This window comes from Calliphora vicina, chromosome 3 (genome assembly GCF_958450345.1).
Source record: "Calliphora vicina chromosome 3, idCalVici1.1, whole genome shotgun sequence".
Taxonomy (NCBI): Eukaryota; Metazoa; Arthropoda; class Insecta; order Diptera; family Calliphoridae; genus Calliphora; species Calliphora vicina.
Genome location: NC_088782.1, coordinates 96,113,976 through 96,243,575, shown reverse-complemented (window position 1 = coordinate 96,243,575; position 129,600 = coordinate 96,113,976). Strand labels below are relative to the sequence as shown.

The 129,600-nt window shown below is 27.9% G+C and overlaps 3 protein-coding genes across 7 annotated transcripts; 1 reads left to right on the top strand and 2 right to left on the bottom strand.

The window, feature by feature from the left end:
• Positions 1 to 7,187: 7,187 nt before the first annotated feature.
• Csp (Cysteine string protein) lies at positions 7,188 to 30,365 on the bottom strand. 3 transcript variants are annotated; one of them, XR_010576243.1, is made up of 8 exons: positions 30,195 to 30,365; positions 20,627 to 20,765; positions 20,411 to 20,563; positions 20,205 to 20,336; positions 16,723 to 16,785; positions 10,370 to 10,562; positions 9,178 to 9,291; positions 7,188 to 7,898 (listed from the first exon to the last, which is right to left on the bottom strand). XR_010576243.1 is itself a non-coding variant. In XM_065504196.1 (7 exons), exons 1-7 carry the CDS (start codon positions 30,221 to 30,223, stop codon positions 7,876 to 7,878), a joined length of 732 nt encoding a protein of 243 aa, XP_065360268.1. In that variant the 5' UTR covers positions 30,224 to 30,363; the 3' UTR covers positions 7,188 to 7,875. The 3 variants fall into 3 exon arrangements, 2 of the variants coding, with proteins under 2 accessions (XP_065360268.1, XP_065360269.1); XM_065504196.1 differs by lacking the exon at positions 9,178 to 9,291 and having other exon boundaries at positions 30,195 to 30,363; XM_065504197.1 differs by lacking the exons at positions 9,178 to 9,291; positions 16,723 to 16,785 and having other exon boundaries at positions 30,195 to 30,363.
• A 1,429-nt stretch (positions 30,366 to 31,794) lies between these two features.
• Positions 31,795 to 33,245, top strand: ste14 (isoprenylcysteine carboxylmethyltransferase ste14). Its single transcript, XM_065503655.1, has 3 exons — positions 31,795 to 32,109; positions 32,167 to 32,538; positions 32,604 to 33,245. Exons 1-3 carry the CDS (start codon positions 31,879 to 31,881, stop codon positions 32,889 to 32,891), a joined length of 891 nt encoding a protein of 296 aa, XP_065359727.1. The 5' UTR covers positions 31,795 to 31,878; the 3' UTR covers positions 32,892 to 33,245.
• A 6,602-nt stretch (positions 33,246 to 39,847) lies between these two features.
• Positions 39,848 to 120,399, bottom strand: nebu (nebulosa). Of its 3 annotated transcripts, XM_065506524.1 has the most exons (5): positions 120,008 to 120,399; positions 84,210 to 84,256; positions 45,057 to 45,668; positions 44,732 to 44,983; positions 39,848 to 43,520 (listed from the first exon to the last, which is right to left on the bottom strand). In XM_065506524.1, the coding sequence occupies exons 3-5, from the start codon at positions 45,642 to 45,644 to the stop codon at positions 42,954 to 42,956; spliced, it is 1,407 nt and encodes a 468-aa protein (XP_065362596.1). In that variant the 5' UTR covers positions 45,645 to 45,668; positions 84,210 to 84,256; positions 120,008 to 120,399; the 3' UTR covers positions 39,848 to 42,953. The 3 variants fall into 3 exon arrangements, with proteins under 3 accessions (XP_065362596.1, XP_065362595.1, XP_065362597.1); XM_065506523.1 differs by lacking the exons at positions 84,210 to 84,256; positions 120,008 to 120,399 and adding an exon at positions 61,863 to 63,097; XM_065506525.1 differs by lacking the exons at positions 84,210 to 84,256; positions 120,008 to 120,399 and adding an exon at positions 45,756 to 45,774.
• Positions 120,400 to 129,600: the final 9,201 nt, after the last annotated feature.

Sequence of the window (129,600 nt, the reverse complement as noted above, 5' to 3'; positions counted from 1 at the left end):
GTTTCTCTGATAATCAAAAAAAAAACTTGTATACAGTGCTATATTCCTTGCTTGATCGGCCCGGTTTTCTCATCGAATATCCGTTTTTTTTAAAAGAGTGTTTTTATGAGTTTTAGTGTATTAAAAACATTAAAAAAATTTTCCTTAAGTGTATAATTTTTTTATTTGTTTATTTATTATGCACTGGAAACGTTCCTGTGGGAGATGCATTCCTTAAATATTTAACCAAAACTGAGACAAACGAATTTGCTTCTCAATTTTAATGATATGGATAATGATACACTGATGATTCTGAATATAATTTGGAACATGAATTAAATAATTCTATTAAAAATATTCAAAATCCAAAAAACTTTTTTTAAACAAATACTCCAACTATTTTAGAAGACTATTTATATTTAGACAAATATCACAAGCGATTTGAAAAGCTTGAAAACTTACTCAATGCTTTGTTAACTATCAGCCCAATTATGAATAAAAAATTCCCCGGGATTTTGTTCCCAGGGAGTTTTTTCCCATTGAATTTGAATAGGAAAAATGAGAAAATTTTCAATGTCTAGCTTTATAAAAAACATGGCATTTAAACTGTGTTTTATTCCTAAGATATTATTTTGAAAGAAGTAATCAAAATCAAATCATATCTTGCGCATTTCGTCTTTTATCCAATGATATTTCAGTATTTATTTGTTTTAATAGTTTTATTTATTGGATAAAAGACGAAATGCGGAAGATAGGAATTGATTTTAGACTTATGGTTTCTTGAGGAAACTTTCTTAGAATTTTCCGTAGATTGCGTTTCTGCTATACGATTTTTTTACTTTTTGATCGTTCATACAAATCGACCCAGCCTAATTTATATTCTTTATCATAATTATATGATCTCTTTTTTGTTCTGTTATGTTTTTCCATGAACTGTTTTTTGTTTCAAAAACTATTTTTTAATAAATAAAACTTTTTTTCTTCTTATTTCTAGGCGTTTTAATATTTTGCCAAAAAACCGAAAACCGGTTTCTAAAAAATTTCGCCCCACTATTTAGGGACAAATATTTGAATATTTAAGTGCGATAGTGCCAAAACAGAAGGAACTTGGTGTATGAAATTTAGTATTAATACTTTCATTTACTCAAAAATGTTTGGAAAAATCGGTACAACATATATGGACAAAGGTATGTGGCAATATGTTGAACCGCCTCAGCGATCCGCTGTTAATAACATGATATGGCCAAATCAAATGGAACTAAAAATACGAAATTTGGTCTGAATATTTTCTAATAATAAAAATATAATTAAGTTAGGAAATACATAGTTTAAAAAACGAATATATAGGATACAATAAGAGATATATAGTTTGTGAAAATAAACTTAACACTTTTGTACACCAAGCAGTTTCAACTCTAAATATAAGTTTTCTTACGCTAATCCTAAATTGAACCGAATAAACATTCAAATCTTCAAATCAAAATCACTGGTGAAAGAACTAGTTCTCAATTGATTCCTAAGAAGGTCAACGTCAAACTATAACAAGTACTTACTATAAAAATTCGTTATTGTGGAACTAATATATTTTTCCAAATAAATATTAACAATTCCTGGGCTTTCAGCTGTTTTAAGAATACATTTTTTAATTAGTTTTAAAAGTAAAAACGTAACACACAAAAAGCTTTTAAAGTTTTATTTTTATTAAATGAATTATTTTATTTATAGTTTATTGTAGAGATAATTATTATAATTAGTGTTTGTTTTTTTTTTTGTCAAATTGTTACATTGGATAATAAATAGTAGTACAATAGGTTATTCTAAATTTTTGTAGACTAATTTACCTTTTTATTTTAGTTTCTAACTGGAAACATTTTGTTACAATATTTTCATATAATTTTATAAAATAAATTTAGAATTATTTTTTTATTTGTTTATCAATTTATTGATTAAGAGAAAATTTAATTCAAAAACTCCTTAAACATAATTATTGGTTTTTTATAATTTGTAATTTAATAAAATTATTGATATTTTGCGAATATGTGTTTTTTGTTTGTTTTTTATATTTTAGGAATTAGTAATCTATTTTAAATTTGATTTATGAATTTGATAAAAAAAAATAAGACAAATACATATAATTGGACGTATCTAATATTTTTAAAGTATTAAATGTACATAACTGCATAAAAATTCCAATTAATTCACTTTGAAATTAATTCAGTCATTTATTACATAAATCCATTCCCAACATCTAATTCTTTAGCTTTATAGAAATGATTTTATTTAAATATAATTCATTAATCTTTGAGTTAATTCATAACGGAATTAATTCATAACAAAATTCATTCATACAATTTTAATAAGGAATTAATTCTAAAAATAATGTATTCCTAAAGGAATGAATTCAATACATTTGATTGAATTTCGAAATCATTATTTTGATTTCGAAAATCGAATTAAGAATTAATTATTTCCAAACTTTTTTAGATAATAATGAATTGAAATATTTCCAAAATAAATAGAATTTATAGAGGAATATATTTGTTTAAATATTTATATAATTGTGTTTAAATTAGGAAATATAAAATAATTTTACAATCGATATTTCACATGAAATATGTTCCCTTTTCCCTTTTTTCATTAAACTTTGTTCACGTGAAAAAATTCCCTATGTTGTGAATTTTTTAGATGGAATTTTGTAAGCTGTTACGAACAAAATTAACTATTGTGAATGAAAAATTCATGGGAATATCACGATTTCAATTTTTCCTTCGAGGGAAATGGATATTTCACGGGAACAAAATTTCACGTTATTGCCGATATACTGCGATAGGGGTGATTATCTAGACAATAGCATATACAACCTAATACATATCATAAATCGTAAAAGTCCTTTTTATAAAGAGTGCATTTTTATAAATGACTGAGTCATGTGTATAATGAATTTTTAAATGTTTAATATTCTATATAATATGTATGTATGCATGGCTACATATGTTTATCTGTATATATACTTTTAATTGTTTTATATGTACAAATTACAAGCAAATAAGTTGGGGTTAAACTTGACAAATAAATTATTAATTTTTATTTGAATATGTATGACTGATGATATTAGGTTTTGCTCCAACAAAAAATCGTATGTCTAATAAATTTTTTTTCGACCTGATGGAACATTTACTTACCAAACCGATACATGGAATACATTTAAAAAATAAAACTGTGCTGAAAAATTGGTAAAAAAAAATACATATGGCCTTTTGTTGGCACATGTGCAATTTTTATTGGTATATGCAAATTATTAGTTTATTTTATATTTATTTGTAAAAATATGCGAAGGTTTTAACGAATAATAAGACAAGTTTAGTAGCTAATTAACTATTTTTTGTTTCCTAACTACACGTCACAATTTTAAGAAAAATGGGTTTTTATAATAAACTAGTTGACCGGTAGCTATTTACTTATATTAGTTATTCAAGTTTCTCCAACCCACATTCACCTGCCTGTTCTTATTTATTTGCAAATAAAATATCTAAATTTGTACTGCATACTTTAGGGGGCTTTTTTATAACAGTTGACTGGGCTCAAAAAATCTTCCGAGTTTTACCCGGAATTTTTGATTTTTTTTCATTACAAACCATCTCCTGAAAATTTCGAATCGAATATAAAAAAAAATCATCTAAATCGCTACAGCCGTTCTCACGTGATACCATTACATATATGGACCATTTAATTTTTATATATATAGATAGATATGTTTTATTTCTTTTTTGGGCTTGAAGATATACAATATTTTTGTTTAAAGTAACGTAATAATTTTTTTAATTTAAAAAAATTGTTATGTCCAAATTTTTCATATTTACCAGTAGTTTATTAAATAGATTTATTACCATTTTTTCCGATTGTTGGAGTGTCGTGAGGACGACAAATGAATATATTTATAAAAAACAATTCAATTTTAATTTGTTGTTCCAATTTTACTGTTATTTTTAGTATTTTCTTTCTTAATAAATATCTTAAAAGTTTGATGGACTGGATTTTTTAATTTTAGTTCCGCCGAAAATTTTCGGGATTGGATTAGTGGGCGTGGCACATCCTATAATCGAGAACAAACATTTGGCATAATTTTTAATTTTTCATATACCCGAGATACCCCATTTATTAAAATCGGACTATCGGTTTAGAAGTTACAGATTTATTTCCACTTTTTTTCATTTCCCCCACTGCACGGTGGGGCAGAATAAACATTTTTTGAAAATAAATCTGGCATTTCTAAACGACTGGTCCGATCGGGATAAAATTTGACGTGGGCATAGCCAAGGAGCATTCGAGTTTAAGTTATTAAATGATCCAAGAGCGGCGCTATGGGGGCTCAAAGTAGGGTACCTTCGACATCTAAAATTTTTAAACACGTGAAATTTTTTTTGTTTCCCAACCGATTTCAAAGATTTTTATATTTTTGGAAAGCGCTAGGCAAGGCATTTCAAAATTGAAATTTTAAAATTTTGTCCGTTTTCTTAAAAATATAGGTCGTACTTTTGGAACGAATGGACTCGAACAAAAGATTTCAGAGCAATACCAATTATGGATCCAAAAATAAACGATTTTCAATTTAAATATTCAAAAAATAGTTGAGCGAAAAGGTGACTTAAAGCTTTTTTTTTATTAAAAATAAACTTTCTGTAAGAATATATAACAATTTTATATTTTTCAGTAAGGTATCTTTACAGAGAACATTTTGGTATAAAAAACATATCCTATTTTTCGAATATGTCGCCTTTACGCCCTTGACCTATTGACCTATTTTATATTAAAATTTCAACTTTGGGCCACATGTTCTAAAATCCCAAAGCTGGGATCAAAAACGGAAAGCAGTATTAAAAACCTTGATGCGTTCCCTATTTATCCCAAAAGCTATTTTTGGATTGGTTTGGATCGCTCAAATTTTTAGGAATTGCGGGATTCCCTTTGACCTTTTGATAAGTTTTTTTAATCTTTGTTATTTAGAATGGCAAATTTTAAAAAATGTTGAAAATTTCATTGAGTTTGGTTAATAAATAAAGATTTTATTACATATTACATACATACATATTTATAGAGATTCTGAAACTAAAATATGTATCAAAATTTGAATAGGAATGCAAATATTAGGAACAATTTGATCCACATTTATTCCGAACTATTTATTTTCCGAACAAAAATGGCTGATGCATCAGCATCGCAATCTAATTATAGATGCCCATCAAATGCAGTGATGCATTTCCGCCCAACTACATATAATTGCAAGATTCAAAAGTACTAGTTAGTCCAATGACATGCGATGACATCACGTCACTTTTCAAATGGCAGAAAAATTACGATTTATAAATGATTTTTAAGCATATCAGTTAAAAATATAATCAATAAATTTAAATAAAATTTGATCAGTATTAGAAAAGTGCTATTTTTGGATTGGTTCCGTGACCTGTCACATAGTCCTTAAATGGTGTCAATTTACCCCTCATAGGACATCGCCATGTTAAATATATGTATCTATCCTTCATATAAAAATGGATTATAACTAGTTCCTATTAATTTTCTTCCTCCTAGGATATTTAGATTTAGAAAACTTTTTTATTCAGTTCTTTCAAGCTACTTCAACCATGAGCAATCAACGATTATCATATTAATCAAACTTTAATAAAAATGGTTGTCAGGGATGCTACAAATTGTTATAGGTCTCTGCATCGGCGATATTTTGTAAAACGCTACGAAATCTTTCGCACAAAACTTATGACATACGCCCCTGTTAAGTAAAGATCGATTGATTTCAATAACGAGCGATTTTAAAAAGCAAATATCTGGATAAATTGATGTTCTGCAAATCGCACGATTAAATCACGTGGTTTCGATTTGCTGAACACTAAAATATGTGAATTCATTTTGAAATCTAATTCTCGCATTCGTATACGAGCGAATTCGATTCACTTATTCGATATCGAAAAAATGTATAGAAATTAATATTGATGGCATCCAATAACGAGCGAGTTTTTAAAGCTAAGAAGCATTCGAAATTTATTACGAATGCGAGAATTGTACTCCAGAACTTGTTCTTAAACCGAATACGAATATTTTATTGTTCCATGAACCAAATTCGTATTACATTTCCTATTTTTTTTTTAAAAAGTCTGTGACCATTAATCAGTGTCAGCCGTATTTTAGTTTTTCCATTCGAATGTTTTGATAATCGCTTTCTCATTGCCCTGACGATACGTTTGAACTAAAACACATGCAATTCGTAAAATGCGCCCATATGATTTTCAAAAGCGAATTATTGGCAAGTCATTTTTCAGGAAATCGTACGAGTTTGTACATTAAATTTAGTTTGTTTACTCGAAAGTAAAACGAAACAATCCCGTGGGTTCGATTTACAGAACACCAAAATATGTGAATTCGTTTTAAAAACGAAGACCTTACTTGGAGTTGGTTAACATAATGACATTATTTAAATTAAAAAATCTCTTGATAAAAAAACTTTAAAACTTATTTGGAATTGTACTCTGGAGGGGAACAATAAATTGAGTAGTACGATTCGAAAAGAAAATCGTTCGAATATACAGTGAGCCTCAAAAGTGAGTATACACCAAAAAATATTTGATTTTATTTAAGATAATGAAAATTCTAAAATTTATCCACCGATTAAAATTTTAAAGTTTCGGTTTGTTGGAGATTGGGTTGAATAATAGATTCGGTTGTGAAAAAGAGATTTAAGTCGGACAATAATGATTTTCATGATCTTAAAAAAATACAAAAATTCGCTGGTGAAATGAAATATACATTGTATTTGCCATGAGTGGAGTGCCAACCCCAGAAGATATAAAATAACATCTTTTCAGCTACCTATACCAAAACTATTTGTATGAGTTCCAGCTTCTTCTAAGAATTTATAAAACAAATAAGGGCTACTTGAATATCGTTCATAAAATAATTCAAACATACTACTTTATTCAAAATTTAATTTTGTGTTTTTGTTTAACAGAATGTTAGAAAAAGAAACCTAATTATATTTTCTAAATACAAATACAATAAATGATAGATGATGTAATAAAAAAACTGTGATTTGATTTAATTAAATATTGTATTTATTTAGTTAAAGAGTTAATAAGAGAGGAAAATAGAAAGAGGGAGAGAGAGAGAGGGACACACACACAGAGAAATGCAACTAAATAACATTATTTTTTTTTAATATATATATATTTTATTTTTAAAGTTTTGTTTTTTATTTTTAATTTTGATATAAATTAAACAAATACGTACATATACATTCAAGTTATTTACTACATAATGTATACATAATAATTAAGTGGTTTGTAGTTTTTTTGTTTTATTTTGGAAAAAGGTATTTATATATAAATATTATACAATTAAAATATAATTACTATAGAAATTTATTTGTTTTCTTTAAATTTGGTTGGTTTTTTTTTTGTTAAATTTTTGAAATAGTTTTGTTTATATAATTACAATTTAATATTTTTTCTCTTGGTTCTTAATTATGACGACTTAAAATAAACTTTTTTATAGCATGCCTTTAGGCTTTTTTTTAATTATTGTGTTAAATTGTGTATGAATCATGGCATCATATTCTTTATTTTGTTATGTTTAAAGCCTTTTTTCACTCGGTTTTTTTGTTTTTCTTGATTATTTGGTAATTGGAATTTGATTTATGGTTTATATGATTTGTTTTTGTAAATAATTACTTTGTTTTTGCGTAATTAATAATATTAAATACTTTACATTATTTTTTAAAAAATAGGAAAAAATATTAAACAAATTTTATGCATAATGTTTGTAAAATTTTGTAAATGGTTTTTTCTTTTTTATGTTGTGGTTGAAAATGTTGTTAATGTGTGTGTAGAAGTTTCAATATTTTTGGTTTACCATATCTGAGAGAAAAAAAGAAAATAAAACAAAATGAATACAATTGAATAAATAATATATTTATATGATTGGTTTTGGGCAAATTGTTAATGCAAATTATTCAAATATAAATTGTAAACAACAAAAATCATGCTAAAACAAGAATGATTGCTACAGCTGAAAGCGTTGATTTATTCCATAATATTAATAATTTCTTAATTATTTGTTTAAATATTCCAAAAATTATCTTTATTTAAAGAATATGTTGATTAAGCAGTGAAATCGATAAAAAAAATATTAACACATATGATGTTCAGTAAGAACTTTAAAAATGGCTACCTACGAGAGAATTTAACTAAAATTTATGAAACATGCAAATTAGTTTACAATTGTTTATTTTAACAAATCAAATGCAGCCAGATCTTACTATAAACTTTATCGTTTATGAAACTGGAAGACAAAAAAGAGTGAATTCAATGCAGCTGCAAATTATATCGAATATGACATTTTTTTTAAAATTTTATACTTTTCGACTATCAAAAATCGAGAAGCTACAATAGATTGCATATATGTATATAGCTCAATTAATGCAAAATCAGTCGATTTTGATTAGATAAGATTAAAAAAAACATATTTAAGTCTAATAAAATTATCTTCAAGATCATTTTACTCGAAACAGTATTCTGTAAGTTGTGAACTAGTATTGAACATCACATTATTAAACGATCACAAATATCTGACGATATTATTTTTACAATTGAAACAATGTTTGGTATTGTACGACCATCAAATTGTGTAATTTAAAGACATATTTAGTAGTTAAACATGTGGTCAGATAAATTTGAGTCAACATTTTTTAAAATTTAAATTTCTAATGCATGGTTGGTATCTAAAAACAATTTGAATAGGAATTTATTCCCGAATAGTTGGGGTTTACGATTTGTAGTTATTTTTTTTTATAGCAATTAAAATGATTTGCATACATTTTCCAAAAATCTAGAAATCATAGAAACGAATTGCTTTTTTCTAACAAAATCTTTTAACGCTAACTTCAACATAATTCAAATGTAGTACTAAACAAATATATCTTGAATGTTTGCAAGGAATTTAATGTTTTAAAATGGCAGTGTGGAACTATTATGTTAATAAATTCATGATTTGTCAAATAAAACTCAAGACACGATAAACTAATTACAGACAAACAATTTAGCATTACAGCTTTGAGAATCATTAATAAAAGTAAAATTTGGTTAAGCTTAACTGAAGTTTTGTAGCAAAATTATTAAAATTCTGTCATATACTTACATTCGTATGAAGAAACAATCAAAATGCTTACATATTCAAAAAAGTTTTAAGAAATAGTTTTCGCAAAAATACTAATGATAATACACATTAAAAGGAATTATTTCCAACAAATAGCTATAATATAGAAATAATTTATTATTCAAAAAAATCTTTGGCTGATTATTAGAGTTGTACCGCTCCGAACTAAAATGTCAGTTCAGTTAAAAGGTTACTATACTACGTACCATTTACTTAATCTCTGGTTATTTTTTATCGTGACGATATACTGACAGTTCTCATACAAAAATTATATTAATTGGAAGTATATCGTTACGAAAAATGATAACCAGAGATTGAGAAAATAGAACTACAACTACAAAACAATTAGAAAAACAACATTAAATTTCTTATGTTGTTTGTGATAAACTAAAACAATAAGTCAGTTTTTTTTTTGTAGTTTTATTACAACCTTTTAACTGAATCACTAGAAAATAGCGTTTTAGTTCATAGCGTCACAACTCTGCTAATTATGGTTATGAAAGTTTTTAAAGTAAATAGAACTGATCAATTAGATAATTTATGAGAAAAAAACTATGATGAACGTTAATATGTATTAAATTTCAAGTGAATTAAATATGTATTAATTATTTATGTAGTTAATATAATTTGCATATTAATATGTATGTTAAGTTTGTCTATGTTAATTTCTCTTTTAGGTTTTTTTGTTATAATTATTGAATAAACAACATTTAATTCGATGGTCTTAACGCATTTAATTCATAATTATATATTTTTCCCCAAGGTGTTTGTTATTTTCGTTATCCAGTTATTCAGTTAATTAGTAATTTTCATTTTTCATTTTTCATAAGTGAATGCAAAAATATCAATTGAATTTTCTTTTTGTTAAAGTTTTTTTTCTAATATTTGTTTTTATTATATCTTCAAATATATATATATTATGTATGTTTATAGATTAGTTTGCAAGAGAAGAATGCAACACCATAACTATGTATTTTTAGTTTTATTATATGGTTTTCATTGGTTTCCGCTTTTGTAATTTATTTATCATTTCCCCCGTTAAAAAATTATCAGTTTTAATTTTCTTGTTCATTGTAGTATTTTGTTGTTTTTAGCTACGATTTCTTTTATTATTATTTTTTTTATTTTTATGAGGGATTGGAGGGAAGGTAAGTAGTAGTTTCTTTTTATATACCTGGGGTATAAGTTGTTTGTTCTGTTGTATTCAACGAAGTTTGCTCTGTGGCAGCTACTGGAGCACCAGTAAATGGATTTACACCCGTTGCAGGTGGTGGTGGCATTGCAAATACGGGTTGACCACCAGCGTTTGATGTATTTCCTTGATTTTGTGTTGACATGGTTGGATCTGCGTCCAAATCAACTTCCTCCTATAAAACACAAAAAAGAAGAATATTAAATTATTTACATATTTAACCAAAAAGTGTTTCAATTAATATATTTTGAAATGTATAAGTATTTTAAACCATTTTGTATATAATTTCTTTCTTTTTATTTTATACTATACTATATTTAACATTCACATACCAATTTAATTTACTTGTATCTTTTGTATTAATAAGGCAAAAACAGGCAATTTTTAAAAAGATCATTAAATTACACGAATTAACACCATTTCCTCAATGTCCGTATTTTTTTATCGTAACGATATGCTGACAGTTTTCGTACAAAAATTAATTTAACAGGCACTATAAACTAAACATTCTAGTGTTATCCATTTTTTTTAGCGCATACTTTTATATAAACTTTTAGGTTATGAACTCAAAAACCAAAATGGTTGAGACTCTTTTGAGGACCCAATCAAACATTTCTAGGCGTAATGTCCACTTTATTTAAACAGTTCTAAAACCAACAAGTAAGATAGCTATATTCGGCTGTGCCGAATCTTATACTATACCCTTCACCAAATTATACTTCAAAATAAAAATTTTAAATAGTTTTAGGTAAACAACATTTTTTTTTCCAAAGTTGTTTTTTTCATTTTTTGTTTTTTTTTAAACTTAATTTTTTTTAATATTTAGCGAAAAAAATATTTGGTGAAAAAAAAATTCGACTTAAAAAATAATTTTTCCGATTTTTACCCGATTTTTTTTTCCATATATCTCAGCCATTTGTGGACCGATTTTCTCGATTTTAAATAGCAAGTTTATTTCAACAGACAGACGGTCAAAGTTCTTAACGTTACAAAGGTCCATCTTCTCAATTTATGTTAATTTTCAATACTGGCTTTGTGCAATTCCTGTATAGTAGTTTTATATACTGGATTGTTCAGGAAATATTCCCAAATAGTATCAATGATCAAAATTTACCTTAAAATCATTATGTAATCAATTATATATGGCTCCGTCAATTGTGGTCAATATTTTAATACTTTGGGCTCAATGAACTCACATTTTTAATTTAATAACTTCGACTTTGCTAGCTAGCCAGCCAAACCTACTTCACTTACTCTAAAGGATTTATGAAAAAAGCCACGCTCTTATTATAAAATTACAGTGAAATGAAAACGAAAACAAAATATTTGTGTGAAACAAATAAGCATAGATTTACGATTAGTAAATGGAAATTGCTAAATTCAAAGGATTGTGACTAGAATTTAGCAATGGATTAGAAGAATGTAACGTAAATGTATTGCCAGACTTATTGTTAGTTGGTAAGATTTTAAACATTTTCTTCAGTAAAACTGAAGAGAAAACATTTGATGAATTACCCATTCAAGTTTTGTAAAAAGCAATGATAAATTCAATGAAGAGGTACTTCTAGAAAATTAACAATTTGGAAAACTGAAAATTTGAAAAGAAGAATAACGTTTACAATTACTGCAAGAAGAAAGGACATTGCAAAAGGAGAAAAATAAAGAAAAGATCAAATTTGCATAATGAGGTTGGATCAGTTTTCACTGACGGATCCAAGATGGACTCTGGTACAAGGGCCAGGGTTTATTTGGTCGTCAATGATATCAAGCGCTCATATAGACTCTCTAACGTGTGCAGCGTCTTCCAGGCAGAGATCTTCGCGATCTGGAAAGCCACACGTAAATGAGGGGTCTGAAATGTAATTTAATTCAGTCCAGCCTAGTGGAGGACTGTAGGAGAGCTCTCGAGGAGTTATTGGCACACTACTCAATAAGATTGTGTTGGGTACCGGGGCACTGTGATATGCAGGGAAATGAGGTAGCAGATGAACTGGCTAGACATGGTTATGTTTTAGATCATGATACTAGGGAACGGGGGTAAAACCTCCTATATGTCACTACTACAGGTTAATATCAGTGTTTAAAAAGCTAATATAACTAACAAATTTTTAACTGTTACTGCAACTACTGCTTCAAAAAAGTGTATGTAGCGTTAGCGGTAGCATTTGTCTTTTTTCGTTTTCTTGTTTTTTTGAAAACTACTGCTACCTTCAAAATATAAAACTCTTAACAGAGCAGTAGTAATTAAACATGAATTGTAAATGGAGTAGTAGCATAAAAATACAAATCATTGCTACTGCTCTATATCGAGTTTTAATTTTTATTATTTAGAAGTAAGGTAGCAGTTGATGCACCAGTTAAGGTAGCAATAGAAGTGTCAAAAATGAAAATAATCAGTCATAACAACAAAATTTACATAATTAAACACTGTGTGTTGTTTTTGTTTTGAGAGTGTTTGAAAGAATTATTCGTTTTTATTCGTCTCAGATGTTTGTGTTGCTAACAGAAAGATCGTGTTGTCTGTGTGTATAACCAAAAAGCCGAACTTTTGTGTACAACACGACCAACTTACATTCACAACAACAACACACAATATACTTTTTTGGCTGAAGATTTTTATTTTTGACTTATTTTATTGCTACCTCAACTGCTACTTAGCTGCTACTTCAACTGCTACTTCTTCTACTACCTCAACTGCTACTTCTATTACTACTAAATTTTAAAAGTAGCAGAATTAATAAAAAATGACTCTGCTACATCAGATCTTTCCTTTTTAAGGTAGCAATAGAAAATAAATTACTCTGCTACTTTTAAATTTTTCTTTTATTGGTGCTACTACAACTACGGCTACTAAAATGTGAAGGTAGCAGTAGTAGTAGTAATTGATTGACTCCGAGTTTTTATTAATTTTTAAACTAGACTACTTGTGTTTTTTCGTTGCTACTTCTACTTGTAGTCTACTTTTTCAAACACTGGTTAATATATGAAAGATTCCGTGACTCTACCAACCAAACTTGGAGCGGTAGGACGGATTGCAAAGCGTCCAGGGCCTTTTGGCCAAAACTGAATGCAAACGCAATAAGATAGAGTTGGATAGGTATAATATAAGGATTCTAGTAGGAGTGATAACCGGTCATTGCTCAATTGGAGCCTTCAAAGGAAAATGGGATAGTGGCACATAGGATTTCTGTAGGGTGTGTGGGGCTGTAGAGGTGCTAGATAGATACAGTAGAGCATATCATGTGCAACTGCCCTAGGCTACAGAGTCATAGATTTAAATGACAAGGAAACAGATTTCTGGATGAACTCAGTAGTTTTGCTGGTTGTAAACTGAGTAACATACTAGGTTTCATTAGAGGAATATGGTGGCTATTTAAAGGACACTCTACAGCGATTCCAAATCCGTAACAAAATCTTTATTTCTTTTTCTTTTACTAGGCGGTTTTGGACTCTTTTTCTTCACAATCTCTCTTCACTGTATAAATCTCTTGAAGGTAATCACAATGGACATCACGATCTCCGAGTGGAAGTGCACATAGTGCACACCCCTTCCAAACTAAACTAAACTTAGTCCAAAATAAACATTTAACAATAAAATGCGGGTAGTGGTGAACTACCACGATAACCAACCATCATAAACGAAATTGTTTAGATTATTCAGAATCCGTTCGATTATGTTAAAAAACTAAGTTGAGTCGATTAAGGATCGCAACCGAACTTCAGTTGCGTTGTCAGTTGCCTAAATGTTATTACAGATGTCAACTGGCAGCTATCATTTCTGTTGGCAAACAGGAAACCAGAAATTTTTGGTTGCCCTCTGGCAACGCAACTGAAGTTCGGTAGCCATCCATAATCAACCCATTAATAATTATATTTTTATTTTTTTGCAATTTATAATTTCTTAAAGGGTTTCGACTGAATAGGAAAAATGAGAAGAGAGAAAAAACTCCCGGGGAATTTTTATTCATAATTGGGCTGAATATGTAATTTTATTATCATACCAGAGCTTTTTGGAAGGCAGATCGAATAGCTTGAAAGAAATATCTGAGGAATTCCGAATTAGGATGCGTGTATTTTTTATATGGACCAGATAAATGTATGGAACTTGCATATATTTACTTTAAAATGTCATCAAAAATAAAACAGATATTTTTAAAAAAAAATTTCATCCCATATAGGTCCGTCACATTAGAAAAAGATAACGAAAAAAGTTTAGCGAAAAATTAAAAACAATAGTACTTACACCCAAAATTTCTTGACATACGGATAAGATCTGTATTTTTAGGAAATGTTATTTACTAATGAACACGATAAACGACCAGAATTAATTCAGAAGCAATAACTAGGGTTCTGGGGTTATAAATAAAGAAATGAATGAATGAAAATATTAGCTAACTACTATTATTTTTGGAACCGCACAATTATTTGTTTTTTTATTATTGCTTATGACACTACCGGCAATTATATCTACGCTTCCGCACAACTGAATTCTTATACGACCATCGATTATTAACTCATCGATAACTTTTTAAACTAATCGTGTGATATTGAATTTATGAGTACATTTTACTGTAATTAAAGTTGTTTAACGATGTGTTTATACATATACACACAGCCTCAAAAGTGAGTAAACACCAATTTTGGATTTTTTTTTAGATCATGACAATCCTTATAGAGCCAAATTTTAAATTTTATTCGATGGATAGATTTTAGGATTTTCATTATCTTAAAATCAAATACTCGAAATTTCAAGTTCATGCTTGAACTGCAGTTTCAATATATGAACATATCGCACACCCAGTTCAAAAGTGACACAACTCATAATTAATTTTTCGGGTTTATATGCTTAAACTACGCAGAATACATTTGTTTATCTATAAAAAAAATATCAGTGAATTTCGTGTTGTTAACAGTTGCTAAAAAAACAGTTATGTCTTTTATTCACTCATATGAAATGTGTTCCCTTTTCCCATTTTTTGTTCATCAATTTTGTTCACGTGAAAAAATTCCCCCATGTTGTGAAATTTTTAGATCAAATTTTGTAAACAATAAACAGCTGTTGTGAACAAAATGGGAACATCACGATAGCAATTTTCCCTTCGAGGGAAATGGATATTTCATGGGAACAAAATTTCACATGTTATTGCCGATAGGGGTGATTAACAGGCCTGTCACAGAATTCCATTCCGATCGAAAGTGGAATTAATTCCGTAATTAGCTTCTTCACAAAAAGTAAAACGAAAATTTCTTTCGGAATGAAACCACTTTCAGTTTTCAAAGTGGAATTGATATTTGTTTGTATTTATTTGATTTTCTTAAAATTTTAATCCATTTCTGCACCAAAAACTTCACTTTTGTTTTAATATAAAAAAGACTGTCAAATTAAAATCTGAAATACAGAATTATTAAATATTTTTTGAATTAAAAAATTACACGGAATCTAAAGAACCGAAAACGAAATCGATCGGAATAAAAACTACTGAATTGAAACCATTCCGAACGAAATGTGTGACAGGCCTTTATGTTTCAATTGGAATAAATATAATTTTTTTGCGATTTCTAAAAAATTAAAATTTTGAGTTGTGTCACTTTTGAACTGGGTGTGCGACATGTGTATCATATTTTAATTACTGGATACGAATGGAAATATGCAAATGATGATTACAAGTAGGTATAGAATTGAAAGCCCAAAAACAATTTTTAATATCAAGATTAAAGACCTTGTTAGTATAATTTTAAGATATTAGAATTATTGTTTGACCAAATAATAAGTATTTAACATGATATACAAAATGGTTTAATAAATACTTAGAATTTTATACAGACTAAGGGATGCATTATACATTTCGTTTTAATGTTGCCATGTTTCGAAATAATTTTAGGGGGATGTAAACATTTTTATTTATAGTAAAGTTTTTAAAGGATTAGTTTACAATATATATACATTAATACAAATATATTCATATATATTTACTTAATTTTATGTTGGAAATATAATAAAATTTGTTACTAAAATAATATGGGTAAATCAATTTTTAAGGTATATATATTTATATCGTTACAAGAAAAATAATAAAGTATATTATGTAATTAGTAATAGCAATAGTCTACATTACATAGATATAAACTTTATAAGCATTATAAGAAATACAATTACAAAAATAACCAAAAATTGTCTAATAATACACCAACAACATTTTATGCAACATCATGCTAAAAACAACAAAAAAAAAAGTAATTTTTATTTTAATATTTTTTTTCTTTTAAAAGGACAAGTAGAAAAGAGTTAAGTACTACTACAATTAAATTTACGAAATGATCAACAATGTACTTACAAGTTGTTCTGGTTGACCCATATTTGGGGGACGATCACTAGCTTCTCTAACTTCACCGTCACGCTGTGATGATGGATTTAACAAAAAAGTATAAGGTAATATAAAATTTTGTTTAATGTTTAAACTCAAAGTTTTTTTTTAAACAATTTTTAAAATTATAAATTAACAAAAAAATATATAAATTAAAATTTGTGGAAAAAAAGGAAAAAGTTAAAAGGAAATAAAAAAAAACAAGAAAAACAAAATTTTATATCATAAAAGATGAATTAAGAGTCACACTACTTTCTTGTATAAATCACAGAGGCAGGCAGGAAGTACATAGCTAAGTTAAATATTTAAAACTAATTTGTAATAGCTGACTTGGACTTGTTTAGTCTATTAATTTTGAATAACAACTAGGGGTTTGCTGAGTAATACGATACCAAATTACAATGTATAATTAAAAAAAATCAAACATTTTTGTTTTCGCATCGAATTACTCAATTATTTCTCTGCAAATCAGCTTAGTATGGAAACAGTGTAAATAATTATTTCTTCTTGCAATAAAACTATATATTTTAATTTATCGACAAACATTATTTAAATTTCCTAGATTGGAACATTGAGTCCACATAGCTTTAGATGAAAAATTATTATGTTATGTGGAAGTAATTTAAGCATACTCTTGTAGTTAAAGTATTACTTTAAATTAAAATAAAAAATATCTGTAAAATTGTATAAATGTCGAGTATTAAAGTTGGACATTTCCGAAATTTGTTTTCATTTTTAAAAAATCATTTAGCTTAAAGAAATATTGTGAAATTTATACAGTAAAATAAATAAAAAGGCACTGTAACGAATTATGACAAATATAAAACAACAATAATAATTACTTTACATTATAAACAAATCTAAAAAAGACCTGTTAAATTTAACTTATCAGGAGATCATATTCAGTAACGCAACATTTCACTTATTTAATATAAAATGTTTATTTTAAAGTATTTATTGCAAGATTTTTTCTCATTACTTATTTTCGCGCCTGCCTTCTGTTTTAACGATTAAATAAATCAAATATAATTCGAAAATAGTAGTTAACTTTTCTCTGTGAACCCTTCACCTTATTTTTTCTTTTTATAAGAATATCTTTAAGCAATTTTATAGAATTTTTGTTAATAATATAAAAGTAATATGTAACACATGATGTTATTTTACTTTAATATATTTATGATTAGTAAATAAAGCAAGTTTTTGTTTTGATGATTTTCGTGAAGATTATTATATGGTGAAATATGTGATATGAAAGTAAAATATGTGTATGTATTTGATTAAAAATAAAAATAGTAGCGTGCATTTAAAGTTAAAAAAGAAAGAAAAAGTGTAATTGATAAAAAATTATACGAGTGGCGGAAGATTACATGAAATTGAGAAATTGAACTGAACAATGATGACACTGTTCTGAATATAAATATGTGGAATAGTTGAAATCTTAAAAAGACTCAACTCTGATTGCTGGCACCAGAAACCGATATCGAAACCTGATAATAAATATGGCAATACTTTAAATGATCTCTTAGAGCTAGGTTTTTACTTCTTACTTAAAAGTAGCTTAACACGCTGTTAAGTTAAATCTGAAACAAATTTAGGCGGATTTTAACCAATGATTGAGTTTTTCACTAATCAATTATGAACTGTCTATTTTGTTAGCATTGCCATAATTTTCAATCAAATTAGATATTAATTTTTTTTGGAAAATTTTCACTCCTTGTGGTGGTTCAACGCACCTAAAGATGTGGATTTTGAGCACATTTTTCTGTAGAGCAAAAACGGTTGCAAATCTGATTTCACCAATGGATTCTGCATTAAAAATTAATACAATTGATGTTTTTTGATTCCATAAAAATTGTTCCACTAACCCACAATAGGGTTAGTGATTTTTGATTTTTTAAACATGCACGATGAAAAGGCATTTTAAGCTTAGCAAAACGGCACCAATATTTCCTTTCTATCACTAACCATTAAAAAGTTATGAGGCTTCAAAGTTATTTATTTAACAAGAAAATAAAATTTGGTAAAAAAAAGTTTAGACATTTTTTTTATTAGTTTGCCTTAGCAAAACATTTTTAAAGTTACATAACTTTTTAACGGGTTGTTATAGAAAGGAAATATTGGAAAAGAATGTTACATTATGTTGGAACTAGGAAAATAGCTTATGGGAGGGAGGGAGTAGTTTTCGTGGACATTCGATTTTAACTTTCCTACATTGAAAATGACAGCGAGAAGTTTGTACGGCTAAAGAACGAATTTTCCCTGTCCACTGGCCCATCCACCAAAAAGGGGAAGTGTTCTTGATGAAAAACGTGTATTACGTACAAATCTATTTTCAACTCTTACAAACATTTTATAATTGTATTTAATTCATTAATATTGTATAAATGTAATTCTCTTTTCTTGTAATCATTCGTTTGTTACATATTTTAAATAAAATCAAAAGTTATACACATAAAAAATGATTTTAGTTACCTTATGTTAATTTTATTAAAAAAAAATGCTGTTATTGTTAGCAATTGATAGTTGTGATCTTGGACTTTTGATTACAAAGTACTAACAATGTGTTATTTTTACTTACTTACCTGTATTTTTGAAGCAAGCAAAACAGTAACGGTATTTTTATAAAAAAAATCATGCAAAACTCAAAAGAAGAAAATACCAACATATAAACTCCACAAAAATCATCAACATTATATAAGCTTTTTTTAGCTATTTGAATATTTTTTTAGTTACACAAAGCCTTCACCACACACAAATGGTAGTGTTTTGGGTGGGATAATAAAAGGAGAAAAGGAAATTTAGGGGGGAAAAAACTAAGCCAAGAAAATAATGTTACAAAAAGGCAATAAAAATTGTATTAACAATAAACCCATTTTGTAAGAAAATTGTATATGCAAATACATAATATACTATCAAAATTTGTATCATTAAAACTGCTGTACATATTTTCAAAAATAATACTGGGAAGAAGCTGAATTTTTAATTTTTATTTACAAGAAAAAAAAGAGTCTAGTAATATAAAAAAATCTATGTTTTAAGGCATAATTTATAGCATTGAACTAGAAATAACAATACAAGAAAAACGTAGATTAAATTCCTTGAATTGAGGGTAACTGTAGGTTCTTAAATGTAAATTTCATAGGCTTGTTTAGTATCATTTGCATTAAAACCATAATGTTACCTTCCTTAAAAATCAATGACTATTTACATTCCACTTCAAACACTTATTGCGGAATATAACACTTTTAACACTTTCTTCAAAATGGGTTTTTAAAGTAAAAAAAACAAATATTAACAATCAATATAAAAAGAACATAAGCTAGGGCTAAATATTAACTAAAAATTGTTGTTAAAGAAAATTTTGATTTTCTTGTTTTTCTTTTGTTATTGAACCTTACGAAAATTAAAACTATTCCTTGGGGGTAAGTTTACTTAAATCTCTAAGAACTTACATTTAAATGTGAATACTGATCATGTGATTCATTTGCAGGTGGCTTAAACTTGCCACAGCAGAAGTTGCAGCAACAACAACAGCAGCAACAGCAGCAGCAACCGGTAATTATTGTACAACAAATAACCAATGCCTGTGAATATAAAGAATAAAAAATTCAATTTTCAAGTCCAGGACAATTCAAATCGTCTGCTATATAAAACTTACCTTAACTGCTGGCGATGTGACCACAAAGTATGCATTGACATTTTCTTCGCCAAATTGTTCAGCAATGTAGAGACCTAATGAACCATAATTATCGTAAATGTTACGTTTTGTTTGATCACTTAGTATCGAATGTGCACGATTGACTTCCTTAAACTGCAAATGATTAAAACAATTTAGATATTTATAGCTAAAATTAACTAATTAAAATAGAGTTACCTTATCGGCAGCATCAACATTGTCGGGATTTTTATCTGGATGATATTTCAAAGCAAGTTTCCTATAAGTCTTTTTTATATCTTCAGCTGTTGCTGTTTTAGGAAGTCCTAATATTTCATAAAGTGAATCGCCAGATGTCCTGTAAAGTTAAGAAACGATATTCAATTTAAGGTGATTTTTAATTTCTTTTCATTTACATTTATTATTGTATCTTCATTATATAATGAACTAACAATAAGTGGTACAAATCTTATATCTAATAATTATTATTTAATAAGTCCAGCCAGTGCCGCTTACATTTATTGTTGGGGGATGAGCTAGTTCCCATGCGCATTTTTCTAATGATTTTAATTATATTTTTCTTACTACAAATACATTTTGTTTGTGTTTAAGTTTTTTTTATTCGATAACAAGTCTAAGAAATATTTAAGAGTCTATTTACATTTGGGATTAATCACAGTAATTTTATTTCTATTTTTTTTTTAAAAAAAAGCTTTGTAGCCCCTTTCTCTTATACATAATGCAATGAAACTATTAGTAATATACAACATCGAAAATACCCTGCAATCCCAAAACCAAGAGAATTCCAGGGAAATTTTAATTTTTTGTTTCCTTTGCTATCGTGATATTCCCATGAACTTTTCATTCACAATAGTTAATTTTGTTCATAACAGTTGTTTATAGTTTACAAAATTCCATCTAAAAATTTTACAACATGGGGAATTTTTTCACTTGAACAAAGTTGATGAACGAAAAATGGGAAAGGGAACATCTTTCATGTGAAATATTGATTCGCGATAGGTGTGAATATTTTATTTTATAGAAGAAAATGATCTCCAAATATTCTAACCAAAAACTTTTTCATTCCCGTATCCCGGAAAATAACATTATCCAGGAAACGCCAAAACCTTCGCGCAACGTTCTCTTCTAGGGTATAAACAAATCTTATATATTTGCTGCAGCAAAAATCCTCACTGTAAATAAGCTATAATTAAAGCAAGTGCTTAAGCATTCCAAGGTTTGAGTGCCAGAGTTTAGAATTAAATAAGTATCACCATTAGGGTCTTGAGTCTGTGCAATTACAAAATATTACAATTTATTATGAATCAGTTTCGGCCGTTGGAAATATTATAGCACACTTTTTACAGTAAAACTGCAAACATCTTATAAAATAATACATACATATGTGTGTTACCTAATTAACATTCAAATTTCGAATTTATCAAAGGTGCAGGGAGAAAAGTTTCATTCCGACAAAATATTATTAATAGCAATAAGCCTCTTATGATGATTTGACTCGAAGGCTTACTTTATTTAAAATATGCATCCTAAAAATAAATTACATATGTTTTCTTCACTTCACTGTATTAACAAATCCATTAATCTTCTTAAATGTATTCAAGATAGAGGATTAACTGCAAAATGAAAAAAAAAATAAGTAGTTTGTAAATGTTTGTATATGAGATTATATGTACGTAGTAACATATATAATTGACACAAAATAACATGTCTAAATGATGATAAGACTAAAAGAAGTGACGGCAAACATTTATAATGTGCTACGAAAACACTGACTTAAAGAAGCTATTTTATTTTGAAAAAAACATTTTGAGTTAAATATGTAAAGTATTACACATTTTCCAAGTTTATAAACTGACCTTACCCAAAACAAATTTCTCAATCCAATATATTCTCCTGCTATCATTTAAATTCCTTTGGCCTTCAAATTCCTATCATAATGATTTACCTCTAACATATGTTATAACATATATGGGCAATTCCATATCATCGTAGTGTGAAATAGATTTTGCAAAAATAAGAGTATCTGAAAAATAATTTGGTTTTTATGTTCCATTCATAGGGTGCTATATTTTAAAATAATAAAAAGTTCTTTAGAAACATTGTTGTCAAAAATATCGAGCGAAATAAGGGTATATCGTACGTGACGGAAAACGGAATTCATTTTGAGGTACATGTAGAAATATGCGAAAATTTGTGAATCGTGAGAGGCGTTATGTTTTCTTTTAATTTCTTACAATAATCGAAATATTTTTCCTTTACCATCCGTCATACTTAAATAAAAACAATCTTTGGATGATTTTATAATAAATAAAATTTAATATCGTACGTGACATACCGTACGTAACAGATTTTTCTATTATAGTAAAACAATGTATATTCTGTATATATATGTATGCAAAAACTAAAAAAATTAATAGAAAATATACATTCGGTTTCAATAAACAATTTTATAATAGCAAATAAACAATCAGAGTTAAATTCATTTCATACTACATGCTAATTGGGAGGCTTAGTTTTAGCCTAAAACATAATTACAAAATTTAATATAGTCAGTTTAAACTATTATTTTTGTCTTTAAAATGTTGTAATATGATCTAAATACTTGAAAAAAAGGTTCAAGGTTTTTGTTTTTTCAGTCGTGGTAACGATTCTCGTGGAATTGCCCATATGTACATAATATATAAATATATATTAGAGTTTCCATATGGACATGAATATTAGTTTAGGTCCTATCCAGTTATATGCTAAAATAAGTTAACTTTATAGCATTAACTTTGTGTGCAAACGTGAAAGTCAAAAATTTGACAGCAAACACAAAAAACATTCCAAAATCCTTAGCAATAAATCTAAGTACGTTTGTTTCTAAGCTAATAATATATTGAAATGAAAAAGTAAATAAATTCAAATGAGTTGTAAATTTACTAATTAAGAAATATATAAATTAAATTGTAAGTAATTGTGTAGGTATTTATGTTTTATTAATCAAGTAAAAATGTTGTTGTAAAAAACAAAAATACTAACCGATAACCCTAATATGTATACTTTTACTTTGGTGCCCTTTACAAAATTTCACTTTTATGCAGTACATTTCTCTAACCAACATGAATATAATAGTTTGTTGCCATCTCAATGCCACAATGACCTCACATTTGCACCACCACCCTCTTTACCTGGCGAAAAATCAACATAAGCGCACAAAAGAAAATGCAAAAAAAAAAACTTTATTATCGCGATTTGGCTTCAATGTCAATATAAATTGTTCATGAGACATTTTAATAATTTGCAATTTTCCACACATGAATTTGTTTAGGGAACCCCCTATTTATCGTATTTATTTGCATTTGTTACATTTTACATTTTTTTGTTAAGCTTATTCACTATTTTTTATATTAGTATTTGGACATATGGTATGAATGCAATGAAAAAAAAAGCCAATTAAAACAATAATTGGGAACGGGGAATTCCTTGACTTTTATATTTAAATAGTAATTAATTAAAGCAGTAAATGTATTTTTTCCAGTCACGGCAGAAAAAATTGTTTATAAAATTATTTTTGTTTAAATATGCTTTCCAAGCCCTCAATTTCGCTTTATTTAAGTACATATTTATTTATTGTTATTGGAATCCTTGGAATTTTTAGGAAATTTTAAAATAAATTATAACATGTCATGGTATTTCGGCATTTAGCCAAGAAACTGGTTTAGTATTTTTTTTACAGAAAACTGAGAAAGAAAATCATTATTTATGTGGGTTTATTTTAACTAACATCATTCTATTAATACAATAGAAATACATATTTTTTTATTTATCAGTTTAGTTATTTTTCAACATTTTTGGTATAATCTAATCACATTTTTTTACAAAACATTTACTTAATAAGTTGCATTGATAAATATATAGGAGTATTAAAAAGGCACACTATTATCTACATATAATGTTATGTAGTTATATATAACCATTGGTAGGGGTAAAAATGTTCCTAAAAATATTTTAAATGTGTCATATTTTAAAATATATTTTCATTTTTGGCCAAAAATTATTTGCACTATTAGACTTTAAAACTATTTTTGTGGTTTTGCAAATCTGAATAAAGACAAAAAATCTATATGATTCCGTTTTTTCAGATCGGTGAAAAACTGCATTACGTCTAGAAGCCAGGGAAAGGAGAAATTTCCATGATTCCAAACGGTATTGCCACAGATACTGCATCTGAGACAGGAATGGCAAAAGAAATTTATAAATTGTATCAACAAGCATTAAAAATTTTACTTTTTTGAAACTGATTTTTTGATAATCAAAGAAAACGATTTAAAATTTATTTCTGTGTTTATTGGCTTAAAATAGTACCAACACACAGTTTTCACTCGTTTTCTCTCCTAAAAGGTTCAAATATCTACTCTCCATTTTAAATGTAGTATCTGTATTGGTTTATAAGATATTAATATATCTCTTCTTAATAGATATATGCGGTGGGAGTGGAACCTACTGTCCAAATTTCATGACTATAACTTTAGGCGTTTCAAAAATGTCTAACATTAAAAATAATAATCTGAAGTAATTTCTTTCCTATTTCAACAACAATTACAAACATTGCTACAACTTTAAAGAGCAAACTATTAACTTTTTATTCGTTAATGAAACTAAAATGAATTAATTATGAAATAAAATTTTTAAATTTATACTTTAAGCTAGAAATAATCGTACCAAATGAGTCATTGGTGTACCAGTTATGTACCAGTTGGTGTCGTCAGTTAGACGACCTTGTCTTGATAGTTGTTGTTGTATTAGAGTTGACAGCCCTTGGCCGAATAAACTCGGGTAAACTCGGAAAGATCTTCCACACAGTCTTACTAAGTTAGATGACGTAGTATAGGACCTAAGTGCAGTAAGATCATTCATATCATTAATCTTCATAATATAATCTGTAAGTCCTAATATTAAAACTTGTGTGGTATTACGAGTACGATAATACCCAGTCTGATATCACATGACTTGAATTTGGTAAGTTTGCAATTAGCCGCTCTGGATATAAAAGGGGTTTTTAATAGTATGCAATTTGCAACTATATAATCAGCCATACATGATATGTGGCTGGACCACTCAATTGTTAGGTTTATTAGAAACACTCAAAACTTTAGTATCATCCATTCTAAATAGGAAGGGACACGATCTCAAGACTGGCACTCAATGAATCAAAAAATATATCTGCAATGGGGTATCAGATAAACTACCTATGCGGCTTTCCGTTATCCACATGTAAGCAGTGACATTTACTATGAGCTCGCTTAGCCAAGATGGGAAAGTGAACCCATCTGCACGATCTTCTTATATCTAACAACATAACTTCTTGGCTTACATCGCATACAATTAAGCAAAATAGTGGTGATAACAAGTCACTGTGAAAGGCTAGGATTGCTCTACAATGACTTCTGTAACAATTGTCATAATAAAGAATAGCATTAGGCTTCTAGGTCATCGTTCCTTTGACAGACTTTCTAAACTATCAGACTTGATGTTAGAATATATTAATGTCTTTATTAGGAATATTTTATTCTATGGCAAGTTGTTACCTGAAACTTCAACTAAATTTCTTGTACTATTTACTATGTCTTAACTCTTGTACTATTTACTATGTATCTTCTCCATTCATATCCTTTCTTATCCATTTCTTCTCTTTTTTTGGCAAATGACCAACTAAATGGATACAAGTGAGCTCTACATCAGGATGACTGCCTGTTAACCTAACCTACCTAGATTAATGTAAATTTATTAAGCCATTATCATCCGAATACACTCTTTGCTTTCTATAACAGCTTACTTTTTAGCACTTAAACGCTTATAACTTTTAATCAAAATATATATCAGATTTTAGAAAAATAAATCACAATTTTGTTATAGTGCAATTTAATTAATAAAAATAGTCAACAAATCAAACTTATTTCTCGTAGTATACATTTCTACTCAGCTTTAGAAAATCACAATTTGTTGACATAATTAAAAACGCAAATAAACATACAGTTGTGGTAAAAAGTATTATGTTAGACACTAAATAACATTTTATGTAGACCTATTTTGTTATAATCTTATTGCTGTTCATTAACAAGTAGCCTTTAGCTTTTGCCCGTGAGATCAGGGATAAAGTGTGAACTATCAGACTTCATGTTGTGTCCACTCCTTAGCGTTGAAACAGTACCCAAAATATTATTATTATTTATTTTTATTTTCAACAACCCACACATCCTAATAAAGAATACGATTAACGATTTACTGTAAAAACAGTTTTTGGTGTGAAGTAAAAGTTTCAGAAGCATCACAATTGAAGAGTCTTGGAAAAATATACACATGAAAGATGTCAAAAACTTGTTTACATAATACGGCGTTGTGCGGAGCTATTAAAAAACAAGGTAGGCTCAACAAATTATATGAGTATGCAGAAAAAAGCTTGAATATATATGAAATATCAAAAATAAAAGTTGACGGCGTTATAACCTGAGTGATATGAACCACAAAAGTATGTCTGAGAAATTTAAAATTCTAAAACAAAAATTTATTTGCAAATCACACAAAATCTATAGGAAGTTGTGATTGAGGGATCACACAAGTTGATCAAAGATGTTTGCTGCAACGTTTTATAAAATGAGCACCTCAATATAAATGAGTTATAATACTCTTCCAAAATATGATTTAAATCGGTAATTATAGCAAATCGGTAAAAAATACAGATCGATTATTAAAAATTCGATTAATCGACTGTAAAAATCGAAATGAAAATCGATTATTAGTTTTTCATACCATTCACTAATAGCGGTATTCACAATATTGTGGAAGTGTTCTTTTGTGTGTATTTTGTTATTGGATTACTGTAAAATTTTGCATTTGCAATGATGCTAGACTATTTCCTCCAGATTGTGAATACCGCTAATGCATATACAATGAAGGCTAGTGTTTTTCCACATTCCAAAATTAAATTATTTTGTTAAATAAAACGCCAAAAAAATTAATTTTGTAAAAAACTGTCATGATAAAAATTACAGCAGCAAAGAGCACGCATTCCTTAAGTAGTAGAGGACTATGAATTTTCTTATAAAATTCTTCAGAATCAATTAATTGTTATTTTTTATTAACAATTAATATTTTCTTAAGTATTTTATGTATATTGAAAACAATAGCAATCATAAATCATGATTTATATTCTTTGCTATTACTTAATTCTGAAGAATTTTATAAGTAAATTCATAGTCCACCATTAGTAGAATTGAAGGGCTTGCAGTAAGTAAGTGATGAAAAACTGATATCTCATTTTTTACAAATATACAACACCAACAATATTTTCTTTCATTTCGAATATATTTATTTTATAGAATAAATTAATGAAACTATCATAAATTATTCGGGCTCTGGGGGGTTACTCTCTATTGCGATGCGAAATAAAAACTGAACAATTGGTACCCTCTACTGCGTTTTCGCATCGCAAAAAAATGTGTTTAAAATGTTTTTATTTAAAAGTTTTGACATTTCATTTCGGTATTGTTTATTTTGTGGTACCAGTGTTGCTTATTTTTCAAGTTATTTTGCGAAAGCGTTTTCGTAGACGATATAGAATACTAAATTGTGTTCTTATCGCATTTACCTTTCGCAACGAACTTGCTTTCGCATCGCAATAGAGAGTAACCCCCCTGATATACCTATTGAAATTCCGCACAGTTCAAGAAGTTTAGGCTAACTTCACTGCAATAGGTAATTGAATAAATTATTATCTTCACTCCATAAAATTGAATTGATGTATTGTTCTTTAAATTTTATTTTATTATTTGTAAAGTTTAATATTTATCTTTATACTAGTTGATCGCCCCAGCTTCGCCCGGTAGCATTTACTAATGTTAGTTCTTCAAGTTTCTCCAACCCACGCTCCCTAAAGTATGCAGTACAAAATATCTAAATTTGTACTGCATACTTTAGGGAGCTTTTTTATTACAGTTGACTGGACTCACAAAAAAAGAATTTCCGAGTTTTACCCGGAATTTTTGATTTTTTTTTGTAAAGAAAAAACCATGGTTTGTAAAGAAACCATCTCCTGATGGTACAATGGGTGTGGCACCACCCATACGAACTAAAAATTTATTATTGCATATCGGGAGTACTATTATAGTGGTAATCTTCAAACTTTGTGTGAGAATACAAATTATTAGTAAATAGCTACCGAGCGAAGCCGGAGCAGTCAGCTAGCATTTAATAAATATGTTTAATCATTCCAGACTACAAAATACAACAAATCGTCACCTCAATAATTTCGGTTAACCGTCAAAATTTGGATTTTTTGAATATATTTTTTATGTAGAACTTGTTGGAACATTGTTTCGTTAAGCAAACAAAACGTTACAGTCGGTTAACCCAGCCATAAGTCCTGCATTATTGTAATTATTGCAAACATTAGGTTAGAAGTTTTCAACCTATTACCATTTATTTTTCAATCGACCCCAGTGTGTAATGTATGTACACGACTTGCTACATGTTGCAACACATTAAAACCTAAAATGTTTGATATTTTAAAAGCGTACTTAACACAAAAACAAAAGAAACTAAAACTCTCTACATTTTCGTTAAAATCTATGTACTACTTTGGAAGAAAAGCGAAAACAAATTCAACAATATATTTCTTGCAAAGTAGTAAAGCTAAAACAAAAACCAACGTTAAAATGCCAAAAAAAAACGAGATAAAGAAATGAAAAATATCAATAAAACAAAAACATAAGTCGTGGTGTGGTATTAACGATTTTTTTATGGAATTATAATAATGGTTACCTATTTAGTGTAGGTACGTAGTAGAAATACAAATAAGAGAGATAAGACTTTCTTCTTCCACTAAATGGAAATGAAATATTTGGTAATTGTTTTAAATACATACAGATAAAGCAATTTTTCAATTATTTTCATTCAAAGAATATATGTAATCATGGTATGTATCTAAAAAAATACAAAAATCTGTTAGATACTTTCTTGGGCTAATGGAATTGTAAGTAGGTGTATAAATTTCCTTTTCATATAAATACAATTTTTCATTGAAATGGTCGAAAATTGCTAAAATTTTCCCTTTATCTTTGGTTCAATATCTCGTCATGACAATTTAATTGAATATAAATTTAAAAAAAAAAAAAATGTTTTTTTAAATTGTCCAGTGACTAACTAAATTGGGAGTACTATTTTGTATGTTAATTTCATTCTTCTTTTTATCATCGTTCGCGATGAAGAAAGAAATTTCATTTTTTGCAGCTGTATTTTTTTTTCTTTGATCTTTCAAATTAAAGAAGATCCATCCAGTCCGGAAGCATCTTGCATCTTGTGGAATTTTCGATAAAAAATCAACAGTAGATATGTATGTATGTACAAATTGAACCCTTTAAAGTTTTATTTTTCAACGTCATTTTTTCGTTGTTTTTTATTTTTTCTTTTTAATGCCAATGAAAAAAATCAATTAACCGTTACTGCGCAGTCGGCTTTATTTACGCCCGCCGCCCTTTTTTGATTCTCAAACACTTAATGATTATTCTTTCGTTTTTCTTTGAATCTTCACATACACAAACATTTAAAAAAAACATCTGCCTTTGCAGTCGCAGAAAAGTATACCCATAGCAGAGCAATTTTACAGCTCTGCCACCAAGTTTTTTCATTTTGTTCTTTGATTCATCGTTTTTACAAAAAGTTCTTTATTTTCTTCATGTCAATATTTCGGTTTTGGAATTTTCATTTGCATATTATTTAAACTTACGATAATTTTCTTTTATCCATTCCACTCATTTTGAATGTATTTGTGTAATAGTTTTATTTTTTCACACTTTTTATTTAATTTTTTTAATCAAAAATTCTTGCACAAAAACTTCTTCAAATTCCTTCGGCTTCTTTACACAATTTGCGAAAAAATACTACCACAACTGAAGGTGAATCTTTTTCATTCTGCTTGCTTTTTTTATTATTCTCTTTTAATATGTCTTTCCTCTTCTTTCCGTTTCTGCTTTGCACACTTGGCACACAGGGTTGAATTTCATGACAAAGACAGAGTTGTTTTAAAAATTTCAAATGAATTTGGATCAATTAATCGTTCCCTCAAAAAACGAAAAATGGTATTCATCAAAATTAACATTGATTCATTTAGTTCTGCCAAATACGACTGTAATTTGTATAACTCGATTTTTATGTGGGTTCTCAATAATAATTGAAATTTGCGAAAAGGTTTTTTACAATTTAGCATTATTTTTCTTTTAAAGTCTTAAAAAGATTGAAATATATTTATTATTTATATATGTAGTATAAATCCAATAATTCCAAAATAACAATATTTCAAAGTAAACAAAAAATATGCCTTAGAATAAGTTGTTTGGAAAATTTTAATTTTTAAAATGCTATCAAAATTTTGTTTACATTTTTTATCAATATGCAAAAGTGAAAAATACATTTTTGAATTGTTTCAATTCAATTCCCAAAAAAAAACTTTTCAAAAATGGTATTTTTAGATTTTTGACTCTGACATTGGCAAATATTCAGGATCATACAAAAGATGTTCAGACAAATTTTGACATAAAGTTGTAATTTATACAAAAATAGCGAAAAAAATACTTTTTATTTTTTTTTAATTTAAATGCACATAACATTTGACTTAATATCGATTTTGAAATAAGTATTTTTACCTAATACTAATAGATTTGTTGGTAATTTAAAAATATATTTTTAACAAAATCGGATTAGTAATAATCAACTTGAAATTTTAATTTTCAAATGTGAATATCTCGTTAACTATAAGAGATATAATACAGTTCAAGCAATGGTTTTTGTAGATTGGAGAACAACAATTTTTTAATTTTGCATATAACCGATACACCTTATTTTGGCACCTTGAGGTTCTGCTCCAACTTAGTGTTTAAACTCAAAACTTAAACTCTGCTACACCTCTTCTATAGTCGTGGGGAATTTTATTAAAATCGGACTATCGGTTTAGATGTTAAAAATTTATTTCCACTTGTTTTTTCATTACCCCACACTGTGTGTAGTTTTGAGGTAACTTAAGTCGAAATGAATGGGCATTTTATTGATAACGGTAGCTAGCATACCGATCGGTAGCCTACCTTGAAAGTTAATAATTTATTCCAAGGTATACTGAAATAATACAAATAAGTGTTACCATTTCGAATTGGTAGCCAATTCATTAATTGAACATATGCACGGTATTACTCAAGCCCTGTATTATCAGCACCGTTTTATCATTGTGTTTATTTTACAATTTAATACACTGTGAAAAACATTGTATGAATAAGTGCGTTTACAGTTTGAGAGTCATTATACAAAAATGTAACAGCTGATTTTTGTTTATGCGTGAAAAATGCAGCAGATATAAACGAAAATATACATAAAAAGTTACCACAATTTAAATTATAATCTTGAATAATTGCTAAACAAATATGTGTATTATTAATCCACAACAAATGCCCTCAAGAAGATTGTGCAAAGAGGGAAGATTGAGTTTGATTTGCTACTTGGGGACAATTGCATTGGTTTTATTGCCCTCCGTGCCGCAAATCTATTATGGAATTGTACCAAAAGTATGGGGAGCTCAACTATGGGGACCAGTATTATATTTTGCTTTAATAAGTATGATTATACGTTTCGTTTTAAGGAATATAGAATATCAGGTAAGTTAGACGGCAGCCTTTATTGAGCTTCAAATTAATGTGTGATTATTCTTACAGGTTGCTATACGGTCATCATTTTTGGGATTTGTCGAATCCATTAGTATACTGCTGATATGTTTTGCACCTTTGGTATGGAAACAATTCGGAGTTTACGGCTTCTTTATGGCGTTTTTCCATTATTCCGAATTTCTGGCTATAGCTTGGTGTAATCCAAAAAGTTTAACAGTTGACTCATTCATATTGAACCATTCTTGGGCATACGGTTTAGCTGCGGCTGCAAGTTGGTTAGAATTTGTTCTAGAGGTATACTTTCTACCCAATTTCAAAGATTTCTATTACTTGTGGCTAGTGGGCGTTGTTCTGTGTATATTTGGTGAAGTTGTGCGCAAGACTGCTATGATCACCGCCAGTAATAGTTTTACTCATTTGGTAAGTGAGTCATCATCAGCTTTCATACAAAAATTACAAATATAACTTTAACAATTTACTTATAGGTGCAATATGAAAAAACTGATGATCACAAACTAATAACACATGGCATCTACGGCTACTCCCGTCATCCTTCTTACGTTGGTTGGTTTTGGTGGTCCATTGGTACGCAATTCATATTGATGAATCCATTTTGCATAATTGCCTACACCGCGGCCAGTTGGAAATTCTTTCACGATCGAATATATTGTGAAGAATTCACGCTATTGAATTTCTTTCGTAATGACTACAAAGTTTACCAACAAAATGTACCCACTGGTTTACCATTTATCAAAGGTTTTATATTAGATTAAAGATACAGAAAAATGGTTTCGAGTATTTTCTTTTCCATCCAAACATAAATTTTTCTGTTATATTTAACTATTTATACTATTTGTTAACAGGAGCAAATTGTATAAATATTAATAATTTTGTATTATTTATGTATGTTTTAATTTATTAGTTAAAATATTAAAGTTTTATAGTATACTACCACATACAAATATAAAAAATACCTCCAGTTCCTTTTTTAATTTTCAAACCTTAAGTTAACACACTCCTCCTCATACATATGATTATTGTGACAATGCCAACTAAATAAGTTAACATTTTAATTAATAATAAATAAATCTGACTTGAAGAAATAAATCTCTTTTGTTTACTTTATACATATATGAACTTTTTTTTACAGATATGGAATAATTTTATTACTTTTTATGGTGAAATAGCAAATTCGATAATTCGTAAATATTCTTAACTTAAATAAATTCGTATACAATTGACAAACAATATTTTTATTAAGTAAGAATTGTAAATGGTGGAGCTGACCATATACAGGCTTGTCACGGAATTCCTTTTCGATCAAAACTGGAATTAATTCCGTTAAAAAAGTAAAACGAAAAGTTTTTTAGGAATTAAACCACTGAACTGTTTAAACAAGTTCATAAGAATTTAAAAAAAAAAAAACAAATTCGCGCAATATAATATTCTACTCTAATCTAGCATTTGTTGTAACAAAAACTAGATTTTTCCACTTTTCAATTTTTCCAACGAAAACAATTTTGAAATGACTACCCTTAATTATTTCATTTAGCAAACAGTTTTATTATTATTTATTATAGTATAAGTTTTAATTAACAGCATTATGAAACCAGACTTGGCATCCATATTTTGTAATTAAGAATCTGGTTTTTATGCACCATCAATATATCGAAATATTGGTCGTAGAAATAATAATTTCTCGTTCTGATCCTATTACTTTACCTGAAGATAAAATTATGTTCAACACCTCCATTAAATAAAAATTTGGAGGTTCTCCCACATCATTTCCATTGTTTAAATCTGGTAATAATTCTGACATCTCCAATTACAGAGGTCTTGCTAAGCTTTGTGTAATACCTAAGAATTTTGAGATGTATCATCCATCATTGGTAATACTGCCATCATATCGACACAGATTTAGGAAATGTTGTTCTACTACAATACACGTAAACCAAGGCTTTCTACAAAGAAAACAAACTGATGCCGAATATATTGATTTTAGAAAAGCATTTTATAAAGTAATTCCCAAATTTCTTTGTATTATGCTGGACCTTCTGGGTTTTACATCTCGCAGCCTAAACTGGTTGAAATCGTATATTTTGGATGGAACTCAATATGATAAATTTAATAGCAAATACTCAAAAAATATGTTGGTTACTTCTGGTGTCCCTCTAGGTAGCCATCTAGGTCCAATTCAGTTCTCCCTGTTCATCAATGACCTTCCGGAAGTTTAAAATTTTTGCAATATTCTAATGTATGCGAATGATTTTAACATCTTTGTGAGCTTCTCTCAATAAGTGGATCATTTATAGCTCCAATTCGAACTCAACAATTTATTTTCCTGGTGTAGTCAAAACTTAATAGAATTAATTAAAAAAAAAATAAAATTATTCGAATTGAATATGTTGAAAATTTCCTTGATCTCGGAATTTTACTAGACATTAAATAAAGCTAGATTTACTTGCTAAGGAGTTTAGCATCCACTACATACACAAAACTACTTTAGCATCGCCAGAATGCAAACTCTACGAACTATTGTTGCAACACAAATTGGAATGGAACCTTCAGCCTGAGTGCATTATAATCGCAATATACCAGATGTAAACAAGTCTGATATCACTTGACGTAGTATATTTCTATTAAATTGTCAATATTTTTTTGCCAAGTTAAATACAAATTATGTCAAATAGGGATCAAAATTCTGTTTATTTCCTGGAACATTTTTTTTGCACTATTGCACTGTAGGTAATTTTACCCATTTTTGAGGCAAAAAGTAATTTTTTGAACTTTCATGGATGCATTTTTTGTTGTTGGTATTTGATAAAGAAAACATTAAAGCAAACAACTGCAAGTTTTTTTTGTAAAAAAAATAACGGCAAGTGTAAAAGTCATTGTTTGTGAGCAAAGTATTGAAATCAGTATATACAGTGAATTTGTTCGAATATTTAAGTTTATTTAAATAGTTAAAAAACAAACATAAATTTAAATTAAATATGGAAAACAAAAGTGATAGTAAGTGCTTAATTTTTTAAGTAAAATATTTTGTAAAAAAAATAGTTTTCGGCGAAAAAACTCATGCTTCTGACATAACCCTTAATTTTATAATATTTTCTGAAAAATTAACTTTGGATAAACTTTTAAAAAGTTGGCCGAATTTGACCGGGTTTAAACAATCAGAAACGTGTTAAATGTGGAATTTTGAGTTTAATTTGTTAATTTCATGTTGCACTTTTTGAGAAATACCATTTTTCGTAGGCAGCCTCCGCTTGCAAAATAACGACCTTGCGAAAGTTTGGTTGGACGAACAAAAGAAAGAGGAGAAGAATGCTGCTGTTTACAATTTTGTTGTTGCTAAAGTTGAATGCGGCAATATTTTGAATGAGGAATAGGCTTAAGTGAAGGAAACACATTTTTTTTTTGATGTTTTGGAAATAAAAATGGATCCGCCATTTTGAATTTGGAAAATTTTACCTCAGATTCGAAATCAGCAATCGTGAATACCCTCGTATACCGATTTTCATGTAAATCAGAAGAAATTTTAAAATTTACGTCTCCATATTGGATCCGCCATTTTGAATTTGAAAAATTTTACCTCAGATTCGAAATAAGCAATCTTGAATACTCCTGTACACCAAATTTTCATGTAAATCTGAAGACATTTTAAATTTTACGCCGCAATATTGGATCCGCCATTTCGAATTTGAAAAATTCTACCTCAGATTCGAAATCAGCAATCTTGAATACTCCCGTATACCGATTTTCATGCGAATCAGAAGACATTTTAAAATTTACGCCGCCATTTTGAATTTGAAAAATTTTACCTCAGATTCGAAATCAGCGATTTTTATCTTGTTCAGCGTTTCCTTATAGTTTTGGCCACAAAAATGGGTAAAATTACCTATAGTTCGATTTAGGCACGTTTTAGTCATGACATAATTTCATCACTGCTTATACTTACCGCATACAATTTTGTACAGACTTTTTAATAACCAAATTTATTTACAGCATATTTTTGTATTTTCCAATTAAAATTATTGATTTTATTTTTAAACAAATTACAATTATTTTTATTTTATACACATTCATAATTTGCAATATTGTACATACATATGGTAATTATAGTGATATTTATTATTTTAATAATGTATCCTTCTCTTTTTAATGTTCTCAATATGTTATTATAAACCTTAATAGTATTTATTTAGTTTGTGTTAAATTTGTATAAAAGAACAAAATCCTGAAATACAGGTGGGTAACAAATTCTATTTGACTATGTATTTGACTGTGAACTATTGTTACTACTACTATTTTCTTTTAGAGAAAATATGCATTTCATTTCATATTTGTTACGTGTCGTTACTTGCCGAAATTACAAATTTCATTGAATATTTTCATGAAAGACATTTCTGTATTATACGTATGTATTTTAAAATTTAAAAAATTTTAATTTTGTAAATCCGACAGTAAAAATAGTAGTTTCACTTAAACGAACATATTATTGGTTTTATAAACTAAAAAGCTAATAAGGTTTCTCTTTTATTTTCCCCCAATAGGAATCTCTATCTTAACTTCAGCATTTTGTAATAATTAAAATCTAAATATTAATAATAATTCTAAAATTGTGTTTTTAAATTATATATTTTAATAAAACTAGATAATTGATTTTAATTTAAGTATGAAATGTGCTAAAATTAAATTTAATATAAAACAAGTAAGAGAGCTATATTCGGCTGTGCCGAATCTTATATACCCTTCACCAAATTATACTTCAAAATACAAATTTTAAATATTTCTAGGTAAAAAAAATTATTTTTTTTTTCAAAGTTGTTTTTTTATATTTTCGGGTTAAAAAATATTTTTTTCCGATTTTGACCCATTGTAGGTCCAACTTACTATTATATACGTCGTTGCAAATTTCTTTGAAATATCTATCATTAGATATCCATATTATCTATATTAATGACTTAGTAATCCATATATATGTAAAAAATCGAGGTTGTCCTGGTTTTTTTCCTCATATCTCAGCCATTTGTGGACCGAATTTGCTGATTTTAAATAGGAAACTTCTCGAAAGCATGCCTGACAGAATTATTGAAGATTTGGATCCCGAAGATATCTGGGGTCTTCAAAAGTTGATTTCAACAGACAGACGGACATGGCTTAATCGACTCCGCTATCTATAAGGTTCCAAAATATATATACTTTATAGGGCCGGAATTGTGGAAATTACAAACGGAATGACAAACTTATATATACCCTTCTCACGAAGGTGAAGGGTATAACAAAACACAGGATTTATGCAAAAAATGTCATTGCTTTGAGAAATACACTACTGAAAGTTTTCATACACAAATTATTTTAACCGACACTTAAACATGATTGGAAAATCTAAAAAAAATTAATCTAACGAAAATATACTTTGGCGTTATAGTTTAAACTAGCAAACAGAACAATGGAAAACAACACTCTCTAAAGTATGAAACCGGCTCCAAGGGCTAGTTCATAGACTAGTTTGTTAAACCAGTTTTATAGCTTTACTTAAATAAAAGCGACGAGATTTACAGCCTTAGTATGCTGTTGAGTTAAACTGTTTGAAAACGGAGTTGGCATTCATTTAGAAATTTCAATTAATTAAATTTTATTATAAAACAAGTAAGAGTGCTATATTCGGCTGTGCCGAATCTTATATACCCTTCACCAAATTATACTTCAAAATTTTCAATATTTTTAGGTAAACAAAATTTAATTTTTTTTCCAGTTGTTTTTTAAATTTTTTTGGAAAAAAAAATTTTTCGATTGTTATTTTAATTTTTTTTTTTTTTTAAAATTTAAAATTTTTTTTTTTTAAATTTAAAAAAATTTTTTTTTTTTAAATTTTAAAAATTTTTTTTGTTTTTTAAATTTTTAAAAAAAAAAAAAAAAATTCGGGTTCAAAATTTTTTTTCCCGATTTTGACCCATTGTAGGTCCAACTTACTATGGTCTTATATACGTCGTTGCAAATGTCTTTGAAATATCTATCATTAGATATCCATATTGTCTATATTAATGTCTTAGTAATCCAGATATAGGTAAAAAATAGGTCAAAAATCGAGGTTGTCTTGGTTTTTTCCTCATATCTCAGCCATTTGTGGACCGATTTTGCTGATTTTAAATAGCAAAATTCTCGAAAGCATGTCTGACAGAATTATTGAAGATTTGGATCCCGAAGATATCTGGGGTCTTCAGAAAACTGATTTCAACAGACAGACAGACAGACAGACGGACAGACAGACAGACAGACAGACAGACAGACAGACAGACAGACAGACAGACAGACAGACAGACAGACAGACAGACAGACAGACAGACAGACAGACAGACAGACAGACAGACAGACAGACAGACAGACAGACAGACAGACAGACAGACAGACAGACAGACAGACAGACAGACAGACAGACAGACAGACAGACAGACAGACAGACAGACAGACAGACAGACAGACAGACAGACAGACAGACAGACAGACAGACAGACAGACAGACAGACAGACAGACAGACAGACAGACAGACAGACAGACAGACAGACAGACAGACAGACAGACAGACAGACAGACAGACAGACAGACAGACAGACGGACATGGCTTAATCGACTCCGCTATCTATAAGGATCCAGAATATATATACTTTATAGGGTCGGAAATGAAAAATGTAGAAATTACAAACGGAATGACAAACTTATATATACCCTTCTCACGAAGGTGAAGGGTATAATAATGATCTGTACATATGTATGTATATATTTTGATAATACTGACAAGGGTCCAATGCTTCTCGGTTAAATCTAGATTTTAAAACAGATAACACAACGCAACAAAATCGAAAAAAATGTTTAAAATTTCGAAAACAATCAATCGATTTTTATGATCGATATCTCATTTTGTTCCTATTACATGTGGCTTTGCGGTAAAGCAACAAATCTATACAATTTCTGCCGTTTTCGATTTTTCATGATTTTTTTTAAAACAACAAAATTGGATATGTTCACATAAAAAACTTATTTTTTGCTTCAATTTGTTATTATAACTCCGAAACTACTGAACCGATTAAAAAGCAATATATGTATACATGTATGAAAATTTCTACATATCATGGGGAAAATGTTTTCAACATTTAATCAATCGAAAGAAGAACATTAACTAGGTAGATGAGAATACATTCGAAAAGAATCAATCGATTTTTATCTTCGATATCTCATTTTGTTTCTATTATATGCAGCTTTGCGACAAAGTAATAAACCTGAACAAGTTCTGCGTTTTGTTAATATAACTCCGAAACTACTGAGCCGATTAAAACGCAATATATAATCGGATTAAAGGTTATGTAAATTTGAAATTCGAATCATAAATGGATTTTTCGCGATGAATTTAAAAAATTTGAGACCCGAGGTGACCAAATTTGAGGGGCTACGTACTGGCCCCCATTAGCGCTAGGAAGATGAGCAAATCTAAATCAACTCAAAAACACCTCAGCTCAAACCATGTTAAATTTTGTAACAATATCTTCAATAGTTCCCAAGATACCGAATTATTTCCAAAAAAAAGTTTCTAAAGCACTGTGCGCTGGTGTAGGGTAAAACAATACATCTAAGCCGAACATAGCACTTATACTTGTGCTTCTTTCAAAAAGTAAAAAATAGAAAACTAATAAATAAATAATAATAAAAAACTCAAAATAAAACTCAAAATTTTTAATATATTTTCTTAATGGTGTATAAAATATAAAATTTATTAAATTATTAAACATTTGTTTTTAGTAATGTATGTTATATACTTAATAAAAACATTTTTTTATATAATGATGTATGTGATTTGTTAAAAAAAAAATAATAATAAATATAAAAAACAATATTTTTCTTCTTTTTTTTTCTTGTAAACGAAATGCAATTTTTCTTACTTAAAAACTAAGCTAAAAATTATTGTAATGTTTATTTTTTGATTTTTCCTTTAATTGAAAATAAAAATAATAAAATATTTTGTTAAATAAGAAAATGATGCATTATAAAGATTAAAAAGAAAACATTATTTGTATAAAAAAAACAGCAAGAAAAACATAAATTAGTTTAGAAATTTTTTTTTATGATAAATGCTTTTAAAATTTGTTAAAATGTATATAAAATATTGCTCGTTTTTTTGTTGTTGTTTAGACAAAAAAGTTTTAATAATTTACAAACAAAAATAGTCTTAAAATTTAAAAAACAAATTAACATTTATAAAATAAAATGTAGAAAATAATTATTAAGGGAAGAAACAATTTTATTAAGTTGTGAAAACCCTTAAAAAATTTTTGATTTGAAATAATTTATGTGTGCTTTTAGTTGCCTAGTCTTATTTTATAAATAATTTAATTTATATTTCCATCATTTTATTTACTTTGTTTTATGAAATAAGGCTTTATTTAAGTTAAAGAATTCGTGCGGAATTTAAATGATAAAATCTTGTAATTTTTGATTTCGTTAAAAATCATTAATTTTCATAAATATTTTGTAAACATTATACAGTTATTGTTGGAATTAGGCAAGATATTATTCATTCAATTCTTTAGTTGATTCACTAATGCTTTTGTGTTATTAGACATTTAAAACAGTTTAACATCATGTTATTTAACAGTTCGAAGATCTTAACATAAGGAGTGAGATCGAAAAATTCTTAACATACATATATGTTTATAAAAAAGAAACCACTAAACTTACAGCTTTAATTTTTTTTTTATTTGATTGAAATTATTATTACAATTTACAAAAAAAATTATTTTTATAGTTTTAATCACTAGTGATGAAATTTTGAACCTTTTTCGGAAACCCTTCCATTAACGTTTTTATAGTGCTTTCTGTCACTTTGCTCGAACATGTAGTCCATCTCCGTTTAAAATCTACCACACTTTTGGACACCTTTTTTGTACTCTTCAATTCTCTTTTAACAAGAGCCCAATATCTCTCCACTGGCCTTAGCTCCGGGCAGTTTGGAGGATTTGCCTCTCTTGGTACAAATACCACATTATTGTTCTTGTACCACTCAAGGGCTTGTTTGCCATAGTGACAGGATGCCAAGTCAGGCCAAAAATAAGTGGACACATTATGAAGTCTTATGAATGGAAGCAGCCTTTTTTGTAAACATTCCTTGATGTAAATTTCGGTATTTATAGAGCCCGTTGTAACAAATGAGTGGCTTCTTTTGCCGCAACTGCATATTGCTTGCCATACCAAGAACTTTCTGGGAAATTTTGTCTGCTTTTGGGTCCTAAACTTTTCTTCAACATTCCCTCGAGCATCAGCAACATAAAATTTTTGACCTGGAAGTTGCGAAAAATCTGCCAGAACATACGTTTCGTCATCCATTATGCAGCAAGAATATTTTTTTATAAAACTTGACTTCAATTTCCGTGCTCTGTTTTTGGCCTCTAAATTTTTAGTAGCGTTCCTGTCAGGAACTTTTTGAGCCTTGTATGTTTTTAAACCTGCATTAGCTTTAACTTTTCGTACCAAATAGTCCGAGCACTGAGCTAACCGGGCTGCTTTCCTACCGGATGTGTTGGGAGCTCTTTTGAAAATGCGTTCTATTTTTTTGGCTTTAGAAACATCATGTGGACCATTCCTTCTACCTGAACCAGGTTTTCTATCAACTGACAAGTTCTCCCGGTACTGTTTAATAACATTGGAAACAGTTTGACGGCAGACCTTTGTATGCTTGGCCAACTTTTTGTAAGACCAAGTTGGGTTTTGTTGAAAATATTTAATAATTTCAGTACGCACTTTTTTCTGGTCACTCATTTTAATCAGATTAACAAAAAAATTAATATAATTGACATTACACATAATAACTGACATGTTTTTCAAAGGTAACTTGATCAAAAAAAAATTCAAATAATACTTGGGTTAAAAAATGTAATGAAAAACGTGTGTTAAGAATTTTTCGATCTCACTCCTTAGTTTTAATAAAATTATTAAATTTAATATTAAAATAACCCAAAACCCGTTAATTATTTCAACTTAAACTGTGCCAAAAACTCTATTTTAAATATTGTTAAAAAAATACTATATTTCTGCATATTATTTCAGTCTTATAGAGTGCAAAATTAAAATAAACCAAACAACTTTTAAATATGTATTTACATTTGTAGGTTGTTTTTTTTTTTTGTAAAATATTATTAACACATTTTCATATTGATTATTAACATTAAAGCAAAAGCACACATAATATTTTGTTATAAACAAAAATTACAAATAAATAAATAAAGAAATGTTTGAAAAGGAATTTAAAATAAAAACAAATATTACACAAAATGCTGTTAAAATTATACATTTATGTACTTAGACTTATTAAATTAACATAAAGTAATAATTTAAACACAAACAATACACATGCTTATATTTTTGTAATTGCCACCGGAAATGGAAAAAGGTTAAACAGTTTCCTAACCAACATTTTTCAAATTTGTTTCTATTTTAATAGATTTTTATTAATTTGTATGTGTATTGTTAATAAATTCTTTTCTTAGTATACATAAATGTTTCTATTTAAAATTATAAAAAAGTCCTTGCTTTTAACATTAAAGGAAAACATCAAAACAAAAGAAATCGTTTCTAAACTAAATAAAAATAATAATAAAATGTTTAACAAATGACATGATGAGATGAAAATTAAAAGCATGTTTTCATTTTCCATTTTGTTTGTTTTTTTTTTAATAAATGTGTTTTAGTGTTGTTGTGTAAGGACATGCTGAGACATGCCTTTCTTTATTTTCTTAAAATCTCCTGCTTAAAAACTGACTGCTTACACGGCGAGACTCTTCATTTAGATAGCATTACCATTGCTTTGATTTCTGTTTGATTTGCCGCTCAACTCATCTTGAATTTCATTCAAACTCTTGCCCTTGGTTTCGGGAACAAACACAAATACAAAGATGGCTCCTACCACTGTAATGCCAGCAAATAGCCAAAATGTTTGACCGCTGCCAATGGCTTCTTTCAAGTTAACAAATGTCTTGGTTACAATGAAGGCCAACACCCAATTGGAGGTGCCAGCAATGGAACCGGCCACGCCCTTAATGTCAGAAGCAAACAATTCACCCATCATCAACCAGGGCACGGGTCCGAAACCAATCGAGAACATAATGATGAATATACACAAACTGCTAACGGGCAACCAGCCGAGATTGGTAACGGATGCTTCATCTTGTTGCTTCATATAGAAATAGACGCCCATGGCGGTGGTGGCAATGGCCATAACACTGGAGGAGGCCAAGAGCAAGATGCGACGGCCCAATTTATCGACAACCATAACGGAGACAAAAGTGGCAATGACCTGCATAATGCCAACAACAATGGTCGAAAGGTTTTCATTAATACCGGTATTAGCATCCTAAAAATGATACAAATAAATAAATATTCGATTTAGTACAAAGAAATCAAAGTAATATGTAAATACAATTAACAGGTTTTTTTATACCCTTCACCTTCGTGAGAAGGGTATATATAAGTTTGTCATTCCATTTTTTTAATTTCCACAATATAATTTTCCGACCCTATGAAGTATATATATTCTGGATGTCTGTTGAAATCAATTTTCTGAAGCCCCAGATATCTTCGGGATCCAAATCTTCAATAATTCTGTCAGACATGCTTTCGAGAAGTTTCCTATTTAAAATCAGCAAAATCGGTCCACAAATGGATAAGATATGAGGAAAAAACCAGGACAACCTCGATTTTTGACCTATATCTGGATTACTAAGTTATTAATATAGATAATATGGATATGTAATGATAGATATTTCAAAGGCCTTTGCAACGACGCATATAAGGAAACATATTTAAAAGAGCTATATACCTTTCACCAAATTCAAATTTTAAATATTTTTTTTCCAAAGTTGTTTTTTTAATTTATTGGAAAAAAAAATTTTTCCACGTGTTATTTTAAAAATTTGTTGTTTAATTTCTTAAATTTAAAATTAAATTTTTTAAATTTAAAAAAAAAATAAATTTTTTTTGGTGAAAAAAAAAATTCGGGTTAAAAAATATTTTTTCCGATTTTGACCCATTGTAGGTCCAACTTACTATGGTCTTTATACGTCGTTGCAAAGGTCTTTGAAATATCTATCATTAGTCATCCATATTGTCTATATTAATGATTTAGTAATTCAGATATAGGTCTAATATCGAGGTTGTCCTGGTTTTTTCCTCATATCTCAGCCATTTGTGGACCGATTTTGCTGATTTTAAATAGGTAACTTCTCGAAAGCATTTCTTCTACAGAATTATCGATGATTTGGATCCCGAAGATATCTGGGGTCTTCAGAAAATTGATTTCAACAGACAGACAGACGGAATGACATGGCTTAATCGACTCCGCTATCTATAAGGATCCAGAATATATATACTTTATGGGATCGGAAAATTATATTGTGGAAATTATAAATCATCTTCTCGCGAAGATGAAGGGTATAAAAATGTTAATACAAATACTTATTACGTATTTAAAAGTATAATTTAACATTCTTAGAGGTCATAGATACATATATATGTATATATTCACGACCATGCTTAACAGACATGATATGACAATAGCTAACTCACCCTGAAAATATCGGTTGAATAGAAAATGACAGCATTGATACCACACAATTGTTGGAAGAACATAAGACCCAAACTGATGCCCAATGCTTTAAGGGTAACAGGACGCATGAGAGCACTGCCAATAGAAACGGGAGTATCCTTAATTTTTTGTTCAGTCTCCTTTAATTCTTCGATTTCCATTCTGTAATCGTAGTCCTTGCCGCGCAACCATTGAATTGATTTAACAGCACTTTCGTTATTATTTTTACTAACCTAAAAATTTAAACAAAAATGTATGGCATTAATTTAATTTTCCATTGAAATTTGTTTAATAGAAAAAACTTACCAAATAGGTAGGAGATTCAGGCATAAATACAAATATAGCCCCAAATACTAAAGGTAAAATACCGCATACAATACTCATCCAAAATACATTTAAGCCGGCACCAATGGCATACACAAATAGAATACCAGCCGTTATCATCAGCTGGAAGAAACTACCCAATGAGCCACGAATATCTTTCTGTGCTATCTCTCCCGTATACATGGGAGCTGTTACACAGAAGGCGCCACCGGAGACACCCAATATAAAACGAGCCGTATACATCATTTCCACATTCTGGGCCCAGATCAACAGACACCAACCCAAAGTGAAGGGCAACACCAACAACAGCATAGTTAGTTTACGACCAATAAGATTGATTAGGAAACCTATGGGTATACAAACAAAGGCGGCACCCAAAGTCATAGCCGAACCGATCCATGAGAAAGCATTTTCATCCACTGTGAAACTATATTTAGCATTTGTTAGTTCTGCTTGAGCCGGCGAGGTCCAACCTAACACTGTACCAGCTGCAAAGGCTCCGCCAGCGGCCGATAAGGCTGCCACATATTGTGGCAGAGTTTTTGAATTCGATTCGCTCGTGTGAACCATGTTACTGAGTAAGTTATCTTGATCCTGCAAAGATATAGAAAGAAGTTATATACATATTTTAATGAATTATTTTAAATTTATTTGTATTTGTATTTAGACAATGAACAGGACTTTTTGTTTTGAATTTGTTGAGCTAGAATATTTGTTGCGCTTTGATGTATCGTTTTTACAAGACTAATTGAAATCGCTATAATTAAAATTAATATTTTAGTTCATTCCATTTCTTGTTTACAGATAATAAAATTGTTAATAATTTCTGAGGCGTAGTAGGTTATGGTTTGTTTTTTTGAAAACAGATAACTATCATAATAATTTCGATAATGATGACTAATAAAATTTAAATTAAAAAAAACTATTCAAAACGGAAATATTTCTAAAAAATCCTGCAGATTGAAAAACTCCATATTTTCTGTTTACCAACATTTTGAAGTATATAATTTGAAAATTTATCAAGAATTTTAAAGAAATTCATTAAAAATAGTTTTATTTTCAGAGTTGTGTCCCCAATTAAATTAAAACTTTCGCCACCACTGATTTCCTATCTTTTTTATATTTGTTAAAGGGATTTGTTTCAATCATTTCTAATACAGATATTAAATTTATGATCCCATTTGTTTGTCTGATAACAATTGTTTTGTTTCCATTCTTCAGAATTCATCATTCATTCGGTTTCATTTATGTGAACTGCACTCAATACCCTACAATTGTTAGGTAAATATATTGTATGACAATGAATTTTGAAAAACTAATAGATTTCCAATAATTGTAGATAACTATTAAACAAATCTAAAAAGCATTTGAATGTTTCAAATTTAAATTTTGCATGTTTGAAATTTAACAATCTTTTGATTTATTAAAACCATGTAATTCGTATTTCTAGTATTCGTTTCTTTTGCATAGAATTTCATAAAAAATAAAGGCATTTTTTAAAACAAATGGAAAATATAATGGCAGTACAAAGTTATTTGGAAGTCATTTTATATGGATTTGAGGCCATCGTTCGAAAGAATTAATTTTTAATTCAACTTTCAAAATCAAATTATATTTTACCTCTTAACCATTTCATTAAAGAATTCAATACGAGTCAATTCATAGGCTTAATTCCTTTATATTTCAAACGTATTGAATTCATTCTTTATAGAATTAATTCCTAATTGAATCATTCAAGTTTTCATTAATTCAAATCCATTACAAAATAGCTTAATTAATGTTACTTTTTCAATTAAAATCTATTACAAATAGAATTTAGATAAGAGTAATCAATTAGATTTGAGTAATCAATAAATTAATTATTCAAAAGTTGAATAAATTTCATTAGGAATTAATTCGACTACAAATTAATTATTTTCAAATAAAAGCATTTGAATGAAGCTAAAGAATTTATTATGAAATGGTTTTATGGAATGAATTGCTGACAATTTTTAATAGTGAATTAAGCTGAAATGCTATTAAATAATTCGAATAATTCCGATTTTCCGATTTTATCCAGCTAAATTATAGATTGGAATCAAAGTACGGGCTAAAGTAAGTTCACTTGAAACAAAGAAAGTATAGACATTTTCGCTTTAAATCAGTTTTTCAAACATTTAATACCGAAAAGATTAAGGGCTTCTAACTTAAATTCAAAACGAAATCGAGCTAGTAATTTTGTAGCTAAAAACTGTAGTTTGTAGGGTATTTGAATATTTTTATTACATATCGAGTGTTTTTTTTATCAACTATATGGGAATATGTCATAAAAAACTATAATAATCCAGGGGCTATGTAAAATTACATGTAAAAATTTGTTTATTTGTTTAGCCACACGTAGAAATATTATTGTGTAATAGTTTAGGTATAAGTTGAATAATAAAACACCTTAAATTCTTATATTTTTAATGATATTAATTACAAAATCTTATGAATGATAAAAGAACATTTTAAAAATATTAATTTTATTTTTAAATCCAAACAATTATAATTTAAATAATATTAAGTGATAATCTATTAGTTTCAGGGTTGTACGTTCAAATCCTAACAGATATAGCCAAACACATTACGCTATAACGGGCTTATTTTCAAAACATAAGCAAGTTGTTGCATTAAAAACCAAAAATTAATTAAAATAAATTGTTTTAATATATAATTTAGCTTAAGTTTAAACGTTTCTAACTGTACAACTTATTCAAGGGACAGACAGTGAGTATTAGAGTTGTGGACAAAAATATATTGCAATCTTTTAATAACTAAATTGCTATTTGTTGTCAATTTTCAATAACAAGTGTTATTTAATGAGGATTATTAATAATAATCCTGTAATTCTAATAAGTAATTCTGTGATTTGAAATAACAAAAATATTGTAATATAAAAAACAACTCAAATGACGTATGTATGGAAATAGACAAATAATAACAATTAAAACAAAATATGTATCAGGTGTTTTTATTAAAGAAACAATAAAACAAAAATATATTATGGGCTATAAAAAGAAGCTATTGTTTTATGAAAATTTATTATGCTAAATATAACCAACAATATGGCAAGTTACCAAATTCTAAGCATTAATAGGAGTGGTAACACTATTATTTATCTGTATGGCTATGGCAACTATTCAATATCAGGAAAAGGAAGTTGGCAAACAATTGTGCTTTAAATATGGCAATTTCCTTTATTAACAATTGTTGTAGAACGTAATTATAAAATAAATAAAATATAACTTTTGTTCTATACAAATTATAAGAAATTTTTTTTAAAACAAAAAAGCTTTTTTCTAACTGTTGTTTATTAAACTTTTTTGTATTGCTTTAGCTTGAACACAGTTAAGAGTAAAAAAGCTATATATAATATTGATGGTCAAGGTGTTTAAAAAAAGCTTTTTTTTGTTTGCCTTTGTTGTTTTGTTCCAAATAACTGTTAATATAAATTTAGAACTTCCCGGTTAATTGCAGCTGAATTTGGGCATAGCAATCAATGCATATGAGTGTGAAGATATTGTTTTGTTTACATAACAAATTATACACAAAAAAAAAATAAAAATTCAAAGCAAGTAATCGTTAATAAAATCGATAACCAGCAGGTTATTAATAAAGGAAAAGTAAAAAATACTACTTTTGTATGTCAGCTAAAATATTTCAGAACCTGTAAGGAATATTAAACAAAAGTTTAATAAAAACAAACAAATAATAAATATGGGTACGGGTATGGGTAGGTGCATTCCAAAATAATCGAATATTTATTTATGTATCTAACTAAGAGCGTGTAGAAGAGACAAAGAGCAAAAAATCGAATGCCCTTTTTGTCCTCTGTTAAGTAAGTAGTAAACGTATGTGTTGTGTGCTGTCTGTCTGTCTGTTGCGTTCATTTGAGAATCACTATTAATACGAACATGTTAAAGAAGCTTTTGCGGTCATAAACTTCATAAACGGCAATAGATATTCAAGACAAATGACGTTGTTGTTGTTTCTATTATTCTATACGTTTTGATTTTCACTTAAGTACGCAAATGTTTTCTACGACTAGACACACCCCCCCCCCTTTACACAACCTTTTAAATGCACTTCAGATTTAAATATTTCCAGGGTTGCCAAAATCGTTTTCTGTAATTTCTAATCCGATAATCCGTTTTTCTTAAAACTCGCTATTCTTTAGATTTAGTCCCTTGCTACACTGCCCGTTCAAACAAATTTATTTTTTTGATAGGTACCTATAATGAAACTATTTTAAACAAAATTTTCACAATTCAAGTGACAATTTTGACTTTCCAAATAATCCAAAATCCAGGTTTCATGGAATGAAAAAGATATAAAAATTTTTGAGAGAAAGATAAAAACCCCTCTCTATTCTCTGTGATAATGTTTGGTTCGAAAGACATATTTCAAAATAAAATTAAATTTTATCTTAAACCATTCCATTAAATAATTAATTACGAATTAATTCATAGGCATAATTCCTTAGTACTTCAAACGTATTGAATTTATTCATTTGAGAATTCATGAGTTATATAATTAATTCCATATTGAGACATTCAAGTTTTCTTTAGTTCAAATCCATATCAAAATAGCTTAATAATATTTATTGAATGATTAAAGTTTTCCTTAATTTAAATCTATTACAAAAAGACTTTAGAATTTTTTTTTCAATTTTAACCAATCAATGAATTTTATTATGAATTAATTCCAATATGAATTAGTTCAACAATGAATGAATTCTTTGTAAATAAAAGCCTTTGAAAGAAGCTAAAGAAGTTGTTTTGAATGGTTAAATGGAATGAATTGCTGAGTTAAGCTCAAATTGAAATAATTCGGAGCTCTGGTGTGTTAAAAATTCTTTCTACCAGGGTGCCGTTGGTACCATCGTACTTTTTTTTTGATACTTCACCTTCACCAAATTATACTTCAAAATAAAAATTTTAAATATTTTTAGGTAAACAACATTTTTTTTCCAAAGTTGTTTTTTTAATTTTTTGGAAAAGAATTGGAAAAAAATATTTTTTTTCCGATTTTGACCCATTGTTGGTCCAACTTACTATGGTCTTATATACGTCGCGTCGTTGCAAAGGTCTTTGAAATATCTATCATTAGATATCCATATTGTCTATATTAATGTCTTAGTAATCCAGATATAGGTCAAAAATCGAGGGTGTCCTGGTTTTTTCTCATATCTCAGCCATTTGTGGACCGATTTTGCTGATTTTGAATAGGAAACTTCTCGAAAGCAATGTCTGAGAGAATAATTGAAGTTTTGGATCCCGAAGATATCTGGGGTCTTCAGAAAATTGATTTCAACAGACAAAGGGACAGACAGACATGGCTTAATGACTCCGCTATCTATAATATTATATATTTATTATATTGTGGAAAGTACAAACGGAATGACAAACTTATATATACCCTTCTCACGATGGTGAAGGGTATAAAAATAAAAAGAAAGCGAAAAAACTTTTTCCCCGGAATTCCCTTTATTTGTTTTAAAGTTACAGTATTGTTACAGCACAGATGAAACAGAATCGTTGTGATTAGAAATCAGTTGAATTAGTACCTTTTTAGCTCTGGGAGCAAAAAAGGTACTATTTCAATATTATTTTGATGCCAAACAAACTTTTAATTTTTGTCCCTGCTCTTTTCTAATAACTTCTACACCTAAATCCCATTACGTGCTGATGATGTCCATATCTCTAGCTAAACTTAATATCATCTATCAATTATTCTGTCACATGTTTATTAAAAATATATTTGCCAGCAGATAATAGCCAAAAACAATAATAAACGTAAATAAAAAAAATCAATATTAAAAGTTAATGGCTGAGAAGATAGATTTATATCTATGTACATATTTCGTTTCGAGTGTAGCCAACCAATACGCATATACAAAAGCAAAGACACTTTGGGGTCACTTTGTAATGCCCTTGCCGCCTTTTATTTACTTAAATTTTGTTTGTTTGTTTGTTTGACTGTCTGTTTTTAAATCGCCCACTCTTTACTTCAAGCTGGTGCAACACAGCAGGGATACACAAGAATTAAGATGGAACAAAAAAAAGTCAGAAGAAACAATTTGTATGTTTGCCTGTCCATTAACTGGTTCTACAGGTTGACTACGCCTAAATATGTAGGATGATGATATGGTCCTTTTTTACATTTGTAAGTACAGCGATGGAAAATTGCGTATTTAGATTTCTATTTCTAAAGTGAAAATTTAAATTTTATTTAAAACACTTGATATTTTTCTTAAAGACTTGAAAACAAAAACTAACAGTGTACTGTAATCCCCGTCCCTGCTCCTTACCTTACTAAAACCAAATATAAGTACGTTAAGATACTTTTTCCTACAACAATTATGTTTGTCCTCATATTAAAAATGTTGCTTGGCATTCGTGCTGTTAAACGTATTTTTTTTCTCTCTACATGTAATCAAGGTAATATGTTGTTATTTTTTTTTAATAATAATTTCTTTTATTGGCTCCCAGCTCAAACCTATTTTTATACCCTTCACCTTCGTGAGAAGGGTATATATAAGTTTGTCATTCCGTTTGTAATTTCCACAATATCATTTTCCGACCCTATAAAGTATATATATTCTGGATCCTTATAGATAGCGGAGTCGATTAAGCCATGTCCGTCTGTCTGTCTGTTGAAATCAATTTTCTGAAGACCACAGATATCTATGAGATCCAAATCTTCAATAATTCTGTCAGACATGCTTTCGAGAAGTTTCAGCAAAATATCTGAGATATGATGAAAAACCATGACAACCTCGATTTTTTACCTATATCTAGGTCAAAATATGGATATATAATGATAGATATTTCAAAGACCTTTGCAACGACGTATATAAGACCTACAATCGGAAAAATATTTTTTAACCCGAATTTTTTTTCACCAAAAAAAATTTTAAAAATTTAAAATTTTAAAAAAAAATTTTTTAATAACTATTCCAAAAAATTAAAAAAACAACTTTGGAAAAAAAAATAAATTTTGTTTAGCTAAAAATATTTAAAAATAAAATATTTAGAGAGCTATATTCGGCACAACCGAATATAGCTCTCTTACTTGTTTGTAATTAAGTTTATAAAAAAAGGCAAAACCTTAAAGTAATTCTTCAGTTTAAATAGCAATACCTATTCCTTCCTACACACATTTACTCTTAGTTGCATATTCACTTCTGCTAAGTTTATCTTTAGGAAGTGCCAATAAACCAGGGACAGCTCTACAGGTTTCATTCATGTGCTACCTGTTTTAACTAGTTTTCAGGAATTTGTAGCATTTGCTTTAAGAAAACATTACCAGGTACAGTTGTAACTATTTAGAAATAGTGCAAAAAACCACACAAATAAATAGTGTTGTTGTGGTAATTTATATTGTAATAATTATGAACAAATAATAAATGTTATCTTTAATTACGGGATGTGGTTTATTTACAGACGTACATACATATGTGTAGTAAATTTACACAAGTAAACATAACTATTTTACAAGGGTAAACCAACATATGAATTTAAAGTGTCAAGTGTTAATGTCAAGTATGTCAAAGACTATAATTGATTTATTGACAAACGGAGAAGTTTTTAGTAAAAAGAATACATATGTAAGTAAATAAATGTAATGAAAGCTAGCACTGGCATTCAATACTATTTCAAAATAAAAATGTTCAATGTCAGACTGACATTACAAGTACATACAGTGTCGGACAAAACTAAAGCACGGGATAATACTTAATACACAACACTTCAATATCAATATCAATCTGTCCTTTATAGACAGTAATTGTCATTAATGTCTGATCACTTGGCTAATTAGAATTTATATATTTTGGGTCATTTGACACGTATGTGCTCTTAAAGAGAAGACAATTGGTTACTTTATACATCCCAGGTAATCTAACGTATAGACAATTGTCACTTATGTGTCTCTAAGTAATCTAGAGTGTAGTCACTTTAAACTGACGCTATGTAGCCAGTATGTGAATCCAATGCGTTAACTACTTTGGACCAGCTATTAGACAGTCTCATTGTAATCAAAAAGGGTCATGCACGTGTTAAAATAACTATTCAAGTAGCTAGTTATGTAACTTGTTGTCACCCTAAATGATGGGTAAAATCACAAGTTCGATACTGTGTCCTACAACATTGCAACAAAAAGTTACCACCATTTGATATCATCAAACCTTTTATGTAAATTAATAAAACCTTATGCAAATAGGCTCTACGTATTTATACATAAACTTGAGGATTTCTTTAAAAAAAATATGTAGTAAATTTGGAAAACTGTATTATAAATGTGTAATTTGCGTATTAAATAGTTTTTGTTGTAATATTTATTAATTTTTAATTCAAATCATTGTTGTATAATATTTTGACAATAAAAAATATTCCATAGTCTATATAATTAAAATATTCTACTCTATAATTAAATCTACATTTTTTATTTTAAAAAATTAAATAATTAAAAAAACGTTTTTATGCGTTTATTAATAAATAATAGAGAAGTAATTTTATATGACAATTTTCTATGGAAAAATTCATTAAAAAAAACATCTCAAAGTGTCAATACAATTTAGTATATTATTAAATAAATTTACTCATTTAGAAATAAATTTTTATTTACATATACATAAAGATTTGAATAGCCATCACTCAATAAAATGGAATACCAGAAATACATATTAATGACAGTTCTATAAAGTAAATCATTATCAATAAATTCAAATTAATTCATATGGATGGACGATTTGGAGAAAAAATTGCGGTGGCGAAAGTTAAAAGGTTTTTGCAATAAACAAAATTCCTTTATATATTTGTAAATTTTAAAAATAAACAGCAATTTGTAATTGATTTTTTTTTTGTATTAAGATTATGTCAGTGGTTAAAGGTGTGTTAATAAATTCAAAATTTATTTTTAAACTATTAAGTAATAAAGGATTTTTACAATAAAAATATAAACATTTTTTTTATTAATAATTATGAAAGAGAAACTAAAAATTATTTTATAAAATTTTGTTTCACTTTTAATGGTTTATTGAATTGTTTTGTATATTACAAAAATCAATTATATATTTCGTTTTTTTTGTAATGCATATGATTAAAAATAATGAAATAATGATGAAATTTATAATTAACATAAATTCGTGTTAATTTTAATGTTTTCTTTTGTAAATAAACCAGTCTACAGCACACCTCGAGTTGGCCCCAAAAAATGCCAAACATCGAGATGTTACTCTCAGTTGATGGCATCTACAGCAGCTTTAAGAAAACAACCTTTCTTTTATTGTTAATATTTCCAATTATAAATAATAAAAAAAACTACTAAATGTACAAAAATAAATATAAATGAAAACAAGTAAATAAAATATTTTTTTTTTTGGCATTTTAATTGGCCTTTGGCCAAAAATTAACTTTTACCATGGATAATACCAACACAAAGGATTGTCCAGTTAAAAACAGAAAACAATGTAAATTGCCAAAAAGATATTTTTAAAATGGAGGCGTTTTTGTTGTTGTTAATTTTTTTGTCAAAATAACAAAGAAATTTAAAATAATATTAACCGCTTTTTGTTGCTGGAAATCGTCCCCATAATTATAAATTTATTTTTATAAACATTTTCATAGATACATTCGTATATAACATATTTATGCAGATGTTATTACATATATATTATCCATTTTTTATTCTAATTAATAGTGTTCATTAGCAAAAGTTTATGAAAAATAATGTTTAACCCTTTAAATGTTAGAATTTTTAGATAAAATGGTTTAATAACAAGTCAGAGTGATAAATTTAAGTATATCTCAGCAATTTATGGGCCGATTTCGATGATTTTCAAAACCAAACATCTCTTGCATGTACCTGATATTTTGATACCACATGTGGGGGCTTCAGAAAATCTGTTTCAACCAACACTTGGTCCTGTACCTTTATGGGGCCACAAATAAAAATTCTGGAAACGATCCAGAATACACATATCTTATATATTGAAAACTATTTCAAATAACATATGATTGTGCATCTGTAAGGATCCATAATATTTATATATATTTTATGAGTTCACATATCAATATTTCATATGAAATATTTTCCCTTTTCCTTTTTTCGTTTATCAACTTTCGGTAACGATAACTTAGTGGTAACGGAAGTAAAGCTGATAGTGTATTTTATTATTTTTTTTTCTTATTCCATTGTTTTATATTATAATTTAAATTTTCCAAAAAGTGGACTTGGCATCTCCAATTTCAATTAGGAAAAAAGATGACCATCGATATTTATTCTATTATTATGGTCATTTAAGGGTTAATAAACCTTCAACAATAAGATTGATTTTATTTTGATTCTGTATGTGAATGTATATTTTTTTTGATACGGCCTTTGTGGTACGTTTTTGCATACAATCGTACTACTACAGACTTTTCGTTTTTATACAATACAATACATGTTGGCCTTGGTAATATGATAACGTTTCTGTATTAAAAAAAATCTATGTATATAAATAAAAAATATATGATATTTTTTTTGTACTAAATTTTAGTTAATGTGTAGTCGAGTACAAACATAATATGAAATCATAACCGTTTCCTTTTTAATTTCCTTCCTGGTATTGGTTTTGTCTTTTTTTTCTTCTTTTTATACTGAATATACAATAAATATTTGTTTAGATAAAAACTTTTAGAAAAGAAAGAATTTGTTCATATAATTACATACAAGTACGTACATTATTACGTTTATATTATCTATATAGAGAATGTTTTTATCAATTTGTTTAATGTGTCAGCCATGTATTTTTAAGTGAGTTTGTACTGGTACTATTAGATAGGGGCCGGTTAAAAGTAGAAGTATGTACCAGTACGATATTTCCAAAAAGAAATTATTCTTAGAATTTTTGGCCCATACAGATATCGAAAAGATATTTTGGTCTTAAAATGTTTAAATATATATAATTTTCCAGCTTTCGGTTAATGATTTTAAGTGAAAAAGTTAAATATTACTTTCATATTTTCTGTTTATTATTTGTATTTACTTTATCAATGATAATTGAATTTAAAAGTATCATTGTTAGCAGACCTAAACGTCAATGAACTTCCACAGTTATTTTTCCATACCCTTCAGCGGCATGTTAAGTTTCTTATTTCGTTTGTGATATTCAAAATATTCAGTTGATAATCTATAAAGTATATATATTATGGATATTTATATGTAGGGAAGTCGATGTTACGATGTCCTTGTGATAGTTGCGATATGTTTACTGAAACATATATTTATGAGAATTTTGGTATTGAAAATCGGAAAAATCCGTCCATTGATGATTGAGATATAAGGAGAAAACCACGACTAGCTAGGGAAAACAGTACGAGGATATATATTCTAGATCCTTATTGGGAAGTCGATAGGGAAAAATATTTTTCACAAAAAAATATACTAAATAGAAGGGTATATACGATTCGTCACAGCCGAATAAAGCACTCTTCTAACTTGCTGCTACTTTTTGTCTATTCATATTTGTCTATCACTTGTTTGGCTTTAATAAATATTGGTCTAAACATTTTTAGTCCACCATGTTTTTTTTTTCTTTTTTGGTTAAATAAAGCAAACTTTTTTTTTTTTGGCAAAAATTAGCTTTTTAGTTAAATTGTGATTCATTTGACATGGATAACCTTGAAAACGTAATAAATTCATAATTTATTTATTTATGTACATATAAACAAACTTAATAACAATTTCATTCATTTAAATAAACTTTTAGTTTTCTTTGCAATAACAAAACAAAACTAAACAGAATAAATAAGTTTGGTATGAATGAAAGAAATTCATTGAACAAGCTCTATAATATTATTTGCGACTTTAGATAAAATGATATAGGTATTCTAATTAGTTGCAAATTATTCATAATGTTTATAATAATTTACAATTGTTAACAGTACTTAGTGCCCGGTTGAGGTGTAATAAACCAGTGAACAATAAATTATATTGTTGGCTTTGTTCGGCAAAAATTTTGCATTTGTTTGAAAACACAAACAAAAATGTATAACTTTTGAAAATATTTGGAAGTACTTTGAATGATCCCTAAAAAACTAGTTCATTTGTTCAAATTACAGACAGACAAAATTAGTTACAGATCAGTTAAATACAGATATTGAGCAATATCGAATGCTGTAATTTATCCACGACTAAGTAAACGCCTTAAAATATACTACAAATTTTACATGTAAATTCAAATATACATAATTTACTGTTAATTCTCCATTAACATAAACCAATACAAAATAACATTGCATGTAAAATGTCAAAATTTGACATCTGCTATTAATTCAGAAAGCATAAACACCAAATACAACTAGACGCTTGATTTGAACGCATGAGAAATTATTGAAGGAGATTAAGAAAAATGCCGGTTCAAAAAACAAATCAAAACAACAAGAAAAGAAAAAAAAACATATTTTCTATGCTGGAATGATCAAGTATGAAATTGAATATGAACATGAAAATAAATTAATCTCAAAGTTTTCTTTTTCACTATCATGAAAACGCCATATGACTGCCTGGTTGTATACAAAACCCAACCATATGAATAAAATATGTTGGCATAATAAATCAACTATAAGAAAATGTAGAAAAAACAAAAACAACAAATGAAGAAAGAAAATGTCTATACAAAATAATCTGTAAAGCAAAAAAATCCATTATTGAAGAAGATAATCTATCTTTAACATTACTAAAGAAACCCCAATTGAAATTTAAAGTCTGTACACGTACAAGTTTGTTTTTTTCAAGCCAGATGCAAGTAATTGAATTTCTTCAATTATAAAGGAAGATTTTTAGTAATTTTATTTAGGATAATATTATTAGAATTCTCTGTAAGTACACAAGGAAAATTTATTCGAGTTATAGTATTTTTTTAGGTCATAACCCAGTAAATAAATATTAAGGGCCTAATTCAGAATTAAGACCGGAAAAAATTTTCAAATTTGTTTTATGAAAATCACTCAGTATTCAAATAATGTTTGTGTGTTTTTCACAAAATCATTTATTTTTACTACTTCATGATTTCAGTTTTGTATAAAATCATTTAAATATAAATCCTAGTTGAAATTTTTTATCGCATGTGTATTTTTCATGAGTCCACTTCAAACCTTAAATAACAGTTTAATTTAAATTACTTTCTTTCACAATATTGTTAAAACTTCATGACTTGATTCTTGTATAAAATCAATTAAATCTAAGTCATAGATGAAAATTTTGTATCGCTTGTGTGTTTATCATCAGTCCACTCAAAACCGAGATTAGATATCTTAACTTTCTTAAGCTTTAATGAAATATACCACTTAAAAATGTATATTTTTGTCCTGCCTTTATACTAATGTTTATTTAATTAACTAAACAAGTTCTTAGTTAGAATAAATTTAAATATAAATACATTATTTTGTTTTGTTTTGACGTATTTTACTCTTGCAAATGTCATGTAAGTTCAAATGAATATTTGCTGAAAACAGTCAATACATTTTTATACATTTTGTGGAGATGTCAACAAGACAGCAATAGTACAGAAAACTTTACAATATCTTCGTACTATTTACAAATTTTTATACTTTTGAATAGGTCTAGATACAAATGCAATACAATTTGGATTTTGTATAGATCCAAAGATCTTAAAATCAATGGCTTGATAACTTTTGACATTTTCCTAATGTGTAAACATTTTTAAAACCTGGAACCTATGTTCCAAAAATAGAGATGAACATTTTCCCAAATATTCTCTGTTGATCGGAGTTATTTGGTATTGAAAATAGTTTCAAGACAAAAAGAAAAACTTAGAACAAAATGTTCGGGAACAAAAACACGGGACTAAACCCGGCGCGGATCCAGGGGGTTTAAAAAGGGAAATTTCCTCCCCAAATAAAAGTTTTAATTAAAAATGGAAAAAAAAAGAAAAATGGAAAATAAATTTTAATTTATTACCCCCCAATGGTTGACTTGTTCCGCTCCTGGACTTAACCAATAAATCTCAAAATTTTTCACCAATAGTTATTTCTTATAGCTAACTTATCTGTCCAAAAAATACCAAAATAGGTTGAACCGGTAAAGACTTATCAAAACCACTGTGCAGTATAATCTTTATTTAGTACTATCTTATAACAGAAATACTCCAAATTTAACCCTTATTCATGAGATTTTTAATAAAAGTGTTTGCTGGGTAAATTGTTCAAAGAACTGAAACCAATTAGAAAAATTATCATTAAGTTAGTGCTACATTTTATTTAACCACCTTCCCAGCCTCTGAAAATAAACGAGTATCAAGAGAATTTCGTTTTTCCAAATGACGCATATGGAATAAATTTAAAATGCTGCGTCATTTTTTATTTTAAAATAAGTTTGCTATACTTTTTTAACAGTTCAGATAAAGGTTTTTTTAGTTTGGAGATTAGAAATTATAAAAATTTGTGCTTTAAACAAAACTTTTTAATTCTAAAAAAAACTTTCTGCTATAAGAATGTTAAGTTTTTTTTAAGAGGACACACTTTACACAATGATACACAAGTGCAGAAATACAAATATGTACTTTGTATACCCTAAACCATGGTATATTGAGTTTGTGCTGATGTTTGTAACCCGATCGACTCTGAATTCGTCCGTCGCTCGATAAGATTTGGTACACGTATGGAAATGGTTCAAATCGGTCCATTGTTTAACCCAACCCCCATACAAATGTCCCACCGAAATAGTACTTAAAATAAATGTCAGATTTATATAGAGAAATTCATCACAAACAAGTTGTATATCGTCACCTCAATAAAACAATAGTGTATAAGCATATACACCATTACTTTTTATTGCATAATCTACATAACTGATTCTATATGTGGTCAAAATTTGGTGAAATTCTACTTCCATAAAGTGGCTCAAAAGATCAATTGAAATATTACTTTTGTTCTAGATGTCTACTAACACAAAAATTTTAAACTCAATTATTTCGAAATGGCAAAAAATTATAAACTATTGTTTTATTAAGGGGACGATATACTCGAAAAAGGAATCACATTTAACAAGTAAGAGAGCTATATTCGGCCGTGCCGAATCTTATATACCCTTCACCAAATTATACTTCAAAATACAAATTTAAAATATTTTTAGGTAAACAAAATTTATTTTTTTTCCAAAGTTGTTTTTTTTAATTTTTTGTAAAATCTTTTTTTCGAATTGTTATTTTAATTTTTCTTCTTTAAATTTAATTTTTTTTTAATTTTAAAAAAATTTATTTTGTTTTAAAATTTTTTTTCTTGGTGAAAAAAAATTCGGGTAATTTTTTTTCCGATTTTGACCCATTGTAGGTGCAACTTACTATGGTCTTATATAAGTCGTTGCAAAGGTCTTTGAAATACCTATCATTAGATATCCATATTGTCTATATTAATGACTTAGTAATCCAGATATAGGTCAAATATCGAGGTTGTCCTGGTTGTTTCTTCATATCTCAGCCATTTGTGGACCGATTTTGCTGATTTTAAATAGAAAACTTTCGAAAGCATGTCTGACCGAATTATTTAAGATTTGGATCCCCTTCTCACGAAGGTGAAGGATATAAAAATATTGTGCGGATCAAGTTATAATAGAGCTCAGCGTCCATATAAGGTCCACTTCTGAAAATTACTTGGGCATAAATCTCTTCAAAATTTAAGTATTCAAATAAAATTCAACACAAATATGTTTTGTATATACGTATATCGTTCCTCTTAATCTCATGACGATCGGTTCATGATTAGTCCTAGCTCTTATATAAGGCCTACTACCGAAAATCACTTATAAAAAAAATATTGAAATTTTAAAGAAAAATGATTCTGCTCATATACTAGTGTAGGTCCTACACTGTAAGATCAGATCAAGCCAGTTTTTAACTTGTTTGTTTTAAGAGGTTCGACAACTTCAAGTTGAAAACAAATACGTAATTCGTTTCGAATAAGAACTTTTTTAAATCAGAATATATATAAACAAATTTAAAACAATATTATTCTTATAATTTTCTCTGAATATGAATATTCTTAGAATCCTAGTTAGAACTCTTTAACTATGGAAGTTTATAGGTAAGTAGAACAAAGTTATAATATCAAAATTGGTAATCAAATTTATTGCTAATCTAATGATTCAGAATAAAAAATTTAGTTGGGGTGACAAAAATTCTATTTTCTGATTTTCTGCTGCTAGTAGTTATCAGTCTGGACATAATCGAATTATTCGAAAAAACCTTATAAAAAAATTCATGAAATTTCCCAACAAAAATTTCCGGGAAAACTTTCTCCGATTAGGAAACCTAGTCAGAACTGACTAATAAATCTCATGCCCTAGAATAAGTGTTTCCCTGCGTAATCCTTGCTTGAGATGGGAATTAGAATGTAGTTTTTACTTTACATATGTGTTTTTTGTAATTTAGACTTTTGAAAATTAAATTCTGAAGAACAGAACTTGATCGAAAGAAAATTTTGTGTATAAAAATAGGAATATTGAACTTTATGTATCTTTTTTTTAAATTACATTCATAAATATTTTGTAAAAATGTAACTGAACACATACTTTTGCCATTAAAAATGTATGTACCTACATTGAACACATACATTTTTAATATTGGTTGAAATGGCAAAAATAAAACCAAAATTTAATGTACTCGTTCGTAAACATGATGGTAGATTAAAATAAATGAAAAATTATACTTATAAACTTATTTATTTATGTATTGTATATAAGAAAAGAAAAACAGTAAATTACCGCTGGTTGTGAGCCATATTTTTCAGTTCCATTTACAGCCTTTTCCAACAAATGTGAACTTTCTTCGGTGGCCAACATGGCGTTATTGTGTTTAAGATTCGATTCCGATGAGGTTGATGACATTTTGAATAGATTTTTGTTGTTGTTGTTGTTTATGTATTTTGTATATAAGATATATGATGAGATTTTTTTGTTATTTAATAAATAATATTAATAAATATGAGATTACTTTAGTATTTTAACACTAGTTTTAATAAATATTTTGTTGTAATTTTTTAAATTTTTAATTTGTTTTAAACAAATAAATACTAAGTTCGGGATATGTTTTGAGTATAAGTTGTTTGTAATTTATTTTTATTATTGTTTTTGTTATTTTCTTGTTGTTTTGTGTGAAACTTTTGAATACAATTTTCAGCAATTTCTTTGCGGTACATTAAAATAGTTAAATGACGAATTTCGTAGCAAATGTTTAATTATTACGTTGTCAGAAGATGATAATGCTGATGGTGGGGAAGGTAATGTCCTTTTGAATGTGTCCTTTAACGTTAAGGTTACAAAACACACACTATTGTTCATTATTTGATTAACGCCTACACTTTTGCAAATACTGGGGGCATTAAAGCGCCTGCGTTTTGGTCTCTTTTTCTTCTTTTCACACGAATATTTTAAAGGTTAACAGAGTTAAACACAACTCTGTTACTGTCAGTTCTTTTTTTTATAAATTGTAAATAGAGAATTTTATTGTTAATTATTTTCCTTGTGTCTTTTGTTTAATTTTTTTTAAAAATGTTTAGCAATTGTTTCTGGAGTATTTTGTAGTCTGGTTAATGGAATTTTTTTAAACCCTATTCGAGTATTTTTTTGTTTTTAATTTTTGTTAAATAACAACAAATTTTGAGTATTTTTTTTGTTAGGTTTTTTATGAAACTTTATTTGAATTTTTAAAACAAGCCGGTTTTTTCTTTAACTTTTTTATTAACGAATTTTTATAATTAACGTTTTCTGTTGATAGCTATTTGAAAATAGTAGTTAGTGTATCTTTTGAAATTTTGTTAAGCGTTTTGTTTTGTATAAATAAAATATTATTGGATGTTTTATTTTGTGTATTTCTTAACACCGCCACGACTTGATTGTTAATGTCTCGTTGTATACCTTACGCGCCAAATAAAAACATATTTTGCTCAACGTATTTTCCTTAATAAAGTAAATTGTAATCCACTCTCTCTCTCTCTCCAGGCAATTCCATTTAATCGAACAATCCCCCAAATATGTAGTGTTTTACGCTCATTAATTTTATTGCTCTTATTTCTCTTTTCGATTTATGCATTTCCATTAAAAGTTTCATCATCGCTCGCCAACACAAGCCCCCATAAGTAAATTATATTGGCGCCTCTCCCCACCCTGCCTCTTTGTGTAAGTTTTCCTCTGACATTGCTTCAATATCGAGCCTCTTTGCCTTTTAAGAACCAGTACCGACAACAAGAACAACAACAAAACAATATAACTGAAAATTAATGCAGGCGCTAAGTAAACGTTGTATCAACAATACTCGTATTCTCTCCCATTTCCGTTTCTATAGCTATCGTTATAAAAATTCTCTTAACATTGCCCCCACCTCTCACGTTTTTTTAATATCGTGCACGATTTTTGTTTGTGTATTTTGTACCTTACCAGACATTAAATAATAAATATTATATAGAAATGAGGGTGTGTATGCTGCCTCTGTACAAGTGGAGACACACTGTATTTGTATGAAGGCCTTTGACGTCACACACTCAGCAAGTTTACTTTGAATACTTTTGTGTACGTACGTACATTGAGGCACAGTGAAATGATACACAAAAAAAATGTATGCAAATATTTTCATAGATTTCATAGGAATTTATAGTCAATTTATAAACAATAGACACAACCTAATGCGTAGGCTTAATATACAAGAAATACCATCCGGAAAAAACTTTATTTATTATAGACTTCTAGTACATTAATAACACGGTTTGCGTCGCTTCGTTCTTGAAGTTGCGTCTTTTTAAAATTTATGTGATTTCGAAGTTGCGTCGATTTTGTTCCTGTTTGCGTTGCATGGCTTCGAAGTTGCGTCGTTAGTACTTCGATTTGCGTCGTTGATATAAAAATGTATTGAAAAATCAATTTTTTTCAGCAAAAATTATGAATCTAGGTACCAATTAAATGAAAATCAAAATGTATGGAAAATCGTTCTTCGTTTTGCTTCGCGTTTCTATAGACCCAAACCGGGATATTAGTGTACAAGTCATTTATTATGTATTATTTGGGCTTCCTATTCGTGAAAATAATTACAATAATACTACTTAGTATAAATTTGATTATACACACTATGATTTGAAAACTATATAAATTACTGAATTTTGACCGATTATATCAAACAATTTAGTATTCGATTTTTGTTATTATTTGGAAAAAGAAATTAGGAACCCTAGTATTGATAATAAAATATACGTTAACAATGAAATATGTACTAAAAGCTCTATAATGAACTAAAACAAGTAAGAGAGCTATATTCGGTTGTGCCGAACCTTATGTACCCTTCACCAAATTATACTTAAAAATAAAAATTTTAAATATTTTTAGGTAAACAAAATTAATTTTTTTTCCAGTCGGCGAAAAAGTCAACGTAAACTGCAACTTCCAATTGGAATAGAATTTTGCAATATCTAATTGAAAATCAGTAAATCGATCCAGAAGAAAACATTTATGAATCTCAGGGTGATACTTGCGAATAAAAAAAAACTAATTTATATTGAAAATATGCCAAGAAAACTAAAATAGTTTAGAGATTTACCACCTCCAAAAAGATTTTGCCATTTCGTTAATAACACATCGAAATATTAATCATAGATCCGCCCGTCTGTCTATCTAAGGCACGAACTGGCTTAAAGGATCATAGGGGGACACTATGATCCTTTTAGGCCAGATATATTTTCTGTAGATCAGAAAAAATTTACAAAATATGTTGAATCGGTAAAAAGTTTTGGGTCAAAATATATGAATAAATTTATGACCTTCAAATGATAGCAACTTCTTTACAAAGGATATGCTTATCTAGTAGTTTAAACTGGAGTATTTGATTTCCTCGCATATAGTAGGGATATTGAGATCCCTATAGTTGGTACAATTTTTAATATATCATGGTTTTCCATAGCTGGTTATCATATACAAGGGAACATTATAGAGCAAGCATGGAGGGCAACCAATCCCATCTTAAAATGAATGCAACGTGGACTCTATTTCATTTGTTCAACTAATTAACCTGAGACTGTAGTTGTTCGGATGCTATTAAGGAAATTGTGTGAATCCTAATAAAAGCGGTAACGCCCACAAATATGGATATGGGAGTCAGTGCGCACGTGGTCAAATCTTTTGTATAATATGTATATATAGAATACTTATTTGAATAAGGAATTGGTCAGTATAACGTTCGTATTATCCGGATTTATGTTTGAGGTTTGTAAATCCCCAATACGTAATATTGAGTTAAAAATAAACCAAATAATTATCAGTACACAGTTTACATATAATTTTGTGAGTAATGCTATTCATTCCAGGAGACTTTCCTGCCTTAAAAACTTTGATTTTAGTCATCATGGAAGAAAACCGTAATTTTATTGAGCGTAGACCCACATTTCAATTGATCACTAAAAAAGTAGATTACTGGCAGCATTTTTCAGAATATTCTAATATACTTCGAAGTCTCGAGGTGATTGAATGAGCCCTCGTATTGTACAAGACACACACATAAATACTTTCGATACGTTTTATGATCTAAATAGCCAAAGACGAAAATTTTAAAAGTTCGAAAAAGTAGGTTTTTTTTGTTTCATATAGAACTTTTTGCCAAGTTACAATGATGTCATACCTAATTAACAAAAAAAATATATACAAACATATGTGCTGCTTAAATATTTAGTAATAAAAAAAAATAATTTGTGTCTAATAATTTATTTGTGTATTAAAAAATAAGTTGTGAATACTTGTTCTTTATGAATAGCAAAAAAAATCCAAAAGGTCAATTTGCAAAAAAATACCAGTTTATTTTTTATTTTTGAACTTGACAGCCCACTGTGTCTGAGTCGGTACGCATAGCAACAGTTTTATTCATCATAATGAGCAATTCAAAAATTCAATGTAGTACAAGAGTAAAAAAAAAATCCGAATTCATATGACTCGAATTGTAATAACAATTTTGAGAGTATGTGTGAGTATCTATGTTCTCCAAAAATAACAAAAACAACAATTTCAAGAAACTTAAGCAAAAAAAAAGAAGAAGCATATATGAATATATAGTTAAAAACTTAAACTAAAATCAACACTATCGACATAAATAAATTCAGCTGAATTTTCAAGTGACTACGAATACAAAACGTGACTTTTGTAGCGCAAACCGCACAAAACATAACGCTTCGTTGGGACGACATACCACCAACAAGCGTATCGATTTTATTCATGTGTTGGTTGTTGTTGTTTTCGGTTAGGTGAATCTTTACAATAAAAGTCACCTTCAAAATAAATGAAAATTATTGACTTTTGATGAAATTTCTGAAATGTGTGTATTCATCCAAAATTAGAAATATTACTAACGTTAGTACATTCATACGTAAATATGTAGATGGATAGAATTAAACAGAACAAGAGAGAGTGGGAGAGAAGTCTGTATTTAAAGGAAGTTTACATTTCTTTAACATGTTTTAGGTATTTAAAGGACTCTTTTACAAACATTTTTCTCATCTAGTAAAAGTAGGTATCACTTGTTAACAAAAACTCAAATGCATGAGAATTGAAAGAGAATTTAATGAAAATATGTATAACTAACGGACACGTGTTTTTGCTCATTCATTTTCTTGCTAAACTAACAAGCCATTCCATTTTGATAAAAACTAAATTCATACATATTTACAAACACACTTCTACATAAATATGTATCTGCAAAATGTGTGTGAGTAAAATGTCATATGATTTATGGTAGGCATAAAAGAGCTTTATTTATTTAATTGTTTATTTTTACACTGTGCTCTTTTTTTTAAAAAAATTATGTTCTCTCTGTGTAAAAGTTTTGCTGTGACGTCACAATGTGTTTGTGACAAGCCCCAAAATCTTTAGCCAATGAAATTTTATTTTTCTTCATTGGCCTCTAAACTAATGGAAGAGTGTATGTGTGCATGAATGTTTGATATTATTTTAACATATTTTGTACTTAAATATTGAACGAGGGTGATGTGATGATGATGATTCAAAATATTAATAAAACAGCAAAAAATACAACAAAACAAGTAAGAGAACTATATTCGGCTGTGCCGAATCATATATACCCTTCACCAAATTATACTTCAAAATACATACAAATTTTAAATATTTTTAGGGAAACTAAATTTATTTTTTTTCCAGTTTTTTTAATTTTTGGAAAAAAAATTTTGCGAATTGTTATTTTAATATTTTATTTTTTTTAATTTTAAATTTTTTTTTTTGGTTTTTTAATTTTTTTTTTTTTGGAAAAAATAAATCGATTAAAAAATATTTTTTCCGATTTTGACCCATTGTAGTTCCATCTTACTATGGTCTTATATACGTCATAGCAAAGGACTTTGAAATATCTATCATTAGATTTCCATATTGTCTATATTAATGACTTAGTAATCCAGATATATGTAGGTCAAAAATCGAGGTTGCTCTGGTTTTTTCCTCATATCTCAACCATTTGTGGACAGATTTTGCTGATTTTAAATACTTCTCGAAAGTATTCATGACAGAATTATTGAAGATTTGGATCCCGAGGATATCTGGGGTCTTCAGAAAATTGATTTCAACAGACAGACAGACAGACATGGCTTAATCGACTCCGCTACCTATAAGGATCCAGAATATATATACTTTATAATGTCGGAAAATTATATTGTGGAAATTACAAACGGAATGACAAACCTATATATACCCTTCTCACGAAGGTGAAGGGTATAAAAACACATACACAAACAGAGCACAGTGTGTCAGTCACACTTTTATAAGCCTTTACTGACGAATATGGTTATAATGAATCGTTATAACGAACACCGGCTATAGAGAACTTTTTATACTTTCAACACAGTAGTTGACAATGAAACGAAAATTTTCGATAAATTTAAATGAATTTTTGAACCTAACTCTTCTGAAATGATAATATTTGGTATATGACCATGCAAAATGTAAAGTTCTCGAGAAATTCGATCTCTTCTTAAAGCTAATTAATCATGGATTTTTAATTTTTTTTCTAGAAATTCCATTCTCATCAAAGCAGCATATAGCATAAAAAATCGTCTAAATCGTCGATATTCTTTTCAAGAACGATATATCGAAATTCATGCTCTTAACTTTTGTAATTTGTTTTCATACTGTTGTTAGAAACATGCTAAAAATTGGAAATGGGATTCTAGGGTGTCATAAGATAAAGTTTTATTTTGCAAACTAAGAAGGTTATTTTTATTAAATATATGAAAAATTTACAATCTTTTGATCTGGTATACATACAGATACATATGAGCAGCCGCAGAACAAATCATACTTAACATTTAATGTGGTGACTTATGGCAGTTAGATGTATCTATTGATAAGTAAGAAACTTGTTACCACTTCTAGGTTCATGTAGTTTTTTAAGGGAGCGAAATAAATAAAACTCAATTTCCCAAAAATTTTAAATGTGCAAAAAAGTACCTTTTGTTATGCGGCTCCTCATATGATTTATCATTATCATTTTATATCAGTTTTTCTAAATTATATCTAAAGTATCACCGAATGAAAATATACTGAAATTATTCAGCCTAACTACAAAAGCCTTAAAATCGATTTTAAAGGCCGTATTCATAAATAATTTTTAAATTTAAACAACATTTTAAAATCAAATTTTGTATGGAAATTTTGCTTTAAAACATTGTTTAAATTTAGAATTTTCCATAAAGTTTACTATTATTTTAAATTTCGTACCATAAAACAAATTTCAAATATAATTTAAAATGTTGTTTTATTATTTAAAAAAAAGCTTTTTCTTATATTTTCAATTATTTGAATGTATATGTTGGAAAAAGTTTTGAAGCTTTTTTCAAATAAAAACAATAGTTCTATTTTAAAATAAAGTCGACTTTAACAAAAATTAACTTTAAAATTTCTTTCATAAACACCCTCAACTTTAGTAGTACTTTAGTACCTCTAACTCACACATTTTTAGATCGATTATTTAAACAATTATCGAAAATTTTAAACAATTCTGGAGAGGTCGATTTGTAGGGACGCAAAAAAAAGAAACTTTGCCCAAGGAATCATACTTCTAAAATGAATTAAATTTGGAGAATTTGACTAAGCTTATTTTTCCAAATTTGTTTATTATATACTTCGCTACTTAAGCACATTAAAACTATTCGTGTTAATCATTTCGCTTATTGCGAGCAAAAGTTATGTTGGTTTAAAGTTTAAATTAAATCTGATTCTCATGGACGCATGATTAATATTATTTATTACCTACATCACATTTATATTTATCATACGCTCTATAAACAAAATTTATACACAATACAGACTACATCATGTAAAGTGCCAAAAATGGTGATTTTTGGAAATTTTTGATTTATTTGTTAATATTAATATTGCTTCAATCCAGCACTAAAATCGACTATAATTTTCGATTTTTTAATTTTCGCTAGTCTTGACTCTAGCCATTTTTGATAATTATTTAAAAAACTTATTGTGCCAAAACAAATTATCAAAATTTATCGTTTTCATACATATTTCTTATTTTCTTCTTTTAAAAGTTTCCATAGTTTTTACAATGATAAGAAGTATAAATTTTACATCTATTCTATATCTATCTATATATATAAAAATCACGTGAGAACGGCTGGAGCGGAGATGGTTTGTAAAGAAAAAAAATTAAAAAATTACGGCTAAAACCGGCTTTTTTAAGTCCAGTCAACTGTAATAAAAAAGCCCCTAAAGTATGCAGTACAAATTTAGATATTTTATTTGCAAATAAATAAGAACAGGCAGGGTTGGAGAAACTTGACGAACTAACATTAGTAAATGCTACCGGGCAAGAAGTATAAATTTTACATCTATTCTATATATGTATATAAAAATGAAATGGTCCATTTATGTAATGGCATCACGTGAGAACGGCTGGAGCGATTTGGCTGATTTTTTTTTATTCGAAATATTCAGGAGATGGTTTGTAAAAAAAAAATTAAAAAATTCCGCTTAAAACTTGGAATTTTTTTTGTTTTTTTTTGAGTCCAGTCAACTGTAATATAAAAGCTCCCTAAAGTATGCAGTACAAATTTAGATATTTTATTTGCAAATAAATAAGAATAGGCAGGTGTATGTGGGTTGGAGAAACTTGACGAACTAACATTAGTAAATGTCAACTAGGTCAACTAGTTCTATAATAAATTTACTCTAATAAATTTTAATTTATATTAAAAATATGGCGCTTCAAAACTGAAATTACGGAATAGAGTTTTTAAAATAAAATCAATTTTTACTGGTCATGTAAGTGGTTCATCTTCGGTGGCTTAGAAGAGGGTAAATTGGAACTTTTAAGACATGAACTTCCATTTGAATATTGTAATACTGGTCCTAGAATAAGATTAAAATTAGTTGATATTCTGCAGCCAATGCGTTAAATTTCATTCACAAATTGTAAACTTTTAGATACAGTTTTGTTCTACTCAAGTACGTTATAACCTGGCTCCACTGTATAATGTAATTGTAATCTAAAAGTACAAGTATGTTTGTATTTAATTATATATATTTTTAACATTGTTATTGCTATTTGTTTAGTTTTTTTCATCGTATATGAATATTTTCAGCTGTTTGCTGTCTACTGCAATACAAAAAAGTACTTAAATAATAAACAAAATCACGCGATCTGCTGAAAAATAACAAATGTCAGGTATTTTTTTAGTTTATTTTTCAGTTGCGGTTACTTTTTTGTTTGTATTTTTAAATTGTATACATAGACAAAATTTGTAGATGGCTATATACATACATACATTGATTGAAAATTGAAAGAAAGAAAAAATAAAATAATAATAACCCATATACCCACATATGAGACTTGTTTGAGGCAAAACAAAATAAAAATACCTTAATCGATCATTGTCTGCGAAGGTTGAGTAGATTTTTTTTTAAAGTTAATTATACACAACTTTGTTAAATAATATTTTATACCATTAATTCTGCTTTTAATTGTACAAAAATGGGGTTTTAAACTTCTTTTATTATTATGCATTTGTATTTTTGTTACAACAAATTCCTTAAATTATTGTCTTTTATCTAAATTACCTTAAAAAGGCTTAAGATAATGTAAGCAAATAAATTTTCTAGTCTGTGGTACATATTTTTTATTACGTGCATTTTTTCAATTATTATTAGTATTATTTTATTTCAATGTCATATAAAAGTCATAAAAGTAATCAATTCTTTTTTGGTCATTCAAAAACAATTTTTGTTTTGTTTTTTTTTGTGTGTTAAATAAACATTTATAATTGTTTAATGGGGGGCTCGGTCCGACTATTTAGCATGAGTGAGTGCACTCACCTACAATTTGTACTTTAACCTCTTTCTTTACTCATACATTTTCAAAAACTCTCTTACTCATTTATATACTCTCTTTTAATAAATATGTACACAAATTTCAAATAGCTTTTTGACAGTCATTATTTGTATTTTTTTTTTTGGAGAACTGATTAAAATTGTATCGTTTTAAAATGGGAAATATTCAAGTTATTGTCAAAAAATACTTTAGACTTTGAAAGTGCTAAATTGAGTATTTTTAATGAATGGAGGTCTTTATGGTTCATAGGTTTAATGTATGAGTTTCCAGTTTTTATAATCAAATGTCTAATCATTCCTAAGAAATGAACTGATAAAAAATATTGATTAAATATATAATTTTTATACGTAGTACTTTAATTATACATGGATTCGAAACGGAAATGCTAATTTTATACTATATAGTTACTCAAAATGTTAAAGTTATTTCGCTTACTTTCATTAGTCTTGACTTAGGACCATGATTGCCAAATTTATATCATGTATGTAGGTACTAATATACAACTAATGTCCTTATCATCTATTGCAGGGGGGTTGATTAATATTATTATTTTTAACTACATGTATAAATATTAAGAATTTCATAATAATATATAAAAGTTGTATGTATGTATCATAGCTGTAAATTGTGAATATTTTTATTCAAAATATTTCCAAAAGCTTAATTATTTTTGAATTTTAGTTACATTTAAAAAAATAAATTTATATTGAAATCATTCTATATTATTCAAAATAGGATATTAATTAATATATATCTATTTAGAATATAAAGCATTAAATATTATTTGATTTCAATAGAATACGATATTAAATAAATTATACTTAAAAGTTTTTAATAAACATTTATAAAATTATACTAATAGTATTTGTATTTTAGTAACAATAAGTTGTATTTTATTTATTATATAATGAATAGATTTTAAAATATTCTAATCAATATGAAAACATGTAATTATTTTCAAATTATATTTTTATAGTAAAAATGAAATATTAATTTAGTTTATTCAACTAGTTATGAATAAAATATTATTTTACTTATTCGAAAATTTGTTGATAGATTTTATTCAAAGCAATTTTCTTTGAATAATTTTATTTCTCCAAAAAAAAGAAAAATATTTAAATATTCAACAAAAAATTTTATAATACTTTTTTATTCATAGAAATTTTCTTTGAATAATTTTATTTGTGAAAATAAAATCAAATATTTTAACAACAAATTTTTGAACAATTTTATAAAAAAATATTTTTGTTTGTGAAAATGAGCTCGGACGATAAAGATTTTTCTTCCGAGGATTATGAAAAAGATCCTTCGTTTGCTATAAATAAACAAAAACAACTTTCAAAAATAATTCAACGATATTTTGAACGTCTAATTTCACTTGCAGGGTTATTAAATAGCCTTAGGAGGAATGCCATGTAAGACGATCATTTTGAACAACTAGTTACTTTAAAAACTGTTTTTAAAAATAATTCATTTTCTTCTTCACAATTTAAATTAATAATAAACCTCAAATTGAAACCATTAATCTGTGTCCATATTCTAGTGATAATCAATGATTAATTAGTAGTTTTTAAAAATAGAATATTAGATATCAGAGAAACAATTGGTCAATTCACAAGGTCTCTTATCATGTCATATTGTCATAATGTCCTAATATTTCACAATGGTTTTTATTGTTTTTCAAGTAAAAAGTGTCCTAAAATAATAGTACTCTGTATGCTATGTTTATTGTGTTATCGTAACCAACCAGTAGAGAGACCTTCGCCGAATGCCTAAGTGTCGGTTAAGCCGAGTTGCCGAGTCGAGATATATTAAGACATTATGACAATATGACTGATAAGAGACCTTATGAATTGACCAAATATCTAAGAAAAAACAAGTTGAATCTGAAAAAAATTTGTAATTCGTTTCGAAAATAACTTTTTCAACTCAGAATGCAATCAGAAGACATTTTACATCAGTATTATTGTGAAATAAAAATATTCTTTAACATTTATTAGAATTATTTCTATTCTGTAATTTTTGGAAAAATAAATTTATTTGTTTCAAATTTGTGAGAAATAAAAATATTTCTAAAGTTTTACTAGAATTATTTCTATTCAATCATTTTTTGTTTGAATAATTTTAGTTTTTTGTGTTTTGTTTGAATAAATATTCCAAAGAAATTAGTTGATTTTATTTGTATCTAAATGAAATAAATTTAAATTTTATTCAACTTTGTTTTATTTGAATATATAAAATTTTACTATTTTCTAAAAAAATATCAATATAATTTAATTAAACTAATATAAAATGATTTTATTTATTATTTATTTGGTTTTAAAAGATATAAATATGCATAAATTTAACTGTAAATATTATTAATAAATTAGAGAAATACTTTAATTAACTAATAAATAATTTGGAAAATAAATATTTATAATTGGAAACAAAAGCTAAAATAATATAAAAAATATTTATATTTTGTATTTTATTCACAAGTTACAGCTATGGTATGTATGTATGACTAAAGTGACTAAATTTCTAAGTACTAGATTAAAATTGTTATAAAATAATGAAAATAGTAGTGACTTCAATATTTCATTAGAAGCAATTATAGTCACGTTCGATTTATTCGAAGACTAACAGTTAATACTAACCGTTTGAAACCGTAAAAGTTCATTCACGCTGAAACTGTCATTGATAATTTTAAATGGTATCGAGCTCAAACCAAACTATGTAGTGCTTTTTGAAAATTTAAAGTACATAATTGAATTTATGTTGTCTTGCAGTATTTTATAAAGATGAAAAGTACTTTTCTATCGCCTATTTTGATCCACAAATTTCATTAAGTTCCAAACTCTTCTATAAAGAGTGAGCTTAAAAAAACCGTTCTATATAAAAATGTTCAAAAATACGAAAATTTATTCAAATATTGTAAAAATTCATTAAGCATTAAAATATTTCTAAATTTCCTGTGTTCTTTAATTATTTTTTCAAGAGCACAATACCTTTCCACAGGCCGAAGTTCTGGACAGTTGGGTGGATTTGCCTCCCGTGGTACTAAATTTACATTATAGTTTGAATACCATTTCTTGAACACTACCTCGTCCATCAGCCAAATAAAAATCTTGACCGGAAAGTTGTGAAAAGTCTGCCCCTTCACCTTCGTGAAAAGGGTATATGTATATTAGTTTGTCATTCCGTTTGTAATTTCTACATTTTTCATTTCCGACCCTATAAAGTGTATTCTGGATCCTTATAGATAGCGGAGTCGATTAAGCCATGTCCGTCTGTCTGTCTGTTTGTTGAAATCAATTTTCTGAAGACCCCAGATATCTTCGGGATCCAAATCTTCAATAATTCTATCAGACATGCTTTCGAAAAGTTTCCTATTTAAAATCAGCAAAATCGGTCCACAAATGGCTGAGATATGAGGAAAAAACCACGACAACCTCGATTTTTGACCTATATCTGGATTACTAAGACATTAATATAGACAATATGGATATCTAATGATAGATATTTCAAAGACCTTTGCAACGACGTATATAAGACCATAGTAAGTTGGACCTACAATGGGTCAAAATCGGAAAAAATATTTTTTAACCCGAATTTATTTTCTGATCCAGGTTTTCTGTCAATTTTGAAGTCTTCTTATACTGTTTAATGACTTTTGGAACAGTGTGACGATGAATTGCTATGCTATGCGATGCTATTTTTTTGAAAGTCTATATTGGATTTTTTTGAACAATTTTAGTTATTTTTTCACATACTTTTATTTTGGTGACCATTTTGATAATATCTGACATATTCTTAAAAGTTAACGTAATTAAAACAATAATAAGTTTTGGCTGAAGTAGTGTGTTTTGGACTCACTGTTTAGTTAACTTTGACATTTCTGTCTTCTTTAAAATATCTTTTATATGTGACCAATTATCTGGTACCTATAAAAATGAAATGTTCCATGTATGGAAAAATTAGAAGTGAAAAAACGATTTGCTTATCAATCAAAAGAACGAAGCGGACAGTTGACATCGCCAAAATGGGATTGCTGAAACCAAACTTCACCAACTTCAACATAAGTTTGTTTACAATGTGTTGTTTTTGTTAAGTTTTTCAAAAAAATCAATTCAATTTCAATTGGTTAGAATTTCTCAAGTTATTACTAAATAAATGTCAAAGAGTGACAGCACTATTCTTGACATTTCATCATTTGACAGCCAATTTACTTCATAACCATAAATTTGCCAAATCTTTATTTAGTTCAAGCCCTAATAAATATGTATATTCGATTATGAGATAATCAAAAATAAGTATTATTATTAAAAATATTTATGTTTAACGAAATTTCTATGCTTTAAGTCCAATTCAACATATTTAAAATATTTTATAAAACTTAAGTGATTCATAAAATTTTTAATTTTTCCCATTAAAACTACAAACATAAAATAATTATCTTATCGAGAATTCAGTTATGATTATATATAATAAATATAAAAATAATTATGTACTACTGTATATGCCCACAATGACACGCCCTTTTCCAATCAGCAGACATTATTAAGAGGCTTATCAAATCAGACATTTAAAATATTTTTATTGACTAATATTTAGTGGGATTTTACAAACAAATACAAGTATTATATAGTACATAAATTTAATTTTTATTTATTACCATAAGACTATTCAAAAAAGCAAACAAAAAACTTTATTATTATTAACGATCAAAGGTTTCTTCGGCAAAAATAATCTAAAATGTTGTTTGTTTGTTTGAATAACGATTATTTTTTGTTTTAAACAATCAAATTGCCATAAATATTGGTGACGTTTTTGCATTGAACAAAGTACATTGGCACATACATTTTTTGCAATTAACAATGCAAATTTTATTAGTGTCTGCTTTTTATTAGGGCGTAGTATTTGGACATTTTGATAAATAAAACTAATCTACCTGAAATAATAAATATTTATTAAGTATTTGTTTAGCTCTTATTTAAATTATTTATTTATTTTATTACTGTAAAATTGAAAACAAATTTAAATAAATAGAAAATTTAAAAACATTATTGTATTGCAATTCTATTGCCATAAATCCATTAATAACAATTGCGACGTGCTAAAAAACGTGATAAAAACTTGGACTGATGTTGTTTGTTTTAAAATGTAGGATTATTTTTTAGAATTATAGCTTTTTATGGATTGAGGTTTTATTTAAAATAGCTTCCTATTATTGTTATGATATTTAAATAAGTTTAATTCAAATTTTATTTATGTTAATGTACAATTTGATTCTGGGATGACAATATGTAGATAAAATCTTAAAAGTTGTTTTCATGTTTATAAGGATTTCATAAGAAATATATGTACACTGTACTTTTTACAATCAGCCCAATTATGAAAAAAAATTCCCCGGGAGATTTTTCCCTTTTCTTTTTTTTTAACATAGAATTTGAATAGGAAAAATGAGAAAAGGGAAAAAACTCCCGAGGAATTTTTTTTCATAATTGGGCTGAATATTCAAATAGACCATACTCCAGCATCGGCTTAAGTTCAAAATTTGGCCACAATTGTAAACTTTCTCCGATTAGTTTAATTCTCCATTATTTGCTGAAACCCCCAAAATTGAGCAAAACTGTCCAAACATTCCTTGTATGGCTTTGTCTGTCAGAATTTTGAAAATTCAAACTAGTCATCGCTTTGTGAGAAGAAGTTTGTCATTCCATTTGTAATTTCCACAATATAATTTTCCGACCCTATAAAGTATATATATTCTGGATCCTTATAGATAGCGGAGTCGATTAAGCCATGTCCGTCTGTCTGTCATTCTGTCTGTTGAAATCAATTTTCTGAAGACCCTAGATATCTTCGGGATCCAAATCTTCAATAATTCTGTCAGACATGCTTTCTAGAAATTTCTTATTTAAAATCGGTCCACAAATGGCTGAGATATGAGGAAAAAACCAGGACATCCTCTATTTTTTTACCTATTTTTGACCTATATCATTGTCCTATATCAAGTCATTGATATAGACAATATGGATATCTAATGATATATATTTCAAAGACCTTTGTTACGACGTATATATATAAAATATTTTTTAACCCGAATTTTTTTCACTAAAAAAACAATAAAAATTTTAAATTTAAAATAACAATTCGACAAAAATGTTTTTCCAAAAAATTATAAAAACTACTTTGGAAAAAAAATAAGTCTTGTTTACCCAAAAATATTTAAAATTTGTATTTTTTGAAGTATAATTTGGTGAAGGGTATATAAGATTCGGCATAGCCGAATATAGCTCTCTTACTTGTTGTTTTTTTTTTGTAAATTTTTATAAACGCGGTCTTTTTGTATAATAATGACATTCGCTTGCAGTCGAAGAAATGTTCTGATAACGTTGTTCGAAGAAGAACATAACATCGACAAGAATTGCCCACACGAGACAAATTAATGTGGGGACAAGTAATAATTCGCTGAGTAAACAAATTAATGGCACGTCAAGACGGGCGGTAACGACCATGTTCGAACAAGAACATGCTACTGGAGACATGACAGAAAGCATATTATCAGCAGTATTAGATCTGATAAAGGAGTATTTTAAGTTTATATATGTAACAGTTCTGTTGAAAATTCTTCTCCGTGAAAAATTTAAAAAAATATTTTCAATACTAATTTTAATTTAAGATGCTTATGAATCTCAAAATTATAAATCAGAAATATTAGTTGTTTCTATATCACTATTATTCGTATACATAATATTTTAAGTAATACATACATAATTATAAATAAATATTCATTAACTTTTAAACCATAATCCCCCTAAAATAGCCTACAACTCATTTATCAAATCTGGCAACTATGCCTAAAACACTGTTCCATATAAAATGTTATCAGAGCTTTCAGGTGTTAGAATACAAAGAGAACTAAATTTAACAAAAATAGAATAACAACTCTCTTAAAAAGCTTTGATAAGAAAGCTTTTTATTAATTGAATTTCCAATAACTCTCAAACTGTGTAATTATTCTATTGTATGGGTATGTGTGACAACGTACACACAAACCCGTATATTAATCACAGTCCCGCACTTAAACGGTCGTTAACAGTTTAAAATGATATAAATGGCAGTTAATTTGAAAATGAAAACAACAATGCTTTATGTCAAGTGGAGGGGCTAATTTATTTAATTAATGTAATGTAATTTAATGAAATCTAAACTGTACAAATAAAGCGGGAATAGTGTTAAATAATTGTACATATATTTTTGGGGTTTATAATATGATTTATTTAATTAATTTTTCAGTTTTATTAAACTAAATGATAAACAATTTAATGGGGCCATCTTATATCTATACACAATTTATTGCAGTATAATATAATAGAATTTTTCACATTTATTTCTTTTTTTTTTGTTATTAAATTTTAATTTAATCAGGAAATAAATCATTTTCATACAATTGCAATTCAGTTTCTTTTGACATCATGAGAGTTGTATTCACAGTTACTGCAGCTGTATGTAGAAGTATGTCAATACGTCTTGTAAACATTGTTAAGTTTTAAAAATTTATTTAAATAAAAATTATCAATAATATTATGGGAAAATATTTGTTGTGCATTCGTATGAAATGTTTATGTGTTTTAAGATTAGTTAATCTTTGTTTCTTTAATAAATTAGAGCAATATTGAAGTCATTTAAAATTGTGTGTTTTTATTTAAACTTTATCCGTTATAAAATTGGGTAAATATTATTGTGGCGCTTATTTTAATTATGTATACGGTGTTTATTAAGAGATTTGAGGAAGGGATTGTTTTGTTTTATTCTTAGATGTGACATCTATTTTTAGAAATATCTAACAGCTTTTAACCACTTTATTGATTAATCTGCTGTGTTACACTTATATTAAATGACCTTTTAAATGTAGACAAAATAGAAAACTTTATACATACATTTAGAATATGGTTTCTAACCGCAAACTTTTTAATGGGAATATGTTTTTAGAAATTACCAGTTTATTTCAGAAAACAAAATTGTTCAGCCAGAACAAACAAATTCGGTCATTTCGACTGAATCCTTTGATTAGCAATAAACTCGGTTTTTACAACCAAAACTATTTTCTTTGTGTGACAAAACAGGAAAATGCTTATTTAACTAAAACATAAAAATGCTAATTTAAATATTAAGTTCTTAAAGGAATTATTAGAGACAGTAGAGCACATATTAGAGACAGTAGAGCACATATTGTGCAACTGTCCGAGGTTACAGAATCACAGACTTAGATGGCTAGGAAATAGATTTCTGGACGAACTTGGTAGTGTTGCTGGCTGCGAACTGAGCAACATACTAGGTTTCATTAAGGGAATAGGTGGCTATTTAAGGGACGTTCTACGGCGACTCCGAATCCGGGATAAGATTTCTCTCTCTCTCTTTCTCTATTTTTAATATACGGCTTTGGACTCTTCTTACATTCTTAATCTATCCTCACTATCTTTATCTTTTTGAAGGGAATCACAATGGACCTCAAGGACTCCGAGTGGAAGTGCACATAGTGTTCAACCCTTCCAAACCTAACCTAACCTAAAGGAATTATTAAGATGCTTTATATCAAAACTTCTAAGGATATTCATATTTAGAGAAAATAATAACAATAATACTAGTTTAAATTTGTTTATAAACATTCGGATTTGAAAGAGTTCTCTACAGAATTTTAGATTTTTTCAATATTTCCGGATAATGAAAAAAGTCTGTGAAACTAGAAACACCAATTTAGAACATTATAAATAAGTTCGCCATCTAAAAATTTATGCAAGATATGGATCAAAAAGAAAACACAGATTTTATTTGGATTCTTCTAACTTCAAATACGGCAATTTTGACCATCAACCAAGCCATTAGGTTAAAATGCAGCTGCCTAACTTTTATTATTATTTTTGAAATATTGTTCCACAATGAAAACGCGTTGTTCTCTCGGTTAATGCTCGATTTTTATTGTCCGCACATGTCTCATGTGGACAACTCCTGTTGATGTTACGTTGCAACGCTCGTGGGGTCAATCGCAAAAAATTGGTAATAAATCTGATAATAAAAAAACTATTGATCCGATTCCAACATGATGTAGAGGTGGACATGAGCTTTAAGAAAATTAAATTTGTGAGCACCCTGTGGGAATACAAGGTGAGATACAGGGTTCCAAAATCGACCATCTCAGGTTAGGAAAACTTTGTACAAGCTTGTAGCTTGTACAAATATGGACAGATTTCAATGAATTAAACAATAAAGCAAGTGCGAAGGTAAAGTGTGAAGATGAATATCGATATGTTTTCCCCACACAGAAGAATATCAACAAATTTGTGTCCGTATTTAGCCCGACGTTTTGTACGTATGCACACAAAACGATAGCTCGACAAGAGTAACTGCGCAAATAGTGACAAATTTATATTTTGCGTGAATTTTGTAAACAGTGCAATATATCAATACTCGTATAATGGAAAATTTCCATTCAATTAATTTTAAAGAGGGATGCACGAGTATCACACTGCTTTTATTATTATTGAAAGATCGAAAATAAATGTTCTGTTTTGTCTTTTTTTCACTAGAACTAAAAACAATTTGAAAGTAAATGTACGTATGCAAAAATAATAAATTATTTCATTCTTTCAACGTGTGAAAACACCTGTTAATTACAAAAATAAACAATAAATTCAATTGTAATTAGTCAAACGTGAATATAAAATACTCTATATATGCAAAACCTAATTAATTTGGAAATCAATGAGTCAATATAAAAATTCAGTGAAAAAAGTGGCAGATTTTGATTTTTAACGAGAAATATTATTTGTGGCCAATCAAATGATTAGTCGGTTGTACTCGTACAAATAAAATTATTTGGTTCTAGCAATAGAAAGTTAGTTGATAAAGAAGAAACAATTGAAATTAACTAATTTTTGTCACCCTTCTAAAATTTTACAGATTCCAACAAAAATTTTAAACATGCACTTAGCACATTTGTACTCTAAATTAACAAAATACTTTTATAATTTATGGAAAAAAAATAAAATTATTGATTTGTGGTATTTATTATCTTCTTAAATTTGTTATGGTTTATCATACAAATCGAAGTTCAAATAATAAGTACAAACTAATCATTCTTTAATTAGGGCCGCTTGAAAAAGCATAATAACAAATAAAGACTTTAAGTTAAATTAATTACTTGCAAATACTGCTATTTTGAAAATTTTGTATAAAAGTAGCAACAAATATTCCTTTCAAACACTCGGTATCTGCCTGACCGCCCTCAACAAAACAAAAATCAATCAAATTCCATTCAAAATTTAACAAAAACAAAATTGAATTGAAAATTTATACTTAATTTCTTTAGATGCAAGATAATGTTAAACAATAATAAAATATATAAGTATTTATTCGTACGTAAATAACAACTGTTAGAACATCATTAGGAATATAATCAGTGATGTATTTTAAAGCATTAAATATTTATTGATTGATTAAAACAGTAATAAAAAAAATACTAATAATCAAGGTCATATTTTGATAATAATTGTACATATAGAAATGTTTGTTCATTTCAATGAACTAGTTCTAATCAGGGTTATATTTAAATTAAATAAATAACAAAGTTAAGTGCAATTTTTTGCAAAAAAAAATCTGACTACATTTTTCTGAGTGAAATTTAAACTGAAAATATTTAATTTTTCATACAAAATCGTATATTCTGTACTAAATTTAAGATATTTGGAAAACCTGTTCAATAGTACCTAATCATTATTCGAAATAAGTCAAAATTTTTGAAAGATTTCAAATATTAATAAATTTAAATTAAATTTTTGCCAATTTTTTAATATTTTTCTTTATTTATTAAGCTGTTCTGTATTTATTATGATCCATCTTGAAAATAACTTAGAATTTCCCAAAAACCGAAAAAGTTTTAAAAAATCGGTTTAGGGCCTTGAAAATCCGCGGTTTCGATTAAAACCGAACACGAAACTCTAAAATAACTTAAATATGATACTTTATATGTTCAGATTCAATGGCGATTCAGGGCAGTAAAAAGGAAAATTTTTTCACAGAAAAGAAAGGCGTAGTTTCAGTGCAACCTGAGCTTTAAATTAATTATGTAATTCAATGTATTCTGTATTCAGTATTTAAAAATGTCCACAATTCATTCCATATAACCATTCCCAATTAATCTATTTCTTTAGTTTCATTCAAAGGCTTTTTGAATAGAATTCATTCATAGTTGAATTAATTCACAATAAAATTCATTCAACCTTTGAATGTTTAAATTTTTGCTAATACAAATCGATTGAAAATATTTTCAATTCAAATTCGTTTTGATTAGATTTTAATCATTTACAAAATTAATTGAAAAAAATTATCTAAAGAATATCTGTAATAGATTTGATGTGAACAAAAATTGAATCATTAATATTTTATTAAGCTATTTTGTAATGGATTCGAATTAAAGAAAACTTGAATGATTCAATAAGGAATTAATTCTATAAAGAATGAATTTTCAAAGGAATGAATTCTTTAATATATTGGTTAAAAGATAAAATTAAATTTGATATTGAAAATGGAATTCAGAACTAATTGATTTGTTCTGAATTTGTAGAACTATTGTAAAATCGGACGACATACAACTCATATAATAAGTTGTAAATTGTACAAGTGTTATTAAACATTGTTGTTTTTATTTTTCTTTATGGTTCTTATCATCATATTTATGAGAATTACTGCAAATTTGTGTTATAAAATTATGATTAAATAGTAAATATTTGAGACAATATGTAGAACTTTGAGATAAAATATAAATATATTTAGTACACAGAGAAAACAGCAAACAACTTTGTTGCCAATAGAATTATTTCGGTTGTAGAAACATAAAGTCAGTTGTCATGACATATTTTGGTAGCCACAATTAAAATGTTGCTGTCACAACTGAAAAATTTGGTCATTACCCTATGTCAATACCTGGTATAGTATCCATTTATTCGTTAGGACAAAATTGTTAGGACGGGTAACTTATCAAAATTTTAAACATAAAGTTAAGCTAAATCAATATTTAAATATTTTTTTTGTTTTAAAAAATTAAATTTAAACATTACTTATATTATGCCTTAACTATATTTAACTCAGACAACTTTGTCTTGGCAGCAATCGTCATTAAATGTTATGATAAATATTTGTCAAGTATAGACAGGAGGTAAATACTGACGCATTTGATTGTCAACAAATTCGGTTGACACAACGAAACAGTTTTCACTAAACTGGTTACAAATATTGTGTTTAATCCAGTACTAATCAGATTTATCGGTTTGAGTCAGAATTAATAAGAACAATAATAAAATGTAAAATAGTTTCTATAAAACTCCATATTCTAGAGTGAATATTAGAATTATTTTTAGATCATTAGTCACACAAAGTATATTTAAAAAATTAACAGTAATCAAGTAAAATAAAGAAAATACTGTTAGACAACCCAATAATAAACGGAGTATTCGAGAAAAATACTATCTAGTTGGAATCGAGTAATGAGAAGTATCTGAATATATTTAATTCCTAGCATAAACAGATTCCAATACAAAATATTAAACATATTTGCCATACTATCAATAAATTTACAAGAGATAACAACCTTGAATTTTTGATTATATAACTGGCATATTAAATTTTAAAGAATATAATAACTCCGATTTCATTGGAATTTTTAAAGGATATAAGAAATATTTTATACTTACAGATTTTTAAGCAGGAACTAATTTCTGTTTTTACAGTAGTATTATGTCTGCAAGAAAAAAAATAAAAATTTAATTAATAAAATTCTATGATAAATTATAATTAAAACTTTTAAATAAAACATTATTTAATATTGACACGAAAAATTTAAACTGGACTCAATTTTAAAAATGTTACAAAATTTAAATGAAATCCAGGCTCCAATCTGAAATAATAATAACAGCTTTAATCACATTTCTTTAATCTTTAATTTATATTAGCTTAAAGGTTATTCTTAGAATTTTAAGTAGAATCTATATATATATATATATATATATATATATATATATATATTGTATTTTACAAAAAATCGTGTAATTACTTTAGCCTGATATGTATGTCTGGCGATAAGACTAATTAATGCAGTTCAACTAATGACAGGCCACTAATTTTCTTATCAAGAGCTCTAACATTCAAAGACGATGCAAAGGGATCATTCGAGAAAATTAAATATTTAATTCACATTAAGAAAAATCAGAGACGTGTAAGAAACTTTAACATTTTCAAAACTTTTTGCAGCTTGCTAATAATTTTATAAGGTTCCTAACAATGGCGGCACAAAATTTATAATTTTTTGTTATTTTATTCCAATTCATGTTATTTTTGCTTCAAAATTAATTCGTTTAATATAATAATTATTTTAAATTACGTTTTTACGTTCTTTATTTTTGAAAAAAAAATAGTAAAAACATTTAGCGTGCATAAAACTCGCGATTAAATTTTTTTGTTCGAGAACTTGAGTTATCAATAACATTCATATTTTAATGTTAACGATTAAATTAAAACGCTTAACTCAGTTTTTATTTACTAAATTTATCATCAGGATTACCACTAAGGTGCTCAATAATTTCAATTCAAATACTATCGTTAAATTGCTTTTTGAGGCAGGAGATGAGCCAGTTAAGGGCACGTCCAAATTTCATTAATATAACTCGAATCCTTCACGAGCTACCGAATTATTTTGAAAATAAAAAAGTTTCTAAACTACTGTACAAAGGCATTTATACTTCTGATGTCCTCTCCAGGTCGTGCATAAAGACTCCGGACAGTGGTATAACGTCTCCTCCTCTTCCTCGTTGTGACAACTTCTACAGAAATCGATAATTCAATAACCTGTGATCACCGCTATTGTATTCTGTAGCTGAATCCGTGGAATGTTCGTCATAACAATATATCGGCGACAATGATATTCAGGCCATATTACCCTAGCCATAAAAATCATTTATTTATAATTGGTCAATTCACAAGGTCTCTTATCATGTCATATTGTCATAATGTCCTAATATTTCACAATGGTTTTTATTGCTTTTCAAGTAAAAAATGTACTAAAATAATACTACTCTGTATGTTTATGCTATGTTTATTGTGTTTCGTAACCAACCAGTAGAGACCTTCGCCGACTGCCTAAGTGTCGGTTAAGCCGAGCTGCCGAGTCGAGATATATTAAGACATTATGACAATATGACTGATAAGAGACCTTGTGAATTGACCAAATATATTAAAAATAACCAAATACACAGTTTTACCTTAGCGCCATGGGCTTCACGATCTCTTACGCTTCGGGTTATCGTAAAGGATCCGTTTTTCGTTGAAAGTAATGATTCCGTGCAAAAACGATTTTCTTTTATAGCGTTCAAGCATTATTTCGGACATGCAACATCGTCTTTCAAGGTATCTCGGCTTCAATTCGAATCTTGCTGCTTGAGCTCCCAATGATTTTGCAAGCTCTTGTTGAGTTTTACAACAATCTTCATGGAGTAATGCCTCCAATACTTGGTATTTTGGCTGGCCTGGGCGATCTTTGTCTTCAGTGTTAAAATCATTACTTTTGAACCGAACAAACCATCTCTGGCACGTTGAAACCGATGGTGAGCAATCGGTGTGCTTCAGCGGCACTTTCCGCATAAGACGCATTGTTGGAACAAAATTCGATATTTTCGAAGCAACAGACATGCACCACGACTGAAAACCCAAAAACCCCTGAAACTTTTTTTCAAGATGAATTGAATAGAAGAAAACACTAAAATATTATTATGTGTAAGAAATTAAATGAAAACATAACGCCTCTCGCGATTCTAAAATTTTCGCATATTTCTACATGTACCTCAAAATGACTTCCGTTTTATGTCACGTACGATATACCCTTATTTCGCTCGATATTTTTTACAACAATGTTTCGACAGAACTTTTTATTATTTTCAAATATAGTATCCTCTGAATGGAACATAAAGACCAAATTATTTTTCAGATACTCTTATTTTTGCAAAATCTATTCCACTCTATAGGCTTACAAATGTCACGTACGATGATATGGAATTGCCCATATAAGATATTTATCGTCATCTATTGTAAATGCCGCATTTTTAAGTCATACACCCAATATACATATTTCAGAGTAAATATCATTTACTGTAGATAAGGAGTGCAATATACTTCATTAAAAATCTATTTTCAGCATTATAGTGGATCCGTTTCTTTATCAATGAAGTATTTAAAACAATCCTTTTGTATTTATTTATAAATACACGCATTATGGAATATTTTAAAGACTGTTTAATAAAATAAATCTTCCAGAAACATTGGTTGCATTTGCTTGATCTCTTGATTTGGATTTTGCATTTAAATGACATGAGATTTATTTAATTGACGTTTATAAAAAAAAAACTGTCCGATAAGAGTGATTACCGGCTAACGTAACCGATAACAAATTATGTACGTAAGAACATAAGTATTTCAGCTAATGGCAAATTGTTTAATAAATAAATTAAAACTATAATTTGTTTACACTTGATAACACGATTTATTAAGAATTTCTAATCTACTATATAAACTGCCTGACATACAAACCGTGCATGCACATAAATATTTGTGTTTTTGTGACATGAAAAAAGTGAAATTGATAGAAGGAAAAATACAAAAAAAAGACATCATATGAACAACAAATAACAATTTGTTAATTTAAATAAATTAGATTTCAGAATTTAATTAATTTAAATATTTTGCTTTTTATAGATGTCAAAATGTGGCAAATAAACTATTGATTGCATTTGGTACAAAGTTGAATATTTGACGTCAATTACGATTAAAACGAAACGAAATATTTACATACATATGTATGTATCGTCAATGTAAAATTATTGTAAACAATTTGATTTGTTTTTTTTTTTTTGTAACGGCCAGTGATAGACGTGCCTTCTTTTCCATACGTGTCAATTTGTATGTTATTTGATGTCATTTTATTACAAATTGTTGACGCCACTTTGGAAGCAGAGATGACATTTATTGTACATTTAAATTTAAAGTGCAAAATTTAAGAAATTATATTACTAACCCAAATGAAAGAGTAATTTTTATACCCTTCACCTTCGTGAGAAGGAGTCGATTAAACCATGTCTGTCCGTCTGTCTGTTGAAATCAATTTTCTAAAGACCCCGGATATCTTCGGGATCCAAATCTTCAATAATTCTGTCAGACATGCTTTCGAAAGGTGTCCTATTTAAAATCAGCAAAATCGGTCCACAAATGGCTGAGATATGAGAAAACAATCAGGACAATCAGGACAATGATAGATATTTCAAAGACCTTTGCAACGACGTATATAAGACCATAGTAAGTTGGACCTACAATAGGTCAAAATCGGAAAAAATATTTTTTAACCCGAATTTTTTTTTCACCAAAAAAAAAATAAATTGTTTAAAATTTAAAAAAAAATTTTTTAAAAATTTAAAAAAAAAAAATTTTAATAATTCGAAAAACAGAAATTTTCCAAAAAATTAAAAAAACAACTTTGGAAAAAAATAAAAATTTTGTTTACCTAAAAATATTTAAAATTTGTATTTTGCGGTATAATTTGGTGAAGGGTATATAAGATTCGGCACAGCCGAATATAGCTCTCTTACTTGTTTTAAATAAAATTTAAAAAATACTCTATGGGGAAGGGAACCTGTCCTGACACGGGACTTGCTCGTTTTAAGCAATTGACACAAATTTTCCACATGGTGGTAGTAACTTTCTTTATTGGATAGAAATTGAGAGGAGATATGCTTTTAAATGGAGCAGATATTGAAAAATGGACAATAGTACTGAATTTTTTTAAAGTTAAAAATTATAACCCCTACAAATTCTACAAGTTCTTAACAAAAAAGTTTTTATTCTACTAAAATGTAGCCGTTGCCCATCTGTCTTTTCACCATTTATGTTATTTAATTTTCAAAATATATAAAAAAATACATTTCAATGATTGCGTACACAAAAATGTACCATTTTAGTACTACTTGGAATTACCATCTCTGTTGCAGCATATAAGTTGTTTAGTGAGCACTTTATTTTTCCAACAAGTTCAAGATCGATAGGCCTTTCTCCGTTTAATTGTGGCACTGATTGATTTTAATTAATTTTAAATTGATTTATTTATAAAAAAGGGGCGTTTCCTCCACAACGAAAAGGCATTTCATAATTTTAAATTCAAAACAATTCAATTGTTGCAAAACTTTATTAATTGTTGAGGAAAAATTATGTATTGAATTTATATGAAAACATTGCATTTTATTTCTGGAATCACTTTAAGTTGCATGGACAAAAGAAATTTTTTATGAAAATAATAAATTATTTAAAAGCATAATAAATACATTTGTTGCGGTTATTTTTAAGAAAAATCAATATTGATATTGATTGAAATACCACAGCTATTCTTGAATTCTTTAATTTAAAGATGAAAAATGTTCTATATTTTGTTTGTTATCAAAATGAAAACAATCAAAGTCTCAGCACATCTTATTAATGACGCCAAAAGTCAAAACGTGGAATAATTTATTTAAAAATAACATTTGTTTTTCTATTAAATTTAATAAATAAATAGGTTTACGGAGGTCGGAACAACATTATATTTTAATAAAATATAAAACTGAAAGCTTTTGGTTAATTTTAAACTTTATCAAAGCTTTTTAGGTTGATTGTTTTTTTTTAAATATTAGCCAATCCTTAATTAATTACAAAACATATTTAATGATGACCAAATGTATGGATTTCAAATATTGTTCAGATTTCTCACTTTCATATACATTCAGGACTTTCATACATTATAAAAGCATAAATAAAAGCATAAGTCTGTAAAAAATTATGGTATACATACAAAATTCATGATAAATAACTTTTATATAGACACAAATCACACGACCTAATTTCATGGTGATCAGTCCATAATTGGATTTGTAATCCAGTTATTGAGCAAAAAAGGTGAAAAATTGGTTAAAAAATTAAAAAAATGGGCATTTTGGCGATTTTTAAGGCACTGGATGCATCTTTTTCGGGTAGGTATGTTCCGTACTTTTTTTTTACTATTCAATATCTACAACTTTGCTTCAGCCACAAAAGAGATATTCCGTACGGTATACGAGAATAACCGTGCTAAAATATAGAAAAAGTGATAAAAATCCACCTTGAGGAAAAAAATTCGTATGACCATTAAATTAATACGGCAGCCAACTAATGATGCAGAAGTTCTTATTTTTGGGGCTACTTTCACGTGCAATTGTCAGAATTGAGTCCCAAAATCATGTGTTGTACTGTGTTATATTTTCTTTGTGTCAATAATTTATACCGAATACTTTTCATTATTGAATTATATTTTTATTGTGTCTTTAAAGGTATTTACAGACGACAATACTGAGTATTAATATTTGTCAAAAACTTATGTATGTATCATAACACAATTTCATATTTTAAATTTGAAAAGTATTAATACACAGTATTGTCGTCTGTAAATACCTTAATACATACCGAAGACTTTCATAGTGACCCTTAGCATTAGATTAATTAAAAATATTTATCTAAACAAATTCTGTTAAACATTAGTTATAAATTATGAGATGTTTATACTATTTCCTTTAGCACAGTAATATAAAACAATCAGAAATATAACAAAAACAGTAAACTTGTTTTTATAATTTTTGATTAAATATTGTTAATATAATACAGCACGTTTTAGATGACTTATTGGAATATACGCGAACAATTATTTAGACATCCAAACAATTTAAAAAAAAAATCTGAGCTAGATCTGAGCCTGATGCTATTAAAGTTGTGTACGTAAAGTATAATAGTCTAATTATACTTTACGTACATACATATGCATTTAAAGATCTGGTTTCCTGGTTTGTGGTTGGTGGGAAATCTAACGTCTTTGTAGCTCAAATGCATCTTAAGCTTTTTATTATGAAAAGATCCGTGTAAACTTGGAACTGTTTAAAATTGTCATAAAACCGATGCCAGTATGCTATTAGTACTAAAGTGGGAAACAATTAAAAATTTATTCCAGAAATTGGGAAATTATTAATTAACCTGTTCCATTGAGATATCTAATAAGGTCAAATAATCTAGATCATTTGGTATATATACCTAAGCTTTCTTTATAGCAAAAAAATATAAAAAGGGACTATTTAAAAAAAAAAAGTCAAAAAAGTTTTTGATTTTGCCAAAAAAAAATTCAAAAATTGTATATCTTGAGTTACAAAAAATTTATTTGATATTTATTCCACTCGCATCCCACTAAGCGACCAAATAGGACTTAAAGAAAAACAACTAAGCTATCTTTTGAGCAAAAAAAAATTTTTGAAAAAAGTTCGATTTTGCAAAAAAAAAGTCAATAATTGAGTATGTCTTGATTTACAAAATATTTATTTTTATAGATATCCCACTCGCATCTCACTAAGCAACCAAAAGAGTCTTCAAGGAAAATATCTAAGCTTTCTTTTGAGTAAAAAAAAATTTAAAAAAGGGCCCATATTGGAAAAAAATTTCGATTTTGCAAAAAGATTTAAAAAATTGTATGTCTTGAGTTACAAAATATTTAATTTGATAGATATCCCACTCGCATCCCACTAAGCGACCAAATAGGTCTTCAAGGAAAATATCTAAGCTTTCTTTAAAGACAAAAAGGGTCCATTTTGAAAAAAAATTTAAAAAAGTTTTTGATTTCGGAAAAAAAATATTAAAATATTTTTTTTTTAAATATTTTGTTCGAAAGATTGAAGAAAAAGTTATCTAAACTTTTTTGGACAGATTTTGTTAAGAACAATAGGTAATAAGTTACTTGAATGAGAAAAAACACATGTTTGGCCAAAATGCCAAATTTTGACCCCCTCTAACTCAGAGAGTTCTCGACCGATCTTGTTGAAAAATTGTGTCTGAATTACTATCCAATAGACCTTGGTGCAAATTTCATTCCGATCGGAAGACATCGATTTCAAAAGTTGGTTCACTTGACATGAAATGTCCCATATACATATCCAAAAATCTATGTCATTCCTCCTATTAGCGGTACCAGCAGTTTTCGGAAGTTTTTGGAACAAATTTCTAGACTTTTACTTGGATAGGAAAAATTTTATGCGATAAAATCTATTTATATTGTATGGACAGTAAGCGTTGGGCGTGGTCGATTTTGATAACAGTTTATTTTTTTCTTAGTTTGGTCCATTCTCGGTGCCAAATTTCAGCGCTCTACGACCACTCCTTATAATTTTTGCAAAAAAATTTATGAAGCCATCCCTCTGTGCATTGTTTCAATTTTAATATCGGAAAGACATTCAATGTGGATTCTGCTCTGGCTAGTTCGTCCGCCAATTATGGAATTGATAAACAGTATAAACTGGACAACTTTTCAGATAGAAGTAAGTAGTGTACGATTTAAGTGACTGAAGTACAGCCTTAATGTCGTCAAAAATACCAAAGCTCACTTGATTCGAATGGCTGTGCCATTTTAATTAAAAATTAAACAAGAAATTTGAAATTTAAACTCGTTTTAATTGCTCACAAATTCTTGTTATATTATAAATATAAAGTACATTATGACCACTTTATGTACTTTAATTTCTAAATATTTCTTTAATTAACAAAATCTAGCAATACAACTACAATTCCTTTAGTGAAGTGGTGTTTTTAAACAAATTGAATTCAATTATTGTCTTCCTAAAATAAATGTTTGATTAGAGTTAAATTAAATCAACACATAACCAAATATTCGCAAACTAAATTTTGAAAATATTTATTTTTTTTATTGCTTTTTATTACTGCAGCACTTGTCGTTTATGAAATTTGATATTGACCTCAAAACAATGAACCGAGAATACCGAAAATTAAAATAAATGAAAGTAAAAAAAGAAAAAAAAAAACCTTTAAATGAACGAATTGTACCAAATGTACTTACTATAAGTACTTATTTACGAGTACGAATATGTTTTGTCGTCCTATACAAATAAATTTTTTTGTTAAATGATTATTTAATAAATGAATTTATTGCGTGTTAATTTCAAAACAATTCTCGTTTTCGTTTTTTTTTATTAAACATGTTTATCTCATCTCATCGCAACTCCTCACATTCATTTTAATTATTTTTAATATAAATTGATTTCAATACTGCTAGAACTCCTGCGGAAGTTTTTTGTTTCAGCATCTACTTGTTAAATTTCATATGAAATGAGTGATTACTTTTAAACAGAATAAAATCTGATGATAAAAACAAGACATTAAATTAAATCCATTAAACCGCAAATGTTATTTAATGAACAATGAAGTTTTTTTTGTTTAAGAAAACTGAAGTTCAAGCATTTTTTATTCACATACTTTTTATTTAAAATCAAGTTGATGGCCGTACATTTATACAGGGTTGTCTTTGAATATTGTGTGTCAGTTGTTGTTTAGATTTTGTATAAAAATTTTAACCTTAAAGTAAAAGAGGTAAATTAATTTAGGTTTGAAGTGAGAATTACTTAATTAAGCCCGCTTTATTATATTTTAAAGAGATTTTATTTTATAAAATCTATTTTATGAAATTAAATCTACAACAAAATTTAATTATTCTTATGTCATTCATAATGCAGATTCGACATTTTCCTTTGCAATCACTGTGTATTAGTGTTGTAAAAAGTCTATACTTTTCAATACTGAATACTATTCAATACTTTTCAAGTATTGATTCAATACTACTGAATACTTTAATAACAAAAGAATAAAAATAAACAACCCAGGAACATTTTTAGAACTTGTTCAAAAATTTTCCTGGGTTGTTTAGGTTTGTTTGTGAGGATTTGTGAAAACGAATGGAACAAACTTTAAATAGAACCAAAAATCAATAAGCCAGCATTTTAAAATACTTTTTTTTATTGTAATGAAAGAAGACAATTTCGAATAAAAACAAGTAAGAAAGCTATATTCGGCTGTGCCGAAAATTTAAAAAAAATCTTTTTTTTTTCCATTTTTTGGAAAAAAAATTTTCAAATTGTTTTTTTTTTAAATTTTTAATTTTTTTTTTTCAATATTTAGCGTAAAAAAACTTTTGATGAAAAAAAATTCGGGTTTTTTATTGTAATGAAAGACAATTTAGGTCAAAAATCAAGGTTGTTCTGATTTTTTCCTTACATCTCAGCCATTTGTGCACCGATATCAACCGAGCCGGAAGAATTCCGGAGATATTGATGTATGAATCGAGTATGTAAGTTATTTGGGGGCTTCGGAAAGTTAATTTCAACATACAGACGAAGATGGCTATATCGACTTCGCTATCTATAACGATCCAGAATATATATACTTTGTGGGATCGCAAATGAAAAATGTAGAAATTACAAACTGAATGACAAACTTATATATACCCTTGCCACTCATGGTGAAACGTATAAAAACAATGATGGAAGAATTAGTTCTAGAACTGTTTTAAGAAGGTGTGTTTTTTATACATATATCGCCTCCATAAAACTACTTTCGGGGGTTACAATTTCAAACAAAAATCTTTGATTAGAGAACTGGTTCCAGAAAATTGAGATTTGACCTCATACCGTTAGAATATGTAAAAATAAGTTTACCAAAGATTAATGAAATAAATCAATTTATCAAAGATTAATAAAACAATTTTTAATGGAAATTTTGTTTTATAAAAGTTTGATAAATTTATCAAACACTCAATAAACAAATACTCAATACTTTTACATTACTACAGTGTATGACTATACAATGTAAGCTTTTTTAAAAAGGAGGCTGGTCTAAGTTGCGGTTCATTCTAGAAAAGTTGATACAAAATCTAAAGACTAAAATAATAATTTCTATTTAAATATTTTAATTAATTTTATCTTTTAATCAACTGTCTGTCTGTATTTATTTTATTAATTACATTATTCTCTTTCAATTAATAAAAGTTCTTCAAATGCTTTTTTTATCGCAAAAACATTTCAGAAATGATTCACATGATCTCACTCACCACTTTAATTCTCTTTCTTTCTTTGTCACCAAAATACAACTGAGTAGTTATAGATCAACCTCGACAAACTCAATGCATTTTTGTTGTTAATAATTTGTCCAAAATAACAGAATTAACAGACTCATTAAAATAATTGAAATAAACAAGATGCACAGACGACAAAACAGACATAAGTTCTTCCGTATTTTTGTGCAAAATAAAACAAAACGCAAAAATTGTGTGAAATGATTTTTATTATTCATTTCGCTTTCGTATAACTGAAATAGAATTAACAACAAAATAAAACACATAATAATAACAATAATAATAATATTGTTTTCGGAAATCATTAGTTGGCAGTTTTTACACGTGATATGTAAATACGTGTTTTTACTATTGTTCGAAACATACATACAGATATTACATTAGGAAGGCCCCATTTAATTGGGTCCTAGAATGGTGGCCGATGTTCCTAACTAATATTAATGTTTAGCTTGTTTTACGATATTATTTAAATTATTTTTAAAAAAAATTTAATTTTTTAGACATTTTTGGCATTTGTCAGAATTGCTCCAAAAGTTTGTAGATCAGCATAGAAGAAATTCCAAGTCAAATCATAATAGAAAATTTCTGATTTTAATCAAGATTTATTTGGAGTTATTATTTAGCTTTCGCTGATAAACATGATCGCTATTTCACGGTCAATGGCATTAGCTATTGCGCCATTTTGGAAGGCTATTTTTTCATTGGACTTCAACGAGATGATGTTATTTCCCACACAACTAGTCAAACAATTGATTTATTGAAGGAAGTTCCGTAGCCGTGTAATCTCGAGAAACTTAACAACTTAAAAATAATATTGAATGCGGAATTATCAAATTTCTGGCCGATATTTGTAAAAGAGTAATGCAAAATTGGCTCAAATGAATCGATCTGTGCAACCGCCTGTGTTTTTTAATAAACCTTAGGACCATACAGATCTCCTGGGGTTGTTTCAATTTATCCTTAATTCTGCAGAGAACATTGTACCAGTAAATTTGTGCAGAATACTTAATGGTCATGGATACAAGGTGCTTTTAATAACCTACTCAGCAATTTTAGTTCTGATCATATCGAGAAAGTTAGTCTGCTTTTACACAGGTCAAGTTTACTTGAAGCAAGTATCTTCGATTCTCTTTTAAACTTGCTCGTCTGTTTACACACAGCAAGTCTGTGTTCAATTTTATATGTCAAAACCTAATAGACGCCATAGTGAAAATGAGAAAACAAAACAGAATTGAAGAGACTTGCCAGTACGAGCAAGTGTGTACCCCTCTTCTTTCTTCTTTCCCCTCTCTCTTCTATAAAATCATAGTTGCGGCAAGGAAACTTGCCCTGTGTAAAAGCAGACTTACTATATTATAAAGAAACTATCTCAAGGTACTCACAATGAGAATAATACCAAAATTGAGGGTCCTTAAATTTAGGACCTTCCAAAAGAAGCCACTTTTCTAAAGGGCGTAAATTGGCTTAAAACACATTTTATTTTGACATATTCAATATTATTGATACCAATGTAAATATTATTGATACCAATAAATTATAGAATATGATGTCGGACAAATGTCCACAGACCTCAAATTTGCCCACCCATTGTGATTCAAAATGAGATTCGTCGTCAAAGTTCCGTGGTTAATAATTCAAAAGTTTGTACTAAATAAATGTCATAGGATGACGCTCAATTCCTAACATTTCATAATTTGACAGCGAATTTACTTTATAACCTCAAATTTGCCCACCCTTTTGTCGTGATATTCAATTTTAAACTTAAATGGAAGGTCTACGTAAACAATGTGTAGAATACTGGAAATTTATACGTTGCATCTTAACATCAAATCTATTCTATTCAGATTAAAAAAGTTAACTCAATATTAACTTTGTATATAAGATGATAAGGGAGAAATTCGGACTGGATGCAAACACATAGTGGAATAATTCTCCGAGATGTATACAGATGTAATCTTTGTGGGAATCTATGGGCAACAGGACATTTAAGATAATACTAGGCGCGAGTAAACCTTTAGTTAAAATGATGATGATTATAGACATGATGCTGTCAAAACTTTTGTAAAACAAAGTAAGGATGTCTAAACTCTGCCAATGCAGTTAACGATAAGGAAGCTATCAATCTCTGAGTAGTCAATGTGGATCAATGGGTTTGAGAAATTCATACATTAATTGTAACTATGATCCTCTTTTAAATTAATTTTATTTAAATATAACATTTTGAAATCCTTTGAAAACTTTTTAATTTTAGTTGGCAACATAGATACATTTTTTGGGGTCTTCCTAATGTTAATTTACACATAATTACATACGTACATATGTCTGTAGACTTTACAGTGTAAAGCATGCAAATGTCAATGTGTAAAAAAAAGAGCGATGTTAATTCTAGTCTCATAGTAATGAGCAAATGTTTATGGTTGATTTTAAATTAATTACACACATTTATCTAATTTTGACAAGTATTTAATAATAGTTTGAAATTGAATGGCAGGTTATTACTAACTGTAGAATATTTACAGTATAATGTATTTCAGAGAAGTAAAGCAAGGTATTCTTACATTTTTTTATTATATGTATTGTAAAAATCTCCGTTCCAAACTTAACTAACTTTAACTTTTTAAGCATGAATACGCTTAATTAAGTAATTATTAATCTCAGGTTATTATTCTATTGTTACCGGTGGTTAAAGTTAAAAATGTTGTTGATTTAAGAATATAAAAGATTCGAAAGAGTTTCGATTAAACTTGTGTTGTCCAAGCCTAAAAGTACATTCACATTCCGGAGTATGATTAATATAATAATGCATGTTATTCCTTGTTATAAATTGATTAATTTGATCGGAAACAGAAAAAATTAGCTTGGATTAGTCCCGTGACATATCATGACATGATTGTCTAAAAGCTTTAAATTGTCCCTATCCTAGGCAAATACCATGTTATGGCATGCCTCTTTCACATAAATAATTAGAAATAGAACCGGCTTCTACCTATCACAGAACCTACACTGTGTCGGTTCCCTTTTTATACCCTTCACCATCGTGAGAAGGGTATACTATATAAGTTTGTCATTCCGTTTGTAATTTCCACAATATAATTTTCCGACCCTATAAAGTATATATATTCTGGATCCTTATAGATAGCGGAGTCGATTAAGCCATGTCCGCCTGTCTGTTTCTTGAAATCAATTTTCTGAAGACCCCAGATATTTTCGGGATCCAAATCTTCAATTATTCTATCAGAAATGCTTTCGAGAAGTTTCCTGTTTAAAATCAGCAAAAAAGACAATATGGATATCTAATGATAGATATTTCAAAGGCCTTTGCAACGACGTATATAAGACAATAGTAAGTTGGACCTACAATGGGTAAAATTAGGAAAAAATATTTTTTAACCCAAATTTATTTTTTACAAAAAAAAAACTAAAAACAAAAACATTTTTTTTTAAATTTAAAAATAACAATTCGAAAACATTTTTTTTACAAAAAACTAAAAATATTTAAAATTTGTATTTTGAAGTATAATTTAGTGAAGGGTATATAAGATTCGGCACAGCAAATTCAACCACTTTTTTTAAATTTATTGCTGTAATTTGTTAATGTCATTGTAAAAATATCACTTCATTATGGACAACGATTTTAAAGCCCATTGATTGTAGGAAACAATTGTAATTTATAATCTGTATATTCTTAATCATTTTAGATATTTTAGTTACTCGGCGTCTTGATTTATTGGATCATAACTGAAGAATTGGAAAATTATTCGCCATAAAATCACCTTTTTTATTCAAATATCATCAGTATAATTAGTGAAGGCCAGGGTCCATGTTATTAGTCTACGTACTTACTTCAGAATGTAAGAAAGATTATATTTAGTCAGAACTATACAAATTGTGCGGACTGTAATGGGTTTTGTTGGTATAATGTTGCTATTAAAATGCATTGCATGCAAATTCACACACTTTATTTTGGAATTTATTGCAATAATTTTTGAATGTCAATATAAAAATAACATTTTCTTTATAGACAACAATTTAACTATAAACTGTAGGAAATGTTTGCAATTCTAAAATCCTTTAAAATGTATTTTTTAATACAAATCCTCAGAGAATCTTCTATTCAATAGAAATCGTAACAATTAATGTATGAATTTCGCATTTCAATTCTTCAAGTCAAATTGAGAATATTTCATGATTTCTTCATTTACTATATAATTTGGATCAATTGAAGATACTGCCGAATCTGTGCATTATCGAATATCTATTCAATATCTATTATTAAATACTAGACTACTCAAATTCGCTTAACAATTTTATCGCTCTCAGATTTTTTTTCTCCCGAGACATCCAATTTTTGCAGGATGGTGTTCTAATTGGGATGGATTAGCGTTCAGCCACATCTAGTATTTAACTATATTATTTTGAATACACAGTTTTTTACAAACAAAAATCATTGAAATTTCAAACTAAAATCATTGATTAGAGAACTGTTCCAGAGCAGTAGTACTGGCTTCGTTATACTTCAAACAAAAAACATTAGTCGCAACTAGAGTTGTTCTTTTCCCGCACTTTTTCCTTTCCCCGGGAAATCGGGATTCATTTTGAAATTTCCCGGGATCCCGGGAATTCCCGCCTAAAAATATAGAATAAAAATCTAAAAAATGCCTTTGGTTAAAAATGTAATTAAATACAAATAAATAAATCCAATCAAAATCTAATATAAAGAGATAAACTGACTCGATTTCTAATTTTGGTTGTATACAAACCTGTCACTATTTGTCACTTGTATCAGAATGGGTTCAATTTTCATAGATTCGATAGATTCCAATTAATTACCCTTCGTGAGAAGGGTATATATAAGTGTGTCATTCCGTTTGTAATTTCCACAATATAATCTTTCGACCTTATAAAGTATATATATTCTGGATCCTTATAGATAGCGGAGTCGATTAAGCTATGTCCGTCTGTCTGTTGAAATCAATTTTCTGAAGACCCCAGATATCTTCGGGATCCTAATCTTCAATAATTCTGTCAGAAATGCTTTCGAAAAGTTTCCTATTTAAAATCAGCAAAATCGGCCCACCAGGACAACCCCGATTTTTGACCTATATCTGGATTACTAAGTCATTAATATAGACAATATGGATATCTAATGATATACATATATTTCAAAGACTTTTGCAACGACGTATATAAGACCATAGTAAGTTGAACCTATAATGGGTCAAAATCGGAAAAAATATTTTTAACCCGAATTTTTTTTTACCAAAAAAAAATTTAAAAAACAATCTATATATGGTCAATTGCTCCTAGCTCCTAGGTCATGAACATTCTAAAATAACTCTAGTTTGGGTAACATTCACTACAACTACTAGAATAATTATTATGAAATTCGCATTGTTTTTTTAAGTTTGTAGTTGTTATTATTTTAATTAAAATTTGGCTGGGAAATGACTCATCATAATTTTCGTTTTCACGTAACTTGAAATTTGGTAAACGAATTAATTACAAAATTGTCAATGCTTCTGAATGTACAAAATGCATTTACTAATAAAATTGGATAATTAATGTGTTTTTGTATGTTTAAATAGAAAGTGAAGCAGTATGCCCAACCAATTTAACCCTAATTTATTAAAGGAAATAATCTAGAGATTTTTGGCATTGATTATATTTTAATAATTTTTCCCATAATTAAGTTACGTTGAAATTAATTTAAAAAAAACCAACAACTTAAGTTTCACTTTAAATATTAAATAGTATTTTTTTTTGTTTAAATTGGTAAATTTGCAACAAATAGTTTTCCCAACACATTTACTTTACATTTAAATAAAATCCCCCACAATAGGTAGCTATACTAAGCTTAAAAATATTTATTATTTTGTTAATAATTGTTTACTGTTTTTCCAAGTAATTCTTTATTTATTTTGTTTTCAAATTAATTCATTCATTTTATCACGAAATGTTAGAAAATTGCATAAAATCAGGTTTAAATTTAATTTTATTTGAAGTACAGTGCAACAATTAAAATTACTTTCATTATTATTTTTTTTTTGTATTTTTCATTTGATAGTTGAGTGATTTTTCGATTCAATACATTTCATGTTGGTTTCATTTTCTTAATTTTCTATTTAGTTATTTACTTACGTAGGTAAGCAACTGAATTGTATAAATATTTTATTTATAAAAATACTTTAGTTTTAAATTTCCTAATTGAAGAATTTTTAAAATTTTTGTTGTGAATTGTATTAATTTAATAAATTTAAAAAAGTAAAACAAATTAAAACTATTACTCTTAAATACTCAAAATTAATGCCCGCAATTTCAACAAATAGATATATATCAGTGCTTAGTTACTTATGAATATTTGGTAATTTTTACACCGTAGATATGTATCTATTTGTTGAAGTTACGGGCAAAAGTCAGAGTCTGCGATCTTGAAAGCGGGGCAGTCGCTCTTTTACCATGTCAAAGAAGGCCAGAGCATTCAGGATATTTTTCATGGCCAAATTGTAGACAACCGGTGTTTCGACTCTGTCAGTGCCAATCAGAGCTCCGAATTAATTAAGTAATTAAAGTTAAGCTTAATTCACTTTAATCTAAATGCTGAATTTAAACATGTCTGCAATATATTCGATAAAACCATTCCGAAATAACAAATTATTTAGCTTCACTCAAAGAATAGAATTAATTCATTATTGAGTAAGTTCAGAATAAAATTCATTCAACCTTTGAATTACTAATTTTTTTTATTCAAATCTTAATTATACCCTTCACCTTCGTGAGAAGGGTATATATAAGTTTGTCATTCCGTTTCTAATTTCCACAATGTAATTTTCCGACCCTATAAAGTATATATATTCTGGATCCTTATATATAGCGGAGATTAAGCCATGTTCGTCTATTGAAATCAATTTTCTGAAGACCCAGATATCTTCGGGATCCAAATCTTCAATAATTTTGTCAGACATGCTTTCGAAAAGTTTCCTATTTAAAATCAGCAAAATCGGTCCACAAATGGCTGAGATATGAAGAAAAAACCAGGACAACCTCGATTTTTGGTCTGGATTACTAAGTCATTAATATAGACAATATGGATATCTAATGATAGATATTTCAAAGACCTTTGCAACGACGTATACAAGACCATAGTAAGTTGGACGGAAAAAATATTTTTTAACCCTAATTTTTTTTCACCAAAATTTTTTTTCCAAAAAATTAAAAATCGAACATATTCGTTTGTTGACGTATCATTTTATAAAAACAGACTATAGGAATTAATTCATTCGAACCTTTGATGCCGATTCATCAATTATATTCGATATCGAGATCAAAGAGCTACAAATTCGTCTACGTACGACCAGTTTGTTGCTAATTCGTCAACCTTCTAATTCCCAGGGATGTCTTCATGACCCAGAACCTATTTAAGCTGCCCAAGCTTAATGTCGACTATCAACCTATGTAGATATAAATGGTCAACGACTTCATATTGAATTCATGTACATATCATCCCCACAGAAGCGATGCCGTAATTAAGATACTGGCTACTTGTCAAGACCATCAGAAAAAATGGCCGAACAATTCGCAGTCTTGGTAGGCGTCCCCATCCTAAAAGGTCTGTCAAAACTTGGAGTGGGAACGAAATAATTCGACTTCTGTCCCCATATTGTGCGGTCTTTGATCTGTAAGATGATGCCCCATCTAGTACGGGCCCCCACCACAACGTCATATAGGGCTGTTTCGACTGATATTCTATAAATAATTTTAAGTTATGCTAATACCAAGGTTTGCTATAAACAAAAAATTTAAATTTTCATAATTTAAAATTATTTATAGACCAACGGAATTTTAAAATAAAAATTTTTCAATTCAAACCGAAATTATGGTTATAATTTAAAAGCCGTTACAGATAAAAAACTTTATCAAAATAATCCAAATTAGTGTTACCATTTCCATTTAATATTATCGATTACGAAGACTATCTTTTCTAATTCTTATCACCTTTAACGTCTTAAGGTGAAACATTTATTTTGTTTTAAACTTATTTTTTTATTTCAATTATAAATGAATATTACAAACAGTTTAAATAATAAAACATATCGTTCGTTTTTTGTTATGGAAGCTCCAAATAACAACAGAAGGGAATTACCCCCTGTGGAATTCATAACAAAACACGTTTATTTCTTTCTTTAAATATATTCTCTGGTGTCACGTTTTGTTTTCAATACCCTACAATCATTTAAGTGGAAGGATTAAAAAGTTGGTATTTTTGGTTAATGAGTGCTCGATATCGATTTGTTTATATGGTTACAGCTGCAACAATAGATTTGCCTCTAATATATGCTTGTCAATATAATTAAGTATTTTACAAGAAAAAAATAAATTATTTTTATGTATGTAATCATCAAAAATCCTATATGAAGAGGACCCCATTATCGCCTTCGATTTGAATAAAAACCAGTAAGAGAGCTATATTCGGCTGGCCGAATCTTATATACCCTTCACCAGATTTTACTTCAAAATACAAATTTAAATATTTTTAGGTAAACAAATTTTTTTTTTCAAAAGTTGTTTTTTTTATTTTTTGGAAAAAAAATTTTTCGAGTTGTTATTATAAATTGTTTCTTTTTTAAATTTAAAAAAAAAAAATTTTGTTTTTAAATTTTTTTTTGGTGAAAAAAAAAATTCGGCTTAAAAAATATTTTTTTCCGATTTTGACCCAACTTACTATGGTCTTATATACGTCGCGACGTTGCAAAGGTCTTTAAAATATGTATCATTAGATATCCATATTGTTTATATTAATGACTTAGTAATCTAGATATAGGTCAAAAATAGGCCAAAAATCGAGGTTATCCTGGTTTTTTCCACATATCTCAGCCATTTGTGGACCGATTTTATCGATTTTAAATAGCAACAGAATCGGTTGCTATAGCGCATATATTGATGTATGAATAATTTATGTAAGTAATTTGGGGACTACGGAAAGTAGATTTCAACATACAGATTGCAAATATAAAATGTAGAAATTACAAACGGAATGACAAACTTATATATGAATACCCTTGCCACTCATGGTGAAGGGTATAATTATAAAGCCTACGTATTTATAAAATATATTCAAATTTCAAACTGGAAATTTTGCGACCGTAAAAATCACCTGAACCTCGAAAGTAATTGCGTAAAAGTTAATAAACTAAAAGTGTATATACAACGTATGTATATAAATGTCATTCGGTAATTTATTGACAATGAAATACAAAAAAATATTTATAACTGAATTGTAAAATACTGACATTATTTTCAGCTTATTGCAAAACAAAAATAAACTTTATAATTCATAGAAATTACTTGTGTACTTTACCGTGAATAGTCTTCTTTTTATAAATGTTTGTAGCATAGAGAAATTCACATAGAGCGGAAACTAGAAAAAAAACTCAAACAAAACAATTACTCAAAATTATCACACATACGAGTGTTGTTTTTTTTTCATGTAATTTTTCTACTAATACATTCTCACCAATTAGGTTTCTGACAACTAAGTTAATTCTTTGACAGGAAAGTTTCCGCTCTATGTCTATTCTCTATGGTTTGTAGTATTACGAGCAATATATTTATGTATAATAAAGGGTGTAGTCATTAAGATATTATACATATAATTATAATACGTCTTAAATCGGGAAATACTTATGAATATGTATGTTGAAAGTAGGAAAAAAGACAAATAGAAAAATATTGTTGATTTGAATGCAGTTTAATTAATATCAGTTAATTAATTATTTATTGTAAACAACTTCTTCTGGTATTTAACTTCCAGTTTCAAGACCCTATCTATGAACAGTAAAACAGATATAAAATGTAAAATTGTTTGCCTTCAATTTAATCACACGGTGAGAATATCAATCAATGTCATCAAATCATCATTGGGCCATTTATGACATCATCATAAATCGGACATTCCCAGAGATGATGAAATACTGTTTACCGGAATTCCACTCTCCCTGAAGCTGTGACAATAAATTTTGATAGGATAGTCTGCTTGCGTCTTTCAACAAATCACTCATTAACAGAGTCAACCTCGAAATTATGATGGTGCTTTAAATTCGAGTCGTTTATTCTGGTAATCCCTTGGAATTATAAGGCCAGGGCTGGAATAAACTTCATTAACCGCTTTTAATAGATATTTTCATCTCAACAATACTTATTAAGAAAATTATATTTATTTTAAAATAAAAGTATTTTTATTTGAGTTCTTGCTAAATATTGATATAAATTTATTGAGCTGTATAATTATATTACACTTGTTGTATTACAATATAAAAGCTAAATTTATTATTTGATTTTCTGTAAAGTAATAACAATTTATTTTTATAGTCGAGCAAATAATACGAGAGGAAATGACTTAAACTTTATTTTAGTAAGTAATATTAATTATTATAGACAAAAAGTAAATACACATGTAATTGAATACTTTATTAAAACCAATTTATGGAATATTAGATTCACGTGCAAAATCTAATTAGTAACTCAAATAATTTGACAATTTTAGCAAATAAATTAAATAACAACATGCTTAGTCAATTAAATATGTAATTTAATTAATTATTAAAATAAAAAAAAACAGCAAAACATTGGCAAGCCCTTATAATTATTATTTAAGTGATATCAAAGCAATGTCTTATTATTATTTAACTTCATAATTATAAGCGTTTATGGTAAGCACTTGCCTTACATTACTCAGTCAACAGCAAAAAAAGACTTCACTAACCACTATATAGATTTGATGCATCATGGTTACCTAAGTACAAAAATGGCAAAATTTTTTAATTCTAGGGATAGCTTTTTTTTTCTAAAATTGTGAATTTTTTTAGATGTTTCTCCACATAATTTATGATAACTCAAAAAGGGTTAGTTCGATATTATTGAAGAAAACTTAGAAAAGTTTAAATTTACATAACCTTTAATTTGTTTATATATTGCGTTTTAATCGGTTCAGTAGTTTCGGAGTTATAATAACAAATTGAAGCAAAAAATATATTTTTTATGTAAAAATATCAAATTTTTTTGTTTTAAAAAACTCATGAAAAATTGAAATCGGCAGAAATTGTTTAGATTTATTAATTTATCGCAAAGCCACATGTAATAGGAACAAAATGAGATATCGATCATAAAAATCGATGGATTATTTTCGAATTTATTCACAATTACAAAACACATGTAAAATGTACACTCAAAGTACACGCTTGTACGCACACACAATTTTCTGAAAATAAGCGAATTCACTGAATTGTGAATAAATTCGAAAATAATCCATCGATTTGTATGGTCGATACCTCATTTTGGTCCCATTACATTTAGCTTTGCGATAAAGCAATAAATCTAAACAATTTCTGCCGTTTTCGATTTTTTATGATTTTTTTAAAACAAAAAATGGATATTTTTACATAAAAAATATATTTTTTGCTCCAATTTTTATAACTCCGAAACTACTGAGCCGATTAAAACGCAATATATATGTAAAAATTTGTACATAGCACGGGGAAAATGTTTTCAACATTCAATCAATCGAAAGAAGAACATTAACTACTCAGTTTTATATATATCAAACAAAAAATTAAATTTTGTGAAAATGAACGAATTCAGTTAATTGTGAATAAATTCGAAAAGAATCAATAGATTTTTATCTTCGATATCTCATTTCGTTGCTATTATATGCGCCTTTGCGATAAAGCAATAAATCTAAACAATTTCTGCCGTTTTCGATTTTTCATGATTTTTTTAAAACAAAAAAATGGATATTTTTACATAAAAAATATATTTTTTGCTCCAATTTTTTATTATAACTCCGAAACTACTGAGCCGATTAAAACGCAATATATAAACTGATTAAAGGTTATGAAAATCTTAACTTTTCTAAGTTTACTTCAATAATATCGGACTAACCTTTTTTGAGTTATCATAAATTATGTGGAGAAACATTAAAAAAAATTCACAATTTTAGAAAAAAAAATTTTTTTTTTAAATCTATCCGTTGAATTAAAAAAATTTACAATTTTTGTACTACTGGAACCACAATACACTAAATTTTGTAGTGGTTTAAAAAGACTCCAAAATTTTTTTGATTTTGTTGCCCTGTGTCATCTTTACACAGCCCACATAGCGAGAGTGCTCCATCAAATAAATACGGTCACCGATTCGGAGGTAATTACGGTTATTAGGCTCTCCTCTCCCTAGCACTATACTTAAGCCTTTGAATGAATTACCAGACGATTTTACTGACCCAGATTCAGTTTAGAGCTTTTTCGCGCCTTCGTACTTTAACCCATGAAGACCTAACCTTTTTCCATAGCGAATCAGTTTCTGTGTTTAAATTAGAATATAATTTATTATTACGATTGTTCAAACACAATATTAAAATTTTTCTTAAACAAACAAACTTTAATTTACTAATGTTAACAGTATAAGATCATTATTATCTCTATGTAATATTATCATATATACCCCCATCAAAAGAAAAATACACATAGAGCGGAAACTAGAAAAACCCCTAAACCACAAAATTACTCAAAATAATCATACAATATTTGTTTTCATATAGCATTTTTTACTAATACTTTCTCACCATTATGGTGAGAATGAGAATATACACATAGTTCCGATCTATGTGTATTTAGCTATGTCCCCATATATTATATTTCCTCTTTCACCAAAGTATACTTTAAGAAAAATATTGAAAACAATTGTTGGTGAACCTACAAAATCTGGAAAGTTGCAGTTAATAAACTTTAAACCCCCTTTGTTTAAATTCCACATGTCTGAAACACATTTCTGTTTAACTTTCCTCTATCGATATTACAAGTGAGTTTTTTGCTGATCAAACCAGTAGTTTAGAAGTAAATAAAAATATATGAGGAGCCACAGAACAAAAAAGGTACTTTTTTGAAAATTTAAAAATTTTGGAAATTGATTTTTTCTACAATATATAAAATACCAAAAAATCAATTTGTAAAAAAATTCGAAAAAGTACCTTTTGATCTGCGGCTCCTCATATATTTATATTTATTTCCTATAGATACTTATGCAGTATCTTTAAAAATAGAGAATTTACCCATGATTTTATAAAATTTTTAGCTCATTCAATTCGTCACAATAACGAAATAAATTTTTAATTCGTCTTTATTAAATGAATTTTATACAATTTGTAAATGAATTTTTATGAAGATTTGAAATTTTGACTTAAAAAATAAATAATAATACACAGATTTTTGTGATTTAAAAAACCAAATTTGTAACAAATTCGTCTGTTGAAGAATCCTTTGTTTAGAAATACCTTAAATAGGCTGTTAACGATTTAAACTAAATGTAAAAATCGTTGAATTTATTTGATATTCTGAATAATTATAATGATTTAAATAATAGATTTTAACATAAAATCGTGATATTGGACAAATAGTGAAATAAAGTTTTAATTTTACTGTAAATGACGTCTCGATTTTATTTATTTACAAAAACCTAGTATATAATTCCATGATCATTTACGACGCATTTATAAAAGTTTTTGTTATGCCTGTCAAATGATTAGAGGCGTATTAGAGGAAAATTTATAAATCCCTGTAGATGTCTCTAGTCTTTATTTATTTAAGGATTACGTTTCAAGCGATTACAAGTGAAATCAAATTGATAATTTGTCATACCTTTAGGAAAAATATGCAGTGATCCAGCAAAAACGTTCATTGTCAAGTAATAAGTGCTAAATACCATTTTAATTAATTACTTATTTTAACACGGTGATAAATTGAAGGCAAGTATTTATAATATTCATAATGATTAGAAAATAAGCTGTTATATAACAGCTAATTAATAAGTTTCTATACTTCTGAGTAATGCACACGCAGTAATAAAGTAAAAAGGATAATATGTAAATTAAAGTTAATTTTCCCCAATATTCAAATGGTTTAAAACACAAGCGGATTACACAAGATTAAGATTTTGAAAACATAAAAGTAATTAATCGATAGAGTATTTCTGCAATGAAACTAAAATGTGTGCAAAATACATATAATAATCGTACTATAGATGACATGTTTTCTCTCATTTTTTTTCCATTACCCCACTTGGGGGCATTTGGCTTCCACAAATCATCTCCATCTATATACGAATTGTTGAAGTAGTTGTTTTTTTCACGTATTTCCCCATGTAGATTGCACTGTCCTTCCTAATTATTGAAGTATCGTGCGTCTTTTGTACGGTGTTGCCATTAAATCGATTGTTATTGTTTGTATCAGTTTAAACGGATGTTGTTCCGGCTAAGTAGATGATTGATCTGCTGTTGCGGGTCTTCGGATACATGTATGATGTTGCCATAGGGATCCAATCGATTGTTATTATTGCCTTGTGTCAGTTTCGTTAATCGGTTGTGATCCAGCTAAGTAGATGATTGGTCTGCTGTAGCTGGTCTAGGATAATGGTGCTGCCATCTGTCGTTGCCTAGAAACAACGCCCTCTGTGTATTTGGTGTAGCGGTGGGGAACCTTGCTGATCTTTTATCTTTGATTACTACCTTTTTCTCCCAGGGGGTGGGTGGCGGTCTGCCTGACCTTTTTCCATGATATTATCGTCCTTTTAAAGGTGGAGGGAGTGGTCAGGGGGCTTCTTGGATGGATTGTTTAGAGGGAGGTTAATTTTTAAAAACTCGAAAACCATGATTTAATTTTTCATCCTCTGCCAGGGATCAAACCTGGGGTGCTTGGTTTTGTAGGCAAGCACTTTAACTATTCCACCATGCCGCCACTATATTTTTCTCTCATAAAAACTAGTAAATATTTTACTTAGATTGCTAAATACTGGTGCATATCAAACTGGCAGTTGTAGATCATATTCTTACCTAAATTACGGATCTGTTTTCAACACAACGAGTATTTGTTTTTCATATACATATTTATACCCTTCACCATCGTGAGAAGGGTATACTATATAAGTTTGTCATTCCGTTTGTAATTTCAACAATATAATTTTCCGACCCTATAAAGTATATATATTCTGGATCCTTATAGATAGCGGAGTCGATTAAGCCATGTCCGTCTGTCTTTCTGTTGAAATCAATTTTCTGAAGACCCCAGATATCTTCGGGATCCAAATCTTCAATAATTCTGCCAGACATGCTTTCGAGAAGTTTCCTATTTGACATCAGCAAAATCGGTCCACAAATGGCTGAGATATGAGGAAAAAACCAGGACAACCTCGAGTCATTAATATAGACAATATGGATATCTAATGATAGATATTTCAAAGACCTTTGCAATGACGTATATAAGACCATAGTAAGTTGGACCTACAATGGGTCAAAATCAGAAAAAAATATCTTTTAACCCGACTTTTTTTCACCAAAAAAAAATTAAAAAACCAAAAATATTTTTGTAAAATTAAAAAAAAAATTAAAATAACAATTCAAAAAAAATTTCCAAAAAATGAAAAAACAACTTTGGAATAAATAATAAGTTTTGTTTACCTAAAAATATTTAAAATTTGTATTTTGAAATATAATTTGGTGAAGGGTATATAAGATTCGGCACAGCCGAATATAGCTCTCTTACTTGTTTTATATGTAATTGTATTGTAATATTGTAAAATGTTACATGCAAAAAATATTCTATGACATGCCCAAATATTTTCTTTTACTATAATCAATCGACATATTTCTTATCAATTTGTTATTGTATTCATATTAATAAATATTCATTTATTGAAAATTCAAAAAACTATGTAAATATTGAACAATATAAAATAATTCAATTTGATATTAAAATGTCAATGTACTACTTTGACATTTTATACCTTTGTTATATGATACGACAACCAAAGAATAACACTACAACATTTGTTTATTTATTTGTATACAATAAATTAGTGAGAAATTTCAAATAAATGAAATATATTGCAATTTTTGTCAATATTAAGAGAAGAGACTGAATTTAGTTAATACAAGATACACAGAGAGAGATATATGGTCAATTCACAAGGTCTCTTATCATGTCATATTGTCATAATGTCCTAATATTTCACAATGGTTTTTATTGCTTTTCAAGCAAAAAAATGTCCTAAAATAATACTACTCTGTATGCTATATTTATTGTACAAATTTTACAGAATAAGTTTTTTTTGATTATTTTAAAATTTATACATGGTATTAAAAATGTTATGATGCGATATAATATAATTTCATTCAAGCTATTTGTCTATTTTTCAAAAATAATTATAACTTTTGACAAAAAAAAAAAAAAATCATGGAATACTTTATTGAAAAATATGAAAAATGTTTTTTTTATTGAATTTTTGCATAAATACAAATTTTTATTTATGAATTGTTTTTAATGAAATTTCACAGTTATGTAGATTTTTCTATTTAAAATGTAGATTTTTCTATTTAAAATGGAAAAATAAAAACGAATTTTGAAATTTATTATCAGCAATCCCGCAATTCCCAAAAAAGGGTTGAATATAATATCCATACCAGGAATGGGGTTACAATATAATTAAAAACATATTGGGCCATCTAAAATCGATTACTATATTTTGATATCGAATATGCGATTTGAAAATTTTTGCCCAACAATTTTTATTTTTTTTTTCATTTAAAATATTTCATGAAAACTTAGCTTTCAGAAAGTATAAATTCCTTATACATCCTCTTAGAAATATTTTGCGATAACTTAAAAAGAAAAAAGTTATTTTTTCCCAAAAAATTTTCCCAGATATGCCGAAGGCATGAGATTGATTATTTTAAAAGTACTTTTATATTATTTTTGGAAGCAAATGAGAAATAAAAAACAGTGCAATTATAGTTTTTTAAAAATTTATTGAAAAAAGTGGTTTTTTAAGTCGTCCTGTATGTAGGACATTGGGGTCACAACAACAAAACTAAAACGAAATAATGAAACATTCATGCATATAACAATTGAGATACTCTTGATAAATATAAATTCCAATAAAATATAGTATTTATTCACTTGTAAATGTAGTAAATGTACAAAATTTTACTTTCCGTACAAATGACATATGTCCATAATGACTGAATATGGGCATTATGAAAATATCACAAATTAAAAATACAATAACTCAAAAATAGTAGCAAAAAATAATGCGATCACACAATCTCCCATTAAGGTATTGGTGAGTACTAAGTATGTGAAGAAAAAAATGGTATTTTGATAAGCGTGACGTATCCTGTAAACAAGAACTACATGTAGTACAGTCGGTATATCTGGGTTAAAATTTTTTAAATTCAAATGCATATAACTTTGGACTTAGTCATTATTTTTAAACAATTCTTTTTCTATTTGATACACACATATGTTGTTAGTCCAATAAAGGGAAACTGGAGAAATCGGGAAATATTTGGATACGTTGTTATCAAAAAACTGGAGTAGGGTGGGTACAAATTTTGAAAATTTATTTTTCAAATGCGAATATCTCCTATAAGAGATAATTGATAGCTAGTTTTTTTGTGGGTACAAATTTTGAAAATTTATTTTTCAAATGCGAATATCTCCTATAAGAGATAATTGATAGCTAGTTTTTTTGTATTGCTCGATGAGAAGATTCTATATGTGTATTTTTTTTGAAATCGGAACACAAACGAAGAAATAGGATCGTTTTAAAAATGTAACATACCCGAGGTGTCCTACTTTAAGGACCCTTGGTCGCGCCCTGAGGTCCACATTCAAAACTTAAACTCGACAGCACTTCCTCTTTGTGCATTTGAAATTTCATTCAAACCAAATCTAACCATTTAGAATTTAAAGATATAAAGGAGTTAAACTTTGGAACTCTGGTTTGAAGTATAATTTTAGTAGTAGTTTAGTAGATTTATATGTTAATACGATCATTAATTATCGAAACGCTAAAGGTTATGTCCAGTTTGTAAATAAATCTTATCTGTTTCAATTATGTGACTTCAAGTAACTAAAATAATGTTTCTAAAATAGCTGTTAATGGTAAATGCTTAAAATATTTACACTCTCTGAATTCTCGTCTGAGTTGAATGTTGAAAAATCAGTTTAAAATCTTCTGAGTGTCCAAAAAAAACATCTAACATGCTAGACAGATTCATTGTTCAACTCAGACAAAAACTTTTATAGTGTAAAAGTTTTTTTAGGTGAGGAAAATTAAAACAAATTTTAATAATTTTGTTGTTTACCACGCTTGTTTTGGAAAATTTTTATAAATATGTATATATGAGGAAATTAATATATTTATACCTACTTGTTTGTGTATAACAAAAATATTTTTAAATAAAAAAGAAAAATCAACCACATGGTCCATGTTTATTTATTTGTTCCGTTTTTTATGATGCCTTCTATTGTAGTAAAATTTTATTTTATCTGAATTTATGAAAAACGAATACTATAAAACTAAAAGACATTTTTCTAAAATTAGACGGTTTATCTTTGTAGCACCCGCACATTGTTTTGTGTTCAAGAAAGTCTTGTTAAATTATAATTTTATTAAATTGCCATGAACTTGTCAGGAACTTTGTTTGTGTGCAAATATTTATAAAAACAACAGAAGATATATAGGTTTGTAGTTTGAAAATAGTAACAGAGAAAACTTTTACTTTAATTAAAATAAAATTTATCTACCTTTCTTATGTAAAAGTTAACAGTGGGTGAAAATGATGCAAAACTGATTAAAAAAATAAACTAATCTATGACACTGAACCTACCAACGATATCCATAACTCGGTTGTAGAACTTTCCACAATAATAGACTTTCCTGAAATGTATCCGATTCGCTTTTTAAAAACCACATTTACTTCCCTTTCTTATCTCGAAATTTATATTTCTTTATCTTAAAAATCTGTGCTATTTATTTTGTATTTGATAATATTTTATTGGCTGTTATTTACCCATAAATATTTGCAGAACATAATCTCTTTTAAAATATTTATTTGAAAAGCATTAAAATTTTATCGAAACTCATATTTATAAACTCATATAAATTATATTACAATATTTACACTTTGGATATCTTAAATCAAAAAATGTTCAGATATGTTTTACTTATATTTGTATATCTTTATTGACAGTCATGGTGCCTGGATTTCATAAATTTTCATCATAAATTATAAAAAAAATAACACTTATCATTGAATTTTGTTTATTATTGATTTGGGGACGTGCTTATATTTATTTTTTAAGGCAAATAAAAGAACTACCAAAAATTTTTATAATTTTTAAGTGCAAGATTAATATTGAACGCAGTAGTATTGATAAAGTGAGAAGTTCTTATCATTCGGTAATTTATTTGTTTGTAATTTCCAAATCAAAAACAAACAGTTTTTGGATGGAATTTTAAAAGTATAAACCCGATTTACTTGATCACGCATTACTTGCAGGCACTGTACTTTCCCAGTTGAATTTTAAAGTAATTACTAATTGTTTTGTAGAAATTATCAAGATTTTGTTTTATAAAATAATTTATTAATTAATTAATTAACTTATCTAACTAATAAAGAAATTAATTAAAGAATACAAATTTTGTTTGTGCAATAACAATAATACTAATTTAATGTTTAAATGTTATTAGCATCTAACAAAGAGATTTTGTCCGTATATATAGTACATATCGTTAGCTAAAATGCATAAAGCCCTAACTAACATTTCAATAATGTTACAGAAGAAGCAACAAATGTGTTTTAATATGTCAGTAGTGAGTGGATTTACAAAATAAATATTGTCCAAAATAATATAAAAAAGTATATTAAGGAGGCACATATTAATTTTATAATCAAGTGGCGAACCATTGCCGAATCTATATAAATACCCACCACCAATATAATACGGCTACCGATTTGTTTACTGCACCAGATTTGGTTATATTTATATTTCCATTTACTTCTTATATTTTCATTTAAATGTAATCGGTACCAATCGGTATAGTGGAATGTCCGAACAAAGTTTTTCATATATTTTGATCCAAAACTTTTTATCGGTTCAACGTAATTTGTTAATTTTTAAACAGACAAGTTAGATGTAATCAATTTTGTTCAATTTTTTTTTCTTGATTGGACCATTTTCAATATGAAACATTTCTAATCTACAGAAAATATTTTGGGAAAATTTCATTACCCTTTGTCCGTTTAGGCATCATCGTGTCTTCAACGGAATTAAATAGATTATCATAGAATTTTCTAAGGTCTACAACCAATAATTTTGTGGGTCTACGACCAATATTTTGATGTCTTGGATGTTGATGGAGGTTATAACAATGGGGGTATAAATAAATGTTTAAACTGAAACGAATAACAGTATAAGTCGTCAAACTTAACCCTCTAACCGGCAAGGCTGCCTTTAGGCGGATATGTTAAATGTGTATAATGCTGCTTTACTTGGTTATTTTTCCCGTTATAACGGTAAATATGTGTAAAGAGACAAACAATTTACTTATTGTGATAAACAAGAACGTGCACTTGTCTTTTGTTTGTTTTTATTCCAGCGTATTTCTTTTTTTCAAAAAATAATCTGGTATATTATTTTACCTCGAAATAAAATTGGCCGGTTAGAGGGTTAATATAATATTTAAAAGATCAGTTATTTACTGCATAATAACAATAACTGATTTTAAAATGTTAAAAATGTGTTATGTATTTGGTTACTGAAATGATAAAATTTTCGGTTTTTGAAAATTTTCGGTTCCATAAACATTGAATTTCATATTCTGATAGTTTTAAGCATTTTTTTCTTAACAATACATCTAGTTATAGGTCCAAATATATATTTTCTAAAATATATATTTCGATATGTGATGGAAATCGACGAATCGTTTTGAGACCGAAAAAGTTCATGATGAATTTATTACATTCGTTTAGGGCATCGCACATAGGGGCAAAGATATATTAAAAGGGGCGATAAATCAACCACTGGGTTTTGATGTAAGTTATTGGTATTATTGAAAAGGTAATTTTCTCTATATTTTAAATATGGAAAAATATTATAACCCACCGAACAAAATAAAGTGAAAAATACTGAAATAAAAAAAATGGAATTTTTTTTTAATTTTTCTAATTATTTTATCAGTCATTTAAATTACATTATATGTAGTGTTTATAAAAAACCGACTTTTTAAAAATCCGGTTTGTCGGTTAACCGAAAATGGTCCTTTTTTAGAAAACCGATTTTTCGGTTAACCAACTTCGAAAAAACCGGTTAAATGTGTTATAAAGTATACACAGCTTTACAGTTTTTGGTTTTTAGTAGTCGGGAATGTTAATATTATATAACTATAAATATGCAAAAGTGCTAAGTCCATTTTATTTTGTAAAAATTTCAAAATTATTATGTCATTCAAATGGAATTGAGTATAAATATGTTACTAAATATATAATACTTGTTTTAATTATTGATTTCTTCATTAAATTTCAAGCAAAATATGTAAATCACAATTTTTTTAATTAAATATTTAATAATTTTAAAAATTTATTATCACCTCGACTTTCTGATATTAAAGAGAAAATGTTCCAAGTCCCAAAATAGAACGTATAAGATGCAAACGCACTTCTTCTTAACTGTGATTATTTGTCATTATAAATCTTACCAAATAATTAATAAAACTCCATTATCAGGTTTCAAAAATATTTCAAATCATGGATTTTAGACTGTTTATTTCTGAAAAGGAACTTTGTTCACTAAGCTAACGAAATGATTAATAAAATAAAAATTAATATAAAAAATGCACCAAAACATGAGATTTATTTATTTTAGTCCCAAATTTTTAAAACCGGTTAACCGAGTGATATAAACCGGTTAACCGAAAATCAACATTTTAAATTAAGCGGTTCGCAAAAAACCGAGATTTTGAAGAAAATCCGGTTTTACGGTTATCTGGTTTATAAACACTAATTATATGTGATTTTAAGAATAAAAAGTATTATAAAAAATTAAAAATACATACATAAAATACTACAATTAATATAATCGTCTATATCGCTTTCACCTGAAATTGATGTATCGCAGGTTGGCATTTTCATACAAAATTTGTACTTAAGACTTTTGATAAACGTTTTTGAATAAAGACCTAAAATCTTAAAAATTTAATAAAATCGAAAACCGCAAAAATCCGCAAAATGTTAATAGAGATTGTAATTCTATAAATTCCCTTCTTTAATCAACATAAAATAGTTATGGGCATTTTTGGGCATTTATGCAACTTTTTTACTTTCAAAAACTATTTCATGTAAAAAAAATTATAATAATTGTTTGTTCGGAATTTGCCAAAATTAAAGTACGTGCATTCATAATTTCTTTTAAAAAAGATCACAAATCAGTTCCCAACAACATATATCAATATTATTAATACAAAAAAACTATTTTATTCAATAAATAATAAGATATTTTAATAATGAAATATACACCTTAATATTCCATTTTTAATAGATATTAAACGTAGCATTTTTTTATTACGTTTGGCCTGCTGCTACTCTTAAACTAAAGCTTTGAAAAAAAATGTTCTGAACAAACTATATGTAGAAAAGTGTCCTCTTTCCAATGACATATCATTTGTTTTGTAAAACGCATTTTTCAGTTTTCATTTATCGCCACAAGTCACCATATAGCTGCCCCTATGTGCATCGTTGCAAATTTAGCGCTTTTTGTGTTATATTTGGAAAAACGCGCTAGATTGCCGCTTTTCACATTAATGTATTAATTGAGGATTTTTCTTCAATTATCTAGACGAAATATATCCATTTTATATTTAATATCCTCTTTTAGGCCTGTCAAGGTTGGGACTAGTTAACATATACTCAAAACTTCGATAAAATATGTTGGAAGTTTGATTGCAGAAGATATTTATTTTTCAAAAGATCTTATATAAAAACAATATTCATAATTTGAACATAAGTAGTTGCCATAACTGGTTTTGTGCGTTATTAAAAATTCCAATTCGATAATTTTCCATAAATTTGTATAGCATTTGTTGGCTATATTTTGGCGGAAAATAATAACACATTAGTTAAAAAATCACACTTGAAGTCGAACGAAACTCATCACACGCTTTAAATCGACCGTTTTGGAACCAAACGATTTCCATCATATCATATTCAATACTAACAAACAATAATCCTAATAGAGTTTAAAAAATTCCCCGAGGGGTTATCAATAATCTAAAATTGGAAATTAGTTCTCGAACTGTTAGGGCCAATGAGGTTGGCCTTGGTCTTAATTCTAAAAAAAAATGTTCTAGACGTATACATTAAACTGATCGAGACAGAAATGGAATACTCTTTTCGGCTGAATCAAAATAAAATAATATAGAAAGTGCTGCTAGACCATTTGACGACCGAAGGGACATGTTGGACACCAAGAACACGATAAAGACAGTCAAGTTTGGCGGAGGTAATATTAAAGTGTAAGGCAGTTTTTCACGGCAAGGTAAAGTTCCATTGCCCAGCACGACAATGACTCCAAACAAATCTGTTTGGTTGTAACCGAGTGTTTACAATCCAATGATGTGTGTGTGTTGAAGTGGCCTGCACAATCGCCCGGTCTCAATCTCTTAGTAAACCAATTGTAGATCTATTTTGTTCTATTTTTACCCCCATATTTATAAAAAAATTTAAATTTAAACAATGTTTTAAAGCAAAATTCCCATACAAAATTAGATTTTAATTATTTTCTTATTTTTATACCATTCACCTTCGTGAGAAGGGTATATATAAGTCATTCCGTTTGTAATTTCTACATTTTTCATTTCCGACCCTATAAAGTATATATATTCTGGATCCTTATAGATAGAGTAGTCGATTATGCCATGTCCGTCTGTCAGTTGAAATCAATTTTCTGAAGACCCCAGATATCTTCGGGATCCAAATCTTCAATAATTCTGTCAGACATGCTTTCGAGAAGTTTCGTATTTAAAATCAACAAAATCGGTCCACAAATGGCTGAGATTGAAGAAAAAACCAGGACAACCTCGATTTTTTACCTATTTTTGCTATATCTGGATTACTAAGTCATTAATATAGACAATATGGATATCTATTGATAGATATTTCAAAGACAATGGGTTAAAATCAGAAAAAATATTTTTTAAATCGATTTTTTTTCACCAAAAAAAAATTTAAAAAACCAAAATTTTTTTTTTAAATTTAAAAAAAAAATTATAAATGAAAAAACCAACTTTGGAAAAAAAAATTTATTTTGTTTACCTAAAAATATTTAAAATTTGTATTTTGAAGTATAATTTGGTGAAGGGTATATAAGATTCGGCACTGCCGAATATAGCTCTCTTACTTGTTTTTGTTTTTTAAAAGTGTAAAAAAATCAGAGTGTAATTTTGCATTTTTTTAATATGAATACTCTCAATGTTTTAAAGCAAAATTCCCATACAAAACTTTATTTTAAAACGTTAAATTGTTTAGCCCTTTAGAATTTAAATAATTATTTTATTATTTTTTTAATATAAGTATGTAAATAAAAGTACTAAATATTAATAAAACACAAATTACATACATAATTTCTGATTATGTTTTTTACACTTATGTATGTAATACAAGCCTCGGAATGATTCTCAAAAATAAATTCATTACATACCAAATATTTCGAGCTATTTGACCGAATTGGACAAAAAAAAACAACGTCCAATTTTAAAGCATTAAAAATCGTTTGCACAATTTTGACCCATGAGTGCAGGATAAGGGTAAAAATTTCCACTGTATTTTCAATCACTGTATATAGCTGGATTGGCTCTAAATAAAGAAAGAAATGCGATTTTCCTGATGTTCCGAATTTTTGTTATTATTTTATAGTTAGTTTTTGGAAAATTCTAACCCAGTTTGTTATACTATTGTATTGTATTCTATTATTTTATTACTTTTTTATTATCAAAAATATTTATAGTAGATTATTTTTTATATTATATAGACAATAAACAAACATAAACTTGTTGATACATATTTTCTAGGGAAATAGGTCACAGTTAAGATTTTAAATATGTCATATATCATTCCCACAACTAGTGGGCGTAATGATTTTTTATAGAAAGACGTTTAGATGTTTAAGAAGAATAGATAATGTACTGTTAGAAACAATTGAATTTTTTTAAAGAAAACTCTAATTTTATAGTATGTATTTCCTAAATTTAGTCACTTTATACTAAATACGTAATACATTTAATATAAAATATAGTTTTTTTTTAATTTAAACATTAAAACATTCGATGTTTTTTAAAATTTTTCGACTAAACAAAATTATAATTATTTTTTTGTAAAACATTCCAAAAGTAAAAATGTAGTAAAAACTTATTACCGCAAAACTATAATATAATTAAACAAAATTGTTTAAAATTACAACTGAGCATTGTAGTTGTTGTTTATTTAATGACGAAATTGAACACAATGCAATTATTAGCTTCCAATAAACCGTTACAAATTACAAATCGAGCAAAAAAAGAAAATAGGTACAAATTTACAAACAAAATAAAAAAAAACTTAAAACGAGAACTCACCTTTTTCTGGAAGATGAAACCAAACGAGGAGCGTAATTTATATTATTTTTAAATTGTTAGTTTTAATTTCTTTAAAATCTGGACAATAAAAACACAATTTACACGAACAAGGGATAATAAATATTTACAAATAATACAACAACTTTAAAAAACGCGCAAAATTCACAATAGTATTTACAAAATTTGACACTTAAAATTTATAATTATTTTTTTTTTGTTTTTGTTAAAAAAAATAAATTTTATTTGAATTTTTTAAGGACTTAATGCAATTTTAAATGTCCTTTATTTGTTGTGGGGACAAGTGAAACAAAATGTTGTTGAACGCTTTGGGAAAAAGCTTTAATGGACCGACCGCGCGTCACGAATACGTATTAAAGACTGTTCATGAAATTCTGATATAGCGGGCGTTGTAGTTTAGAGCAGCAGCTAAGTGTGACCACAACAGCGACGACGACTACCGCGATTTCAGAATAACACAATAACAAACACTCTGCACTCACTACAACTCAGAACGTCAGACAGTCAGTTAATATAATGATACATATACTCACTCGCAGCAATACAAACGTTCAATCAGTAATAAAAGCAACAGCAGTACCAGCACCAACAACAAAATAATCAGAAGTGATTGAAGTGACTGAAGAAGAACAACAATAAAAACAACTGATTTAGTCAGTTTTGTTGTTTATTTCATTTCGTTTGATTGTGTGCAGCGCACAAAATGAAATGTTCTTCTTACTTTCATATGAACAATTTTCTTTTTTCATTGTTTTTAAACCCACAACTAAAAAGATGGGCGGTATATTCAGTTTATCATTCCGTTTGATATTCTTTGTTAATCAGAAATCTTTGGCATTTGAAAATGGGAAAAATCGGTCCAGCAAAACCAGAGTTATGGACCAAAATGTGAACAACCGCCAAAAAAATTTATATTTTTCAAAACTGTTTTGCCAAATTTTATGAAGATCGGCTTCATTTTCGAAAAACGCATTAACCTAACCTACATAAATACCGATTTCGAACCAACATTTTACACAGATAAATAATCAGCCCAATTATGAAAAAAAATTCCCCAGGAGTTTTTTCCCTTTTCTCACTTTTTTTCAAGAGTAAAAACTCCCGCCGAATTTTTTTCATAATTGAGCTGAATATGTATACAAAAACAACAGCTGGATTTTGTGAATATCGGTCCATATTTAGTCATATCCCCCATATTAAATCCACTTCCGACAATCACTGAAATTAATAATCAGCTTGTACATACAAATCACCGAACCTAATTGTATGAGGATCGGCCCAAAATTGGTCATAGCACCCATATAAGGACCACATGTTCCAAAATAAATGTCTTATAAAAATCGATATTGACCCAAATTTTTTACTCAGATATATGGGGATTTTCTGGCGATCAGTCCATAATTGGCCATGGCTTACACTTACGATCCACTTCCGACAATAACTATTACAACCATAAAACTCTAGCAAATATCATTATTTATACGAAATTGAACCAAAATAAGCATCGAATACATAGATATTAACGCACAACATTATATGACGATCGCCCCCTTAATAGGTCATAGCTCTCATATAAGGCCCACATCCGAAAAATATATTAACGCTAAATAAATATCGATATTGATAAACATTTTAACACCACAAAAGTATATATTCTGGGTCCTTATAATATAAAAATCGGACCAACTACTAACATTTTAGCAAAAAATGTCCCCCCAACGTTTAAGAACAGAACCGAAATTTGCCACAAATATTTATTGCTAATAGCCAAGTTATGTATCGAAAAATAAATTGAATTATTAAAAAGTTTTGAATTAAAAATATGAAAAACTTTGTTCAGATCACTATACATATTTTGATCCCGAAGTCGGGAGATGTTTTTTAATACAAAATACAAAACAATCGGTGACCATAGTATATCGGTGGAGGGTATCTAAGATTCGGCCCAACCGAATATAAAACTCGTTACTTGTTTTTTATTAGTTTATTTGTGTATTTTATATGTTTCGTGAATTTTCTCCAGCACTGTTAACCCCAGTGATGGAGAGGGGCTGGTTTGGCGGTCGTCTGTCTGTTGAGTAGCTATTCTGTGTAGTCTTATTAACAAAATAAGCTAAAAAAACAACAACAAAAAATACCCGCATTTCTTGAAATGATTTTAATGAAACACACACAATTTTAAGATAAAATTTACTTTTGAATTAATTTAGATACGAAAAGTAACAAAATTATAAAATATGTAGTAAGTAGCATTGTTTATATGTATGTTTATGTTTTACTCTCTTAATTTTATTACGCAGCATCCTTTCCTGCAGTAACAAAATAACTGTTAAGTTTTATGTTATTTAGCATCTCTCTTTGATTCTCTTATTTAGTTTGTCCTTCACCAAGGACACATTGCATAAAGATGTTTTTGACAACGTGCTTTTTCATACGTACGTGTAGGTACATTATTGAAATTCATATAAAGTACACACATCGAGGCGTGGGTGGTTTGAAAAGTAATTAACCTGGGTATAATAAACAATAGATGCATGGAAATAATTGCTTTTGTTTATATACATATATTGTAGGGTATTCAATCGATTAACCGTTAATTTTGGTCGGTTAACTGTTCGAATAATTCAAAATGGAGGATTTTCAAATAACAAATAAACCGATTAATTTGTGTCGATTAACATTAGTTCCTGAAGTCATACAAAAATTAAATAACAGTGTTTATTTGGAACTCGAGTACCTAGATGTATATTGTGTCAAATCCGGGTGAACAGTTTAGTACCTTTTTTAAAAACATATTTTTTTTTTCTTAAGCACATCACAGATTTGAATCGTTTGAGACATGTCTGTGTCACAAATTTTTTTGCCAAAATGTGGTATTTTTTAAATTTCAAACTTGACGAATATTCAAGACGGAAAACGGAAATTGGAACTTTTCTCCTAATGGCACTTTTTTATACCCACCATCAAAAAAATGGGGTTATATTGATTTTGTAAATATTCATCACAGACCCACAAAATTACACGAGTGGGTTAATTATTCCGCGAATTTTTGAATTTCCCGGCTCTTGACTGAAACAACACTGTTCCTTTCAACAAGCATCTGTCAGTTGACCCTGTTGAACAAGCTACGTCATTTAGTTCGAGTTTGAAAAAAACCATCACTCAAATAAAAGGTAAGCTTTATAAATACTATGGGAACTCTGCACCATCAATTTCAATGGTAAAAAAGTGGTTTACTGAATTTCTTACACGAACAATTGAAAAAATCATATGATATGGTGTTGGCAGATAGGATATTGAAAGTGCGAGAGATTGTGGAAGTCGTAGGCATCTCACATGGCTCAGTGGTTAAAATTTTTAATGATCACTTGGGTATGAGAAAGCTTTTCGCAAGATTGCTGCCGCATTTGCTCACAATCGGGTACACACTTGTGCAGTTTCCATGGCAAAAATCAATGAATTTTGGCTCTTCCGCCCTATTCTCCGGATTCAGTCCTGACTGACTATTTTTTGTTTCCAAACCTGAAGAAATGTCTTGGCGAAAATTGATTTGACTCAAACGATGAAATTATCTCACAAAAATACCTATTTTGATGACCTCGACAAATCTTATTTTATGGAAGGGATAAACAAATTGGAGAAAAGTTGGACAAAGTACATACATAGAGCTCAGAGGAGATTATGTTGAAAAATAAAATAATTTTTTTTATCCAAAAACCTATGTTTTATTCAAAACGGCACTTACTTTTTGTTCCACCTTCGTATATTTTAATATCACAACAAGGGGTTTCCCTAGACCATTCTGAATTTAACTGGGATTCCAATATTAGCAACAGTTTTAGTTTATGATGTATTCCAAATTATTCATATTATTGTTGTACCAGCCTCAAACCAAATGTGGACTTTATGAATAAAATTCCAAAAAATACGAAAATTTGGATTTTTTTTATAGTTTTTTTGGGAATTGCGGTATTAGTTTTTCCTAAACGGTTTCGGTTTTGGCTAATTTATTAAATATGAAACAAAATCAGTTGACAATATATAAAAATAACTTGCATATTTTTGATAACAGATTTGAATTTGGGATAATTATTAGTTTATGAATATTTAATTTCGAAAACATTTTTTCTGTTAAAACCGAACACTAAACTCTATCTATATTAAGATTCCAGCTCACGGGAGCTCTGTAATTTCGTCGTCAAAACTTAAACTCAAATACACCTCTGCTACGGATATGTAAAATTGCCTGTTAATGGAATCAGCCAGATTGAAATAGCAGATTTATTTCCAAAATATTTTGACTCTCCCTACACAGCGGAGTGCTAATTTGCGGCATTAAACTTCATGTGAAGTTTCTTGGCTTCTATCGCCAGTTATAGCAAAACAGCATTTTTTATTTATGGATAGTGTAATTTGGTCGTAAACCGAAGTGTTTTCATGCTTCTGGATTCACTCTACCGCTGTATGATAAACAGGAACATTTTTCAAGATTTACCTGTAAATACTTCTTTTTTTGAAAGATATGAATTATGAAGAAAATTAAAATTTGTTGGAAAAAGACCGTTTTGAAACTTAAACGACTGTAACACAGCCATTTTACAACCGATTTTCAAAAAGTATATATCTTTTAAATAAAGAAAAAATTAAATAAAGAACATAATTATGATTTTTTGAAGTTGATCATTAAGAATATCGTGAAAAACTATAAGTATTTCCGAACTCTATGGACCCAAATGACGTTTTCGATGGAAGTGGTAAATATTAGTATATTTTCAGCATCAACGAAAAAAAAAGATTGAAGTGAATCCGCTTCATCTACATTTCGAAGAATATCCCAATTTATTTATTCTACTCATAGTTATTTAGTATTAATTTGAATATTGTTCAAAAAATACAAAAATAAGAGGTACGTTTTTCGCACTTTCGTTATACAGTAAATGTTATTGATGTTGAGCTCTTATCGTAGTAAAAGGCTAAAAAAGCTACGAAGTGACACAAACTTTTTGCTACCAATATTTTTGTAATGCCTTTTTCCGCTTCTTTAATTTAATATTTAACAAGTAAGATAGCTAATTCGGCTGTGCCAAATCTTTTATACCCTTCACCAAATTATACTTCAAAATACAAATTTTAAATATTTTTTTCTAAAGTTGTTTTTTTAATTTATTAGAAAAAATTTTTTTTCGAATTATTATTTTAAAATTTAATTTTTTTTTTAAATTTTGAAAAAAATTTTTTTGTTTTTTAATTTTTTTTTTGGTGAAAACAAAAAATTCGGGTTAAAAAATTTTTTTTCCGATTTTGACCCAAAGGTCTTTGAAATATCTATCATTAGATATCCATATTGTCTATATTAATGACTCTCAGCCATTTGTGAACCGATTTTGCTGATTTTAAATAGGAAACTTCTCGAAAGCATGTCTGACAGAATTATTGAAGATTTATTGGATCCCGAAGATATCTGGGGGTCTTCAGAAAATTGATTTCAACAGACAGACAAACGGACATGGCTTAATCGACTCCCCTATCTATAAGAATCCAGAATATATACTTTATAGGGTCGGAAAATTATATTGTGGAAATTACAAACGGAATGACAAACTTATATATACCCTTCTCACGAAGGTCTAGGTATAAAAATTTGATTATATTAATTTTTCTATACAATTTATTTAAAAAAAAAAACAAAAAAAAAGAAAGAAATTCAAACAAACAATTTATCAAATATTTCAAAAAGCTGAAAAAGGGCCAGAGGTATATGTATGTAGGCTAGAGTGACAATCAGTTGTATGGAAAAAATTTTTTGTTAAAATTTTGAAGAGTGCCGGGTGGAATATTGTGACACTAGGCCTAAAAGTTAAGTGCTGAAAATTTGAGCCAAATCGGACAACGATTTCTGGACGCGCATCGAGGTCAAAGTTCAGATATATGCAAAATTTTACTATTTATATGGATAAATAGGTGAAACTCGTTAAATTTCTGCATTGTTTTCTAGAAATGTATAGATTTATTTATATTAATGAATATTACAATAAACAATTTTTTTGGAAGTTAACCCTGCATCTCCTTTGGGTCAAAATGACCCAAAAACTGTATTATCGCCAAAATTCGGAAAAAATGCAAATTTTTCAGATATTTTAAAAATTTTGCTACTAAATAAATACTTTTGCAATTGAATGCAAAAGAATCGAAATGTGTACGTAATTATCGTTGTAATGAGATATAAATGACAAAATTTGATTAAAAAATGTTAAAGTTATTACAAATTCGCCAGACCATTAACGTGTTTCAGGCCACTTGAACAAAACATTTAGGAAAAAAATTAAGTAATTTCGAGAAAAATTAAAATAAAAGCTCATTTTTACTTAAAATATGTCCATATTTACTTGTATATGAGTTTTTGTCTTCGTAGGATACCGTTAACCTATTCGCAGGTATGGCCAAAAAAAATAATTTTTTTTAACGGCTGTTTCAAAACTCCATTTTCAAATTTTTAAAAATTTTGTTAAACAAATTTCTGATTTTTTCCATCATCACATTGGGGTTTATTGAGATCAAAATAGGGAATAAAAATATGAAAAAATTATGTCAATACCTCTTACAGTTTTACCGTACCTGCGATTTAAATTTTGCGTTTTTCAAGAAAAACTAATTTTTTGTCCATATTTAGGCGAATGAGTCCAATTTCCTTACTGTTATAAATTTTAAGTAAATATGGACATATTTTAAGTAAAAATGAGCTTTTATTTTAATTTTTCTCGAAATATCTTAATTTTTTTCCTAAATTTTTTGTTCAAGTGGCCTGAAACACGTTAATGGTCTGGCGAATTTGTAATAACTTTAAAATTTTTTAATCAAATTTTGTCATTTATATCTCATTACAACGATAATTACGTACATATTTCGATTCTTTTGCATTCAATTGCAAAAGTATTTATTTAGTAGCAAAATTTTTTCAAAAACTGAAAAATTTGCATTTTTCTCTAATTTTGGCGATAATACAGTTTTTGGGTCATTTTAAACCAAAGGAGATACAGGGTTAATTTCCAAAATTTTATTTTAATGTAATATTCATTAATATAAATAAATCTACATATTTCTAGAAAAGAATGGAGAAAGTTAACGAGTTTCGCCTATTTATTCCATATTAACAGTAAAATTTTGCATATATCTGAACTTTGACCTCGATGCGCGTCCAGAAATCGTTGCCCGATTTGGCTCAAATTTTCAGCACTTAACATTTAGGCCTAGTGTCACAATATTCCACCCGGCACTCTTTGAAATCTAAAAAAAAAAATCTACGTACTTTTTTCATCAGTACGCGTACGTTTTTTAATCAATGTACTGTTGTCTTCATAACCCCTAAAAAAGTACGCTAAAGTACTTTTTTTGCCTTATGTACTTTTATTTCTACTTTTTCTTTGTTTTTAGCATCTTTAGTAACATTTTTTAAAAGTTTTTTGGGAATTAGGATTCTCAAAAATAATTCACAAATTTCATTCTCACTTTTGCATATTGATCAAAAATGTCAATATTAAAAATTAAAAATTTCCAAAAAAAAAACAGACACCATTTTTGGTTCTCATATTTTTAATAATTCTTAAAAATTTTATACAATTTTGAATATTAAACAAAAGTTTAAACATTTATAATTTATTTTTAATGCACTCTCGTATACTCTTTGTATACAAACGCAATTTTCATTTTTAATTTGATATTCATTTTTAATTTGAAATCACTGTTTTTTTAACGTAATATTCATACGTATGTATGTACATATGGGCAATTCCACGAGAATCTGTACCACGACTGAAAAAACAAAAACCCTTGAAACTTATTTTCATCCAAAGATTATATTTATTTAAATATGACGGATTGTAAAGGAAAAATATTTCGTTTAGTGTAAGAAATTAAAAGAAAACATAATGACTCTCACGATTCGAATATTTTCACATATTGCTACATGTACCTCAAAATGAGTTCCGTTTTATGTCAAGTAAGATATACTCTTATTTCGCTAAATATTTTGGACAACAATATTTCGAAAGAACTTTTTCCTATTTTTGCAAAATCTATACCACTTTATAAACGTACAAATGTCACATCCCAGTCGGACTTTGACTGGGACTGTGACTCATAAATGAGTCACAGGTGACTAAAAAACTAGCTCATTTCCCTTGTAAATCCCTATTCAGTTTTTCCATGTAGTGTCATCACAGCGAGTCAGTACTCACTCACTATGCATAAGATTCAGCTAACCACAAGCTAACTCATTATGAGTTAGCTTGTGGCACATAAAGTATGATTGCACTATAAGTTAGCTATGAACTGACTAATTAATGATTAGGTTTTACAAGTTAACTTATAGTTAATTTAAATAAGTCATTCTACATAAGTTTCAGCTAACCACAAGCTAACTCACAATGAGCTAGCTTGTGGTTAGCTGAAATTTTTTTATCATTGTTTTATTTTATATTTTAATATTAATTTGGTTGGTTTTCATTTTTTTGCTGAATATATAGAAAAATCTAAGTACCCAGAAATTTTGGTTGAAATCGGTCAACCCGTTTCCGCAGTTAGTGTTAACATCAAAGTGTACACTTCTTTTTATATATTACTTTCGAGTGACTACGTTAATTTTCTACTTATCGTATAATTTAATAGATGCAGTTCGAGATAATGTAGAAGAAACCAGACAAAGTAATTAGAAATGTGCTGAAATTAATAAAAAGCGACATTTTTAAACCGTTTGCGTATGTGGTCTTCCTCAAATTTCTAGACAAACTGATTAAAAATATAAACAAAACAAATATATACAGTTTTAACTGTCATGATCATGAAGAAAAAAAATATAGAACTTATTTTTTCTTATTTGCTTTTTACTCTCTTTAATGCTTGTTTATTTCTGCATCAGCTTTGAGTGGGTCAAAAGTTAGCTTAATACTTATCGAGATGAAGTCAGTTGTTATAATAAAATAGCTCATCTATGCACAATTTTGCAGTTATGTTGCTATTTAATCTCGCTACTCTCTTTAATGTTTGTTGATTTCTGCATCAGCTTTGAGGGAGTCAAAAGTTAGTTGAATACTTATCGAGAAGAAGTCAGATGTTTTAAAAAACAAATAGCTCATCTCTGCATCAATATTGAGTTACTTCAGAAGTTAGTTGTAAATGAGTTAGCAATAAGTCAACTTGATTTTGAGTCAGCTCATAAAAGTCCGACAGGGATACGATGACATGGAATTGCCCATATGTAAATTAGAAATTATTATGAAATTGATTCATTCATTAATTCTATTTACTATTACGCCAGCCACTTGACCAAGAAACAAAACGCGTAAATGCATGTCCATGTGACACTACAAACGCTTCAATCTTCTTCATTGTAGTTAAACAGGTTAAACAGTTAAATTATATAATTTTCTTTAGTTTTCAGTTTTATTTCATTAATATAATTGTCTCATCAATTACGTTGATTAGATGGTTGGTCAGTGTGGTTCAATTTAATGTAGCGCGTACTTGTATCTTGGATACTGGCTGCTGCTGTTGATGCTTTAAAATTGTGATTGGTTGAT

Coding starts and splice junctions, on each gene's coding strand:
- Csp (XM_065504196.1), bottom strand. CDS start 30,223: ATGAGTGGAATGGATAAAAGAAAATTATC. Junction 16,786..20,204: donor ATCAGTATTCACATTTAAAT/GTAAGTTCTTAG, acceptor CCATCATCACAG/CGTGACGGTGAAGTTAGAGA. Junction 7,899..10,369: donor ACAAACAACTTATACCCCAG/GTATATAAAAAG, acceptor TTTTTCTCTCAG/ATATGGTAAACCAAAAATAT.
- nebu (XM_065506523.1), bottom strand. CDS start 61,985: ATGTCATCAACCTCATCGGAATCGAATCTTAAACACAATAACGCCATG. Junction 45,669..61,862: donor AATATGGCTCACAACCAGCG/GTAATTTACTGT, acceptor ATATCTTTGCAG/GATCAAGATAACTTACTCAG. Junction 44,984..45,056: donor CTGAATCTCCTACCTATTTG/GTAAGTTTTTTC, acceptor TTAAATTTTTAG/GTTAGTAAAAATAATAACGA.
- ste14 (XM_065503655.1), top strand. CDS start 31,879: ATGTGTATTATTAATCCACAACAAATGCCCTCAAGAAGATTGTGCAAA. Junction 32,110..32,166: donor TAAGGAATATAGAATATCAG/GTAAGTTAGACG, acceptor TTATTCTTACAG/GTTGCTATACGGTCATCATT. Junction 32,539..32,603: donor GTAATAGTTTTACTCATTTG/GTAAGTGAGTCA, acceptor ATTTACTTATAG/GTGCAATATGAAAAAACTGA.